The sequence below is a fragment of the Phyllobates terribilis genome, unplaced genomic scaffold (assembly GCF_046119375.1).
Source record: "Phyllobates terribilis strain yellow unplaced genomic scaffold, ASM4611937v1 Scaffold_2__4_contigs__length_985480577, whole genome shotgun sequence".
In the NCBI taxonomy this organism is placed as follows: domain Eukaryota; kingdom Metazoa; phylum Chordata; class Amphibia; order Anura; family Dendrobatidae; genus Phyllobates; species Phyllobates terribilis.
The window spans coordinates 866,432,514-866,576,692 of NW_027362762.1; positions in this window are offsets into that span (position 1 = coordinate 866,432,514).

The following is a 144,179-nucleotide window of genomic DNA, read 5'->3' on the forward strand; positions in this document are numbered from 1 at the left end:
ACAGAGGATTTTCGAGACCTTATGTCCGTCGCAGTGCCCCAGTACCAGATGCCCAGTCGGCACTACTTCTCAAAGAAAGGTGTGCCTGCGCTCCACCAGCATGTCGCACACAACATCACCGCTTCTTTGAGAAACTCTGTGTGTGACAGGGTGCATTTCACCACAGACACTTGGACGAGTAGGCATGGACAGGGGCGTTACATGTCGCTGACTGGGCACTGGGTAACTATGGTGACAGCAGGACAAGGGGCTGCTGTCCAAGTCTTGCCGTCCCCACGAGTTGTGCGTCAATCCTCTTTATGTCAAAGTTCCTCCACTGCTTCTGCCTCCTCAACCTCCTCTCGGTCTTCCACCTGCACCCAAAGCCTGTCTGGTCATGCCACAAGCTTTCTAACTGCGCAGAAGGGATCCTGCACACCTCCTTACTATGCTGGCAGTAGGGCTCAACGTCATCAGGCGGTTTTTACATTGAAATGTCTGGGAAATGTGAGTCACACAGCTGAGGAGTTGTGGTCAGCTCTGGAGAACCAATTTCATGAATGGTTGTCTCCACTGGACCTGAAACCAGGGAAGGCCGTGTGCGACAATGCTGCAAACCTGGGTGCGGCCCTTCGCCGGGGCAATGTCACACACGTGCCTTGTATGGCTCACGTGTTGAACCTGGTTGTCCAGCAATTTTTAGCCCACTATCCCAGACTAGATGGCCTTCTGCAGAGGGCACGGTCGCTGTGTGCTCACTTCCGCCGTTCGCATCCCGCAGCTCAGCGACTTACATCTCTACAGAAGTCAAGCAATGTGAACTGAGGTCTAAGATGGTAGACATGCAAGAATTAGGAGCATGTTCACACTAGCAAAAAGAAGCAAAACCTGCAAAAGACAAAAGACAAAAGACAAAAATATATCTCATACCCTACCATCATTATATATAAATGTAAAGCAAAGTTGCATAATAAATATAGGGTACTTAGTGAACTATTTTTGATCAAAAAAAGTATACAAGCCGTCCCACCAGCGGCAAGGTGACCCTAAATTGGGACGGTACCTATACTGCCTATATTAAAAACCTTACTGTATATCAAAGTTGAAGCAATGCATATAAAAGGGTAGACAAATAGGACCGGGTCCCAACTCCAGACCACCCAGGCCCGTGGTAAGCTACATATATACTAGTCAGCTCAACAAAAGGGAATGCCACACCCTTAAATTGCACAGAATGCAAACAAGATAAAAAACCAAGCAATGTGAACTGAGGTCTAAGATGGTAGACATGCAAGAATTAGGAGCATGTTCACACTAGCAAAAAGAAGCAAAACCTGCAAAAGACAAAAGACAAAAGACAAAAATATATCTCATACCCTACCATCATTATATATAAATGTAAAGCAAAGTTGCATAATAAATATAGGGTACTTAGTGAACTATTTTTGATCAAAAAAAGTATACAAGCCGTCCCACCAGCGGCAAGGTGACCCTAAATTGGGACGGTACCTATACTGCCTATATTAAAAACCTTACTGTATATCAAAGTTGAAGCAATGCATATAAAAGGGTAGACAAATAGGACCGGGTCCCAACTCCAGACCACCCAGGCCCGTGGTAAGCTACATATATACCAGTCAGCTCAACAAAAGGGAATGCCACACCCTTAAATTGCACAGAATGCAAACAAGATAAAAAACCAAGCAATGTGAACTGAGGTCTAAGATGGTAGACATGCAAGAATTAGGAGCATGTTCACACTAGCAAAAAGAAGCAAAACCTGCAAAAGACAAAAGACAAAAGACAAAAATATATCTCATACCCTACCATCATTATATATAAATGTAAAGCAAAGTTGCATAATAAATATAGGGTACTTAGTGAACTATTTTTGATCAAAAAAAGTATACAAGCCGTCCCACCAGCGGCAAGGTGACCCTAAATTGGGACGGTACCTATACTGCCTATATTAAAAACCTTACTGTATATCAAAGTTGAAACAATGCATATAAAAGGGTAGACAAATAGGACCGGGTCCCAACTCCAGACCACCCAGGCCCGTGGTAAGCTACATATATACCAGTCAGCTCAACAAAAGGGAATGCCACACCCTTAAATTGCACAGAATGCAAACAAGATAAAAAACCAAGCAATGTGAACTGAGGTCTAAGATGGTAGACATGCAAGAATTAGGAGCATGTTCACACTAGCAAAAAGAAGCAAAACCTGCAAAAGACAAAAGACAAAAGACAAAAATATATCTCATACCCTACCATCATTATATATAAATGTAAAGCAAAGTTGCATAATAAATATAGGGTACTTAGTGAACTATTTTTGATCAAAAAAAGTATACAAGCCGTCCCACCAGCGGCAAGGTGACCCTAAATTGGGACGGTACCTATACTGCCTATATTAAAAACCTTACTGTATATCAAAGTTGAAGCAATGCATATAAAAGGGTAGACAAATAGGACCGGGTCCCAACTCCAGACCACCCAGGCCCGTGGTAAGCTACATATATACCAGTCAGCTCAACAAAAGGGAATGCCACACCCTTAAATTGCACAGAATGCAAACAAGATAAAAAACCAAGCAATGTGAACTGAGGTCTAAGATGGTAGACATGCAAGAATTAGGAGCATGTTCACACTAGCAAAAAGAAGCAAAACCTGCAAAAGACAAAAGACAAAAGACAAAAATATATCTCATACCCTACCATCATTATATATAAATGTAAAGCAAAGTTGCATAATAAATATAGGGTACTTAGTGAACTATTTTTGATCAAAAAAAGTATACAAGCCGTCCCACCAGCGGCAAGGTGACCCTAAATTGGGACGGTACCTATACTGCCTATATTAAAAACCTTACTGTATATCAAAGTTGAAGCAATGCATATAAAAGGGTAGACAAATAGGACCGGGTCCCAACTCCAGACCACCCAGGCCCGTGGTAAGCTACATATATACCAGTCAGCTCAACAAAAGGGAATGCCACACCCTTAAATTGCACAGAATGCAAACAAGATAAAAAACCAAGCAATGTGAACTGAGGTCTAAGATGGTAGACATGCAAGAATTAGGAGCATGTTCACACTAGCAAAAAGAAGCAAAACCTGCAAAAGACAAAAGACAAAAATATATCTCATACCCTACCATCATTATATATAAATGTAAAGCAAAGTTGCATAATAAATATAGGGTACTTAGTGAACTATTTTTGATCAAAAAAAGTATACAAGCCGTCCCACCAGCGGCAAGGTGACCCTAAATTGGGACGGTACCTATACTGCCTATATTAAAAACCTTACTGTATATCAAAGTTGAAGCAATGCATATAAAAGGGTAGACAAATAGGACCGGGTCCCAACTCCAGACCACCCAGGCCCGTGGTAAGCTACATATATACCAGTCAGCTCAACAAAAGGGAATGCCACACCCTTAAATTGCACAGAATGCAAACAAGATAAAAAACCAAGCAATGTGAACTGAGGTCTAAGATGGTAGACATGCAAGAATTAGGAGCATGTTCACACTAGCAAAAAGAAGCAAAACCTGCAAAAGACAAAAGACAAAAGACAAAAATATATCTCATACCCTACCATCATTATATATAAATGTAAAGCAAAGTTGCATAATAAATATAGGGTACTTAGTGAACTATTTTTGATCAAAAAAAGTATACAAGCCGTCCCACCAGCGGCAAGGTGACCCTAAATTGGGACGGTACCTATACTGCCTATATTAAAAACCTTACTGTATATCAAAGTTGAAGCAATGCATATAAAAGGGTAGACAAATAGGACCGGGTCCCAACTCCAGACCACCCAGGCCCGTGGTAAGCTACATATATACCAGTCAGCTCAACAAAAGGGAATGCCACACCCTTAAATTGCACAGAATGCAAACAAGATAAAAAACCAAGCAATGTGAACTGAGGTCTAAGATGGTAGACATGCAAGAATTAGGAGCATGTTCACACTAGCAAAAAGAAGCAAAACCTGCAAAAGACAAAAGACAAAAGACAAAAATATATCTCATACCCTACCATCATTATATATAAATGTAAAGCAAAGTTGCATAATAAATATAGGGTACTTAGTGAACTATTTTTGATCAAAAAAAGTATACAAGCCGTCCCACCAGCGGCAAGGTGACCCTAAATTGGGACGGTACCTATACTGCCTATATTAAAAACCTTACTGTATATCAAAGTTGAAGCAATGCATATAAAAGGGTAGACAAATAGGACCGGGTCCCAACTCCAGACCACCCAGGCCCGTGGTAAGCTACATATATACCAGTCAGCTCAACAAAAGGGAATGCCACACCCTTAAATTGCACAGAATGCAAACAAGATAAAAAACCAAGCAATGTGAACTGAGGTCTAAGATTGTAGACATGCAAGAATTAGGAGCATGTTCACACTAGCAAAAAGAAGCAAAACCTGCAAAAGACAAAAGACAAAAGACAAAAATATATCTCATACCCTACCATCATTATATATAAATGTAAAGCAAAGTTGCATAATAAATATAGGGTACTTAGTGAACTATTTTTGATCAAAAAAAGTATACAAGCCGTCCCACCAGCGGCAAGGTGACCCTAAATTGGGACGGTACCTATACTGCCTATATTAAAAACCTTACTGTATATCAGCGGTCGCTGTGTGCTCACTTCCGCCGTTCGCATCCCGCAGCTCAGCGACTTACATCTCTACAGAAGTCGTTGGGCCTGCCACTTCACCGGCTAAAATGCGATGTGCCTACCCGGTGGATATCAACTCTGCACATGTTGCAGCGACTGTGGCAGCACCGACAAGCCCTGGTGCAATACATTCTGACGTATAGCCTGGGCCAACGAGATTCAGAGGTGGGGCAAATCACGCTGGAGGAGTGGTCTCAGATCAGGGACCTATGCACCCTTCTGCACAGTTTTGAAATGGCGACGAAGATGTTTAGTGCTGACGATGCCATTATCAGCATGACTATTCCGGTGATTTACATGCTGGAGCACATGTTAAACAGAATTCAGAGTCAGGTGGTGGCACAAGAGGAGGTGGAGGAAGTAGAGGAGGAGGAGTTGTATGCGGAAGGGCTAACATCTGCAAGGTTCAGACGGTCGGCAGCACCAAGGCGGCAGGCATGTGAGGGTGGGGGAGATGGTTTTACCAGGGCGCATGGTAGCAGCCAAACTAGTGAGGAAGGTGCAGGAGCCCAGGAAGAAGTGGAGGACGAACTGATGGAAGACTCATAAGATGAGGGAGACCTTGATCACATTTCTGTTGTGCGAGGTTGGGGGGAGAGGACAGAGGAAGGAAGCATGATTGTTACCTCGCCACCAACACAACAGGGACTTGGTGCTCCTGGATGCGCAACACACATGAGTGCCTTCTTGCTGCACTACCTGCAACATGACCCTCGAATTGTGAGAATTAGAAATAATCCTGACTACTGGGTTGCCACACTGTTAGATCCCCGGTACAAAAGTAAATTTGCAGAAATTATTTCTGCCATAGAAAGGGATGCACGCATGCAGGAGTATCAGCAGAGACTGTTGCAGAATCTTACATGTGCTTTTCCACAAAATACCAGTGGTGCACGTAGTGAATCTCACAGTTCCAACTTGCCAACCGTGGGACCGTCAAGTGTTCAGCACTCAAACCGTAACAGAACCACAGTATCTGCTGGTAACATCAATTTTGCGGAATCATTTCACCACTTTTTTAGCCCATCCTTTGCAAGGCCACAGGAGACAAGAAGTCTGACACATAGTCAACGCCTAGAGACGATGGTACAGGAGTATCTCCAAGTAAACATTGAAGCCACGACTGTGTCACTGGACCCTTGCTCTTTTTGGGCTTCCAATCTGGATAAATGGCCGGAGCTAGCCACTTACGCCTTGGAGATCTTGTCATGCCCCGCAGCCAGCGTTCTGTCTGAACGTGTGTTCAGCGCTGCTGGTGGTGTGCTGACAGATAAGCGCACGCGGCTCTCCACTGATAATGTAGACAGACTCACGTTCATAAAGATGAACAAATCATGGATCCGAAACGACTTTTCTACCCCTGTGTCATCCTGGGGAGAGTAAAAGCTTGATGATTGGTTAAAATCACCCTACCAACCGTTTTAAGCTTTCAAATTACTAATCATGTTTATCTGTATCTTGACTGGAAAATAATTTGGGCTTTGTAGCATTGTGCAGCACTGATCCTATTAGGCCATCTATAATAAGCTTCACCAGATTTAAAATTAAAAATAATTTTTAGCTGCATCTAGCCCGGAAAATAATTTTGGGGCTCCGAGATGCGCAAGACACATAAGTGCCTTCTTGCTGCACTACCTGCAGCATGACCCTCATATTGTCAGGATTCGAAGTAATCATGACTACTGGGTTGCCACACTCTTAGATCCCCCAAACTTTTCGATCAACCTTTTCATTTTAATAAAGACCAAAAAAATGGTCATTTTTGAAATTATAAGCATTAGCAGGTTGTTAGAAACTGAAATCAAACAGTTTTCAACTCAAAACTTTATTCTAGGTGATGTTACATTTTCACATAGGACCCCTTGTTCGAAAGGAGCTTCTGAACTCTCTCGTCCATTGAATTTGTCAGGTTTTGGATGGTTTCTGCTTCAATTGTTTTGCATGAGGACAGAATACCCTCCCAGAGCTGTTGCTTAGATGTGAACTGCCTCCCGCCATCATAGACACTCCTTTTAATGATGCTCCAAAGGTTCTGAATGGGGTAGAGGTCAGGGGAGCATGGGGGTCACACCATAAGTTTGTCCCCTTTTATGCCCATATCAGCCAGGGATGCAGATGTTTTATGTGCAGCATGAGATGGTGCATTATCATGCAGAAAAATGATCTTGCTGTGAAATACACGGTTCTTCTTCTTGAACCATGGCAGGAAGTGCTGTTTGAGAAAATCCACATACATTATGGAGTTCATCTTTAGCGCCTTCAGGGATCCTAAAGGGGCCGACAATCTCTCTCCCCATGATTCCAGCCCAAAACATTACTCCACCTCCTCCTTGTTGGCGCTGTAGCCGTGTTTGCGTGGGGTGTCCATCAACCAGCCATCCTCCACTCCATTCATCTGGACCATCGAGCGCTGCACGGCACTCATCCGTGAACAAAACAGTTTTGAAATCAGTCTTCATGTAATGTTTGGCCCACTGGAGCCGTTTCTGCTTGTGTGAAGTGGATAGAGGAGGTCGACAGGATGGCATATGCACAGCTGCAAACCTCTGAAGGACCCTGCATCTTGTTGTTCGGGGGACGTTGGAGGCACAAGCAGCTTCAAAAACTTGTCTGCTGCTATGACAAGGCTTTTTTGCCGCTGCTGTTTCAACCTGACGTAATTGCCTGTAGGAAAGAGTCCTCAATTTGCCCTTATCAGCACGCACACGTGTGTACTGTGAATCAGCTACATACTTCTTGATTGCCAAGACACTTCATCCTGATCATCGCACAATGTTGATTGTAGTCATGCCTTGACCTAAACACTCCACAATTTGTTGCTTCTCAGCAGCCGACACATCCTTTTTCTTTCCCATTTTGGCAGAAAATGTAGGCTGCTTAATAATGTGAGAGAGCCTTCTTAAGTAGTCTTGCCTTTCATTGGACACACCTGCCAAACTAATTAGCACAGGTGTCTGCAATTGCTTACAGTGATATAAAGAGCCCTGACACACATCACCATCAATGAGTTTAACTGACAAACAAACAAATTCTTCCCTTATCACTCCTAAACACTTTTTGCATAATAATTTGGAACGCGGTGTACATGTGCTTTTCCACAAAACACCAGTGGTTCACGTAGTGAATCTTACAGTTCTAACTTGCCAACCGTGGTCTGTATGGAATTGTTCAATAAAGGGCCCAAAATTAAGATAACATAGATGGGAGAGGTCTCTATGAATAGGAATTCCTAAGTATTTGATACCCTGTGAGGGCCAGGCAAAGGGAAAGTTGGACTGGATGGAATCCTATATGGATTTAGGGAGGGAGACATCGAGGGCCTCAGACTTCGCTGCATTGATTTTAAAATTTTACCATGTAACAAAGTGATCTATTTCAGCCATAACAGCAGGGATGGATATATGTGATTGAGTGATATATACTAGGACATCATCAGCAAATAGAGAGCACTTGTACTCGGTGCCTCCCACCTCAATCCACCTAATATTGGGGTTATGGCGAATTGATGAGAGCAGGTGCTCCGTCACTAGGATGTATAAGAGAGGGGACAGAGGACATCCCTGCCTTGTCCCATTGGTGATTGTGAAAGGTGATGAAAATGTTCTGACGCACCCCCTGGGCCTTGGGACACCCGGAGCCGGACCCTTTTTGGTGGATGCTGGTGGTTGTAGTCTTCGTGGCGGCGATCCGGTTCCGTGGCTCAGGGCGGTCAAACCAGTGGCGGAACTATTTATGTGGTTTTGATGTTTAAATGTCCGACTACGCCACCCGTGGATTGCGGTCAGAGTGAACCGCCGCTACAGGGCAGACCGCTAAGGCTGGTGTTGTGGGTGCAGCAGAGCGTAGCATAACTCCCCACGGGAGGAGTATAGCCTCAGGGCAGTGTATGCGGAGGATGGGGGTGATGGTGCAGGGCAGCAGCAGTAACGACACGGAGTCAGTGATGCAGTTCAGGGCCTTTACTCACAGTTCTTATTATCCAGACCACGTCTGCAGGTAACGGCTGCCCACGTCGTACTGTGCTCACCAGGTGAGGGGCTCAGACAACTCCCAGATAACTTTGGAGCGCTTCACAGGACCCCCTTTGTGTGTCCTTTGTCTGGCCTTTCTTACCAACACTTCTGTCCGGCTGCCTCGGGCCTCCTCTTGGTAAACTTGGCGCCAGTTTCCCTGACCCTATGTGGTGCCTTCCTAGCGGGTGGAGCAAGGGGCTGCGCCACATAAAATGTCAGAGCCTCCGGTTTCTAGCTGAGGGTCGTTTCCTGCCTCCACTAGTTCGGGGACCGGTCTCCCCCTTTGGCCTGACCCCTCCACGCAGGTGGATTCGGGCGTGCGGTGGCGACTCGCCCGTCCGCACCCCTGGGATCCCTTCATTCCTCGTTCCTGGAGCCTTCTCCGCTCCTCTTCCTTCCTTCTCCCTCTTCCAGGCCTGGGCCTCTGTTACTAGGCCCGCCTCCGGAGCAGAGCTCATGCAGAGCCCCTGCTCCCTGCCACTTCTGCTCAGACTTCTCTGCACTGAACTAAGATGGTGCCCACCTTTTATACTCCCTTCTCAATGCACCCAGGAACTGCTTCCTCCCTGCTCCTGCACTGCAGGGTTCCCCTTCCTCAGTGTTCCCTCCCCCCACTCCAGCCAGGGACAGGGACTGTCATGCCCATCTCAGGGGCATATTGGTCGCCCTGCCCCACGGCAATGTGGTGTAATGCATGCAGGTGTCGGGTCCTGATCCACACTCCATCCTTATCTGAGAGTGAGATATCACACCTCTGGGTGAGGTGCAATACGTCTGTAGCAACCGAGCCCTCGGTGCTACAGTTCCATTTATCTTCAGCCTAGGTGACGTATTGTGATACAGGGCCGTGATTTTGGCTATAAAAGTGTCCCCTAGACCCCTACCCCAAGCTTTTTAAGAGAATCATATATGGCGTGCCAGGAGACTCTATGGAATGCTTTCTCAGCATCCAACGAGAGTATCTACTTACAAATTTTTAACTGCATCTAGCCCAGGAAATACTTTGTGCCTAGTAGCAGTGTCTGCTAGTCAGCAGATTATCCCGGCTGTTAAGCAAGCTACACCACCTGTAGTTTGGACACTTAATTTTTTCAAAGGAAATGCTTCGGGACCACGGGATACTTAGTGAAGAGCATCAGGAGGCACCCCAAGGCATAGGGGCTGGGACTGGCACTAGGATGCCTTGCGGTGGACAGCCGAGCTCGATCCTTATAAAAGCTTTTTAACTGCAGCAGCTTTAGTGGACGCTACTGGAGCTGGAATTACGCGGCTGCTGGCATGAGACTTGCCCTCCAATAGATCCTTGTAAATGGATTTAAAGTGTATTCATTCAAGTTAGAGGGACAATTTAAATTAAAAAGCTTAGAGCTGCCTCCACCACAGGGGGGCTCTCTCGACCCACCAGCGGACAGGCACCAGTATTGGGAGAGGGGGGCTGGCCGTCAGGGTTCACCGCGGCTCTGGCACAAACCCGGCGACACGGAGGTGGCACGGGCAGGAGCGGACTGGCCGTCTCAGCTTCTCACTTTTTGGATTTTAGAAGGGCATGACATGCCTATATCTGTGTCTCCCCCTCCTTTTACTCCTCCACCTCTTTTCTTTTCGCATGACTATATGTACTTGTCACTTTTCCATGTGTTAGTTGTGTCTTCTGAGCTGTTTGTCAGCTTTTGGACACCTTTGAAGGTGTTTTCTATGTGTTTCTATGTGTTTTTGTTTGCCTGCCATTGGTTTTAACGGTGTTCGAAGGTGTTCGACGAACAGTTCGACGAACAGTTCGGCGAACACACGGGTGTTCGACGAACCGAACCGAACTCGAACACTACGGGGGTGGCTCAACACTACTTACTATCCTGTTTAACGCGACGCAGTCATAAGCCAGCTGGTCTCCGGAACCTCCTCTATCACAGGAACTCGTGACATTGTTGAAATCCCCCCCGAAGACCACCTGCCGACTCGAAAATTAAAAAGGTTTGATCTTCAGGAAGAGAAATTTGCGGTCCCACTTGGACTGGGAACCATAAATGTTAATGAGCCGAAGCTCTTGTCCCCCCATGGAGACATCTCGGATCAAGCATCTCCCCATTTCTAATTCGATCACTCATCTGCATTCAACCGCTGCGGTCTTAAAAAGGACCGCCACCCCGCTATACGGCTCGGCCACAAGAGACCAGTAGGAGGGCCCATGCCTCCACTCCCATCTTGCTTTATGCAAGGTTGATAGATCGGTCAACCTGGTCTCCTGCAAAAACAAAATCTCGGCGTCAAGTTGGCCAAGAAAATGAAAGGCCATGTACCTTGCCGCATCTGACTTTATGCTGCAAACATTAATAGTAGCCAGCATCAACGGGGTGGGTGCCGCCATCATGATTGATTGAATTAGATAGCATTTTTCTTCACACCACTGACAGTCCCAACCTCTTCCTCCAATAATGATGGGTTTTTAGTGCGCTTAAGACAAACAGACTCATCCATTGTCTCCTTACATACATTCTTGCCCTTGTCTGGTGGTCCTGGGTTAGTCGTCCCCCCAGAGGGCTTTGTATTTGCCCCTGAGAGGAAGACCTAGTCATCTCCTGAGCCCTAACTACCTTGTCTGCAACCTCCAGCCCCGGGTCCCCACCCCCCCCTCCAGAGGGAGGTCCTGGGGGGCCCGGAACCAGTTGAAGAGATCCACCAGAGGGGGACGCCTGAACCCTCCAATGGCACCTGGATCATGGCCAGAGAGTCAGAGGGGTCGCACTCCAAAGATGCAGCTCGAGACCAGGTCCCCCTCCTACCTCTGGTCGTTTTCCTGTTACCCTTTTTCTTTTTCTGTGACCATTCCCCCTCTCCCTCATCAAGACTGTCACCAGAAGAGGGTTCTTGGGAAGACATGGCGTCCTCTTGCTCCTCCCTTTCAAGTCTCTTGACTTCCTCACTCAGTTCGCTGTCTTTAGGATCCTCAGCTGCAAGTGAAGTACCTGGGTCAGAGTTTAGGGACATTACTCCCTGCCCCCTGTCCCCACGGCGCTGCTCCTGCCGCCTGATGTTAGATGGTGGTAGCTTGCTCCTCACCGGTTCCCTGCCTCCCCCGCCCCTACTGGTCCCTTTACCGGCAAGATTAGTCCCGGTTTTCGCCTGTCCAGCACTTGCCGCTTTCAGGACCACATTGGCAAAGGAACGCGGACAGCGACTGAATGGGTGACCAAGGTCACCACACAAGTTACACCTAATCCTGCCACAGGCAGCAGCAAGATGATCAAGGTCCCCACACAGTGCTCATTTCTGGGTGGCACACTGCACACTGAAGTGTGTGGGGCTACCGCACCTGTGACAGACCTTAGGCTGCCTCCGGTAGAAAATCAAGGTCCTATCCCTCCCCAAAAAGGTTGAGGAGGGGATATGGGTAACAGTGTTTCCCAAAACCTTCAATTTCACCATGAAGGTCCAGGCCCCTAACCAGATACCATGGTCATCGAGATTCTTTTGGGGAATATCGGTGACCTCTCCGTATCGACCCACCCAGGTCGTAATGTCCATACAGGAAAGCGAATAGTTACTAGTCAAAACGGTCACCTTACTGACTGAATTTTGGCGGGTTATTATCAGGGTAAAGAAACTCTGCCATTGGGGGCGACTCCGAGCCAGCTTATGGCGAGACCAGAAAAGCTCAAGGCCCTCCGGTCTCACAAAGCTGGCACCGAAGTAGGAGGTCCCGTAGGGATGGATCAAGGCAAAGATGTCATATGCCGCAAAGCCCATCCCCAGCAGGAGCTCAACCACCTTCGACCTATCAGGACAGGCATCCTTGCTTACCCACTGGAGACGGGCCATGTTCCTACGGTTACTCCTCTGCCCCATTGTTGGCAGAGACCAGACAGTCTCTGCCCCTCTATCTCGGAAGGCTGAAAGACCATGTCTCTCTATCCAGAAAGACAGATCAACTGCCCTCCCCTATACAGTGATGGAGCTCTCCCCTCTCCTCAGGGTGTCTAGGAGTTGCTGTTGCAAGTCACCATCCCCAGGGCCACCAGACAAGGGCGCACTACTACTCCCAGCACTGACAGCTCCTGAGTAGTTTTGGGCTGAAGCCCCAGTCAATGCTGGGGGGGCAGCAGGACCAGCGCCTACTTCCTCCCCACCAACACCAGTGCTGCTCCCATCATTCACTCCACTACTGCTCTCACCATTTGCTGCACCACTACTCCCATCATTCACTCCACCACTACTCCCACCATTTTCTGCACCACTACTCCCACCATTTGCTGCACCACTACTCCCACCATTCGCTGCACTACTACTCCCACCATTTGCTGCACCACTACTCCCATGATTCACTCCACTACTACTCCCACCGTTTGCTGCACCACTACTCCCATCATTCGCTCTACTACTACTCCCACCATTCCCACTACTCCCAGCATTTGCTGCACCACTACTCCCATCATTCGCTCCCCTATTACTCCCATCATTCACTGCACCACTACTTTCATTCCCTTTACTTGTCACCCCATTACCACCATTTACTCCTCTGTTCTCGGCACAGTCACATCAATTCCTTCTTCCCTTGTTTCTGGTGTCTCTGCACTCACACCTGCAGGGCCGGGGGAGGGGTGCACTTCCAGAGACTCCTTTCCCTGCAGCACCACACCCATTTTCCCTGGTTGCTTCTGGCTTTCTGCAGGTCCTCTCCTGGAGTGCCCTGCCCCCCTACTGCAGCATTATGTTTCCTATCGCGGGAAGACTTTTTGCTGGGCACTGCTGCCCGCCTTGCACCCACAGACTTTGGGGACTTAGTGTCCTTTTTGGGCGCTGGGGCACACTGCCCCCCTGTCTCAGCAGTGCGACCAGTATTCCTCGCAGATGTTTTTTTTACATCCCTCCCGGCCTCCCCGACCCCGGTGATAACCGGCTTAGCCACAGAGGGCAGGGAGGGAAACTCCACAGGACTTCCTATGTCTGGCGCCGTGAGTACCTCCACAGCCTCGCCCCCTGCACTGTTCCCCGCACAGATGGCAGCATCGCCGGACGTCCTTCTCCTCTCACCACCTTGCCTCTGCCTCGGACCCACTGCAGAACCCGTGCCTTTAGGTTTGGTGGGGTTAACACAGGAGGTGGCAGGCGCAACATCAGACATTGGTACATACTTGTAACTCATCACCTCCTGTGCAGCTCCTCCGGTCATCTTCTTCTTTCTCTTCTTTGTCTCCTCCACTGGTTCATCCTCCCCAAAGGAAAACCGCGTCAGGTCCATAGGAGACTCCAGCAGATGGATCTCCCTCAGTAAACCACCTTCTTCCTCCTCTTCCTCCCCCGACACTCCAGCCTCTGCTGTCGGAGTCCTCTGCCCTGCAGGGAGACCACTTGGTCTCTGGCTCTGCCCCTCACTCTCCCACTTGGCTCCAGCACCTGGGGCTCCAGTCACCTCTTCATCCTCCCCCTCCTCTTCACTAAGGACGCCGGCTGGCAGTTCTCCTGAGGTGTTTAACCCCTTCATTTCTGAGAACCGCCGCTGGTTCTTAAACCTCTCCAGGGAGGGACCTGCGCTTTTCTCAATCCCCTCCCGGAGGAGTACTGACCTGACCACCTCGTCTCTGAGGGCTTTAAACCTCTGGGAGGTCACGGGTCTTTCCTTGTTGGACGCCCGGGTGTTCAGGACTCGGGCCTCCCGCAGCTCCTCTTTCAGCTGGGTTAGTGCTCTGCTGGTGTCCTTGTATTCTCACAGCATGGCGACCACTCAGGAGGAGAAGGAACTTGTGGACTCACTGGAGCTCATCTCCCCCCAGGATCTTGCTGGGCTCTTGCTCCTGGGGCCTGGGGTGCCCCGGTCTCCCTCTCTGGGTGGGCGATGAACCGTCTTGGGGTTGGAGTAGGTGGGTACGTTCTTCCTCACTCTTCCTGATCTCCTCACTCCCTCCTGTGCCAGTTGTTGTGGCTCCTTGTCCCCCGCCGGCATAGACCGTGGGACAGAAGGCTGGGAAACCATGCTGGCCTCCCAGTAAGCATGCCTCTTCCTGGGGAGAAGAGAGGATGACTACGACCCTCCTCCTGGAAGTCCTGGAGCTCACGAGGCAGGTGCTACTCTCAGCAGGGAGTAACTGCAGGCACCTGTCCTCAGCCTCCAGTTCCTGTAAACTCCTGGGCTGTCTAGCATGAACTGCGCACTTGAGATCTCCCCAGAGTGGCTCAATGATATTGAGGTCAGGAGACTGAGATGACCACTCCAGAACCTTCACTTTGTTCTGCTGTAGCCAATGACAGGTCGACTTGGCCTTGTGTTTTGGATCGTTGTCATGTTGGAATGTTCAAGTATGTCCCATGCGCAGCTTCCGGGCTGATGAGTGCAAATTTGCCTCCAGTATTTGCTAGTAACGTGTTGCATTCATCTTTCCTTCAACTTTTACCAAGTTTCCTGTGCCTTTGTAGCTCACACATCCCCAAAACATCAGCGATTCACCTTTAGTGTAGGAATGGTGTTCCTTTCATCATAGGCCTTGTTGACCTCTCTCTAAATGTAACGTTTATGGTTGTGGCCAAAAAGTTCAATTTTGGTCTCATCACTAGTGTTGAGCCACCCCCGTAGTGTTCGAGTTCGGTTCGGTTCGTCGAACACCCGTGTGTTCGCCGAACTGTTCGTCGAACTGTTCGTCGAACACCTTCGAACACCGTTAAAACCAATGGCAGGCAAACAAAAACACATAGAAACACAGAGAAAACACCTTCAAAGGTGTCCAAAAGCTGACAAACTGTTCAGAAGACACAACTAACACATGGAAAAGTGACAAGTACATATAGTCATGCGAAAAGAAAAGAGGTGGAGGAGTAAAAGGAGGGGGAGACACAGATATAGACATGTCATGCCCTTCTAAAATCCAAAAAGTGAGAAGCCGACACGTTCAGTCCGCTCCTGCCCGTGCCACCTCCGTGTCGCCGGGTTTGTGCCAGAGCCGCGGTGAACCCTGACGGCCAGCCCCCCTCTCCCAATACTGGTGCCTGTCCGCTGGTGGGTCGAGCGAGCCCCCCTGTGGTGGAGGCAGCTCTAAGCTTTTTAATTTAAATTGTCTCTCTAACTTGAATGAATACACTTTAAATCCATTTACAAGGATCTATTGGAGGGCAAGTCTCATGCCAGCAGCCGCGTAATTCCAGCTCCAGTAGCGTCCACTAAAGCTGCTGCAGTTAAAAAGCTTTTATAAGGATCGAGCTCGGCTGTCCACCGCAAGGCATCCTACTGCCAGTCCCAGCCCCTATGCCTTGGGGTGCCTCCTGATGCTCTTCACTGAGTATCCCGTGGTCCCGAAGCATTTCCTTTGAAAAAATTAAGTGTCCAAACTACAGGTGGTGTAGCTTGCTTAACAGCCGGGATAATTCGCTGACTAGCAGACACTGCTACTAGGCACAAAGTATTTCCTGGGCTAGATGCAGTTAAAAATTTGTAATTAGATACTCTCGTTGGATGCTGAGAAAGCATTCCATAGAGTCTCCTGGCACGCCATATATGATTCTCTTAAAAAGCTTGGGGTAGGGGTCTAGGGGACCCTTTTACAGCCAAAATCACGGCCCTGTATCACAATACGTCACCTAGGCTGAAGATAAATGGAACTGTAGCACCCTGAGGGCTCGGTTGCTACAGAGGCATTGCACCTCACCCAGAGGTGTGATATCTCACTCTCAGGTAAGGATGGAGTGTGGATCAGGACCCGACACCTGCATGCATTACACCACATTGCCGTGGGGCAGGGCGACCAATATGCCTCTGAGATGGGCACGACAGTCCCTGTCCCTGGCTGGAGTGGGGGGAGGGAACACTGAGGAAGGGGAACCCTGTAGTGCAGGAGCAGGGAGGAAGCAGTTCCTGGGTGCATTGAGAAGGGAGTATAAAAGGTGGGCACCATCTTAGTTCAGTGCAGAGAAGTCTGAGCAGAAGTGACAGGGAGCAGGGGCTCTGCATGAGCTCTGCTCCAGAGGCGGGCCTAGTAACAGAGGCCCAGGCCTGGAAGAGGGAGAAGGAAGGAAGAGGAGTGGAGAAGGCTCCAGGAACGAGGAATGAAGGGATCCCAGGGGTGCGGACTGGCGAGTCGCCACCGCACGCCCGAATCCACCTGCGTGGAGGGGTCAGGCCAAAGGGGGAGACCGGTCCCCGAAACTAGTGGAGGTAGGAAACGACCCTCAGCTAGAAACCGGAGGCTCTGACATTTTATGTGGCGCAGCCCCTCGCTACACCCGCTAGGAAGGCACCACATAGGGTCAGGGAAACTGGCGCCAAGTTTAACAAGAGGAGGCCCGAGGCAGCCGGACAGAAGGGTTGGTAAGAAAGGCCAGACAAAGGACACACAAAGGGGGTCCTGTGAAGCGCTCCAAAGTTATCTGGGAGTTGTCTGAGCCCCTCACCTGGTGAGCACAGTACGACGTGGGCAGCCGTTACCTGCAGACGTGGTCTGGATAATAAGAACTGTGAGTAAAGGCCCTGGACTGCATCACTGACTCCGTGTCGTTACTGCTGCTGCCCTGCACCATCACCCCCATCCTCCGCATACACTGCCCTGAGGCTATACTCCTCCCGTGGTGAGTTATGCTACGCTCTGCTGCACCCACAACACCAGCCTCAGCGGTCTGCCCTGCAGCGGCGGTTCACTCTGACCGCAATCCACGGGTGGCGTAGTCGGACATTTAAACATCAAAACCACATAAATAGTTCCGCCACTGGTTTGACCACCCTGAGCCACGGAACCGGGTCGCCGCCACGAAGACTACAACCACCAGCATCCACCAAAAAGGGTCCGGCTCCGGGTGTCCCAAGGCCCAGGGTGTGCATCAGAACATTTTCATCACCTTTCACAATCACCAATGGGACAAGACAGGGATGTCCTCTGTCCCCTCTCTTATACATCCTAGTGACGGAGCACCTGCTCTCATCAATTCGCCATAACCCCAATATTAGGTGGATTGAGGTGGGAGGCACCGAGTACAAGTGCTCTCTATTTGCTGATGATGTCCTAGTATATATCACTCAATCACATATATCCATCCATGCTGTTATGGCTGAAATAGATCACTTTGTTACATGGTCAAATTTTAAAATCAATGCAGCGAAGTCTGAGGCCCTCGATGTCTCCCTCCCCAAATCCATATAGGATTCCATCCAGTCCAACTTTCCCTTTGCCTGGCCCTCACAGGGTATCAAATACTTAGGAATTCCTATTCATAGAGACCTCTCCCATCTATGTTATCTTAATGTTGGGCCCTTTATTGAACAACTCCATACAGACCACGGTTGGCAAGTTAGAACTGTAAGATTCACTACGTGAACCACTGGTGTTTTGTGGAAAAGCACATGTACACTGTGTTCCAAATTATTATGCAAAAAGTGTTTAGGAGTGATAAGGGAAGAATTTGTTTGTTTGTCAGTTAAACTCATTGATGGTGATGTGTGTCAGGGCTCTTTATATCACTGTAAGCAATTGCAGACACCTGTGCTAATTAGTTTGGCAGGTGTGTCCAATGAAAGGCAAGACTACTTAAGAAGGCTGTCTCACATTATTAAGCAGCCTACATTTTCTGCCAAAATGGGAAAGAAAAAGGATGTGTCGGCTGCTGAGAAGCAACAAATTGTGGAGTGTTTAGGTCAAGGCATGATTACAATCAACATTGTGCGATGATCAGGATGAAGTGTCTTGGCAATCAAGAAGTATGTAGCTGATTCACAGTACACACGTGTGCGTGCTGATAAGGGCAAATTGAGGGCTCTTTCCTACAGGCAATTACGTCAGGTTAAAAGAGCAGCGGCAAAAAAGCCTTGTCATAGCAGCAGACAAGTTTTTGAAGCTGCTGGTGCCTCCAACGTCCCCCGAACAACAAGATGCAGGGTCCTTCAGAGGTTTGCAGCTGTGCATACGCCATCCTGTCGACCTCCTCTATCCACTTCACACAAGCAGAAACGGCTCCAGTGGGCTAAACATTACATGAAGACTGATTTCAAAACTGTTTTGTTCACGGATGAGTGCCGTGCAGCGCTCGATGGTCCAGATGGATGGAGTGGAGGATGGCTGGTTGATGGACACCCCACGCAAACACGGCTACAGCGCCAACAAGGAGGAGGTGGAGTAAAGTTTTGGGCTGAAATCATGGGGAGAGAGATTGTCGGCCCCTTTAGGATCCCTGAAGGCGCTAAAGATGAACTCCATAATGTATGTGGATTTTCTCAAACAGCACTTCCTGCCATGGTTCAAGAAGAAGAACCGTGTATTTCACAGCAAGATCATTTTTCTGCATGATAATGCACCATCTCATGCTGCACATAAAACATCTGCATCTCTGGCTGATATGGGCATAAAAGGGGACAAACTTATGGTGTGACCCCCATGCTCCCCTGACCTCTACCCCATTCAGAACCTCTGGAGCATCATCAAAAGGAGTGTCTATGATGGCGGGAGGCAGTTCACATCTAAGCAACACCTCTGGGAGGGTATTCTGTCCTCATGCAAAACAATTGAAGCAGAAACCATCCAAAACCTGACAAATTCAATGGACGAGAGAGTTCAGAAGCTCCTTTCGAACAAGGGGTCCTATGTGAAAATGTAACATCACCTAGAATAAAGTTTTGAGTTGAAAACTGTTTGATTTCAGTTTCTAATAACCTGCTAATGCTTATAATTTCAAAAATGACCATTTTTTTGGTCTTTATTAAAATGAAAAGGTTGATCGAAAAGTTTGGGGGATCTAAGAGTGTGGCAACCCAGTAGTCATGATTACTTCGAATTCTGACAATATGAGGGTCATGTTGCAGGTAGTGCAGCAAGAAGGCACTTATGTGTCTTGCGCATCTCGGAGCCCCAAAATTATTTTCCGGGCTAGATGCAGCTAAAAATTATTATTAATTTTAAATCTGGTGGAGCTTAGTATAGATGGCCTAATAGGATCAGTGCTGCACACTGCTACAAAGCCCAAATTATTTTCCAGCCAAGATACAGATAAACATGATTAGTAATTTTAAATCTGGTGGAGCTTATTATAGATGGCCTAATAGAATCAGTGCTGCACACTGCTACAAAGCCCAAATTATTTTCCAGCCAAGATACAGATAAACATGATTAGTAATTTGAAAGCTTAAAACGGTTGGTAGGGTGATTTTAACCAATCATCAAGCTTTTACTCTCCCCAGGATGACACAGGGGTAGAAAAGTCGTTTCGGATCCATGATTTGTTCATCTTTATGAACGTGAGTCTGTCTACATTATCAGTGGAGAGCCGCGTGCGCTTATCTGTCAGCACACCACCAGCAGCGCTGAACACACGTTCAGACAGAACGCTGGCTGCGGGGCATGACAAGATCTCCAAGGCGTAAGTGGCTAGCTCCGGCCATTTATCCAGATTGGAAGCCCAAAAAGAGCAAGGGTCCAGTGACACAGTCATGGCTTCAATGTTTACTTGGAGATACTCCTGTACCATCGTCTCTAGGTGTTGACTATGTGTCAGACTTCTTGTCTCCTGTGGCCTTGCAAAGGATGGGCTAAAAAAGTGGTGAAATGATTCCGCAAAATTGATGTTACCAGCAGATACTGTGGTTCTCTTACGGTTTGAGTGCTGAACACTTGACGGTCCCACGGTTGGCAAGTTGGAACTGTGAGATTCACTACGTGCACCACTGGTGTTTTGTGGAAAAGCACATGTAAGATTCTGCAACAGTCTCTGCTGATACTCCTGCATGCGTGCATCCCTTTCTATGGCAGGAATAATTTCGGCAAATTTACTTTTGTACCGGGGAACTAACAGTGTGGCAACCCAGTAGTCAGGATTATTTCTAATTCTCACAATTCGAGGGTCATGTTGCAGGTAGTGCAGCAAGAAGGCACTCATGTGTGTTGCGCATCCAGGAGTACCAAGTCCCTGTTGTGTTGGTGGCGAGGTAACAATCATGCTTCCTTCCTCTGTCCTCTCCCCCCAACCTCGCACAACAGAAATGTGATCAAGGTCTCCCTCATCTGATGAGTCTTCCATCAGTTCGTCCTCCACTTCTTCCTGGGCTCCTGCACCTTCCTCACTAGTTTGGCTGCTACCATGCGCCCTGGTAAAACCATCTCCCCCACCCTCACATGCCTGCCGCCTTGGTGCTGCCGACCGTCTGGACCTTGCAGAGGTTAGCCCTTCCGCATACAACTCCTCCTCCTCTACTTCCTCCACCTCCTCTTGTGCCACCACCTGACTCCGAATTCTGTTTAACATGTGCTCCAGCATGTAAATCACCGGAATAGTCATGCTGATAATGGCATCGTCAGCACTAAACATCTTCGTCGCCATTTCAGAAGGGTGCATAGGTCCCTGATCTGAGACCACTCCTCCAGCGTGATTTGCCCCACCTCTGGATCTCGTTGGCCCAGGCTATACGTCAGAACGTATTGCACCAGGGCTTGTCGGTGCTGCCACAGTCGCTGCAACATGTGCAGAGTTGAATTCCACCGGGTAGGCACATCGCATTTTAGCCGGTGAAGTGGCAGGCCCAACGACTTCTGTAGAGATGTAAGTCGCTGAGCTGCGGGATGCGAACGGCGGAAGTGAGCACACAGCGACCGTGCCCTCTGCAGAAGGCCATCTAGTCTGGGATAGTGGGCTAAAAATTGCTGGACAACCAGGTTCAACACGTGAGCCATACAAGGCACGTGTGTGACATTGCCCCGGCGAAGGGCCGCACCCAGGTTTGCAGCATTGTCGCACACGGCCTTCCCTGGTTTCAGGTCCAGTGGAGACAACCATTCATGAAATTGGTTCTCCAGAGCTGACCACAACTCCTCAGCTGTGTGACTCACATTTCCCAGACATTTCAAAGTAAAAACCGCCTGATGACGTTGAGCCCTACTGCCAGCATAGTAAGGAGGTGTGCAGGATCCCTTCTGCGCAGTTAGAAAGCTTGTGGCATGACCAGACAGGCTTTGGGTGCAGGTGGAAGACCGAGAGGAGGTTGAGGAGGCAGAAGCAGTGGAGGAACTTTGACATAAAGAGGATTGACGCACAACTCGTGGGGACGGCAAGACTTGGACAGCAGCCCCTTGTCCTGCTGTCACCATAGTTACCCAGTGCCCAGTCAGCGACATGTAACGCCCCTGTCCATGCCTACTCGTCCAAGTGTCTGTGGTGAAATGCACCCTGTCACACACAGAGTTTCTCAAAGAAGCGGTGATGTTGTGTGCGACATGCTGGTGGAGCGCAGGCACACCTTTCTTTGAGAAGTAGTGCCCACTGGGCATCTGGTACTGGGGCACTGCGACGGACATAAGGTCTCGAAAATCCTCTGTGTCCACCAGGCGGAAAGGCAGCATTTCTGTAGCCAAGAGCTTGCAGATTGTGAAATTCAACCTCTTAGCTTTCTCATGGCTAGGAGGAAATGGTCTTTTACTTGTCCACATCTGAGGGACCGAGGGCTGGCTATTGTGCTTAGACGGGGTTGATAAGGGTGTCCCCGGCAAACTGCCGGTCTGTGAGGAAGATGCAGGCGGACATGTTAGGTTGCCTTGATCCAAAGGTGGTGCTATCGATGTCGGACAGCGCTCAACACCAGCTGGTGTTACCACCTCCAAAGAAAATGATGACCTGCCAATCACGCTGGCTGTTGCGGGTAAAGAGGTGGCAGGTCTGCGCCCCAAAACAGGTGTGACTGCTGTCCCCCCAGTCACAGAGGATGAAGAGGCCGCGGATGCACAAGATATGGCAGACGGTGGTTGGCCCGGCCGGCTAGGCCGCATTGTAGCACACTGAGCTTCCCACTGCAACTTATGCTTCATGTCCATGTGCCGGTTCATGCATGAAGTACTCAAACTATGTATTTTTTGGCCTCTACTTAGCTTTTGCTGATAAATATTACAGATAACACGAGTTGGGTCATCTTTATCGATCTGAAAAAATGCCCAGGCTATGCAAGGCTTAGCACCCATGCGACCTGAAGAGCCACCACGACTTGTGGTGAGAGGCAGAGTTGTGTTTGAGGATGCAGTTGTTGACGTGCTTCCAGTACTACGTCTCTGTCCAGGAAGGCGCAACCTGACCTCGTCGTCACTAGCATCTTCCTCCACCTCCTCTGCTGACCTCATCTCTTGGCTGACTGTGGGTTGACAGTAAGTGGGATATCCAACCTCATCATCATCACCCTGTGCGTTATCACACCCGTCGTCCTCAGAGCCAACCTGTTCCTGCCCTGACAAAAAACTAAAGTTTTCGCTCCAATCAGGTATTTGAGTCTCATCATCGTCTTCCTCATTGTCTCCACCAACAGGAGTTACAGTTTGGGAATGAGGGTCTACATTATGGTCAGAACCTTCTGCGTCTGGTCCTGGATCCGACTCATAAAGATTCTGGGCATCAGTGCAGATCATTTCCTCGTCTGGATTCACAGAAGCGCTGGAGTCGACCTCTGATTCCCAGGCTATAGTATGAGTAAACAGCTCTGCAGACTCAACCATCTGTTCTACCTCATACTCAGACGGGCAGCTGGAGATTTGGGAGCTGTGAGGAAGCAAGTGCGATTGGGGTGACACCTTTGAGGACTGGAGTATGTGTGATGTTGAAGTTGATGTGGAGGAGAGCCCACTTAAAGGAGCACTTGATATCCGTTGAAGCACCTGCTGTTTTTGTGCCTCATCTGGAATTTGTAGAGATTGGCGTGGCCGTAAGAAAGGGATCTTATCACATTGTCCGCTAAAAGAAGTAGACATTTTAGTTTGGCTGGAAGATGGTCTTTCTTCTGCAGATGTTACTGTTGCTTTAACACCTACCCCACGGACACAACCTTTTTTCCCCTTCCCAACATGCCTATTCCCCTTTCCACCAGCAGCAGGCCTTTTTCCACTCATTTTGGTGGTTAACTAATTCACAACTCTGGAGTTGTTTGCACAAAAAAACAATGGATGGAAACCGAGCAGAGCTGAGTGGCCAAACTGTGGTATTAGGCCAAAACTATTGGCTGGGTTAGATGGAGAAAAAAATTATATTCGATTTGCAACCTGATGGAGGTCAGTATAGATGGACTAATAGAACAAGTCCCACACACAGCTAGAAGCCCAAATATTTTTTCAGAGGTAGATGCAGAAAAAATATATATTCAGTTTGCAACCTGATGGAGGTCAGTATAGATGGACTAATAGAGAAAGTCCCACACACTGCTAGAAGGCTAAATATTTTTTCAGAGCTAGATGCAGACAAAAAATTATTTTGAATTTGCAACCTGATGGAGGTCAGTATAGGTGGACTAATAGAACAAGTCCCACACACTGCTAGAAGGCCAAATATTTTTTCAGAGCTAGATGCAGAAAAAAATTATATTCAATTTGCAACCTGATGGAGGTCAGTATAGATGGACTAATAGAACAAGTCCCACACACAGCTAGAAGCCCAAATATTTTTTCAGAGGTAGATGTAGAAAAAAATTATATTCAGTTTGCAACCTGATGGAGATCAGTATAGATGGATTAATAGAACAAGTCCCACACACAGCTAGAAGCCCAATATTTTTTCAGAGGTAGATGCAGAAAAAAAATTATTTTTAATTTGCAACCTGATGGAGGTCAGTATAGATGGACTAATAGAACAAGTCCCACACACAGCTAGAAGCCCAAATATTTTTTCAGAGGTAGATGCAGATAAAAATTATTTTTAATTTGCAACCTGATGGAGGTCAGTATAGATGGACTAATAGAGAAAGTCCCACACACTGCTAGAAGGCCAAATATTTTTTCAGAGCTAGATGCAGATAAAAATTATTTTTAATTTGTAACCTGATGGAGGTCAGTATATATGGACTAATAGAGAAAGTCCCACACACTACTAGAAGGCCAAATATTTTTTCAGAGCTAGATGCAGAAAAAAATTATATTCAGTTTGCAACCTGATGAAGGTCAGTATAGATGGACTAATAGAACAAGTCCCACACACAGCTAGAAGCCCAAATATTTTTTCAGAGGTAGATGCAGATAAAAATTATTTTTAATTTGCAACCTGATGGAGGTCAGTATAGATGGACTAATAGAGAAAGTCCCACACACTGCTAGAAGGCCAAATATTTTTTTCAGAGCTAGATGCAGATAAAAATTATTTTTAATTTGCAACCTGATGGAGGTCAGTATAGATGGACTAATAGAGAAAGTCCCACACACTGCTAGAAGGCCAACTATTTTTTCAGAGCTAGATGCAGAAAAAAATTATATTCAGTTTGCAACCTGATGGAGGTCTGCATAGATGGATTAATAGAACAAGTCCCACACACAGCTAGAAGCCCAATATTTTTTCAGAGGTAGATGCAGAAAAAAAATATATTCAGTTTGCAACCTGATGGAGGTCTGTATAGATGGATTAATAGAACAAGTCCCACACACAGCTAGAAGCCCAATATTTTTTCAGAGGTAGATGCAGAAAAAAAATATATTCAGTTTGCAACCTGATGGAGGTCAGTATAGATGGACTAATAGAGAAAGTCCCACACACTGCTAGAAGGCCAAATATTTTTTCAGAGCTAGATGCAGAAAAAAATTATATTCAGTTTGCAACCTGATGGAGGTCAGTATAGATGGACTAATAGAACAAGTCCCACACACTGCTAGAAGCCCAAATATTTTTTCAGAGCTAGATGCAGAAAAAAATTATATTCAATTTGCAACCTGATGGAGGTCAGTATAGATGAACTAATAGAATGATGCTATGCCCAAAAGATTTTACTTCACTAGGTGCAGTAAAAAAATTGGTATTCTATACACAGGTGGTATATCTTGCAACACAGATAGGCTACTCCACTGACTAACACACTCTGCAATAGGCCAAAAAGGATTAGCTTTGCTAGATTCAGCCAAATGCTGTGAAAAAAACTTGCACAGCACTGGCACAGACCTGCCTGGCAAAAACTGATAGGAACTGATGTAACCTAGTCCTGAAAAGGACTGCAATTACAATTAGTCTTTTCTCCCACAATCTATCTATTTAAGAGCACAGACCTGCCTGATAAAAGTCGTAGGAAATGCTGTAACCTAGTCCTTAAAAGGACTGCAATCACAACTATTCCCTACTCCCAAGCTATCTGTAGATTTGTGCGAAAATTGGCTCGAAATTAACAAGGTATAGCGCACACAGCAACAGCGGTGCCGTCTAACACGCAGCTGCAGCAGTGAGAAAATGGTGGCGACGGGGAAAATGGCTTGGTCTTATAGGGCAAGGACATGTGACATACACTGCCAATGACACATGCCCTTGCTTGTGTGAAAAACAGCAGTTCGCTCCGTGTGTGCGCTGCTGATAGGCTGACAGACTGCACCTCCCCACTGCAAATGCGGGAAAGAAAAAAAAAAATGGAGATCTTCATTATTCCTGCAGAGATCCATCCCCTGCCCCTCCCCCCACCCCGCTGTACACTCAAACTGCGTATTAACATTAATTTTCATCATTATTGAGAAAAAATCCAGTTATGATTTTGGTGCACGAACAGTTATCGAACGTAACCTCGAACAGCCGAATTTTTCTCAAATCGTTTGTGTTCGCCGAACGGCTCGAACACCGCCCAAAACAGCTCGAATTTGAGATTGGCGAACAGTTCGAGTAGAACAACGCTCATCTCTACTCATCACTCCAAATTACCTTGCTCTAGAAGTTTTGAGGCTTGTCTCTGTGCTGTTTGGCATCTTGTAGGCAAGATACTTTGTGATATTTGAGTAGTAATGGCTTTCTTCTGGCGCCTCGACTATGCAGCCCATTTTTCTTCAAGTGCCTCTTTATTGTTCATCTTGAAACAGCCATAGTTCTCAGAGAGTCCTGAATTTCAGCTGATGTTAATTGTGGGTTTTTCTTTGCATCCCGAACAATTTTCATGGCAGTTATGGCCGCAATTCTTGTTGGTCTACCTGACCGTGGTTTGGTTTTTTCAGAGCCCCTGATTTTCCATTTGTTAATCACAGTTTGAATGCTGCTGACTGGCATTATCAATTCCTTGGATTTTTTTGCATCCCTTTCCTGTGTTATACAGTTCAACTACCTTTTCCCCTAGATCCGTTGACAATTCTTTTGCTTTCTCCATGATTCACAATCCAGAAACGTCAGTGGCTGGATAAAAGATGCAAGAGTCAGTCTGGATCCCAGAAACTCACTCAGCTTTTATGCACACACACAGATTACAAGCAAACAAGTCACAGGCGAGGATGCTACCTTTAGTAGCCATTCAAACCCATTTGTGTCAAATTCTGTGCATGTTATCAGGCCGAAATAACCAGGGTATGTCAACTTTTGATCAGTGTCATTTGGAAGTTTTTGATTGACATTAAGATTTAAAAAGAGAAAACACAGTAGTTTGACAATAAATGGCTTCACCCAACTAATAACCATGAGTGGAGAAAAAGTTTTTTTGTTATCATTCATATTCTCTGAAACAAGGCGAAGAAAGGAAAAATTCTGCCGGGGTATGTAAACTTTTGAGCATACTGTATGTTAAGGAATATCCTTTCCAGGGTAATGACTTGTATATAAGGCAAAATAAATATACAAAAGCAAAAATGCTCCTCCACACCTTGGGCTATGTTCACACAAAGCGTTTTTGATGCGGTTTTGCACTTTTGCATTGCTTTCAACCAAGACAAATGCATTCACCTGGAAATGTCATTTTAACATTTTACCACCTTATCTGGCGATGTGTGTTGTGTGAGATATGATCAGACACATGCATACGGTGCTGAAAAGACATGGGAACAGCATGGGGAAGACACCTGGAAACATCTCTGACTCCCAGGTCACTGCCTAAAATTGTGCCCATCAGAAGTGATCCTTGGTGCATGTGAAGATGCCTCTCGCCACGCACCTGTTGTTGCAGACTTGCAACAATCACCATCCATGTCCTTGTCTCAGCGCAGCTTTCAGTTGTCCCTACCCCATTCCTTGGAATGCAAGCGCAAGAATGCAGCCAGCCACCCACTCACAGGCTGCTATAGTAAACTGCCAGATTTCTGGGCAGCTGCTTGCACTTGAAATGTGGCCTTTTAGGCTCATGGAGGCGGAAACTGTCCACAGCCCCATGGCGGCAGTGGCCGGTGTCCATACTCGGTCCCCAGCCGCCACTATTTCTCCCAGTGTCGTCTCCGCCTTCCACAAGCATGGGTCCCACAACATTACCCGTGTCCTCCCCAGTGGACTTAAGTGGGAAGGACCGCCTAACCACAAACACGTGGACAGCTGAATGTGGCCAGGGATGGTACACCTCACTAGAGCCCAGTCCACAGTAAAAAAGAAGCCATAACGTGTCTGGGAACCTTTCCACACACTTTTCTTGGCCAGGGCTGCTTCTCGGCAGGGGACCCGGAGAATCCTCCAGTGGGCCCTGGATTCTCCTTCAGGAGAGTTCATAGTGCCGAGGTCGTGATGATGATAGAAGTTGTGATGGTGATAGAGGCTGCCATCTCCTTAGCTTGCTGCTGGTACTTTTCTATGGGTATCAGCTTGGCTCCAACCAGCCTGGAATATTTCCAATGAACTATGGCACGACATCATGGTATTAGCAGTGCCTTTTCTTCTGCCCAAAAACATTCGTTTCTCAAAAAGGAGCTAAATATACTAAGTGGCCCACACAAACAGCCATAGAGTGTCCGAGGACCTTCCCACACACTTTTCTTAGCTAGGGCTGCTTCTCGGCAGGGTTGAACGAGCCCACCAGAGAACCGAAGACTCCTCTGGTGGGCCCTGGCTTCTCCTTCAGGAGAGTTCATAGTACCGAGGTGAGGTTGTGATGATGATAGAGGCCACCATCTGCTTAGTTTTCTGTTACTTGAAATGCAAGTGCAAGTATGCATCCAGCCACCCACCCACAGGCCGCAATACTAAACTGCCACATTTCGGAACAGCTGCTTGCACTTGAAATGTTGCCTTTAAGGCTCGTGGAGATGGAAGCTTTTCACAACCTCATGGCAGTGGCGGCCGGGTCTCCATACTCGGTCCCCAGCCGCCACTATTTCTCCCGGTGTCGTCCCCGCTTTCCACAAGCATGGGTCCCAGAACATTACTGCTGGTACTTTTCTGTGGGAATCTGCTTGCCTCCTACCAGCCTGGAATATTTCCAGTGAACTATGGTACGACGCCATGGTATTAGCACTGCCCCCAGTACCAGACTGAGTGGCTGCCCAAATGCATTAGTTTCTTACAAAGGAGCTGAAGATACAGAGTGGCAGTAGGTGCAAGTTTCTCCAGCCTGTTAGATATCAGAGAGTGAACGGCAGCACAGTGGCTCAGTGGTTAGTACTTATGGCTTGCAGCGCTGGAATCCTGAGTTCAAATCCCAGCAAGGACAACATCTGCAAGTGACGCGCCCCCTGGGCCATGTTCAGGGGATACCCGGAGCCGGATCTGGATAGGGGTAGTAGTCCTTGTGGCGGTGACCCGGTCCGTGCCCAGGGTGTCAAACTAAGTGGCAGTCTATGGCAGTAGATGTTAACTTGGATGTCGACTACGCCACCCGTTGAGTGCGGCTTTGCAGCCGCCGCTGCAGAACAGTCCGCTGAGGCCAGTGGTATGGGTGCAGCGATGATGGGATAACCCCCAACGGGAGGGGTATGGCCTCAGGGCAGCAGGTGAAGATGATGGGGGTTGTGACGGTGCAGTAAGAAGAGTCAGAGTCAGGAGATGCAGTTTCAGGGTTTTTACTCACGGGTGTTCTCTCAGTCACTCTGGCCTTGAGTGACCACCCGAGCCGTGCTGCGTCCACCAGGTCCTGGACTCGGCTAACCCCCAGGCAGTTCCGGAGCGTGGTCCTGAGCTCCCTTCTCTCTCTCTGTCTCTGGCCGTTCCCACCAGGGATCCACCTTTGGCCGGCTCCCTCGGGTCTCTTGGTGGTCAAACCTCCTCTGGGTTCCCTGACCCTATACTTGGTGTGCCTTTCTGGTGGATTTGGTGAGGGTCGTGGCAAATCTTGACCACGACCTCCGGTCCCTGGCTGAGGATAAGTGGCCTCCACCAGTTCGGGTTCCGGTACCCGTGTCCGCCAACCCTTCACCCTTTTTGGTCTGATTCTGGGTTCTTAGGGTTCCCTCTGGTCTTCCACTCTGGGCCTTTCTTTCTCCTCTCTCCTCTGCAGGCTTGGCTCTGGAGCTGGGCCCAACTGGAGCCACAGCTCCCAGTCAGCCCTCCTGGCTGAGCTCCTCTGCTCTGCTCCTCCTCAGGCTGAACTCGACTAAAAAGACCCTGTCTCTAGATGGTGCCCACCTTATATACTCCCTCTATGTGTGAGCCCAGGTGACTAGCACCCAATGAGCTCCTAGCTTTACCCAGAGTACTCCCCCTATCTGCCCCTACACTACTGGGATGTTCCACCCCCCTCCCACTCCAGCCAGGGACAGACGCTGTCGTACCTGCACATATACTTGGTGGGAGTACCGTAGTTCTGTCCCCCGGAAATGGGATGTATGTAGTGCATGCAGCCTACTGAGCTCAGTCCCACACTCCATCTTTACCCGGGAGTGGAATACCACACCTCTGGGTCGAGGTGCAATACCCCTGTAGCAGCCGAGTCCTCAGGGTGCTACATTCCCCCCTGGTAAATCACAGCACGTCCTCGGGCTGTAAAAGAATAAAATATCCAAAAACATACAATTTTTTTCAAAACATACAAGAACATATCAAACATTAAACATTATCAGATTTAAACAAGATAAACTTTTTCTTTCATATAAAACTCTTTCATAATAATGTTCTTTGAGTTACTGGCCACTGTGCGCTTGTGACCAGGTAGAAGTGCAACAGTCAGTTCAAGAACAACAGTTTCCTATAAAACCAGTAGGGGGCGCCTTAGAAAGCGCAACTATATACAAGGGGAGGTGGCCGCTCTCAGTCCTCGGCCAGTGGGGAAAAGGAATGGCTGTTCACAGTCCTCAGCCTGTTAAGGGATAGGGGACACACGGGTTTAAGTTCACACTTGTCCCAACGGGGAACATATTTAAATTAGCAGCAGTTCTTATACCCTTACGGATAACTATGTACAGTTCTTTTTTACCGTACTCTAATAACGGCGTCCTCCTGATGCTTCCTCCCTGTATTCTTTAGACCCGTCCGGGTCCTCTTGCTCCTCCTGACACCTCAGCTCTTCCTCCGTCAACCGGTGTACATGAAGGGCATAGGGTCCTTTGGCACATTGGTGCCGGGTAAAGGTGACCTCATCACCCAGGTATAGGCCACGACCTCTGTGTCCCTCCGGCAGGTGGGACTCAACATCCCTGCGGGTCACAAAGACGTCGCCAGGGGTGCGGTGATCCCGGATGAAGCCCCAACCGTGCTGCAGTTGGAATTTAATTACAGTCCCGGTGGCACGGGGACCGTGGGCTGCACGGGGGTTCCGTCGGGTCCGGCTCTTCTGTTCTGCACTCCTCACTTGCAGCCGCTCCTCGCGGACCCGCCTCGCTCGGCGTTCCCGGTCGAAAACCTCTAATTGCTGCCGGCAGCACTCCGCACGCTCAGCTGCAGCCGCCCGGGTCTCTTGAGTGAACCCGATGAGGTCTCCTCCAGTGGGGTCCCACGCAAACTGCGCTTCCTCCAGCGAGAGTGGGGTGATCTTGGCGGGTGCCGGAGCCGGGATCAGGGGCTCATCCAGGGGTCTTTCTTTCCGGAGTCGGGGATGGTAGTACTCCGGTGACCACTCAAAGGGCTGCCCATCCGGGCAAATATGCTGGGTTAACAAGTCTTCACCCAGGTGCGGCACTGTGGAGGTTGAGGGCGCGGTGATGGTAGCGGCACCCGGGTTCACCAGGCCTTGCGACCAGGCCTGGGGCACCCTGAAGGTGAAGGGCACCGTGAAGACGGCGGCGCCCGGGTGTACTTGACTTTGCGACCAGGCCGGTGGCTCGGTAGAGGGCGCTGTTGGTACTGCGGCGCCCGGGGGTATTCGGCCCTGCGACCAGGCCGGTGGCGTCTCCTGCTTGGCCGCGCTCAGGGTTGAGGCGCGTGACGTCACAAGAGGCGTGGCCGCGGCTCCTGCTTGAGGCCTAGTCTGGAGCGGTAGCGGTGCGGCAACGGGCACGATCGGTGGGATTTCGGGCTCTGCGACGGGGAGCGGGGGTAGGCTTACGGTGGCTGGGCTTGGGGTAGTGACGTCCCCTTTACTTGCCTCCGTCTCTTCAGCTCCCTCTGCGGCGTCGTCTCCGGCCTCCGTCCCTTCTGCATCCTCTTCAGGGGCAGGCGTGCTCCTCGTTGCGGGTGGTGTGCTTCGCTGGCGTGTTCCAGCCTGCTGGGCCATCTCCCTGCTCCACTCCGTCAGCGTTTCTCGCTGCACCTGGGCCATCCTCCGTGCGAGGCCCTCCAGCGCGGTCTGTGCACGCTCCCGGTCTCGGGGGAGCTGTGCCAGGATCTCCACCAGGTCTTGTGGAGTGGTAGCTTGCAACAGGCTCCTGACCACAGGGTCGGTGCTGCCTGACTCTCCCTCCATCTCCGGGTACGGCTTCTCTAGACTCCTCCAGGCTGCACCCATCTTCTCTGTTTTGTTCTGTATCCGCCCCCATTGAGGGCGGTCCTGGGGCAACTTGGTGATTGTCAGTTCCAGGGGCAGACCCCCCACGCTGATGGACATCTCAATCATTGCAGTCTCTGCTGGTGGGGGCGGTCTTCGTTTTTGGCGCCATTCTTGGTCCTGGCCCACGATGGGAGGTGGCCTCTTGCCACCCTCTGGCACGTCCATAATGGAGTCCGCTCTGCCAGGGCGGGAAATCTTCTCAGATGGCGGGAATCGTCTCCCAGTGGCGGGAAACTCTGTGGATGGCGGGAAAAGACTGCAGATGGCGGGCAAACGGCGGGAACCGATCCGAGATGGCGTCCGATGGCGGGGACCCTCCGGAATTGGCGGGAGACTTCTTTTTGAGGTAAATGTGAACTTTTCTTCAGGCACGCAGTACCCGGTGGTTGCGGGCACGTTATCCTGCCGACTACGCCAAAAGTTGACGCGCCCCCTGGGCCATGTTCAGGGGATACCCGGAGCCGGATCTGGATAGGGGTAGTAGTCCTTGTGGCGGTGACCCGGTCCGTGCCCAGGGTGTCAAACTAAGTGGCAGTCTATGGCAGTAGATGTTAACTTGGATGTCGACTACGCCACCCGTTGAGTGCGGCTTTGCAGCCGCCGCTGCAGAACAGTCCGCTGAGGCCGGTGGTATGGGTGCAGCGATGATGGGATAACCCCCAACGGGAGGGGTATGGCCTCAGGGCAGCAGGTGAAGATGATGGGGGTTGTGACGGTGCAGTAAGAAGAGTCAGAGTCAGGAGATGCAGTTTCAGGGTTTTTACTCACGGGTGTTCTCTCAGTCACTCTGGCCTTGAGTGACCACCCGAGCCGTGCTGCGTCCACCAGGTCCTGGACTCGGCTAACCCCCAGGCAGTTCCGGAGCGTGGTCCTGAGCTCCCTTCTCTCTCTCTGTCTCTGGCCGTTCCCACCAGGGATCCACCTTTGGCCGGCTCCCTCGGGTCTCTTGGTGGTCAAACCTCCTCTGGGTTCCCTGACCCTATACTTGGTGTGCCTTTCTGGTGGATTTGGTGAGGGTCGTGGCAAATCTTGACCATGACCTCCGGTCCCTGGCTGAGGATAAGTGGCCTCCACCAGTTCGGGTTCTGGTACCCGTGTCCGCCAACCCTTCACCCTTTTTGGTCTGATTCTGGGTTCTTAGGGTTCCCTCTGGTCTTCCACTCTGGGCCTTTCTTTCTCCTCTCTCCTCTGCAGGCTTGGCTCTGGAGCTGGGCCCAACTGGAGCCACAGCTCCCAGTCAGCCCTCCTGGCTGAGCTCCTCTGCTCTGCTCCTCCTCAGGCTGAACTCGACTAAAAAGACCCTGTCTCTAGATGGTGCCCACCTTATATACTCCCTCTATGTGTGAGCCCAGGTGACTAGCACCCAATGAGCTCCTAGCTTTACCCAGAGTACTCCCCCTATCTGCCCCTACACTACTGGGATGTTCCACCCCCCTCCCACTCCAGCCAGGGACAGACGCTGTCGTACCTGCACATATACTTGGTGGGAGTACCGTAGTTCTGTCCCCCGGAAATGGGATGTATGTAGTGCATGCAGCCTACTGAGCTCAGTCCCACACTCCATCTTTACCCGGGAGTGGAATACCACACCTCTGGGTCGAGGTGCAATACCCCTGTAGCAGCCGAGTCCTCAGGGTGCTACACAAGGATTTTGTATGTTCTCCCCGTGTTTGCGTGGGTTTCCCCCTCAGTAAAAAAGCAGCCATAAAGTGTCTGGGAACCTTCCCACACACTTTTCTTAGCAAGGGCTACTTCTCGGCAGGGTTGGACGGTCCCACCATAAAATCCTCGGGTGGGCCCTGGCTTCTCCATCAGGAGAGTTCATGATAGCGCAAACCTTGCAGCTGCTATGGGGCTCTTGAGCGGGGGAGAAAGGTTAGCCCTCAGAATCAAATCCTCTGGTGGGCACAATGTTTTTCAATCTGAAACAGCTTCTCAGTGAGAGTTGTATTTCACCACAGCCATATTCTTTAGCTCGGTGAAAGGACTGGCATAGAGGGAAACCGTATCTACTCCGGCTGTCATTTCTCCGCCACCAGGTTCCGCCCATTGTCACACACGACCATGCCTGGCTGTATGTTCAGGGGTGAGAGACACAGATCAGCCTGCTGTGTTACAGTTTTCAACATCTCTGCAGCGGTGGGCGGTTTGTCACCTAAGCATTAAGAATATTATCTTCAGCACAGCCTGTTGCCGCTTGGCCAAGGCAGTGCTGCAGTGCTTTTAGCTTGTGACTGATGTAGTCATTTCGAAGATGGAAGCCGAACTGGAGGAGGAGGTGCAGGAGGTGAACAATCTGATTACATTCAGGTTAAATTGGCTTGTCTGGTTTTTATACTAAAGAAAGATCCTACTGTGTTTTTATTTTTTTATTATCTCTTCAAATGTGTATTGGAGTGCGTCCTAATTTTTGGCAGCCCTTGAAATTGTTGCATATACAATAACAGTATATGAGACACACTCCTTGATAATGGAAAGGACAATTCAAATAGATTCTATATTCTAGAATATTAACTGTCTTATCTGAAATTATTTTACGGGTGAGGTATCGCAGTATGGATAGTGTATTGCACTGATCCATCCAGGTATTACTGCCTTATACTGCATGCTGCCCAAAAAAATGTAAAAAATGTGTTCTTTAGCCCAAACAAGTCTCTTCTGCTTGTTGCCTGTCCTTAGTAGTGGTTTCTCTTGAAGCTCATCAAGAGAATACCAAGAGTGTGCAAAGCAGCCATCAAAGCAAAAGGTGGCTACTTTGAAGAACCTAGAATATAAGACATATTTTCAGTTGTTTCACAATTTTTTGTTAAGTATATAATTCCACATGTGGTAATTCATAGTTTTGATGCCTTCAGTGTGAATGTACAATTTTCATAGTCATGAAAATACAGAAAAATCTTTAAATGAGAAGGTGTGTCCAAACTTTTGGTCTGTACTGTATATATATAAATAAATGGTAATGAGCATACGGGGTCCAGATGCGGAGATCTGAAAACTGTTAATCCAAGTAAAAAAGAAAAAAAATGGAGTTCTAGGTATGGAGATGTCTATGATATTAGGTTGCTGTGCCTTCAGCTATAATGACATTATATCCTAGGGCTGGACTCATATTATAAAGTCTATACAATATTAAAGGGGTATTCCCATTTCCAAGATCCTATCCCAATATGTAGTAGGTGTAATAATAATAAAATTAGCAAATACTGCCATTAAAAATGAAGTATAGTTCTTCTGCTTCGCTATATCGCTTACCCCATGTGCAGGGCATTGTAGTAACCATGAATACCTAAGCTACGGTAATGCCCTGCTCATAGGGTGAGTGACATATCTTATCAGATCAGGAGAACTATACTACATTTCTAATTGGAGGTATTTGCTAATATTATTACTACACCTAATACATATTGGGATAGGATCTTGGAGATGGAAATATCCCTTTAAGTCAAGATGAGTGCATCTATTGTCTACCACACAATACTTTACTTCTAAAACCCTGTATGCCTTTGATAAAGGGGTGCTGTACAAGTCCCATACCAGAGCCATAATATTTCTGAGCTCCACTGCTTGACAACTATTACAATATATGGATAAGTTCACATGACTGAATTCTCCACATCCGAGAAAAACAATCCAGTTATTCCACCTTCTCCATTTTGTGAGTTCGTGATTTTTTTCATGAAACCATAGACTTGCCTTGCCAATTTTGATCCAACACTTGGATCAAAATTGGACATGTCTCCGATTTTTTTCCTTGAACCACATGGTCTGAGGAAAAAAATCAGACATGTGCACAGTTCCTGAATATCATAGGTACGAATGCTATCTGTGAAAGCCACAGAAACCACACATATGAGAAAATCGGTGTGCACGAGCCCTTATAGTGCTAATTTTCTCCTATGGGGACAAAAGGACATTTTGATCCCTCTCAGATTACCAATCCTAGGTTCCCACGTACATTATGCACCATTTATCTTTATGCTTATTTCCTTTACAGTTATCAGTTCATGTGATTTTATGTACAGTAAGCCGACTGGTAAGAATTCTGCTCCGCACCCATGAGCTTCTTATTCTGGAAACACTTTCTAACTAGGTCATTCATTTTTGCCACATAGCTGCCTGAGATTAAAGAGAAATCTGGAGCTAAATATTAGAGCACTGGAAGATCTCTTATACCTGACATCTGTGACAGATATTCCTACTTCTTATAGTGCTACTAGCACAGGTAAGATGCTCAATTATATCTACAGTGTGGAGGAAAAGACAAATGTATATTCATCCCCATAAACAATGTAATAGCACTTGGCGGTAATTGTATGTAGCAAGTAAAGGAATAGTAAGAATTATTTTACCAGTAATAAATATCACACTGGTAATTCCAAGTTTAAACTTTAATTATGAATATTTACGGTAATCCTAAATCTTAAATGAACTCATATAAACACCCAAACACATTGTATCTAGATAATGACAGCTATGACTTGTATACATTGTACATATACTGTATGTTACATTAAGTTGTATGTTAGCATGCTACAAGTTGTGTATGGTTAATAATTGATTGTAGCAGCATATACAATTCTGCTAGCTTCAGAGCTGAAATCTCCCCATATTCCTTGTATGCTCAGTATGTTCAAAGAGTTGCATTCTAGAAAATGCAATCTTTATCTGTCCTATATCATATTACTATTCAGTGCTTGGAATAAACTGTGGGGTCAGCGCCTGCTTACCAACTTGTTACCAACAGCAATTAACAGAACTGTAGATGCAGCTCTGGAGCATGAGGCTACATTCCCACAATGAGTATTTGGTGAGTTTTTGAAGTTGCAGAATTTTTGCACCTTTTATGTAAATTAGGTTACTTTTTTTCAGTGTGTTTTTTTTCAGTGTGCTTTTTTTCATTGCTTTTATGACTGTAGTTTTTGACTCTTTTTGGTATTTGATGCTTTAAATAAAGCTGCTTTGCTTTTTTGTACTCCTTGATATTTGGCTTTGAAAAAGCTTTATTGATACAGTCATGTGCAGATTACATGTGTTTTGATGCGTTTCTGCAGTGAAAACATGCAAAAAACACATGTGCGTTTGTTACCTGCAGATTTTTCGTGACTAATGTAAGTCTATGGGAAAAATCCATATATAAAACTCAAACTTGCAAGAGAAATTGACATGTTGTAGATTTGAAACACGCACCGCAGGTCAGTTTGTGCTGCGTATAAAAAGCACAGTGGGTAGGAGATTTCTCATCCACTTTGCTGCAACTGTAGGAAGCTATGTTTTGGCTTAGGCCACGACCCCACTATCAGTATTTGGTCAGTATTCAGTCAGTATTTTTTCTCAGGAGTGGGAGCCAAAACCAGGTGAGGAACAATCAGAGAAAAGGTACAATAGAAACAAGTCACCAATTCTGCATTTATCTCCCACTCCTGGGAAAAAATACTGATCAAATACTGATAGTGGGGCCATGGCCTTAATGAAGATCGAGCAGAAAAAAAAATGCTGCATTTTTTGTGACTTGTTTTTTTCTGACATTTTTTGCTGGGATTTTGTAGCATAAAATATTATGGCCAAATGTTTGCTGAGAGTAAATTAGTAGTAAAATATTAAAAGCAATACATCCATTGCTTGCATTTTTAGACCTCTTTTGTATTTTATCAGGCATTTTATGATGTTTTTCTTCCAAAGACTTCCATTGTTTTTTTGTCCTTTTGTTAAAAAGGCATGTCTTGACGTACATTGCATTTTGTGTTGAACAGTTGATGGAGAAATTCTGTGATCAATGAATCATGAGGACTTGTATATTTTAAAAAATGCATTTAAAATTGCAAACAAAAGTGCAGGTACATTTAAAAAAGAGAAATTAACCTTTAAATTCCTTCTGCACAGGCGCCGTTCAGCAACGCAGAAGGAAGTTGAAGCCAGTTGCCCATAGAAGAGCAGAATTGTGCAGATGCGAGGGCAGTGGTGATCTGCGCACGCCTGAGATATCATAAACGGAGCCTGAATAAAGCTTGGAATAAAGCTTCAGCTTGGAATAAATCTACATACACAGACGTCACTAAGCAGTAAAATAAGCTCTGGAGGCAGACTCATGGGAAGGTCTCTGTCCCACCAAGAGAACGCCCCACAATGTCACATGTGTGACTCCACATTAACTCTGGTCCAGCTGCGCCTCCATGTGTCACATAAACAGTTAAACACCTATATTAACTCTTTCACCACATTGGGTTTTTCCGTTTTCATTTTTTGCTCTTCTTCCTACCAGAGCCATAACTTTTTTATTTTTCCATCAATATGGCCGCGAAGGGCTTCTTTTTTTGCAGGAAAAGTTGTACTTTTGAACGACACTATCGGTTTTACCATATAGTGTACTGGAAAACAGGAAAAAAAAATTAAAGTGTGGCGAAATTGCAAAAAAAAGTGCAATTCCACAATAGTTTTTTTTTTTTACCATGCTCAGTAAATGCTAAAACTAACCTATCATTATGATTCCCCAGGTCATTACGAGTTCGCAGATACCAAGCATGTGTAGGTTCTTTTTTATTTAAGTGGTGAAAATAAAAATCCAAAGTGTGCAAAAAAAATGTAACGTCTCCATATTTTGGAATCTGGGGCTGGGTGAGGGCTTTATTTTTTATTTTATTGATACCATTTTGGGGTAGATATGATCTTTTGATCACCTATTGTTGCATTTTATTGCAATGTTGTGGTGACCAAAAAAACTTAATTTTGGCGATTTTTATTTTTTTTACCGTTACGCCGTTTACTGATCGGATTAATTCTTTTTATATATTGATAGATCAGGCGATTCTGAACTCGGCTATACTAAATATGTTTATATCTTTTGTTTTTCTTTTATTGTTTTATTTTGAATGGGGCGAAAGGGAGAGTGATTTGAACTTTTATATTTTTTTAAAAAACCTTTTTTTTAAACTTTTCACTGGCTTCAATAGTCTCCGTGGTCATGTTACACAGGCACCGATGGGTGGGACAAGTGACATCCTTCCGGCGCGACCATGTCAAATGCCACTGTCAGAGATTGACAGCGGCATTTAACATGTTGACAGCCGCGGGTGGATCGCGATTCCACTCGTGGCTGTTAGGGGCACATGACAGCTAATCAGATCAGCTGTCATGTTCCCGGAAAGGTACGGACTCAGCATCGGAGCCCGCGCCAAAGAGGGGGATGCGACCTTCGACGTACTCATACGTACAACGTTGTTAAGGCGTTAATCAATCGGAGGTGATCAGCTCCCTGCTCTGCCTGGATCTCCAACAAGACACAGGCCACTTCTGGTCTGCACCTTGTTGGAGAAGGCGCACGCAGGGAATGTTGGATGGCGTGATAGAGTGATGTCATTGCGCCATCCAGCTGTAACATCCCTGGCGGCATGCTTGCATAGTCCACCACCTCTCACTATGCAAGACTGCTGTCCAGCCTGCAAATCTTGCTCCAGTGCATGCTGTGTGCTTGTCTCTTGTCTGATTGCTTAGGACAGCGGCCCGGTTACTTCCTGATTCTTATAGCTGCTGTGGGCGCACTCCTAATGCATCCTCAGCCTATTGCTGTGAGTCACTTGATATTTAAACCCCCTCCACTCAGGAGGAGGTGCCTGAGAAACACCTTCACTCAGTTTGTCTTTGCAACTGAATTGCCAGGTCCTGTCCTGTATCTTGTCTGTTTCTGCCACTCTGGGGGCTGCATACCCAGGTCTGTTATCTCTGACTTCAAGTGTTAGAACCTTGCTCTTAGGTCTTTTTTCCTTTGCTGGTCACATGACCTTGTTGGCCTACTTAATCCTGCTCCGCCCTTCTGGCTTTGCTGGACTTCATTGTATATCTACTTTCTAGCTAGCCTGTGCTCTGTATCTAGCTCTGTTAGTTTGCTTGGTCTACGGACCTCTTTGTTCTATCTATTTTGTTTGTTCGTCTGTCTGCTACTATTTCTGTTAGGAGGTGTCCCATATTCCTCCCAGTCCTTAGTATTTGTAGGGATTCCCTCCCCACATCTATAGGTCTCCGTACAGACTAGATTAGGACTTTAGCAGGTCTGATCGCAGGATCAGGTTCCCTGTTACATCGTAGGGATTCAGCTGAGTCCTATAGTAGGGACAGATCTCCTCTCTTTCCTTAGCTTTGGTAGCAGAACATAACAGTAAGTCCAGCCTGCAAATTCTCTAAGGAAAGATTTTTTTTGTTCCATCATGGTGTCGGTTCAGGATTTGGCTAAACACCTGCAGGGACTCTCTCTGGAAGTGGTCGAGCTCCGTCAGCACGTGAGTAACTGTCCTGGAGCATATTTCTTGGAGCCTAAGGTATGTTTGCCGGATTTATTTTTTGGTGAACATCGAGAATTTTTTTCATTTAAAAATGCTTGCTTATTGTATTTTCGTTTGAGACCCAAGTCCTCTGGGGATGAATCCCAGCGCGTAGGGTTCATAATGTCACTTTTGCGCAAAGAGCCTCAGGAGTGGGCCTTTTCTTTGCAACCTAGTGATACATGCTTCAGATCAGTGGATAGTTTTTTTTCTGCTTTAGGACTATTATATGATGATCCTGACCGTGTGGCATCAGCTGAGACTGAGTTGAGACGTTTAAAACAAGGATCAGGTAATGTGGAAAAATATTGTACTCATTTTCGTCGTTGGTCCACTCAAACAGGGTGGAACGATTCTGCTCTGAAAAGTCTATTTCTTGCTGGGCTCAGTGAAAGGGTTAAAGACCTGCTAATTGCTTATCCTACACCTGAGGATTTGCAACAGGCTATGCAATTAGCTATACGGGTGGATAGAAGACTGCGTGCTAGGGTTAATGAGAGCAAATCCTCTGCTATGTCAGTTTCTGGTTATGATAATGTGTGTACTAACAGTGGTGAACCGATGGAGATTGGATCGGTGGCACCTCGCTCTCAAGAAAAAGACCGTCGTTTTTCGGAAGGCTTGTGTTTCTATTGCGGAAAATCTGGTCATTTGATTAAAGGCTGTGAGCTTCGTATGAAGAAAGAAAAAAAAATGGTCAGTCACGCCCGTATTGCCTGTTTAAATTCCAAGGGTATATTTTTAGCTGCTTCCACGATTGCGCAGGAAAAATTAATGGAATTTCGGGTGTTTGTTGATTGCGGGTCTACACTGAATGTAATTGATGGGGGATTCGTGGAAAAACTCAATTTAAAACCTGAACCTTTATCATCCCCCATTTCTGTGGTTTCTGTGGATGGCTCCCCTTTGAAGAATATTACTCTCAAGGTCAGTGAATTTCCTCTCACTATTAATGGTGTTCACCATGAGAAATTGGATTTGGTAGTGTTGAATAACTTGCCTTCTCCAGTAATATTGGGTTTGCCCTGGTTAAAATTTCACAATCCTGTACTGGATTGGTCTACCAGTGAAATTAAATCCTGGAGCCATAAATGTTATGACAAGTGTTGTAACGGGCGTATTGCAGCTTTGGATAGGGGAGAATTGCCTGTTCCTATTCAGGATTTTTGGAGAGTTTTTTCTGAGAAGGAATCGCAGGTTTTGCCTCCCCATAGAGACTATGATTGTTCTATTGAATTTGTCCTTGGAGCGACTCTTCCTAAAAGTCGTTTATTTAACCTTACTATTCCTGAGAGGAAGGCTTTGGAGGAATACATACAGACAAGTTTGGCCGCCGGTCACATTAGGCCCTCTAAGTCTCCTGTGGCGGTTGGATTTTTTTTTGTAAAAAAAAAGGACGGCGGTTTACGTCCTTGTCTGGATTTTCGTGAGATTAACAAAATTACGGTACGCAATCCTTACCCACTGCCATTGATTCCTGATCTGTTTAACCAGTTATTGGGGGCCAAGTGGTTCTCTAAAATTGACCTTAAGGGGGCATACAATCTGTTGCGCATGAAGGAGGGTGATGAATGGAAGACTGCTTTTAACACTCCTGTGGGTCATTTTGAGAATCTGGTTATGCCTTTTGGTCTTACTAATGCTCCTGCATTTTTTCAGAATCTGATTAATGACATCCTTAGACCTTTGATCGGTAAAAATGTGGTTGTGTATTTGGATGACATTTTGATTTATTCGCCAGATCTGGAGTCTCATTGGCGGAGCGTGCGTGAGGTATTACAGTTATTAATGGACAATTCGCTTTTTGCTAAGCTGGAGAAATGTGAGTTCGCTGTACAGAGAATTAGTTTTTTGGGCTACATTATCTCCAGCAAAGGTTTTGAGATGGATCCGGTTAAGGTTCAGGCTGTGCAGGAATGGCCTAGGCCTATTGGTTTGAAATCGATACAGAGGTTTTTGGGTTTCGCCAATTACTATAGAAAATTCATAAAAAAATTTTCTAGTATTGTCAAACCTCTGACTGATCTCACCAGGAAAGGTGCTGATGCGGTTCAGTGGTCTTCTGAGGCCATTGAAGCTTTTGTGTATCTCAAGGAGAGGTTCACCTCTGCTCCCATCCTTATGCAGCCTGATGTTACTAGGCCGTTTTTGGTTGAGGTTGATGCTTCCTCTGTGGGGGTTGGCGCAGTATTGTCTCAGGATAACGGGGATGGATTACATCCCTGTGCCTTTTTTTCAAAAAAATTTTCGGAGACTGAACTGAATTACGATATTGGTAATCGGGAATTATTGGCTATTAAACTCGCATTTGAACACTGGCGCCACTTCTTGGAAGGTGCGGAATTTCCCGTTCAGGTTCTTACGGATCATAAAAATCTGATATATCTTGATGCTGCCAAGCGCCTGAATGCCCGTCAGGCTAGGTGGGCACTGTTTTTCTCGCGGTTTAATTTCTCCGTTACTTACATCCCTGGTACTAAGAATGTTAAGGCGGATGCCTTGTCTCGCAGTTTTTCTCCCATAGTCGGTGCTGAGAAAGAGGAAAACATTTTACAAGAAGGTGTTGTGATAGCTGCTTTAGACTCCGTTTTGGAAGATGAGATTCTTAAAGCTCAGGAGAATGCCCCATCTAACACTCCTCATGGGAGGTTGTTTGTGCCTGGGACCTTTAGGAGAGATTTGTTTGTTGAGTGTCACGAATCTCGGTTGGCAGGTCATCCCGGAATCTCTGAGACCAAGAGACTGGTGGGTCGCAGTTTTTGGTGGCCTGGATGGCAGAAGGAAGTCATTAAGTGGGTGCGCCAATGTACTATATGTGCTAGATCTAAGTCCTCACATACTCCTGCTGCGGGGTTGCTTTGTCCTTTGGAGGTCCCCAGTGCTCCTTGGACACATTTGGCTATGGACTTTATAACTGACCTTCCCCCCTCTGAGGGTTTTACTGTCATCTGGGTGGTCGTGGACCGTTTTAGCAAGATGTGTCACTTGGTTCCCTTCGTTAAACTGCCCTGCGCTAAAACTCTCGCTAAGGCCTTTGTCAAGGAAATTGTCAGACTTCATGGCGTTCCTACTGACATTGTTTCTGATAGGGGTCCTCAGTTCGTGGCTCGTTTTTGGCGTGCCTTTTGTGACAGGTTGGGAATTCATTTGTCGTTTTCGTCCGGATATCATCCTGAATCTAATGGCCAGACAGAAAGGAAAAACCAGGATGTTGAGCAGTTCTTGCGTTGTTTTGTGGCAGACAATCAAGAGGGGTGGTCTGAGTTTCTGCCACTTGCCGAATTTGCTCTGAACAATCATACATCTTCTTCTGCTGGTTGTTCGCCTTTTTTTTGTTGTTCTGGGAGACATCCGTCGTTTGGGTCGTTCTCCAAGTTGGGATCTGCCGTGCCTGAGGAGGAGAATTTTTCCGGTGATTTGGAAAGAGTTTGGACGGATGTGCGTGGTAATCTTCAGGAGGCCAACAGAAAATCTAAAGACTACTTTGATAGGAAACGACAGGAGGTTTTGTTCGCTGTTGGTGACATGGTTTGGTTGTCCTCTAGGAATATGCGGTTGAGGATTCCTTCTAAGAAATTGGGTCCCAAGTTTGTAGGGCCCTTTAAGGTGCTTCAGGTTGTCAACCAATCTGCTGTTAGGTTGGAGGTTCCTACCTCCTGGAGAATTAATCCGGTCTTTCATGTCTCTCTGTTAAAAAAAGCTGTTGTGTCGGATGGTGACGCCTCTGCCTCTGTTCCTCCGGTGGTGGAGGACGGGGAATATGAAATTTCTCGCATCCTTGACTCTAGACGGTATAGAGGTAGTTTGCAGTATCTTGTGGCCTGGAAAGGTTTCGGACCCGAGGATAACTCTTGGGTGAGGTCAGATGATGTTTCCGCGTCCAGACTTATCAGAGCGTTTCACAGGAGATTTCCTGATAAGCCTGGTCCTAGGGGATCCGGAGGATCCTCTTAGAAGGGGGGGTACTGTTAGAACCTTGCTCTTAGGTCTTTTTTCCTTTGCTGGTCACATGACCTTGTTGGCCTATTTAATCCTGCTCCGCCCTTCTGGCTTTGCTGGACTTCATTGTATATCTATTTTCTAGCTAGCCTGTGCTCTGTATCTAGCTCTGTTAGTTTGCTTGGTCTACGGACCTCTTTGTTCTATCTATTTTGTTTGTTCGTCTGTCTGCTACTATTTCTGTTAGGAGGTGTCCCATATTCCTCCCAGTCCTTAGTATTTGTAGGGATTCCCTCCCCACATCTATAGGTCTCCGTACAGACTAGATTAGGACTTTAGCAGGTCTGATCACAGGATCAGGTTCCCTGTTACATCGTAGGGATTCAGCTGAGTCCTATAGTAGGGACAGATCTCCTCTCTTTCCTTAGCTTTGGTAGCAGAACATAACATCAAGTCTGTTTCCGCCACTCTGGGGGCTGCATACCCAGGCCTGTTATCTCTGACTTCTAGTCTGTTTCCGCCACTCTGGGGGCTGTCCTCTCTGTCTGCACCTTCAGCCCTGCTCTGCCTTGTCCACCGCACCTGCGGTTTCGCTCCACTCTGCTTGCTCACCGCGTCAGCGGTTTCCCGCTGCTCTATCTTGACCATCGCTCCGGCGGTTCCTCTCTGCTCTGCCTTGTCCACCGCACCTGCGGTTTCCCTCTGCTCTGTCTTGCCCACCGTTCCGGCGGTTCCTCTCTGCTCTGCCTTGTCCACCACACCTGCGGTTTCGCTCCGCTCTGCTTGCTCACCGCGTCAGCGGTTTCCCTCTGCTCTGTCTTGTTCATCGCTCCGGCGGTTCTTCTCTGCTCTGCCTTGTCCACCGCACCTGCAGTTTTGCCCCGCTCTGCTTGCTCACCGCGTCAGCAGTTTCCCTCTGCTCTGTCTTGCCCACCGCTCTGGTGGTTCCTCTCTGCTCTACCTTGTCCACCGCACCTGTGGTTTCGCTCTGCTCTGCTTTGTCCACCGCACCTGCGGTTTCGCTCCACTTTGCATGTCTACCGCATCTGCGACTCTGTTCCTGTTTCCCAGTCTGTACTGGACCCTATCCAGCCTACGCTCCAACCAGCTATTACCTCCCTGTCTGCTCCCCAGCCGTGCTTGCCAGTATCTCCCTTGTCCACCGCACCTGCGGTTTCGCTCTGCTCTGCTTGCTCACCGTGTAAGCGGTTTCCCTCTGCTCTGTCTTGCCCACCGCTCCGGCGGTTCCTCTCTGCTCTGCCTTGTCCACCGCACCTGCGGTTTTGCTCCACTCTGCTTGCTCACCGCATCAGCGGTTTCCCTCTGCTCTGTCTTGCCCACTGCTCCGGCGGTTCCTCTCTGCTCTGCCTTGTCCATCACACCTGCGGTTTCGCTCCGCTCTGCTTTGTCCACCGCACCTGCGGTTTTGCTCCGCTTTGCTTGTCTACTGCATCTGCGGCTCTGTTCCTGTCTCCCAGTCTGTATTGGACCCTATCCAACCTACGCTCCAACCTGCTAGTACCTCCCTGTCTGCTCCCCAGCCGTGCTTGCCATTATCTCCCTGTCTGCACTCCAGCCATGCTTGCCAGTGCCCACCTGTCTGCATACCAGCCGTGCTTGCCAGTGCCCACCTGTCTGCATACCAGCCGTGCTTGCTAGTACCCACCTGTCTGCATACCAGCCGTGCTTACCAGTATCCACCTGTCTGCATACCAGCCGTGCCTGCCAATACCCACCAGTCTGTATGCCAGTCTAACCTGCCTGTTCCTGCATTCCACGGTGTGGGTCAACAGCTGTGACCGGGGTCTGACCTGGAGTAGCACCTGGTCCCTCTGCTCGGTTCCTCCTTGGTTCACAGAGTCGACTGAGCTGCTGTGCGACCTTGGTCGGATCGGGTTGATACTTAGTTACTCCCCTCCAGGCACTCCTCGGTTCATGGTACAGTGGGATCACTAATCACGCTCAGTCTGTCCAGGCACGAACATAGCAGTTTGCTCAGGCCATGGTTCCCGATGAGCCCCACGGCCTTTCGCTCTCAGAGACATTTTAAATCCTTGTCTGGCGAATACGTGCACTAAGAAATTTTTTTTCTCAAGCTATGGCCCAGGCGATTTACGCACCAGCCCAAATGGATCTATCAGCACTCGTTCCTGCGGATCCACCACGGTACTATGGGGATCCAAAACGTAGCCGTGCATTTGTGGAGCAATGCATGCTGCATTTCAATTTCTATGCTCACTATTTTCCTACTGATTGGGTTAAAGTAGCATTCATGATGTCCTTCCTGCCTTGAAATGGATCACCCCCCTATGGGAAGCATGGGATCCTATCATCTTCGACCTGCAGGCCTTCCTGGTGGCCTTTCTAATAGTCTTTGATGACCCTAATCCTGAATCCTCCGCTAAAGCTTCCCTTCCCAATATCCCAGAGCAGCCCCGATGGGTAATGTGTTGGGTTAGCCTACCAGTTCTCCAGCCCGAAGAGACTGCTGCCCACCCAGAATCCACATAGGATGACTATGCTCCACAGAAAACTTCTCTTCCCAACCTCAAGAGGCAGTCCAGACGTGCAAGGCATAGAGGTAAACCGTCACGCCAGGTTCTGTCCTCCCAAAGACCTCCTGTTTCCCAGCCTGTAGAGGCAGCTTTCCGCACAGAATCCATGAAGGATGACTATGTTCATCAGGCTAAGCAGAGGCCAGAACTCAGTCACAAAATCGGATTGCGGTCCCGCTGCAGTGGTTTGGGACCTCCTGACGGTCTTTGTCCAGCGAAGGTTGGAGAATCCCAAGACATTAGGCCTGTAGGAGAGGCTGCCCTTGGCGTTAGTGTTTCCTCTTCACAGATGACCATGACTGTCTCCGTGGCAAGTGAAGGCCTCGGATTAACCAGAAGTTTTGGGCTTAAAGCCTTGAAGAGTCTGTGTCTGATTCCCGTCTGACAACTCCAGAAGGCGGTTTGGGCATTGTCAGCAGAAGGACGAGCCCTACTCAGAAACAGTCAAAATATGTCTGTATAAATTAAGCTCCAGATTGGAGCATTACACATGAAGAAGTTCACATTCCAGGTGCTGACTGGCTTACCCACAGGTCATCCAGAGCCGAGAGATCTAGTGCCTGCTCAGGTTGGGAGATCCTGCATAGTGTATCCTGGGGGACTGCTAATGTACAAGGGGTGTCCAGTCCCCATATCTTCAGGACAGTCAGCAGTTTCTTCTTCACCAGATCTACTAGTCGCTGACTCGCTGTGCACTGAAGTCTCCGAAGGAAGAGAAGAGGAGGCGATGTCCCCACACAGTCTCGACGATTGTACCAATGATCTGGCTTCAGGTACCGTCCCGCCTCACAGACATGTTATCTCTGAAACCAGATTGAAGATGGTCCCAAAGCAAGGACCCTCCGTCTCTAATAAATCTGGTCTTACGTCCATCAAGGCGGTGTTTACCCCTGTGTCTCTGCACCCCTCCAACCAGGAGGAGGACCTCCAGTTGTCTTCTGAATCCTCCAACCAGGCGGAGGACCTCCAGTTGTCTCCTGAATTCCCCGGGGTGCTACCTGATAAACGGAGAGAGACTTTCCTACACCCGGTACCTGGTATGCCGCCCACTTCATTCAGTAAGCTTGGCAAAGTGTGGCGGTGGCTGCCCCCGAGTCTCTGCACCCCTCCAACCAGGCGGAGGACCTCCAGTTGTCTCCTGAATCCTCCGGGGTGCTAGCTGATAACAAATGGAGAGAGACTTTCCTACACCCTGTACCTGGTACATCGCCCACTTCATCCAGTAAGCTTGGCAAAGTGTACTTCGAAGCAGTGATTACCCCTGAGTCTCTGCACCCCTCCAACCAGGCGGAGGACCTCCAGTTGTCTCCTGAATTCCCAGGGGTGCTACCTGATAAATGGAGAGAGACTTTCCTACACCCGGTACCTGGTACGCCACCCACTTCATCCAGTAAGCTTGGCAAAGTGTACGTCAAGGCGGTGGTTACCCCCGAGTCTCTGCACCCCTCCAACCAGGCGGAGGACCTCCAGTTGTCTCCTGAACCCACCAGGGTGCTACCTGATAACAAATGGAGAGAGACTTTTCTGTGTGCTGTTCCTCGTACTTCACCTACTTCATCTGTTGCTGAGGATGCCTTGATAGGAGGAAGCATCCTAGTCACGAAGATGATGAGATCAGTTTCGTTTCCTCTAATGGACAGAAGAGGTAATCCTCTTGAAGAGAAGGATTGGCCTCCAAATTCTCTGCAGAAGACCCTTGCAGGCTTGAAGAAGAGGGGGCGTAAAGGGGGGGTACTGTAACATCCCTGGAGGCGTGCTTGCATAGTGCACCACCTCTCACTATGCAAGACCGCAATCTTACCTGTCAGTCCAGCCTGCAAATCTTGCTCCAGTTCATGCTGTGTGCATGTCTCTTGTCTGATTGCTTAGGGCGGCTGCCCGGTTACATCCTGATTCTTATAGCTGCTGTGGGCGCACTCCTAATGCATCCCCAGCCTATTGCTGTGAGTCACTGAATATTTAAACCCCTCCACCCAGAAGGAGGTGCCTGAGCAACACCTTCACTCAGTTTGTCTTTGCAACTGAATTGCCAGGTCCTGTCCTGTATCTTGTCTGTTCTGCCACCCTGGGGGCTGCATACCCAGGCCTGTTATCTCTGACTTCTAGTCTGTTTCCGCCACTCTGGGGGCTGCATACCCAGGCCTGTTATCTCTGACTTCTAGTCTGTTTCCGCCACTCTGGGGGCTGCATACCCAGACCTGTTATCTCTGACTTCTAGTCTGTTTCCGCCACTCTGGGGGCTGTATACCCAGGCCTGTTACCTGTGACTTCTAGTCTGTTTCCGCCACTTTGGGGGCTGCATACCCAGACCTGTTATCTCTGACTTCTAGTCTGTTTCTGCCACCCTGGGGACTGTATACCCAGGCTCATTCTTGTATCTTTTTGCAGTATCAGTTCCTGTCTGAACTGTCTCCTAGCCTGTTACCTGTTTGTCTCTATGTCTGTACCTTCCCTTTTCTTGCAGTGTCTGAACCTGCACCTAACTCCAACTCATTGTCTCTGTACTTCTGTTTGTGAGTTTTGTGTCCACTCGCTACTTCATAGTAAGTACCTTGTGTATATCTGGTTCTGCTTGTCCCTTTTCCCTTCCTCCGTATCTACCTCCTGTGTTCTAGCCATCTTCCTGCATTTTCCAGTCTGTTCCATGTGAACAGAGCCCTGTCCTCTCTTCCTGCACCTTCAGTCCTGCTCTGCTCTGCCTTGTCCACCGCACCTGCGGTTTCGCTCCGCTCTGCTTGCTCACCGCGTCAGCGGTTTCCTTCTGCTCTGTCTTGCCCACCACTCTGGCGGTTCCTCTCTGCTCTGCCTTGTCCACCGCACCTGCGGTTTTGCTCCACTCTGCTTGCTCACCGCATCAGTGGTTTCCCTCTGCTCTGTCTTGCCCACCGCTCCGGCGGTTCCTCTCTGCTCTGCCTTGTCCACCGCACCTGCGGTTTTCTCTCCGCTCTGGTTTGTCCACTGCACCTGCGTTTCGCTCCGCTTTGCTTGTCTACCGCATCTGCAGCTCTGTTCCTGTCTCCAAGTCTGTACTGGACCCTATCCAGCCTACTCTCCAACCTGCTAGTACCTCCCTGTCTGCTAACCAGCCGTGCTTGCCAGCATCTCCCTGTCTGCACTCCAGCCATGCTTGCCAGTGCCCACCTGTCTGCATACCAGCCGTGCTTGCCAGTGCCCACCTGTCTGCATACCAGCCGTGCTTGCCAGTGCCCACCTGTCTGCATACCAGCTGTGCTTGCCAGTACCCACCTGTCTGCATACCAGCCGTGCTTACCAGTATCCACCTGTCTGCATACCAGCCATGCCTGCCAATACCCAACTGTCTGTATGCCAGTCTAACCTGCCTGTTCCTGCATTCCCCGGTGTGGGTCAACAGCTGTGACCAGGGTCTGACCTGGAGTATCACCTGGTCCCTCTGCTCGGTTCCTCCTTGGTTCACGGAGTTGAGTGAGCCGCTGTGCGACCTTGGTCGGATCGGGTTGATACTTAGTTACGCCCCTCCAGGCACTCCTCGGTTCATGGTACAGTGGGATCACTAATCACGCTCACGCCAGTCTGTCCGGGAGCGAGCATAACACCAGTATCCACTGCTGCACTTCACAGAAGAGGAGACAGTGGATGGGAGCCGGGATTATGTGAGTGTAAACTTTTTTTTTTTTTACATTTTTATTTTGCATGTGGGGGGTGGTTGAAGGAAATGAGGGGAGTGGCTCTGCTGATAGGGGGATAAAATGAGGGGAGAGTCTGAGCTGATGGGGAACATAAAATGAGGGGCTGTGTAGGGGGAATATAATGAGGGTCTGTGCCTATGGGGGGACATAAAATGAGTGGCTGTGCTGATGGGGGACAAAATGAGTGGCTGTGCTGATGGGGGTAATAAAATGAGGGGCTGTTCTACTGGGGGAATAAACTGAGGGACTGTGCAGATGGGGGAATAAACTGAGGGGCTGTGCAGAGGTGCATAAAAATGGGGGAAGTATTCGGGGGCCGTGAAATGAGGGGCTGTGCGGGGGCAATGAAACGAGGGGCTTTGTGGGGGACAGCAAAGTATATGAGGAGCTGTGGTGACCATCCTGTATATGGGGCTGTGGAGGTCATACTGGGGGCTGTGGTGACCATACTGGATAGTATAATGTGGTGAATATCATACTTTTGGGATGCTGTTTGTGGGCCATAATACTGTATGGGGTGCTGTGGTGGCTGTATTGGACATCATACTATTTATAGGAGTCTGTGGTGGATATCATACTATATATTGGGGCTGTGGTGGTGACCATACTATATATTGGTGATTTGTTGTGGATATCCTACTGTATGGGTAGCTGTTGTGACCAACATATCGTGTAGGGGGACAGTGTGAGGAGTGGTTACAGTTTGAAGAGGGCAGCGTGGTGGGCAGTGTGAGGGCATAGTATGAAGAGGGGGCACAGAATGAATATGGAGAGGAGACAGCGTGAAATGGAGGCACAGTAAGTAGAGGGCTAAGTATTATGGGAGGACAGTGTGGAGATATAGAAAGTGTAATGGAAAATTAGAGAGGGGACAGCCGTGGTATAGGCTGGGGTTCATAAGGGCGGATGGTGTGGAGGTTATAGTTGATAGTAATAGACTGTGTGGAGGTCATGCACCATAGGAGGCTTATTTAGGTCATAATGTGAACAGATATTTTTATGCAGAGGGAATTTTAATAACACTCTTATTTTTAAGGGCACTGTGTGAGGGTATGCTGTAAAACATTGGAGAAGAAGGAGGTCTGCAGAGACCAGCTGTGGATGTAAAAAGTCATCATGTCATCTCGGCAAGATGGAGATGAAAAGAAAGAGACGACTCCAGAGAAGATGTAATCTATAAGGTGCCTGGATATTAATGTTTATTTGTGATACTGATTAATTCTCATCGGTACTGTGGTTCCTGTATGGTCCGCAGTCTGATGATGTCTGTTAACAACAACTCCCAGTATACCCTTACCATTGTTAAGTAGTTGTAGGGTTGTAGATTCATGTCATACAATAGTTTATGGGACTGACTTGATATTATAATTGATCGTTGTACAAAGCTTGGCTCTTGTATTCAAGTACTGTTGGTTCTGGTCACGTATACATGTACTTAGGTGGTTTTGGTGACATATTTGTGTATTGATTGAGGTTCCGGTGACGTATTAATTTACTGATGGTGACATAGCCAAGTACTGGTGGTGGGTCTGTTGATGTATTCATGTACTGATGGTGGATGTAGTGATGTATTCATGTACGGATCATGGTTCTGGTGATGTATTCATATACTGATGATGGTTCTAGTGACATATTCATGTACTGATGGTGGTTCTGGTGACATATTTATCTACTGATAATGTTTCTGGTGCCTTATTCATGTATTAATGATGGCTCTAGTGCTCTAATAATGTACTGATGATGATTTTGGCTTCGTATTCATGTACTGATGATGGCTCTGGTGATTAATATATCACTAGAATCATCATCACTATATGAATACAGTACCAGAACAGCCATCACTACATGAATATGTCACCAGAACTGGAATACACTACCATCAGTTTTGTGTAAGCTGTATTTGCCGCATGATGGATGCAAAAAACATCAGATGAATCCCTATATTTAGAATGAGGGTCTGTTATTTTCCATTAGGGTATCTGCCCAATGCTGGACACCTTTATTGAAATCAAACTGCCCCGATTATAGTTACTCTTTATTAGTTTCCATTACTACCCTTGGGTTCTACATTTAAAATGGATTTCAGGGATGAATATTGGAATTTTTTCCCCTGTATTGTGTAAATGATTCTCAAAAAATTATTGATTCTATATCTAACTTTATAATTGCACTCCCTGTTAAGTCAAATTCCTGAAGTGCACCTGACGCGCCCCTGGGCCTGTGTCGCGCTGCGTTGTGCACGCGGGAGCTTACCCGGAGCCGGATCTGTTGAGGGTTGTAGTCTCGTGGCGGTGACCCGGTCCGTGCCCAGGGAGTCAAACTGAGCGGCGATGTATCAGCGGTAGATGTTGGACGACTACGCCACCCATTGAGTACAGCTAAGGAGCTGCTGCTGCAGGGCAGACCGCTGAGGCCGGTGGTAGGATTGTGCAGCGTGATAGTATAACCCCCAACGGGAGGGGTATGGCCTCAGGGCAGCCGACGTGGATGATGGGGGTAGCAGGAACCACTCGGAGACGGTACGGTGTAGTTCAGGGTCTTTACTGGTGACGAAGATAGACCCTCCCGGAGTACTGGCTAGCGATTGGGGCCTGGTCAGTCCTTGAGCAGATGGGATCTCCCCTGGCCAGGCGGAGTTGTAGGCCTCCCAAACTAACTGTACTCTTCTGGCTACCTTGCTAGAGGCGGGTATAAGTAGCCCACGTCCCTGAGTGTACCGTGTGGTGCTCACCCGTATGGCCGGTGACTCGGAGCCTTCTAGTAGCTTCCGCTCCACGACGGCGGTGCTGGTCCCATGCGTGTGACCGTGCCTTCGGGTTTCTTGGCCAGAGGACCTGGAATCCCCTGCCTGACGGATTCTGCTGCTGGGTAGGAGTTAGTCCCCACAGCCTCGGACTCCGGGTCCGGTAAGAAATCTTCTCAGTCAGGACGAGCTCTGCAGCTGCCAGCCCCTGACTCCTTGTAACACTGCTCCCACAGAGCTCCTGATGTTCTGTTCCTATATTTGCTTCTTTTCTCTGTCTCTACTTCTTCTCTACTCACTAACCCTGCCTCAGCCCTAGGTTTATATAGGGGAAGTTCTTCCCCTCCCAGGACTGGGCAGGAGGTGTGGCATGCATAGGATTCCTGACCAAGAGACCTCCCACCTGCTCTCAGACATAACATTGCTGTTACTGTGGAAACCAGATCCCTGGGGTGCCACATTCCCCCCTAGTGAAATTTAGTACTCCGGGACTAAACATATTTTAGAAAAACATAACAAGATATAACAATAACAATACAATAAAGAAACACATAAAGGTGGTCACGGCATGTCCGTAACCGGGTGCAGTCTTTGAAGAAAGCAAGGTGTCCATTTCACCAAAACAGGGAGACGTAACCAGGTAGGGGTCTGTCCTGCCCCGAGTCCTTAACAGTCTTTAGTCCGTCCTGGGTTACGCTCCAACTATGTACACAGGATTCCCGGTAAATCCACCAAAGACTCCTATAAACAACTAGAAACACATAATTATACACAAGCAACAAGAAAAACAGGTAACCACAAATAAAACAATTTATACACTTCAAATCCTCCAACGTGCGGGTAACTGGCCTCTAGTGGCCCTAGTGGACCTACGGAGCTGACTGTCTGGCCCTGAACTACAGGGTGTAGGAGCTGTTAAGGGTAAACTGGGCAGCGGTCTACGGGCCCTTTGGCTCACTAGGGATATGGCAGGCTCACTGCAAGCAGAGGGTTGATCCTCCTGGTCTGCTGGTGTGGGGTCTTCTGCCTCCTGGACCGGCTGTTCTTCCAGCTCTACCTGTTGCTCCGTAGGTGCTTGGGATGCTGGTTGGAGGAAGGTGAGTACGGGTACCACAACTGCACCATTGACTTGAGTCCAAGACCGAGGGAAGTCTCTGAGCACAGTACTAACCATATCTTCCCTTTCCTCTACGGGTCGATGGTCTTCTTGTTCCTCTTCAGGGTTCCGTAGCTGTTCAGGACACTTCTTCAGGTGATCCCGGGATACAATGGCTGTGGTCTCCCCTCCGTCTTTACTGATGGTACAGACCTTCGGGTTCTCGTGGCTTGAGGGCAGTACGGTGTACGGGTCCTTCTCCCACTGGTCGTCCAACTTGTTGAGCCGTCTTTTCCTCTTCAAGACCTGCTCTCCGGGCACCAGGGGAACAGCGGGAGCATACTGGTTGTAAGTTTTCTCTTGTCTCTCCCTAGCCTGACAGAGACTTCGCTCCACGCTCTCCTGTACTTTCCGGTACTGCTGCTGCCTCTCTTTGTCCCAGTCTGCTTCTGGTGAAGTGTCCTCGGGTGTCAGGACTCCCATTTCCAGGTCAACAGGTAACTTACCAGGTCTCGCCCTCATTAGGTAAGCCGGGGTACAGTTGGTGGAACCTACCGGGATGTGGTTGTATAGGTCCACCAGATCGGGCAGCTTCTCATGCCACAGACTGCGTTCTTCCAGGGGCAACGTTTTCAGAAGATCCATTACCACCTGGTTCATTTTCTCACAAAGTCCATTAGTTTGCGGATGATAGGGTGTCGTCCTTATCTTCCGGCAGCCATACAGATTGCAGAATTCCTGGAAGACCTCCGCTTCAAAGGCAGGTCCCTGGTCCGTCAGCACTTGGTCCGGGTACCCTTGTGGACGGCAGAAGTGCTGCTGGAAGGCTCTAGCTGCTGTTTGAGCCGTTAAGTCCTTGACGGGGACGACAGCCAAGAACCGGGAGTAATGATCCACGATGGTTAACGCGTAGACGTAGCCACTTCTGCTTGGGGTCAGTTTTACATGATCCAAGGCTACCAGTTCCAACGGCTGCCGGGTGACGATGGACTGCAGGGGAGTCTTCTGGCTGGCACGGTCCTTCCTCCTCAGGTTGCACGGGCCACAGTCTCTGCACCACCTCTCGATGGTTCCCCTCATGCCTACCCAATGGAACCGCCCGCGCAGCAGGAACTCCAGCTTCTTCCATCCGAAATGCCCAGCTCCATCGTGGTATGCCTCCATCACCATGGCTGCGTCTCGTCGTGGCACCACTACTTGCCAGATTAGTTCATGCGTCCGGGAGTTAACCATCCTGCGGCACAACTTCCCCTTGTAAAGGAACAGTCTACTCTTTTCTTCCCACAGTTGCTTGGCTTCCTCCGGAGCATCTGGGTCAAGGCGAGCCTCTGGCTGAGTCAGCATCTCCTTCACCAGCCGGACAGCAGGGTCACTGTCTTGCGTTTCCGCCCAGTTGTAGTGAGGTAAGGGGTTAAGCGTAGCGCCTTGCTTACTCCTTACCCGATGGGAATACTGGATAGTCCCATGACGGTGAAACGCGGGGAGTTCGACTTCTTCCAGTCCCTCTGGATCTTCTCCTACGTCCGGTAGGTTTGGCATCCTGGACAGGGCGTCCGCGTTGGTATTGCAGCGTCCTGCCCGGTATTTGATGGTGAACTCGTAGTTGGACAGGCGGGCCATCCATCTCTGCTCTAGGGCACCGAGTCTTGCCGTGTCCAGGTGTGTCAACGGGTTGTTATCCGTGTACACGACGAACCGGGAAGAAGCGAGGTAGTGCTTAAAGCGTTCGGTGACTGCCCACACCACTGCCAGGAACTCTAGCTTAAATGAGCTGTAATTCTCAGGGTTTCTTTCGGTGGGTCGCAGTTTTCGGCTGGCGTAAGCGATTACTCGCTCTTTCCCCTGCTGGATCTGGGACAGCACGGCTCATAGCCCGATGTTACTTGCGTCGGTGTAGAGGATAAAGGGCTGGCTGTAATCCGGGTACGCCAGGATTTCATCCCCCGTGAGGGCCATCTTCAGCTGGCGGAAGGACTCTTCTTCCAACTTCTCCCATCTGAAGGGCGGCTTCTGGTTCTTGGCCTTCCAGGACTGGCCTATCAGGAGGTCCTGCATAGGAGCTGCCTTTTTGGTGAAACCGGGGATGAACCTGCGGTAGTAGCCTACCAACCCGAGGAACTGCCGCACTTCCTTTACACTGGAGGGACTTGGCCATTCCTTAATTGCGGTGATCTTATCAGGGTCGGGAGCCACTCCGTCAGCGCTCACCACGTGTACCAGGTACTGCACCTTTGGTTTCAGGAGGTGACACTTGGAGGGTTTCACCTTTAGGCCGTAGCTTGCCAGAGCTTCGAACACTTCCGCCAGGTGTTTCAGGTGGTCCTCATAAGTCTTAGAATATACGATGGCATCGTCCAGGTACAACAGGACCGTCTCGAAGTTTCTGTGGCCCAGACAGCACTCCATTAATTGTTGGAAGGTTCCTGGTGCGTTGCAGAGTCCGAACGGCATGCAGGTAAACTCGCTAAGTCCCATCGGGGTGGTGAATGCGGTCTTCTCCCGGTCCGCCTCTGCTACAAGAACCTGCCAGTACCCACTAGTGAGATCCAAGGTAGAGAAGAAGTTAGCAGATCTTAAAGCAGCCAAAGACTCCTCTATCCTTGGTAAGGGGTACGCATCCTTGTGTGTGATACGGTTGATTTTCCGGTAATCTACACACATCCTCATGGTGTTGTCTTTCTTTTTGACTAAGACTAGTGGAGCTGCCCAGGGGCTACAGCTATCCCTGATCACCCCAGCCTCCTTCATGTCTCTAAGCATCCCCTTGGCGTGTTGGTAGTGTGCAGGGGGTACGGGTCGATACCTCTCTTTTATGGGAGGATGGTCTCCCGTGGGGATGTGGTGTTCTACCCCCTTGACTCGCCCGAAGTCTAACGGGTGTTTACTAAACACTCTCTCGTACTCTTGAACCACCCGATAGACTCCCTGTTTCTGGTGTGAGGGAGTGGAGTCAGTACCCAAATGTAGTTGCTGACACCAGTCCTCCATTGTTTTCTTAGAGCCGTTACCTTCCTCCGGGTGAGATGGAGGCAAGGGTTCCACAGATTGTATAGCATTTTGGTTAATGGTATATAATTTGGCTAGCGTGGCATACCGGGGCAGGTACACTTCCCTCTTCCCGATATTGATTATGCGAACGGGCACCCTCCCATGGCGTACATTAACCACCCCCCGTGCTGTCAAGATGGTGGGCCTACTGTCTGAGTAAACTGGTTCTACCATTGCCTGGTAATCTCTACCTCTCAGACCAATAGCTGCCCGGCACCAAATCATCATTTCACTTTTTGGGGGCATGGCAATAGGGAAAGGGTCACACATTCTCACGCTACCAATCTCACCGCCGGAGAGTTCCACCTGTTGCCGTCGCATCAGTGCCCGGATCTCTTTTTGGAGCACTCGCTGCTCGCCGGAGCTGGCGTTCTTGGCAACCTGCTGTAAAAGGAAAATCACCTCTGCAAGACAATTTTCAATTACATTAGTTCCTAGAGTTATCTTTGGGTGACTCTCGTGTTTGTCAATGTCTACAATGATCAGTCCCTGTGCTGCCAGTTCAACTCTACCAATTTTAATGGTCACCTCTTTAAATCCGATCTGTGGCACGGGCTGACCATTGCTGGCGATGATACTCAAGTCGTCGTCAGGGTAGCGGGTAATATCCGAGTCATTCCAGTACTGCTTGAAGAGCACGTACGGGATGGTGGTGACCTGTGACCCGGTGTCCAGTAGGGCACTCATAGGAATGCCATCCAGTACCACAGGCAAGACTGGACCTCCTCCCACATATTTGTCGTGCCAGTTCGATGGGCCTGATGATCTTTTTCCTAGGGGTTGGCCCTCTACCCTAGGTTGTGCCAGTTTAAAGGACAGTACCTTGCCATATGTCCGGGTTGATTACAGCGGCGGCAGATGGGTCGTCCGTCCTCGTTGTATCGGTCGCTGGGTCTTCCTCTGGCCGGTGGGGTCCTCCTTGGTCGACGCCACGGGATGTCCTCCGGTCCGGATGCCAGCTGGATCTTCCCTGGAGTAGAAACCTGTAAAGACTGCACAGTTCGGGTTAGCGCAGCAACGCTTTTAGCTAGCTCTTGGACCTGATGGTGCAGGTCTGGAGCCGGGTCATTGCTCAAAGCCTGCGCATCAGCTCCCACAGGCCCTGCCGACAAGGGCGCCGCCTCCTGGTGATAAGTAGTAGTGGGGCGTCTGTGGGTCACAACGTCACCTGGTGCCGGTTCTCGGAGCACCCGGATGGCTCTGTCCTTGAACTGTGCAAATCCCAGATGAGGGTCCTGTAAGGCCATTGCCCGCAACTGGGTTCGGTGGGCATTGCAATATAAACCCTCTATAAATTGTTCAGTCACCAGCCTGTCCTCGTCTCCCACGCCGTCAGGGTCGGTCTGCTTAATGGCTCTCAGGGCCTCTTGTAGGTTCAGGGCATAGTCCCTTATACTCTCATGTGCCCGCTGTTTGCACCCGTAGAATCTAAGCTTGATCTCGGCTGAGGTGCGGGTATCAAAGGTGTCCCTCAGCCGGGTTAGTATCCCTGCGACAGTCCTCCCCCCAGGTGGCCAGGACTTTACCTCCCTTCGGGCTGCCCCAGTTAATTGGGCCACCAGGATGCTCACTTTTTGCTCTTCTGTGAGGGGGTACACCTGGAAGAGGCTATCCAGCTTTTCTCTAAAGTCATGCAGGGTATGTGACTCCCCTGAGTACTGGGGTAGCCAGGCCGCTCCCGGGATATAGGGCATGGTGAAAGGCATGACTGCAGCAGCGATGGCACTGGCGGGGGTTGAGGCAGTGAAGCTCTCCTCCGTATCCGACATCCTCCTCCCCCCTAGTGGACCGTGGCCTACCTTGCGATGATCCTCTTCCGTAGGCCGCTGCTCCGCAGTAGATCGTCAGGGTTGAGGACCTTCCGTCGCGCTCCTGTGACGTCGGCGTCTGCTGGGCTCCTTCCAGGACCTTACGTGACGTCCGGACGTGAGGCGGGGCTTCAGTTCTCGCGCGCTTTCGGAGTCCACGCCCCTCTTCTTCCCGCGCGACGTCTTCAAGATGGCGTCCAACGGCGGGAAAACTCCACGGAAGGCGGGAAGAAGGCTGAAAATGGCGCCGGATGGCGGGAATCTTCACCGATGGCGGGAAGAAGGCTGAAGATGGCGCCGGATGGCGGGAATCTTCACCACAGGTAAGTTTGAACAGTCTCTTTCAGGCACGCAGTACCCGGTGGTTGCGGGCACGAAATCCTGCCGACTACGCCAAAAGTTGACGCGCCCCTGGGCCTGTGTCGCGCTGCGTTGCGCACGCGGGAGCTTACCCGGAGCCGGATCTCTTGAGGGTTGTAGTCTCGTGGCGGTGACCCGGTCCGTGCCCAGGGAGTCAAACTGAGCGGCGATGTATCAGCGGTAGATGTTGGACGACTACACCACCCATTGAGTACAGCTAAGGAGCTGCTGCTGCAGGGCAGACCGCTGAGGCCGGTGGTAGGATTGTGCAGCGTGATAGTATAACCCCCAACGGGAGGGGTATGGCCTCAGGGCAGCCGACGTGGATGATGGGGGTAGCAGGAACCACTCGGAGACGGTACGGTGTAGTTCAGGGTCTTTACTGGTGACAAAGATAGACCCTCCCGGAGTACTGGCTAGCGATTGGGGCCTGGTCAGTCCTTGAGCAGATGGGATCTCCCCTGGCCAGGCGGAGTTGTAGGCCCCCCAAACTAACTGTACTCTTCTGGCTACCTTGCTAGAGGCGGGTATAAGTAGCCCACGTCCCTGAGTGTACCGTGTGGTGCTCACCCGTATGGCCGGTGACTCGGGGCCTTCTATTAGCTTCCGCTCCACGACGGCGGTGCTGGTCCCATGCGTGTGACCGTGCCTTCGGGTTTCTTGGCCAGAGGACCTGGAATCCCCGTCCTGACGGATTCTGCTGCTGGGTAGGAGTTAGTCCCCACAGCCTCGGACTCCGGGTCCGGTAAGAAATCTTCTCAGTCAGGGCGAGCTCTGCAGCTGCCAGCCCCTGACTCCTTGTAACACTGCTCCCACAGAGCTCCTGATGTTCTGTTCCTATATTTGCTTCTTTTCTCTGTCTCTACTTCTTCTCTACTCACTAACCCTGCCTCAGCCCTAGGTTTATATAGGGGAAGTTCTTCCCCTCCCAGGACTGGGCAGGAGGTGTGGCATGCATAGGATTCCTGACCAAGAGACCTCCCACCTGCTCTCAGACATAACATTGCTGTTACTGTGGAAACCAGATCCCTGGGGTGCCACACACCACTTTTTTCTTTTTTTTACTTTTGATTCCATTTTTTGTGAAAAAGGTTACAATTCTAGTGGAAATGGTCATCAGAGTTTGCTACCTAACCCATCGGAGGGGAAGGGGGGAGGTTCATTAGGGGTCCTGTACCTTAGTCTCAGAGCCATTCCTTTGCTTTGGGGTGGGAGGGCAACATTGTCTTTATCTGTCTAAGGCACCAAAATGCCTTGTCACGGCCCTGGGGCTGGACCCACATTACAAAGTCAATACAATCACAAGCCAAGTGAAACGTCTGTGCCAGTTCAAGTGAAATCTGCTTCAGCTTCGGTTGCTGGGAGGCACAGCACTTTTGTTGCTGACAATGAGTGACAGCGGCAGTCCTTTTTGCTCTTGGGACTTCTAGTGCCTTTAAATCGGGGGCCTATGGCATTAATTCTTATTTGGTTTTAATTACTTTTCTTGAGATCCCTGGGTCGGGCTATTAACTATTTAAACCCCATGTGCTTTGAATTTTACAGTTAGTCAATTTGTTCTGCTTACCTGGTCTATAGTTCTAGTCCTTGCTGTTGTGGTGGCTTTCTGTTTTATCCTGTTTTCTGACTTCAGCTTGTTTTTTGACCATCCACCTGCTTTCTGATTTTGTCCTTCATGTGACCTCTTAATTTTAACAGTAACCCTTCTTGCCTTCAGCTTGCTCCACCGGTCAGCAGCTAACTCTGTGGCACCATCTCATGGGTCCTTGTGTAAGTCCAGATCCCTGTATAGGGTTTAAAGGGTGAAGGCCTGGGCATCCCCTGGGATCTGGTAAACAGAGTGGCATGTGCTAAACCTGTCTATGGAAGCTCTATTAACAGCCAGCTGCCAGGTTTCCACGTACAGTGCAACCGTGACACCAAGGAGAATGCATCTACTGTCTGTATACAGCCAATGGAAACTGCAGCTACAGTACCACACAGAATACGTTACGATACCATCTGAACCCTATATGCGCTTGAGAAAGCATTGCCATGCAGGTCCCTTACCAGAGCCCCAATGTTTCTGGGCCCCATTGCCTCCCAACTATAACAATGTACAGTATAGTGCTAATATCCCCATGTGTGTCAAGGAACTCAGATTCCTTAGCCTAGGTTCAAGTGTATCTTATGCACTCTCTATTATAATGTCCATGTCCTCTATAGTTATCAGCACATTTTATTTTATGCACAGTAACTCATTTGATTTTGCTTCATATAAACCCAACTGCTAAGAATTCTGCACCTCATCTTTGAACAACTCTGGCTGGAAACACTTTCTAACTAGGTCATTCATTTTTTGCCACATAGCTGCCTGAGATTAAAGAGAAATCTGGAGCTAAATATTAGAGCACTGGAGGATCTCTTATACCTGACATCTGTGACAGATATTCCTACTTCTTATAGTGCTACTAGCACAGGTAAGATGCTCAATTATATCTACAGTGTGGAGGAAAAGAAAAATGTATATTCATCCCCATAAACAATGTAAAAGCACTTGGCGGTAATTGTATGTAGCAAATAAAGGAATAATAACCTTTACAAATATCCTACTGATACAGTGGGTATGGAAAGTATTCAGACCCCTTTAAATTTTTCACTCTTTGCTTCATTGCAGCCATTTGGTAAATTCTAAAAAGTTCATTATTTTTCTCATTAAAGTACACTCTGCACCCCATCTTGACTGAAAAAAAAATGAATTGCAATTGAAGGAAACATGAATGCTGCCAAGTACAGATATAGCCTGGATGAAAACCTCTTCCAGAGTGCTCTGGACCTCAGACTTGGCTGAAGGTTAACCTTCCAACCTTCCAACAAGACAATGACCCTAAGCAGACAGCTAAAATAACAAAGGAGTGGCTTCAGAACAACTCTGTGACCATTCTTGACAGGCCCAGTCAGCGCCCTGACCAAAACCCAATTGAGCATCTCTGGAGAGACCTGAAAATGGCTGTCCACCAATGTTCACCATCCAACCTGATGGAACTGGAGAGGATCTGCAAGGAAGAATGGTAGAGGATCCCCAAATCCAGGTGTGAAAAACTTGTTGCATCATTCCCAAGAAGACTCATGGCTGTACTAGCTCAAAAGGGTGCTTCTACTCAATACTGAGCAAAGGGTCTGAATACTTATAACTATATGATATTTCAGTTTTTCTTTTTTAATAAATTTGCAAAAATTTCTACATTTCTGTTTTTTTCAGTCAAAATGGGGTGCAGAGTGTACTTTAATGAGAAAAAATGAACTTTTTAGAATTTACCAAATGGCTGCAATGAAACAAAGAGTGAAAAATTTAAAGGGGTCTGAATACTTTCCGTACCCACTGTAATTCAAAATTTGAACATAAATTTTAAATATTTAATCCTAAATCTCATATTAATGCATACAATTAAACGGTTTCTCTCATCTTGTTTTTTTCTGCAGCGCACTGGTCCATAGCTTCTTGGTTTTCTGCTCGCCGCGGGTGGTACGCTCGTGATTGATTGACAGTTAGGACCAGCAGCATCGTTGCGCCACTGGCATCAATTGTAAGCACTCTGATGCTCAAGCAGAAGCGGCTCTGCCTCTGCCACATCGGTGGAGTGCAGTGGCACTGACGTTGGCCAGATCTAAATCTAACTGCTTCACTAATCCGCCCAGTTTAAGAGCAGTAATTATTATAAACTCGATAGAAAATAACTTGTAGTGTTTTGTAGTAAAGAGCTATTGGGGATAACCACTAAATAGTCAAAGATAGATAAGCAAAGTAGTTTAAAATATAACATTTAATAGATATATATTAAAACCTATACTCAAAAAAAGACAAGACCAAAAGCCATACACAAACTCTGGGTCTTCTGAATTATCATCAACAGCTAAATAGCCGTGCATGCATGCATACCACATATACTGAAATGCCAAATCCCAAATACATTGGGTTCAATAATCAACCTCAGTTGTACAAAACACAGAGGAGTACAGTATTAAATATTAACCCTAATTGACATTTAAAGTACAGATTCTTAAGGGGATAATGTAAATATGCTCAAATGGTTATACAGTGCCTACAAGTAGTATTCAACCCCCTGCAGATTTAGCTGGTTGACACATGCGGAATTAACTTGGCATTGTGACATTTGTACTGTAGATCAGCCTGGAAGTGGGAAATGCACTGCAGCAAATTTTATTTTATTTTATTTTTTTTATTTTTTTTTAAAACGTAAAAAGTTAATTCAGAGTGTCATTTATTATTCAACCCCTCAAACCACAAGAATTCTGTTTGGTCCCCCTAAAGTATTAAGAAGTAGTTCAGGCACCAAGAATAATGAGCTTCACATGTGTGGATTAAAGATCTCTTTTGCCAGCCTTTTCTGACTATTTAAGACCCTCCCCAAACTTGTGAACAGCACTCAGACATGGTCAACATGGGAAAGACAAAGGAGCATTCCAAGGCCATCAGAGACAAGATCGTGGAGGGTCACAAGGCTGGCAAGGGGTACAAAACCCTTTCCAAGGAGTTGGGCCTACCTGTCTCCACTGTTGGGAGCATCATCCGTAAGTGGAAGGCTTATGGAACTACTGTTAGCCTTCCACGGCCAGGACAGCCTTTGAAAGTGTCCTCCCGTGCCGAGGCCAGGCTTGTCCGAAGAGTCAAGGCTAACCCAAGGACAACAAGGAAGGAGCTCCGGGAAGATCTCATGGCAGTGGGGACATTGGTTTCAGTCAATACCATAAGTAACGTACTCCACCACAATGGTCTCCGTTCCAGACGAGCCCGTAAGGTACCTTTACTTTCAAAGCGTCATGTCAAGGCTCGTCTACAGTTTGCTCATGATCACTTGGAGGACTCTGAGATAGACTGGTTCAAGGTTCTATGGTCTGATGAGACCAAGATCGAGATCTTTGGTGACAACCACACATGTGACGTTTGGAGACTGGATGGCACTGCATACGACCCCAAGAATACCATCCCTACAGTCAAGCATGGTGGTGGCAGCATCATGCTGTGGGGCTGTTTCTCTGCCAAGGGGCCTGGCCATCTGGTCCGCATCCATGGGAAGATGGATAGCACGGCCTACCTGGAGATTTTGGCCAAGAACCTCCGCTCCTCCATCAAGGATCTTAAGATGGGTCGTAATTTCATCTTCCAACAAGACAACGACCCAAAGCACACAGCCAAGAAAACCAAGGCCTGGTTCAAGAGGGAAAAAGTCAAGGTGTTGGAGTGGCCTAGTCAGTCTCCTGACCTTAACCCAATTGAAAACTTGTGGAAGGAGCTCAAGAATAAAGTCCACATGAGACACCCAAAGAACCTAGATAACTTGGAGAAGATCTGCATGGAGGAGTGGGCCAAGATAACTCCACATACCTGTGCCGGCCTGATCAGGTCTTATAAAAGACGATTATTAGCTGTAATTGCAAACAAGGGTTATTCCACAAAATATTAAACATAGGGGTTGTATAATAATTGACCCACACTTTTATGTTTAAAATTTAATAAAATTCAACTGAGCAACATAACTTTTTGGTTTGTAAGATTTATGCTTCTGTTCATAAAACCTACTCTCGTTTGCAGTTTGAAGGCTCTAACTTATTTGCATCTTATCAAACCAGCTAAATCTGCAGGGGGTTGAATACTACTTGTAGGCACTGTATACTGTGTAGTGGTTTCACTCAACACCCGAGCACATATGATTCCTGCAGATAATCTCAAATGGTGTATACCATGTATTCCATATACCCATATGCCATTAATACTGGAGATGCCAGGAAAAAATCAGTATGTATTGAAATGCCACATGCCCTTTATACAGAAAGGTACTAGTAACTACGTAGGGGAAATATATCAAAGCCTCACTGCGACTTTCTTAGGGCTATTGCTGTAAAAAACATAATGAAACAGTTTCACCCAGTCCTACAGTGTACCATGGTTTAGTTCGTCCTGGTGTAATATCATCCTTCTATACTTCAACACCAGGAATAAAGTGGAGGTATCATGCTCCCAATGCGTTTCCTCCCAAATAGATTCATCGGGGGAGACTTAAGAGCGGCTGAGGGACTCCACCATAAGTATCAGCCCTTATCCTCCTCTCTCCGGTTACATTCAGAAGACCCAGAGTTCCATATTGTCTCCCACTACGGAGACAGGTTCTGAACTCAGATTCAGATGCAAATTTTTTTGTAATCTCTATTTGCGTTTTAAGAGAGTCATTAAGGGCCGTAAGGCTATGTGCCCACGATGCAGAAATGAAGCAGAAAATTTCTGCAGCATTTCTGCATCTCCCTGGCAGAAAAAACGCATGCAAATTGTGCATGCATTTTTCCTGCAGAATACATGCGGATTCACATGCGTATCCACATGCGTTAACGCATGTGTTTCCGCATGCGGACAGACAAGCACTTTCCAGGCAATAGCATCACTTGGAAAGTGCTTGGCAACTAGGTCACACTGTATAAATCTATGCAAACGGCATGGATTTATACAGTGTGACCCTAAAAATAAAAAAATAAAGCTATACTTACCTCCGATGCCGCCGCGTGTGCTGTCGCGCTCCTTCCTGGTTCCTTCCTGGCTTGCCGGCATCTCGCGAGACAGCCTGCGGTCACATGACCGCGACGTCATCTCAGGTCCTGAAAGGAGAAGCGCTGCAGGGGCCGCCGGACAGGTGAATATAAACTTTATTTTTTATTTTATTCTTTTTTTTACAGGTACAATGGTACCCAGGTCTGGATGAGAATCTTCTCTCCTCCAGAACTGGGTACCATCCGCACATTGAAACGCATATTATCCGCTTGTACAAATGTACAGACTCGGATTCTATGCGTCTCAATGCAAGTCAAAGGTGGCGCTTCCGCTGCGCTTCCGCAAAATTAATGAACATGCTGCGGATTTATGAACGCTGCAGAAACGCTGCGGAAAAATCCGCAGCATGTGCATTGACATTGCGGAATGCCATTGGGGACCATGGGGTGCGGATTACCATGCGTTTTTGATGCGTTTCCGCTGTGGAAATTCCACAGCGGAAACGCATGAAAAACGCATCGTGTGCACGCAGCCTAAGTGTCTGCTTCTCTACTTCCAAAAGCAACCTCATAATTTTCAAAGAACTTTCTGTTGCTTCCCTCTCCCACCTGTTTAATAGATTAGGGTTTTTATATCTAAAGGAGGGTTGAAGCGCAATTCTCAAATGTCTAGGAACAATCCCTGCCTTAAGATAGCTTTCTAATGTTTGTACTTCCCACCATGAAGTGGTTTGATCTTAAAAAGGCTTTCTTGAGATCCTTGAAAACCGCAGTGAAGGATGGAGTATATTTTTTTTTAACAAATATATGATCAGAGAAAACCTAACTGGCCTCTGTAGCCCAGCTGCTGGTATCCACACCCATGGTTAGGAAACCTGCCCTACCCTGGTTCTAGGGTGCCAACCTCCACTGATAGGTAGCGAAAGGTGTAGGTTCAGTCTAGCTGTGTTGCAGTGTGCACCCTTTCTATCCTTTACTTAGGGCTAGTGTTGAGCCACCCCCGTAGTGTTCGAGTTCGGTTCGGTTCGTCGAACACCCGTGTGTTCGCCGAACTGTTCGTCGAACTGTTCGTCGAACACCTTCGAACACCGTTAAAACCAATGGCAGGCAAACAAAAACACATAGAAACACATAGAAAACACCTTCAAAGGTGTCCAAAAGCTGACAAACTGCTCAGAAGACATAACTAACACATGGAAAAGTGACAAGTACATATAGTCATGCGAAAATAAAAGAGGTGGAGGAGTAAAAGGAGGGGGAGACACAGATATAGGCATGTCATGCCCTTCTAAAATCCAAAAAGTGAGAAGCCGACACGGCCAGTCCGCTCCTGCCCGTGCCACCTCCGTGTCGCCGGGTTTGTGCCAGAGCCGCGGTGAACCCTGACGGCCAGCCCCCCTCTCCCAATACTGGTGCCTGTCCGCTGGTGGGTCGAGCGAGCCCCCCTGTGGTGGAGGCAGCTCTAAGCTTTTTAATTTAAATTGTCTCTCTAATTTGAATAAATACACTTTAAATCCATTTACAAGGATCTATTGGAGGGCAAGTCTCATGCCAGCAGCCGCGGTAATTCCAGCTCCAGTCCACTAAAGCTGCTGCAGTTAAAAAGCTTTTTATAAGGATCGAGCTCGGCTGTCCACCGCAAGGCATCCTACTGCCAGTCCCAGCCCCTATGCCTTGGGGTGCCTCCTGATGCTCCTTCACTAAGTATCCCATGGTCACGAAGCATTTCCTTTGAAAAAATTAAGTGTCTAAACTACAGGTGTGTGCAGCTTGCTTAACAGCCGGGATAATCCGCTGACTAGCAGACACTGCTACTAGGCACAAAGTATTTCCTGGCTAGATGCAGTTAAAATTTGTAATTAGATACTCTCGTTGGATGCTGAGAAAGCATTCCATAGAGTCTCCTGGCACGCCATATATGATTCTCTTAAAAAGCTTGGGGTAGGGGTCTAGGGGACCCTTTTATAGCCAAAATCACGGCCCTGTATCGCAATACGTCACCTAGGCTGAAGATAAATGGAACTGTAGCACCCTGAGGGCTCGGTTGCTACAGACGTATTGCACCTCACCCAGAGGTGTGATATCTCACTCTCAGGTAAGATGGAGTGTGGATCAGGACCCGACACCTGCATGCATTACACCACATTGCCGTGGGGCAGGGCGACCAATATGCCCCTGAGATGGGCACGACAGTCCCCTGTCCCTGGCTGGAGTGGGGGGAGGGAACACTGAGGAAGGGGAACCCTGTAGTGCAGGAGCAGGGAGGAAGCAGTTCCTGGGTGCATTGAGAAGGGAGTATAAAGGTGGGCACCATCTTAGTTCAGTGCAGAGAAGTCTGAGCAGAAGTGGCAGGGAGCAGGGGGCTCTGCATAAGCTCTGCTCCGGAGGCGGGCCTAGTAACAGAGGCCCAGGCCTGGAAGAGGGAAGAAGGAAGGAAGAGGAGCGGAGAAGGCTCCAGGAACGAGGAATGAAGGGATCCCAGGGGTGCGGACGGGCGAGTCGCCACCGCACGCCCGAATCCACTGCGTGGAGGGGTCAGGCCAAAGGGGGAGACCGGTCCCCGAACTAGTGGAGGCAGGAAAACGACCTCAGCTAGAAACCGGAGGCTCTGACATTTTATGTGGCGCAGGCCCCTCGCTACACCCGCTAGGAAGGCACCACATAGGGTCAGGGAACTGGGCGCAAAGTTTACCAAGAGGAGGCCCGAGGCAGCCGGACAGAAGTGTTGGTAAGAAAGGCCAGACAAAGGACACACAAAGGGGGTCCTGTGAAGTGCTCCAAAGTTATCTGGAGTTGTCTGAGCCCCTCACCTGGTGAGCACAGTACGACGTGGGCAGCCGTTACCTGCAGACGTGGTCTGGATAATAAGAACTGTGAGTAAAGGCCCTGGACTGCATCACTGACTCCGTGTCGTTACTGCTGCTGCCCTGCACCATCACCCCCATCCTCCGCATACACTGCCCTGAGGCTATACTCCTCCCGTGGGGAGTTATGCTACGCTCTGCTGCACCCACAACACCAGCCTCAGCGGTCTGCCCTGGAGCGGCGGTTCACCTCTGACCGCAATCCACGGGTGGCGTAGTCGGACATTTAAACATCAAAACCACATAAATAGTTCCGCCACTGGTTTGACCGCCCTGAGCCACGGAACCGGGTTGCCGCCACGGAGACTACAACCACCAGCATCCACCAAAAAGGGTCCGGCTCCGGGTGTCCCAAGGCCCAGGGGGCGCGTCAGAACATTTTCATCACCTTTCACAATCACCAATGGGACAATGGCAGGGATGTTCTCTGTCCCCTCTCTTATACATCCTAGTGACGGAGCACCTGCTCTCATCAATTTGCCATAACCCCAATATTAGGTGGATTGAGGTGGGAGGCACCGAGTACAAGTGCTCTCTATTTGCTGATGATGTCCTAGTATATATCACTCAATCACATATAGCCATCCCTGCTGCTATGGCTGAAATAGATCACTTTGTTACATGGTCAAATTTTAAAATCAATGCAGCGAAGTCTGAGGCCCTCGATGTTCTCCCTCCCCAAATCCATATAGGGATTCCATCCAGTCCAACTTTCCCTTTGCCTGTCCCTCACAGGGTATCAAATACTTAGGAATTCCTATTCATAGAGACCTCTCCCATCTATGTTATCTTAATTTTGGGCCCTTTAATGAACAACTCCATACAGACCACGGTTGGCAAGTTAGAACTGTAAGATTCACTACGTGAACCGCTGGTGTTTTGTGGAAAAGCACATGTACACTGCGTTCCAAATTATTATGCAAAAAGTGTTTAGGAGTGATAAGGGAAGAATTTGTTTGTTTGTCAGTTAAACTCATTGATGGTGATGTGTGTCAGGGCTCTTTATATCACTGTAAGCAATTGCAGACACCTGTGCTAATTAGTTTGGCAGGTGTGTCCAATGAAAGGCAAGACTACTTAAGAAGGCTCTCTCACATTATTAAGCAGCCTACATTTTCTGCCAAAATGGGAAAGAAAAAGGATGTGTCGGCTGCTGAGAAGCAACAAATTGTGGAGTGTTTAGGTCAAGGCATGACTACAATCAACATTGTGCGATGATCAGGATGAAGTTTCTTGGCAATCAATAAGTATGTAGCTGATTCACAGTACACACGTGTGCGTGCTGATAAGGGCAAATTGAGGACTCTTTCCTACAGGCAATTACGTCAGGTTGAAAGAGCAGCGGCCAAAAAGCCTTGTCATAGCAGCAGACAAGTTTTTGAAGCTGCTTGTGCCTCCAACGTCCCCCGAACAACAAGATGCAGGGTCCTTCAGAGGTTTGCAGCTGTGCATACGCCATCCTGTCGACCTCCTCTATCCACTTCACACAAGCAGAAACGGCTCCAGTGGGCCAAACATTACATGAAGACTGATTTCAAAACTGTTTTGTTCACGGATGAGTGCCGTGCAGCGCTCGATGGTCCAGATGGATGGAGTGGAGGATGGCTGGTTGATGGACACCCCACGCAAACACGGCTACAGCGCCAACAAGGAGGAGGTGGAGTAATGTTTTGGGCTGGAATCATGGGGAGAGAGATTGTCGGCCCCTTTAGGATCCCTGAAGGCGCTAAAGATGAACTCCATAATGTATGTGGATTTTCTCAAACAGCACTTCCTGCCATGGTTCAAGAAGAAGAACCGTGTATTTCACAGCAAGATCATTTTTCTGCATGATAATGCACCATCTCATGCTGCACATAAAACATCTGCATCTCTGGCTGATATGGGCATAAAAGGGGACAAACTTATGGTGTGACCCCCATGCTCCCCTGACCTCTACCCCATTCAGAACCTTTGGAGCATCATTAAAAGGAGTGTCTATGATGGCGGGAGGCAGTTCACATCTAAGCAACAGCTCTGGGAGGGTATTCTGTCCTCATGCAAAACAATTGAAGCAGAAACCATCCAAAACCAGACAAATTCAATGGACGAGAGAGTTCAGAAGCTCCTTTCGAACAAGGGGTCCTATGTGAAAATGTAACATCACCTAGAATAAAGTTTTGAGTTGAAAACTGTTTGATTTCAGTTTCTAACAACCTGCTAATGCTTATAATTTCAAAAATGACCATTTTTTTGGTCTTTATTAAAATGAAAAGGTTGATCGAAAAGTTTGGGGGATCTAAGAGTGTGGCAACCCAGTAGTCATGATTACTTCGAATTCTGACAATATGAGGGTCATGCTGCAGGTAGTGCAGCAAAAAGGCACTTATGTGTCTTGCGCATCTCGGAGCCCCAAAATTATTTTCCGGGCTAGATGCAGCTAAAAATTATTTTAAATTTTAAATCTGGTGAAGCTTTAGTATAGATGGCCTAATAGGATCAGTGCTGCACACTGCTACAAAGCCCAAATTATTTTCCAGTCAAGATACAGATAAACATGATTAGTAATTTGAAAGCTTAAAACGGTTGGTAGGGTGATTTTAACCAATCATCAAGCTTTTACTCTCCCCAGGATGACACAGGGGTAGAAAAGTCGTTTCGGATCCATGATTTGTTCATCTTTATGAACGTGAGTCTGTCTACATTATCAGTGGAGAGCCGCGTGCGCTTATCTGTCAGCACACCACCAGCAGCGCTGAACACACGTTCAGACAGAACGCTGGCTGCGGGGCATGACAAGATCTCCAAGGCGTAAGTGGCTAGCTTCGGCCATTTATCCAGATTGGAAGCCCAAAAAGAGCAAGGGTCCAGTGACACAGTCGTGGCTTCAATGTTTACTTGGAGATACTCCTGTACCATCGTCTCTAGGCGTTGACTATGTGTCAGACTTCTTGTCTCCTGTGGCCTTGCAAAGGATGGGCTAAAAAAGTGGTGAAATGATTCCGCAAAATTGATGTTACCAGCAGATACTGTGGTTCTGTTACGGTTTGAGTGCTGAACACTTGACGGTCCCACGGTTGGCAAGTTGGAACTGTGAGATTCACTACGTGCACCACTGGTATTTTGTGGAAAAGCACATGTAAGATTCTGCAACAGTCTCTACTGATACTCCTGCATGCGTGCATCCCTTTCTATGGCAGGAATAATTTCTGCAAATTTACTTTTGTACCGGGGATCTAACAGTGTGGCAACCCAGTAGTCAGGATTATTTCTAATTCTCACAATTCGAGGGTCATGTTGCAGGTATTGCAGCAAGAAGGCACTCATGTGTGTTGCGCATCCAGGACCACCAAGTCCCTGTTGTGTTGGTGGCGAGGTAACAATCATGCTTCCTTCCTCTGTCCTCTCCCCCCAACCTCGCACAACAGAAATGTGATCAAGGTCTCCCTCATCTGATGAGTCTTCCATCAGTTCGTCCTCCACTCCTTCCTGGGCTCCTGCACCTTCCTCACTAGTTTGGCTGCTACCATGCGCCCTGGTAAAACCATCTCCCCCACCCTCACATGCCTGCCGCCTTGGTGCTGCCGACCGTCTGGACCTTGCAGATGTTAGCCCTTCCGCATACAACTCCTCCTCCTCTACTTCCTCCACCTCCTCTTGTGCCACCACCTGACTCCGAATTCTGTTTAACATGTGCTCCAGCATGTAAATCACCGGAATAGTCATGCTGATAATGGCATCGTCAGCACTAAACATCTTCGTCGCCATTTCAAAACTGTGCAGAAGGGTGCATAGGTCCCTGATCTGAGACCACTCCTCCAGCGTGATTTGCCCCACCTCTGAATCTCGTTGGCCCAGGCTATACGTCAGAACGTATTGCACCAGGGCTTGTCGGTGCTGCCACAGTCGCTGCAACATGTGCAGAGTTGAATTCCACCGGGTAGGCACATCGCATTTTAGCCGGTGAAGTGGCAGGCCCAACGACTTCTGTAGAGATGTAAGTCGCTGAGCTGCGGGATGCGAACGGCGGAAGTGAGCACACAGCGACCGTGCCCTCTGCAGAAGGCCATCTAGTCTGGGATAGTGGGCTAAAAATTGCTGGACAACCAGGTTCAACACGTGAGCCATACAAGGCACGTGTGTGACATTGCCCCGGCGAAGGGCCGCACCCAGGTTTGCAGCATTGTCGCACACGGCCTTCCCTGGTTTCAGGTCCAGTGGAGACAACCATTCATGAAATTGGTTCTCCAGAGCTGACCACAACTCCTCAGCTGTGTGACTCACATTTCCCAGACATTTCAATGTAAAAACCGCCTGATGACGTTGAGCCCTACTGCCAGCATAGTAAGGAGGTGTGCAGGATCCCTTCTGCGCAGTTAGAAAGCTTGTGGCATGACCAGACAGGCTTTGGGTGCAGGTGGAAGACCGAGAGGAGGTTGAGGAGGCAGAAGCAGTGGAGGAACTTTGACATAAAGAGGATTGACGCACAACTCGTGGGGACGGCAAGACTTGGACAGCAGCCCCTTGTCCTGCTGTCACCATAGTTACCCAGTGCCCAGTCAGCGACATGTAACGCCCCTGTCCATGCCTACTCATCCAAGTGTCTGTGGTGAAATGCACCCTGTCACATACAGAGTTTCTCAAAGAAGCGGTGATGTTGTGTGCGACATGCTGGTGGAGCGCAGGCACACCTTTCTTTGAGAAGTAGTGCCGACTGGGCATCTGGTACGGGGGCACTGCGACGGACATAAGGTCTCGAAAATCCTCTGTGTCCACCAGGCGGAAAGGCAGCATTTCTGTAGCCAAGAGCTTGCAGATGGTGAAATTCAACCTCTTAGCTTTCTCATGGCTAGGAGAAAATGGTCTTTTACTTGTCCACATCTGAGGGACCGAGGGCTGGCTATTGTGCTTAGACGGGGTTGATAAGGGTGTCCCCGGCAAACTGCCGGTCTGTGAGGAAGATGCAGGCGGACATGTTAGGTTGACTTGATCCAAAGGTGGTGCTATCGATGTCGGACAGCGCTCAACACCAGCTGGTGTTCCCACCTCCAAAGAAAATGATGACCTGCCAATCACGCTGGCTGTTGCGGGTAAAGAGGTGGCAGGTCTGCGCCCCAAAACAGGTGTGACTGCTGTCCCCCCAGTCACAGAGGATGAAGAGGCCGCGGATGCACAAGATATGGCAGACGGTGGTTGGCCCGGCCGGCTAGGCCGCATTGTAGCACACTGAGCTTCCCACTGCAACTTATGCTTCATGTCCATGTGCCGGTTCATGCATGAAGTACTCAAACTATGTATTTTTTGGCCTCTACTTAGCTTTTGCTGACAAATGTTACAGATAACACGAGTTGGGTCATCTTTATCGATCTGAAAAAATGCCCAGGCTATGCAAGGCTTAGCACCCATGCGACCTAAAGAGCCACCACGACTTGTGGTGAGAGGCAGAGTTGTGTTTGAGGATGCAGTTGTTGACGTGCTTCCAGTACTACGTCTCTGTCCAGGAAGGCGCAACCTGACCTCGTCGTCACTAGCATCTTCCTCCACCTCCTCTGCTGACCTCATCTCTTGGCTGACTGTGGGTTGACAGTAAGTGGGATCTCCAACCTCATCATCATCACCCTGTGTGTTATCACACCCGTCGTCCTCAGAGCCAACCTGTTCCTGCCCTGACAAAAAACTAAAGTTGTCGCTCCAATCAGGTATTTGAGTCTTATCATCGTCTTCCTCATTGTCTCCACCAACAGGAGTTACAGTTTGGGAATGAGGGTCTACATTATGGTCAGAACCTTCTGCGTCTGGTCCTGGATCCGACTCATAAAGATTCTGGGCATCAGTGCAGATCATTTCCTCGTCTGGATTCACAGAAGCGCTGGAGTCGACCTCTGATTCCCAGGCTATAGTATGAGTAAACAGCTCTGCAGACTCAACCATCTGTTCTACCTCATACTCAGACGGGCAGCTGGAGATTTGGGAGCTGTGAGGAAGCAAGTGCGATTTGGGTGACACCTTTGAGGACTGGAGTATTTGTGATGTTGAAGTTGATGTGGAGGAGAGCCCACTTGAAGGAGCACTTGATATCCGTTGAAGCACCTGCTGTTTTTGTGCCTCATCTGGAATTTGTAGCGATTGGCGTGGCCGTAAGAAAGGGATCTTATCACATTGTCCGCTAAAAGAAGTAGACATTTTAGTTTGGCTGGAAGATGGTCTTTCTTCTGCAGATGTTACTGTTGCTTTAACACCTACCCCACGGACACAACCTTTTTTCCCCTTCCCAACACGCCTATTCCCCTTTCCACCAGCAGCAGGCCTTTTTCCACTCATTTTGGTGGTTAACTAATTCACAACTCTGGAGTTGTTTGCACAAAAAAACAATGGATGGTAACCGAGCAGAGCTGAGTGGCCAAACTGTGGTATTAGGCCAAAACTATTGGCTGGGTTAGATGCAGAAAAAAATTATATTCAATTTGCAACCTGATGGAGGTCAGTATAGATGGACTAATACAACAAGTCCCACACACAGCTAGAAGCCCAATATTTTTTCAGAGGTAGATGCAGAAAAAAATATATTCAGTTTGCAACCTGATGGAGGTCAGTATAGGTGGACTAATAGAACAAGTCCCACACACTGCTAGAAGGCCAAATATTTTTTCAGAGCTAGATGCAGAAAAAAATTATATTCAGTTTGCAACCTGATGGAGGTCAGTATAGATGGATTAATAGAACAAGACCCACACACAGCTAGAAGCCCAATATTTTTTCAGAGGTAGATGCAGAAAAAAATATATTCAGTTTGCAACCTGATGGAGGTCAGTATAGATGGACTAATACAACAAGTCCCACACACAGCTAGAAGCCCAATATTTTTTCAGAGGTAGATGCAGAAAAAAATATATTCAGTTTGCAACCTGATGGAGGTCAGTATAGGTGGACTAATAGAACAAGTCCCACACACTGCTAGAAGGCCAAATATTTTTTCAGAGCTAGATGCAGAAAAAAATTATATTCAGTTTGCAACCTGATGGAGGTCAGTATAGATGGATTAATAGAACAAGACCCACACACAGCTAGAAGCCCAATATTTTTTCAGAGCTAGATGCAGAAAAAAATTATATTCAGTTTGCAACCTGATGGAGGTCAGTATAGATGGATTAATAGAACAAGACCCACACACAGCTAGAAGCCCAATATTTTTTCAGAGCTAGATGCAGAAAAAAATTATATTCAGTTTGCAACCTGATGGAGGTCAGTATAGATGGATTAATAGAACAAGACCCACACACAGCTAGAAGCCCAATATTTTTTCAGAGCTAGATGCAGAAAAAAATATATTCAGTTTGCAACCTGATGGAGGTCAGTATAGATGGACTAATACAACAAGTCCCACACACAGCTAGAAGCCCAATATTTTTTCAGAGGTAGATGCAGAAAAAAATATATTCAGTTTGCAACCTGATGGAGGTCAGTATAGGTGGACTAATAGAACAAGTCCCACACACTGCTAGAAGGCCAAATATTTTTTTAGAGCTAGATGCAGAAAAAAATTATATTCAGTTTGCAACCTGATGGAGGTCAGTATAGATGGATTAATAGAACAAGACCCACACACAGCTAGAAGCCCAATATTTTTTCAGAGCTAGATGCAGAAAAAAATTATATTCAGTTTGCAACCTGATGGAGGTCAGTATAGATGGATTAATAGAACAAGACCCACACACAGCTAGAAGCCCAATATTTTTTCAGAGCTAGATGCAGAAAAAAATTATATTCAGTTTGCAACCTGATGGAGGTCAGTATAGATGGATTAATAGAGCAAGACCCACACATAGCTAGAAGCCCAATATTTTTTCAGAGCTAGATGCAGAAAAAAATTATATTCAGTTTGCAACCTGATGGAGGTCAGTATAGATGGATTAATAGAACAAGACCCACACACAGCTAGAAGCCCAATATTTTTTCAGAGCTAGATGCAGAAAAAAATTATATTCAGTTTGCAACCTGATGGAGGTCAGTATAGATGGATTAATAGAACAAGACCCACACACAGCTAGAAGCCCAATATTTTTTCAGAGCTAGATGCAGAAAAAAATTAGATTCAGTTTGCAACCTGATGGAGGTCAGTATAGATGGATTAATAGAACAAGACCCACACACAGCTAGAAGCCCACTATTTTTTCAGAGGTAGATGCAGAAAAAAATATATTCAGTTTGCAACCTGATGGAGGTCAGTATAGATGGACTAATACAACAAGTTCCACACACAGCTAGAAGCCCAATATTTTTTCAGAGGTAGATGCAGAAAAAAATATATTCAGTTTGCAACCTGATGGAGGTCAGTATAGGTGGACTAATAGAACAAGTCCCACACACTGCTAGAAGGCCAAATATTTTTTCAGAGCTAGATGCAGAAAAAAATTATATTCAGTTTGCAACCTGATGGAGGTCAGTATAGATGGATTAATAGAACAAGACCCACACACAGCTAGAAGCCCAATATTTTTTCAGAGCTAGATGCAGAAAAAAATTATATTCAGTTTGCAACGTGATGGAGGTCAGTATAGATGGATTAATAGAACAAGACCCACACACAGCTAGAAGCCCAATATTTTTTCAGAGCTAGATGCAGAAAAAAATTATATTCAGTTTGCAACCTGATGGAGGTCAGTATAGATGGATTAATAGAACAAGACCCACACACAGCTAGAAGCCCAATATTTTTTCAGAGCTAGATGCAGAAAAAAATTATATTCAGTTTGCAACCTGATGGAGGTCAGTATAGATGGATTAATAGAACAAGACCCACACACAGCTAGAAGCCCAATATTTTTTCAGAGGTAGATGCAGAAAAAAATATATTCAGTTTGCAACCTGATGGAGGTCAGTATAGATGGACTAATACAACAAGTCCCATACACAGCTAGAAGCCCAATATTTTTTCAGAGGTAGATGCAGAAAAAAATATATTCAGTTTGCAACCTGATGGAGGTCAGTATAGGTGGACTAATAGAACAAGTCCCACACACTGCTAGATGGCCAAATATTTTTTCAGAGCTAGATGCAGAAAAAAATTATATTCAGTTTGCAACCTGATGGAGGTCAGTATAGATGGATTAATAGAACAAGACCCACACACAGCTAGAAGCCCAATATTTTTTCAGAGCTAGATGCAGAAAAAAATTATATTCAGTTTGCAACCTGATGGAGGTCAGTATAGATGGATTAATAGAACAAGACCCACACACAGCTAGAAGCCCAATATTTTTTCAGAGCTAGATGCAGAAAAAAATTAGATTCAGTTTGCAACCTGATGGAGGTCAGTATAGATGGATTAATAGAACAAGACCCACACACAGCTAGAAGCCCAATATTTTTTCAGAGGTAGATGCAGAAAAAAATATATTCAGTTTGCAACCTGATGGAGGTCAGTATAGATGGACTAATACAACAAGTCCCATACACAGCTAGAAGCCCAATATTTTTTCAGAGGTAGATGCAGAAAAAAATATATTCAGTTTGCAACCTGATGGAGGTCAGTATAGGTGGACTAATAGAACAAGTCCCACACACTGCTAGATGGCCAAATATTTTTTCAGAGCTAGATGCAGAAAAAAATTATATTCAGTTTGCAACCTGATGGAGGTCAGTATAGATGGATTAATAGAACAAGACCCACACACAGCTAGAAGCCCAATATTTTTTCAGAGCTAGATGCAGAAAAAAATTATATTCAGTTTGCAACCTGATGGAGGTCAGTATAGATGGATTAATAGAACAAGACCCACACACAGCTAGAAGCCCAATATTTTTTCAGAGCTAGATGCAGAAAAAAATTATATTCAGTTTGCAACCTGATGGAGGTCAGTATAGATGGATTAATAGAACAAGACCCACACACAGCTAGAAGCCCAATATTTTTTCAGAGCTAGATGCAGAAAAAAATTAGATTCAGTTTGCAACCTGATGGAGGTCAGTATAGATGGACTAATAGAATGATGCTATGCCCAAAAGATTTTACTTCACTAGGTGCAGTAAAAAAATTGGTATTCTATACACAGGTGGTATATCTTGCAACACAGATAGGCTACTCCACTGACTAACACACTCTGCAATAGGCCAAAAAGGATTAGCTTTGCTAGATTTAGCCAAATGCTGTGAAAAAAACTTGCACAGCACTGGCACAGACCTGCCTGGCAAAAACTGATAGGAACTGATGTAACCTAGTCCTGAAAAGGACTCCAATTACAATTAGTCTTTACTCCCACAACCTATCTATTTAAGAGCACAGACCTGCCTGATAAAAGTCGTAGGAAATGCTGTAACCTAGTCCTTAAAAGGACTGCAATCACAACTATTCCCTACTCCCAAGCTATCTGTAGATTTGTGCGAAAATTGGCTTGAAATTAACAAGGTATAGCGCACACAGCAACAGCGGTGCCGTCTAACACGCAGCTGCAGCAGTGAGAAAATGGTGGCGACGGGGAAAATGGCTTGGTCTTATAGGGCAAGGACATGTGACATACACTGCCAATGACACATGCCCTTGCTTGTGTGAAAAAAAGCACTTCGCTCCGTGTGTGCGCTGCTGATAGGCTGACAGATTGCACCTCCCCACTGTAAATGCGGGAAAGAGAAAAAAAAATGGAGATCTTCATTGTTCCTGCAGAGATCCATCCCCTGCCCCTCCCCCCACCCCGCTGTACACTCAAACTGCGTATTAACATTAATTTTCATCATTACTGAGAAAAAATCCAGTTATGATTTTGGTGCACGAACAGTTATCGAACATAACCTCGAACAGCCGAATTTTTCTCAAATTGTTCGTGTTCGCCGAACGGCTCGAACACCGCCCAAAACAGCTCGAATTTGAGATTGGCGAACAGTTCGAGTAGAACAACGCTCATCTCTAGTAAGCAACACTGTCACTGTACTTCATATATATGTGACTGACATGTTTCTATCTATCTAATCTATGTGTGAGGCTCTATTCCTTCTTGTCTAAATTGTCGGGTACCGGTGTATGCCGCTGCTGAATTGCCGGCCGGCTTTTTTAAAGAAAGCGTCTTCTGAGCAGTTTGTCAGCTTTTGGACACCTTTGAAGGTTTTTTCTATGTGTTTCTATGTGTTTTTGTTTGCCTGCCATTGGTTTTAACGGTGTTCGACGGTGTTCTAAGGTGTTCGACGAACAGTTCGACGAACAGTTCCTCGAACATCCCGGTGTTCGACGAACCGAACCGAACCCGAACACTACGGGGGTGGCTCAACACTAGTGGTAATGTCTAGAACCAAAATTAGAAAAATGTTGTCTCTGTCCAAATATATATGGACCTAACTGTATATGCAAAAAAAGATGATGACGGAGAGATCTTATGAAAATGAGGAGTAATCAAAATTTTAATCCTTGTGACCAGACCTGCACAGAGCCCAATCCTGCAAAAGGAGTAATTGAGGAAAGTCATCGCATATACAGGCACAAAAAAATGAAAAGTCACCAAAAATGATAAAGAAGCTGACACATAGCGGAAATTTGATGCACATAACTTGATAAATTTTGTTTTTGAAAAAATGTTGCACTTTGCTCTGAATTGCACAGAGGTCCAATTCTGGCCAGGGTGCTACGGGGGAAAGTCACTCCATATGCCTGCAGAAAGAATAAAATTCTACAAAAATGATGAATGTGATACTTAGTAAAAACATGATGCATGAAACATGATAAATTTATCTAGCTAATCTATCATTTTGCATCGGTACTTGTACACATGCTGATTAATGCAGCACTATTTGAATGCCCCTATTTATTATATTGATGGCTGGATCTTACACAACAAGCACTTTATTTTTACTTTTTGTGTTATAGCCTATTTCCTCAAAGATTGGAAGCTTGTGATCAGGGCCCTCACTCTTCTTGGTATGCATTAAACTATATATTACTTTGCAACACATTATTGTCTGTACATGTCCCCTCTGATTTGTAAAGTGCAGCAGAATATGTTGGCGCTATAGAAATAAAAATTATTATTATGGTTATTATTACAAGTGTTTATGGAAATATATTCAGACCCGTCAATTCTTGTCATCTGCACATGATAAAATGATTTACTTCAATAATCACGGCATGTAACCACTAATTATGAGCAAGATGGCTGTACAGAGAGGAAGCAAAACACAAGGTAACACTAGTGAAAGGAAAAGAACAAAATATAAAGAAACAAAAATATCATGCTTAAAAGGCAGAATTAGCATACATATTTGTATTTTTTCAAAAACACTTTTTTGTTTAATATACTGTATACAGTGGGGAAAATAAGTATTTGACACACTGTCTATTTTGCAAGTTTTCTCACCTACAAAGAATGTAGAGGTCTGTAATTTTTATCGTAGGTACACTTCACCTATGAGAGACAGAATCTAAAAATTAAAAAACAGAAAATCACATTGTATGATTTTTAAATAATTAGATTGCATTTTATTGCATGAAATAAGTATTTTATCACCTACCAACCAGCAAGAATTCTGGCTCTCACAGACCTGCTGATTTTTCTTTAAGAAGTCCTCCTACTCTGCACATATTACCTGTATTAATTGCACCTGTATGAACTCGTTACCTGTCCACACACTCAATCAATCACACTTCAACCTCAACCATGGCCAAGACCAAAGAGCTGTCTAAGGACAGCAGGCACAAAATTGTAGACCTGCACAAGGCTGGGATGTTGTACAGGACAATAGGCAAGCTGCTTGCTGAGAAGACAACCACTGTTGGCGTAATTATTAGAAAATGGAAGAAACACAGCATGACTGTCAATCTTCCTCTACCTAGGGTTCCATGCAAGATCTCACCTCGTGGGGTAAGGATGATTCTGAGAAAGGTCAGGAATCAGCCAAGAACTACATGGAAGGACCTGGTCAATGACCTGAAGAGAGCTGGGACCACATTCTCAAACATTACCATTAGTAACAAACTACGCCATTATGGATTAAAATCTTGCAGGGCACGCAAGGTCCCTCTGCTCGCGCCAGCACATGTCCAGGCCCATTTGAAGTTCGCCAATGACCATCTGAATGATCCAGAAGAGGCATGGGAGAAAGTCATGTGGTCAGATGAGAAAAAAATAGAACTTTTTGGTATCAACTCCACTCGCCGTGTTTGGGATGGTGTTCTTAGGATTGTACTCATTCTTTTTCTTCCTCCAAACACAGCGAGTAGACTTGATGCCAAAAAGTTCTATTTGGTCTCATCTGACCACATGACTTTCTCCCTTGCCTCATCTGGATCATCCAGATGGTCATTGGTGAACTTCAAACAGCCTAGACATGCGCTGGCGCGAGCAGGGGGACCTTGCGTGCCCTGCAAGATTTTAATCCATGATAGCGTAGTGTGTTACTAATGGTAATGTTTGAGACTGTGGTCCCAGCTCTCTTCAAATCATTGACCAGGTCCTCCCGTGGAGTTCTGGGCTGATTCCTGACCCTTCTCAGAATCATCCTTACCCCACGAGCCGAGATCTTGCATGGAGCCACAAACCGAGAAAGACTGACAGTCATCTTGTGTTTCTTCCTTTTTCTAATACTTGTGCCAACAGTTGTTGCCTTCTCACCAAGCTGATTGCCTATTGCCTGTAGCCCTTCCCAGCCTTGTGCAGGTCTACAATTTTGTGCCTGCTGTCCTTAGACAGCTCTTTGGTCTGGTCATGGTGTAAGGGGAATAATAAGGGACATTACCTTTGCGAAAAATAACTTCCAATGTCTCAACTTTCTAGGGAAAAAAATGTGTGAACAGTTGATTTTGAATTTTACCTGATCCACTCACCTCTAAAAGTGGTAGTACATAATGCACCATACTGCCCAAAACATTGTATTGTGGAGCTATAGTGACCCTGCTTTCTCATTCTATTATACAAACTTAATGTACACGACTCTGCTGTGTTCATGAGTCCAGATCATGACCACTTACATAGAGTAATTATTACTACTATTTAATAGATGGTAACAAACATAGCCAAGTGTAAACCCAGCCTAGTTTTAGTGCATTGGCTGAAAAGTTCAAGTACCATACGCTGGTAATACACAATTAGTCTGCACTAATTAACAAGAAAATTAAAAACCTGTCTAAAGTATGGACAGAGAGATAAAATCCATTAAAATGTAATACCAGATTGAAAACAAAGTCTCCAAGAAAAATTACCTATTCCTGATGTAGCAATCAACTGCTAATGACTTAATCCAAAGTTTATAGATGTTTTGTGATTTGCCACCAATTAGCATTTCAAAGTTTAGTGGAGTGTAAAAGACAATCACCTACCATTTGATTAATATTGGAGTGACTTGTGTGGAATTCATAATTGTATTCTCTTGACGCTGTCCATGGTGCTTGAATAGTTATTATGAAATTATTCTAGTGCTGAAAGTGCACCTCCAATCAGCCTGGAAAATTCAGTTTGCAGTTAAAAGTTGTCCATAGCCTCAGATACTGTACATGTAAAACAACAAACTGAGCTTTACTTGCCCTCAACAGTTCAAGGGTTGCCCCAGTCTCTGATAATCAACTGTTGCCGTGACCTCACATCGACAGCGCTGCAACTAATCACCCAAATCAGCAAGTTCATCAGGTTACTACCTTTCTTCCATTACTAGAAGCTGTCATTATTATGTAAAATAGTTCCAATCTTGCCAGAAAGGTTCAGTGCATATTAAGGATAACAATCACAGTATCACAATACATTGAGTGCACAATTATCAGGCAAGTGAGTATTTTGACCATATCATAATTTTTATGCAGATTTTCCAACTCTGCGCTGTATAAACTTGAATGCTGATTGGATGAAGCAGATCAGGTAATGTGTATTTGGGTAATGAGGAGGGTGCAACCTAAGGATGCAACACCCTATATCCAGGTATTAATTGGCAGCTTGTTTTCCACAGGCAAAAGGGAACAGAAAAAGAGATTTATCTTGCTCTGAAAAGTCAAAACTTGTTATGTCTTACAAAGGGATGCAGCACTCTTGAAATTGCTAAGAAATTGGTGTGTGATCACAGAACCATTAAAAGTTTTATTGCAAATAGCCACTGGGTCGCAAAAAATTGTTGAGAAATAAAGATTTGAGAAGAATCAAACATGAAGCAGCCAGGAAGCCATTATCACCCAGTGCTGTCATATTCTAGAACTACAACCTCCCTGGAGAGCCCAGAAGTACAAGGTGTTCTGTGTCTTGTTCAGTGGCCAAGGTAAGGGAGCTACTGAACAAGACACAGAAGTTAGAACTGGGCCAAGAAATATCTGAAAATTGATTTTTCAAATGTTTATGGACTGATGAGATGAGAGTGATTCTTGACGCACTAGATAGATGGGTCCATGGGTGGATCAGTAACGGGCACAGACCTCCAATTCAACTCAGACGCCAGAAAGTGGAGGTGGGGGGGAGGGTACTGTTATCGGCTGGTATTATTAAAGATAAGCTAGTTGGACCTTTTCAGGTTAAAGATGCATTCAAAGTCAACTCCCAACCCTACTGCCAGTTTTTAGAAGACACTTTTTCTGCAAACAGTGGTAAAGGAAAAAGTGCTTCTTTCAAGAAAACCATGATATTTATACAGGACAATGCTCCATCACAGCATCGAAGTCTCCACTGCTCGGCTGCCAGTAAAGGCCTTAAAGATGAAAGAATAATGACGAGGTCCCTTCCTCACCTGACCTAAACCCTATTGAGAACTTGTGGGCCCTTCTTAATTGGGATATTCATGGTAAAGTTGCATAATAATTTTGCAAATAAAGATATTATTCTAAGAAAGACAAAACCTGTTGTTGTTCAATAATAAAATTATTAATAAAAAATACAAATTGCCTAATAATTGTGCACACAGTGTATGCTATAGCTTTACCTTATACTGTATATCCAGGGGGATTATAAAGTAATCTTTAACAACTCTTCAGTTTTTTTGTCCCCATTTTTTCATCAAACATTTCAAGAGCAATTAAAATTTTTCATCAATGTAGCTGTATGACAGAGAGCTTATTTATTGTAGGACAAATATGGGATTGTTTCTATAATGCTTTGGAATACAATGTATTCTTAAGCTTTATTACCAACCTAAACATAAGCTTTTCCCAATAGGCAGATGCTGAAGGCAGACCTGAGAGCCACCTGCCATAGTATCCTATCTGTGTTGATGAGTTGACAGAGGGTGCGCTCTCTCTCTTTATCCAAACCCCAGATGCCATCATTGCTACCTATTTGCTATAGAGTCATCTTCTGTGACCTATCCCAACAGTTATGGCAGAAGTCCTGTTGTGAATCTCAGCAGCGCTCCCTACACAATTTTTTGTATACACTATGCAGTGGCCATGAGATTATTATGAAGATATATCAGTCAAAAAGAAGTAACTGGCAGTCACCTGTGATGAATGCGGCCATCATGTCACGCCAGGTGTGGGAATGACTTAGTGCAACACAGAGGTAAGAGGAAAAGGGAGTCCAGACACTAGGGAAAGGGGGAAATGGAGACCTCCTAGTCTGGTCTAGTATCACCCTATCTCAACTACCGTCCCTATATTGCCTCTTCAGCATTCGCCGCACGCATGCCTCGCCCTGTCTTTCCCTGGCATATAACTAAGGCTAGGGATGGGAGGAAATGAACACTAGTCGATCTCCACTAAACTCTATAGACAACAAGGGTAGACAAACAGGGGGAGAATGCTTAGCTTTAGACGACTCCAGACAAATGCGAACTTGGCCTCCAGAGAGGATGAAGTACTGCTCTTGCTAAGCCTTCACAAGTAGAAATGAATATAGCCGGCACCTCCCTCTCAGACACACCAGGTATATATACACCCAGGCCAGGGAGCAAATTACCAGAGGGAGGTAGACGCTAGGTCCTAGAGACAGCCTCTCATCTAAGAAGATGTCTGTAATGCCAAATGTAGAGATCTCCTGCAACCAACCTCAGGGCGACTGTCTGTCACCTCTGATACACCCGTGACACATCATTTGTCATTAAAAGGGAGAAGGGCAGCATGCATTAAGAGCATGGTATTTTAAGTGTGCTCCCTTTCTCATACACCTCAATGTTAACAGAAGCTGGGCCACAAGCTTCAGCTGTTGGTGTGGCTAATTTCTGTGACTTTTTATGGCATATTTTATGTATTAGAAAACTGATTTTTCAGCCACCAATCAACAACCGGGGGGCTACACAGTCTCACTGCGCATGCGCAGGGAGCAGCCGGTCATAGCGCATGTGCAGTGAAGCTGCGAAGTACAAAGCCTCACTGCGCTTGTGTGGGGACCCGAAGCCTGACATGTAAAACTGCGCATGTGCCCCACAAATATCTGCGTTCACCAGGAGCAAATTTCAAATATGTGGGCAGTGCCAGCAGTGACTGAATGCGGCGCCCACCCCTGACTGAATATGAGGATCACACCCCTATACCTGAAAACGAGCAGGTAGGATATAAGTAATAAAATGTTATAGAATCAATATAACACCACCAATTTTAATGAAAAAGCTTGTTAGTGATGCACATTGCAGTGTAGATAGTAGATACGACATGACAGGTTCGCTTTCACTTTTTTCAGACTTCCCATAGAGAACAAATGTCTTAGAGGTCCACGTTCTACTCTTCAATGACATTCTAAAACATCACTGCATAGTAGAGAAGTGGTGATCCCGTGGTCGGAATTTGGGTGAGAACAAAACAGCTACCACACGATTGTGCAGCTGCGGCAATGGAGAGACAGCTGACACACACAGCTAAACTCCCTATAGAGAACGCAGAGATGGTTTGTTACCAACTCTGCCTTCTCGATTGCTGTATACACAGTGCTGAACAAGTGTTGTGTATGGAGTAATAGAAAGCCCTGTCAGCGCTTCCTCCTATGGTCCTAGTGGTTATCTAATCGCAGTGTCTATGGAGGGATGATGACATTCCATTTCCTAGGAGACCCAGACAGTTCTGCTATGAAGCCAGGAGGCCGAATTTCCAGTGTAACTGGGGCTAATATATCAGCCCCAGTTACAGAGGAAATTGGGTAAAAAAATATTTAAATATTGAAATGCCCCCAAACCAAAGGACTTTTATCACCTTATGGGAGCCACAATATGTGAAGTAAATAAAAAATAATGACATATATAAAAATTAAATAAATAAAATGCTGGTAAAGTATAAGTAAAGAATAAAAAAAGCCACTGTCAATCCAAATCATTGTTACTAGCCCTGCCCCAGTCGTAAAAAAAGTGTGCGATATATAAAAATAAGTGTTACAGGAAGGGGAACACATTTTTAAATGTATTTCCATGGTCCTTTGTGGAACTAAGAAAAACTTTAAAAAATTTGAAAAACAGACAAATAGTTCCTATATTTTCTCACCAATATCAGCAAAAAAATAAAATAAGAGAGCATGAAATGACAGAAAAATGAAGCCCCATGTATCACACAAGAAAGATGCAAAATTATTTGAATATCCGAACAAGAATTTTTTTTTTACAGCTACTTAAACCACATGTACGAAAAAAATCCAGAATGTCAGATCAGGAATGGGAGTAAATGCCCTGGTCTTAACCCCCTCATGACCGGAGCATTTTCCGTTTTTGCATTTTCGTTTTTTGCTTCCCTTCTTCCCAGAGCCATAGCCTTTTTATTTTTCAGTCAATATGGCCATGTGAGGGCTTATTTTTTGTGGGACGAGTTGTACAAAAAAAATGCAATTCCACAGTAATTTTTTTTACCACTTTCATTGAATGCTAAAACTGACCTGCCATTATTATTCTCCAGGTTATTACGAGTTCGTAGACACCAAACATGTATAGGTTCTTTTTTATTTAAGTGGTGAAAAAAATTACAAAGTTTGCTAAAAAAGCAAACAATGGGGCCATTTCCCGAGACCCTTAGCGTCTCCATTTTTCGGGATCTGGGGCCGAGTGAGGGCTATTTTTTTTGCGTGCGTGCTGGGCTGACATTTTTATTGACACCATTTTGGGGTAGATCCGATGTTTTGATCACCCGTTATTGTATTTTATTGCAATGTTGGGGCGACAAAAAAACCGTAATTCTTGCGTTTGGAATATTTTTCTCGCTACGCCGTTTACCGATCGGATTAATTCTTTTTTTATATTGATAGATCGGGCAATTCTGAATGCCAATATACCAAATATGTGTATGTGGGGTTTATTTTTTATTATTTTTTTTTGAATGGGGCAAAAGTGGGGTGATATAAACTTTTATTTTTTAATATTTTTAAAAACATTTATTTTACACTTTTTGCTTGCTTCTATAGTCTCCATAGGAGACTAGAATCAGCAACTGTCTGATCGCCTCTGCTGCAGACCCCGGGTTGTCATGCCCACGCATTGGTGACCCGCGATCGCGTGACGGGTCACCGATGGGCGGTGTAAGTGACGCGCTTCCGGTGCATTTAACTAGTTAACAGCCGCGGGTGGATCATGATTCCACCCGCGGTTGTTGCGGGCACATGTCAGCTGTAAAAATCAGCTGACATGTGCCAGGTTCAGTGCGGGCTCAGCGCCGGAGCCCGCGCTGAATAGGGGGTGCCGACATGGTGCATACTATTATGTACCACGTCGGAAAGGGGTTAAACTAGTTAGATTTAAAAAAATGGGAAATTTATCAAAACTTTACAAAAAAAATAAGATTCCTGATCTCATTTTTAAAGGCCTATTTAAAAAAAAAGAAAAAGAAGCAATCTTATTAGTTGCTACGAACGATTCTTCCAATTTTTGTAACTCATAATCCATAAGAAATGCAAACAACAATTTAATGTACAAAATATGGGAATAGTATTGGTAAAAATTATTTACCGTATTTTTCAGACCATAAGACACACTTTTTCCCCCCAAATTTGGTAGGAAAATGGAGGTCTTATGGTCCGAAAGTAGCTTACTGGGGAGTGGTGTGCGCTGCCTTTCCGGTGGCCGCGGCCATCTTCCTGAAGCTGGCCACCCGAGCCGGCGCATGCGCAGACTGGGAGCTCGGCAGCCATTTCCCTGAGGACCACGGCTTCAGGAAGATTGCCGCGGCCACCGGAAAAGCAGCGCACGCCACTCTGCCTCACCGCCGACAGCGAGACTCTGACCTCGCAGCCTTTCACCTCTTCTGCTGCCGCTGCCAGGTTCCTGTGGGAGGGAATGGAGGGCCGTGCTTCCTGCGATCCTGCTCCACCACCACCGCAACTCCCCTCTGCTGGGGCACCGCCTTCTTGCACCCCAGGTCCACAGCATTCCTCTGCTTCCTGAAGGACCCTGCCTCCTGTGACTCCCGTTCCACCGCCGCCCCAGGTAAGATACCTATTCAGGTTATAAGATGGGCCCCGATCTTATAAAAAATATTTTTTTTGCTATTTTCCACGGGGTGCGTCTTATAGTCCGAAAAATAAAAAATAAAAAAATTTGTAGGGAATTTCCAATTTTGCATTTCGTGTCCAAATTGTCCAATTTTGTAAGAGTATAATAACATTTTATGGGTATTGGGTAAAAAAAGTTACAGTAACAAATTTTTAACATTTTATTATTAATATCTTTAATATGTTTATGGTTTTTGATTATTTTTACCCATCCACAATATAATCAGATATCACTTTACTACTTTTCATTATTTACTTGGTAAGTTGCATTTTACTTTTTGTGCTACAATCAATTACTAGGTTTAGCAGAGAGACCAGATCAATATATTAGAAGGTTCTAGATAAATGATTATTTCAGGTTCATGGTCAACTGCACTTTTCTATTCATTACTCAGGTAGACAGTATTGACCAGTCTTCTGTTTATGTGTATGTTGCTAAATTATCTAATCGATGTTGTTTTGTATAAATAGTCTTTGGGCTTTATGGATGTTCAACTGAATCATTGTTTTTAGCTGTAATGCCTCAAATTTAGTAGAACTTTCCGATGATTACGTCTTCATGTAATGACACCCATTACACACGTTGGTTAACAGTCAAATGGTGCCTCAGAAGGGGTTGTTACCTATTGTCAAATCTATCACAATTGACTCTATATATACACTATATTTGAGTGAAAAACAGATTTCTCTAAATGTTCATCTATGATTAGTAGGTTATCTGGCAGAAGACATAATATTCTTGCATCTTGTGAATAGCCCCCAATGCAAAACCTGTATCAAGGCGTTTCAACCATAATAGTGGTATCAAAATCAGTCCTAATTATGGTACTGCAAGACCTGTTTATGGCAAATATGTCAAGAGTGGACTCAAATCTCTTGACATAGATGAAAAGTCAAAAGAATGTATTTTTTTGCATTCATCTTGATGTATTTATAAAATATATATAGGTGTGGCACTCTGCTACCACAGGTACCACAGGACCCAAAAGGGTGCATGGATGGACTTCTCCACCAGGGGCCCTCATTACATAACAGACACCTCCACCCTTCCACCTCATACCACCAGAGGGAGCCCTGTTAGGGATATATATACAGGAGGGTGGAGTTAGGTAGTGGGAGTGTGTGCTGGCACAGAGATCAGTGAAGAAGCAGCATGTGAGCTGCTGTGCTGAGGGCCAGACAGGGCCTAAAGCACGTGCTGAAGCCTCAGGGCCTAGAGCGTGGCCAAAGGCAAGGAGAAGTGTGAGAGGAGTTATGGGGGCAGAGGAGCATCTTAGGCTCACACCAGAACACAAGCCGGACACCGGGTCCGCGCCTACAGGGTCCTCTACGCCCAGTAGGAATAACCGGTATACCAGGAGGATTCTAAACCCCTGGTCAACCTGAAGCTACAATCATTTAAAGAACTAGGAACCACGAAGGCCCCAGCATCCAGGGATAGTGGTAGCCAGAAGAAAGTTCTTACCACCAAGCATGCAGGTGAGGAGAGTGAAAGCGTACAGAAGCTAGGCCTAGTTTCAGGCTGGTCAGAAGCTTCAGAGAGAGAGGAAGAAACAGATCAGGAGGCCTTATACCCGCTCACTGGGGAGAGTCCAGGAGTGCACCCTTCCTATCAAGTACCCTGGACCGTACCTGCCGTCTACACCAGTAAAGGTACTGAAACGAACCCCCTGTGTGGGTGTCTGTTATTCTCCCCTGGCCCGGCTGGGCCACCTCTCACCTGCATCCCTTCCATCAACCCTGCCCCGGGGGCCCTCTCTGCCTGTGGGGAGCAGAAACATCCCAGCTGCCATCCCATCACCCCCGGAGGTCTGCAGCAGCACCGGTACTCATTACCGGGAACCACAGGTGGCATCACGAGACAAAAACTGTTAACAAACCCCCTTTTAAAGAGTGACCCCAGGGTACGGGCCCGGGAGCTGACTGCCGTGACATCCCACAGAAGGCCAAGGCCCGGGTACCGAGTTTCCCCCCATATCCCCCTGGGAGCGTCATCTCTTCCTGGCGTCACGAACAGGATTTTGTGCTCGTTGCCACCGGGTACTGTGTGACGTATTTGAACTGTGTTTGAACTGTGGTGAACATCGCCGCCATTACCACGCCGCCGTGCGGGAAGAAGAGGGGCGTAACTGCGGGAACCAGAGAGGCGTGACCGTTGGTAGCGCGCGAAGCTCAAGCTCCACCTGGCGCTCAGACGCAGCACCAGGAAGTGTCAGGTCCTGGAAGGAGACCGTGATCTGCGGAGCTGCGGCCAACCTGATAAAAGTAAAGAAGGTAGGCTACGGTTTACTAGGGGGGCGGAACCATGGCCGACGACCAGCAAAACGCTGGAGCACCGGTTAACACTCCTGATGCTCAACTCGCACCCAGTGCTGCTCAGGCCGGAGCGGCCGCCCCACCAGCAGGGGTCGTGGCTCCAGTGATACCCTTGGCCCTGCCGTATGTCCACAGGGTGGTGGAGGAGAGCAAACTCTCGCCACCTAGAGCTGATGACCCGGCTGGGCCAACCTATTGTGGACAGGTGCTTCTCCGGAGGGAGCACCATTATTGAAATACTGAAAAGTACTGTACATAGTTACCCGGTAAGGGTATAAAAACATTGCAAGTTTAAAAAGTTATATGTGCTTTATTTATAACATGCCTTTATTTAGTGCCTGCATTTATTCCAAAAACCAGAGACTTGGAGGTCAACAACTGTGAGTGGCCCAGGACTGTCCGATGTAAATAGTTACCCATAAGGGTACAGGAGAAAATTGAAAATTTGTTTTTGTGTGAACTGAAAATAATGTGTGCCTTAGTTACCTGTAAAGGGTATAAAGACTTGTAGGCTGAGGACTGTGAGCAGCCAGAAACTGTCCATTGTAAATAGTAGCACTTATTAAAGTGCCCCCTATTGGTTTTGTATTGGGAGACCACTGAACAAAAACCTGTTTGGCGTGGCCGAAGATGTGGTCCAACACCTGGATCACTTATGCCCTGTAGCCATGCCCAGGGCCTATGTTGAGGGTTTTCAGATGGGTACCTCATGCTATTCATGTTGCACCTTCACCAGTGAGATGGACGCCTGGTTATGGGACTCACTGTAACTTTGAAAATTTTATATGTGTTATTGTTATCATAATTGTTGTTGTTACCTGTTTAAAATGCTTCAGTCCAGGAGTACTGAGTTGTACTAGGGGGGAATGTGGCACCCTGCTACCACAGGTACCACAGGACCCAAAAGGGTGCATGGACGGACTTCTCCACCAGAGGCCCTCATTACATAACGGACACCTCCACCCTTCCACCTCATACCACCAGAGGGAGCCCTGTTAGGGATATATATACAGGAGGGTGGAGTTAGGTAGTGGGAGTGTGTGTTGGCACAGAGATCAGTGAATAAGCAGCATGTGAGCTGCTGTGCTGAGGGCCAGCCAGGGCCTAAAGCACGTGCTGAAGCCTCAGGGCCTAGAGCGTGGCCGGAGGCAAGGAGAAGAGTGAGAGGAGTTATGGGGGCAGAGGAGCATCTTAGGCTCACCCCAGAACACAAGCCGGACACCGGGTCCGTGCCTACAGGGTCCTCTACGCCCAGTAGGAATAACCGGTATACCAGGAGGATTCTAAACCCCTGGTCAACCTGAAGCTACAATCATTTAAAGAACTAGGAACCGCGAAGGCCCCAGCGTCCAGGGATAGTGGTAGCCAGAAGAAAGGTCTTACCACCAAGAATGCAGGTGAGGAGAGTGAAAGCGTACAGAAGCTAGGCCTAGTTTCAGGCTGGTCAGAAGCTTCAGAGAGAGAGGAAGAAACAGATCAGGAGGCCTTATACCCGCTCACTGGGGAGAGTCCAGGAGTGCACCCTTCCTATCAAGTACCCTGGACCGTACCTGCCGTCTACACCAGTAAAGGTACTGAAGCGAACCCCCTGTGTGCGTGTCTGTTATTCTCCCCTGGCCCGGCTGGGCCACCTCTCACCTGCATCCCTTCCATCAACCCTGCCCCGGGGGCCCTCTCCACCTGTGGGGAGCAGAAACATCCCAGCTGCCATCCCATCACCCCCGGTGGTCTGCAGCAGCGCCGGTACTCATTAGCAGGAACCACAGGTGGCGTTACGAGACAAAAATTGTTAACAAACCCCCTTTTAAAGAGTGACCCCAGGGTACGGGCCCGGGAGCCGACTGCCGTGACATCCTGCAGAAGGCCAAGGCCCGGGTACCGAGTTTCCCCCCATATCCCCCTGGGCGCGTCATAGGCATCAGATAAAAAGCATATATCGTCGTTTTCAGACTATAGGAGACACCAAAGTGGTATGCGCTTAAGCCTTCTGTCTGACACATACTCTGTGTGCACAATTATTAGGCAATTTGTATTTTTGATGATTAATTATATTATTGAACAACTATAGTGCTGTTGATTAATCCAAATGGTTAATAAACCTAAAACCTGAATGTTTAAGAATGCAAGAGTGAGGTTGTGTCTTCTTTAGGAGAATATTTATGAGTGCATAATTATTTTCCCATCTCAATTGTTTACATTCATCTGCAATAGTGAGAATAATAACCAAACAGCTAAAAATGTACAAAAATACATTTCTGAGATTACACAAAAAACATCAGTGACCAATATAGTCATCCTTTTCAATAACAGTCATTAGCCTTCCATCCATGGAGTCTGTCAGTTTCTTAATCTGTTGATGATCACCTTTTGGGACAGAACCAACCACAGCCTCCCTGACACTGATCAGAGAGGTGACTGTTTATCTTCGCCCTAAATATCCCATTTCAGAAGGGCCCACAAGTTGACAACCCTTCTAACCTTATACCCATCTGCCCAGCCCCCGCTTCCCCAGTCCCACTTACAGGAGCCCTATGGAACAGTCACTCTGTCTGCAACAAACTCTCATACATCCATGATCTTTTCATTGCTAACAAACTTTCCTTCCTCGGCATTAATGAAACCTGGTTCACCCCCTCAGCCTCTCCAGCTGCACTTTCGTATGATGGATTCAATCTTTCTCACACACCACGCCCCAGCTGCAAGCATGGCAGAGGAGTTGGTTTTCTCCTGTTAGATAACTGCTCCTTCACCCAAATCCCACTGCCGCCCTCTGTTATCCTCCCCTCTTTTCAGGTGCACTGTGCGCGCATCTAGTCCTCCTCCATCCTCCAGTTGGCTATCACTTACCACCCCCCAGGGTTAGCCACCACCTTCTTTGACCACTTCACCACCTAACTGCTTCATTTTCTTTCATCTGACATCCCCACTATCATCATGGGCGACTTCAACATCCCCATTAACACTTTCCTCTCAGCAGTCTCTAAGCTTCTATCTCTCACTTCCTCTTTCAGCATCACTCAATGGTCTTACGCAGCCACTCACAAAGATGGCCACATTCTGGACCTCCTCTTCACCCTCTGTTCCCTATCTAACCTCTCTACGTCACCTCTCCCTCTTTCTGACCACAACCTACTAACATTCTACTCCCTCTCCTTTCCAGGTCCACAATCCCCACTCCACAAACCTGCAAACCCTAGCAGAAATCTTAAACACCTTGATCTACACTCTCTGAATCCCTTCTCCCTCTTACAAACATAAGTTCCTCACACAATGCAGATGCTGCTGCCACTCTATATAACACCACAATAGCTACAGCTCTCGAGTCGGCCACCCCTCTGACACATACCAAAACTCGCAAAATCAACAGGCTACCCTGGCACACCAGCCTGACCAAAGAACTGAGGCAGGCTTTTAGAGTTGCTGAGCGGAGATGGAAAAGATCCACTCCAAAGAGCACTTCATCGCATTCAAACAGTCCCTCACTACTTTCAAGCCCACACTCACTGCAGCAAAACAAACCTACTTCTCATCTCTCATATCCTCCCTGTCTCACAACCTTAAACAGCTATTCAACACTTTTAATTCTCTCCTCCATCCCCAGAACCTCCTCCCTCTCCTCTCATCTCAGCTGAAGACTTTACCTTAGTTTTCAAGCGGAAGATTGATAACATCAGCGAAAGCTTTGGCCTACAACTCCCACAGCCCCTCCTCATAACTACTCAGCCCTCCTCCTCCAAAACCAGATTCTCCGCCATCATTGAAGAACATGTATCAACTTTCTGCTTTACTCTCAAGGTCATATCTCACCACCTGTCCACTCAACCCGATCCCATCCCACCTCATCCCAAACCTCACCACAGTCTTTACCCCAGCCCTAACCCATTTCTTCAACCTATCACTAACAACTGGTGTCTTCCCCTCATGCTTTAAACATGCCTCAAACACACCCATCCTCAAAAAGCCCTCCCTTGACCCATCCTCTGTGTCTAGCTATCGCCCTATATCAATTGTCCCCTACGCCTCAAAACTACTGGAACAACATGTCCATCTTGAACTGTCCTCCCACCTCTCCTTTGGCTCCCTCTTTGACTGCTTACAATCTGACTTCTGACCACATCACTCCACTGAAACTGTCCTGACTAAAGTCACAAACGACCTACTAACCACCAAATCCAAGCAACACTACTGTCTTCCTCCTCTAGGACCTGTCTCTGATTTTGACACAGTGGACCACTCCCTATTACTACAGATTCTCTCATCTCTTGGCATCACAGACTTGGTCCTAGCTTGGATCTCGTCATACCTAACAGACTGGACATTCAGTGTCTTCCACTCACGCACCACCTCCTCACCTCGCCCCCTATATGTCGGTGTCCCACATGGTTCAGTACTAGGGCCCCTGCTCTTCTTCATTTACATCTTTGGCCTAGGAAAGCTCATAAAGTCTCACGGCTTCCAGTACCACGTCTATGCTGATGACACACAGATCTACCTCTCTGGACCCGATATCTCCTCCCTACTAACCAGAATCCCACAATGTCTGTCTGCTATTTCATCCTTCCTCTCTGCTAGATTTCTAAAACGTAAACCTGGGAGTCCGAACTGAAACGTAAATTGATGTGCATGCAAAGGGTTGCCGTGACGTGGCGGGATGGCTTTTACATTATTTTGATCAAAATTTATGTTAACTAAATACCCTTTATTATTTATCATTATTTCTATGCACTGTGCGATTTATCCATTTACTTTTAGGTATTAGTGTATTTAGCTTTTGTCTTTGGTTTTTTTATTTCTAAAACTTAACATGGACAAAACAGAATTCATCATCTTTCCCCCACCTAACTCAACCCACCCCAACAGACCTTTCAATTAAAGTAAATGGCTGCTCACTCTCTCCAGTCCCGCAAGCTCGCTGCCTCGGGGTAACCCTGGCCTCTAATCTTTCCTTCAAACCACATATCCAAGCCCTTTCCTCTTCCTGCCAGCACCAACTCAAAAATATTTCCTGGATCTGCACATTCCTTACTCAAGAATCTGCAAAAACCCTAGTGCATGCCCTCATCATCTCCCGCCTCGATTACTGCAACCTCCTGCTGTAGCCTCTCTTCTACCACTCTCGCTCCCCTAAAATTTATCCTAAACTCTGCTGCCCTACTAAATCACCAGTTCCCCCGCTATTCTCCGGCCTCTCCCCTCTGCCAGTCCTTTCACTGGATTCCCATTACCCAGAGGCTCCAATTCAAAACTTTAACCATGGCATACAAAGCCATCCACAACCTGTTTCCTCCATACATCTGTGACCTAGTCTCCCGGTACATACCTACACGGAACCTCCGATCCTCACAAGATCTCCTTCTCTACTCCCCTCTTTCCCTCTTCCCATAATCGCATACAAGTGTTCTCCCGTGCATCCTCCCTAGTATGGAACTCTCTACCCCAACATATCAGATACTCGCCTACCGTGGAAACCTTCAAAAGGAATCTGAAGACCTACCTCTTCCGACAAGCCTACAACCTGCAGTAACCATCGCTCCACCATACCACTGCGTGACCAGCTCTGCCCCAACCTACTGTATCTTCACTAGTGTTGAGCGAGCATGCTCGACACTGCTCGGTACTCGCCCGAGCATCACGCTACTCAGGATGTTCGGCGAGCACCGAGCATTTCCGGGTTACTCGGGCGGGAGCTCGGGTCTCCGCCCTGCATGTTTGGCACTCTTTACAGAGCCAATGAACATGCAGGGATTGCCAGCCAGTCACTGTAATGCCGCAGCCATGTTGGTTGTGGGCATTAAAGTGATTGGCTGGCCGCACAGCGTCACCTCGAGTATTTAAAACCGGGCGCCGCCATCTTGGACACAGTCGCTCCGGATCAGACAGTGTAGGGACAGCGCTGCTGATTTAGGGAGAGATATATGCTGCGAAATAGTTAGTGTAGGGTCTGTAAAGGCTGTCAGACCAAACAAACAGTCCTTCTCAGGACTAATATTCATTCCAGATATCAGGCAGGCAGGCTGTATAGGAGACGCAGAGTTTATACCAGCAAACGCTGCATTACAGTCCTGTGTGCTCCTGTTGCTGAAATTGCTGGACTTAGCTCCAGGTCTCAGGGTCCAGGAAAAATCCTTTTTTTTCCATCTAAATCCTCTTTTTTTTCTCCTCCTTCACATTGTAGAAATACCGTCTTATTAACCTTTTGATGTCCCCCCCCCCCAAAAAAGAAGAAAAAGTGTGTCTCTGATTTTTCAGACACAAATATATCTGTTGAAAATAGTCTGGTGTAGGCTAGAGACATAGAAGTGTGGTTTTGCAGTTCTACGGTTCAAACCTCTGTATTATCCAGTATTGGGCCATTTGTATCTAAAAAAAACAGTTTGAGTGAGTCGCTCACTATTGAGCCACAAATATATATATTTAAAAAAGTCTGGTATACACCAGTAAATTATAACTGTGGTTTTGCTGTTCCGTGGTCAAAAATCTCTATGATTCTGCTTTTGGCATTTTTTGCCGTAAAGAAAAACAGTAGTAGTGTCTCCGGATTGTTCAGACACAAATATATCTGTTGAAAATAGTCTGGTATACACCAGTAAATTATAACTGTGGTTTTGCTGTTCCACGGTACAAAATCTGTATTATCCTGCTTTTGGCATTTTTTGCCGTAAAAAAAAAATAATAGTGTCTCCTGATTGTTCAGACAGAAATATATCTGTTGAAAATAGACTGGTATACACCAGTAAATTATATCTGTGGTTTTGCTGTTCCACAGTCAAAAATCTCTATTATCCTGCTTTTGCCATTTTTTGCCGTAAAAAAAAACTAATAGTGTCACCCTGAGTTTTCAGACACAAATATATCTGTTGAAAATAGTCTGGTGTAGGCCCGAGAAATACAAGTGTTGTTTTGCAGTTCCACGGGTCAAATCTCTGCATTATCCTGCTTTTTTGCATTTTTTGCCATAAAGAAAAACAGTAGTAGTGTCTCCTGATTGCTCAGACACAAATATATCTGTTGAAAATAGTCTGGTATACACCAGTAAATTATAACTGTGGTTTTGCTGTTCCACGGTACAAAATCTGTATTATCCTGCTTTTGACATTTTTTGCCGTAAAAAAAAACTAATAGTGTCTCCCTGATTTTTCAGACACAAATATATCTGTTGAAAATAGTCTGGTGTAGGTGTTAGAACTCTCCTGTTAGTTTTTTTCTATTTTTTGGTCACGTGACCTGCTGCCTATTTATTCTAGCTCCGCCCTTCTGGCTTTGCTGGACTTCAGTGTTACTTTGACTCTTAATCTAGCCAGGTGCTTTGTACCTATCTCTATAGTTTGCTTGTTCCTTGCACCTCTAAGTATTTTTTTCTGTTTGCCTTTTTGCTCCGCTACAACTTCTGCTAGGAGGTGTCCAGTTTTGTCCCAGTCCTTAGTACTTTTAGGGACCCCTCCATTATATCTATAGGTCTGCGTTCAGACTAGCTGAGGTCGAAGGCGGGTCTGTTCACAAGGAACAGGTTGCCCGCTGCATCGTAGGGAATCAGCTTAGTCCTATTGTAGGGACAGTTTTCCTATCTTTCCTTATTTCTTGTAGCAGATCATAACAGTAGGCCTGAGAAATACAAGTGTGGTTTTGCAGTTCCATGGGTCAAATCTCTGTATTATCCTGCTTTTTTGCATTTTTTGCTGTAAAGAAAACAGTAGTGTCTCCTGATTGTTCAGACACAAATATATCTGTTGAAAATAGTCTGGTATACACCAGAAAATTATAACTGTGGTTTAGCTGTTCCACGGTAAAAAATCTCTATTATCCAGCTTTTGGCATTTTTTGCCGTAAAAAAAAAATAATAGTGTCTACTGAGTGTTCAGACACAAATATATCTGTGAAAATAGTCTGGTATACATCAGTAAATTATAACTGTGGTTTTGCTGTTCCACGGTAAAAAATCTCTATTATCCTGCTTTTGGCATTTTTTGCCGTAAAAAAAGAAATAATAGTGTCTCCCTGATTTTTCAGACACAAATATATCTGTTGAAAATAGTCTGGTGTAGGCCCGAGAAATACAAGTGTGGTTTTGCAGTTCCACGGGTCAAATCTCTGTATTATCCTGCTTTTTTGCATTTTTGCTGTAAAGAAAAACAGTAGTGTCTTCTGATTGTTCAGACACAAATATATCTGTTGAAAGTAGTCTGGTGTAGGCCCGAGAAATACAAGTGTGGTTTTGCAGTTCCACTGGTCAAATCTCTGTATTATCCTGCTTTTGCCATTTTTTGCCGTAAAGAAAGACAGAAGTGTCTCCTGATTGTTCAGACATAAATATATCTGTTGAAAATAGTCTGGTGTAGGCCCGAGAAATACAAGTGTGGTTTTGCAGTTCCACTGGTCAAATCTCTGTATTATCCTGCTTTTGGCATTTTTTGCCGTAAAGAAAAACAGTAGTAGTGTCTCCTGATTGTTCAGACACAAATATAACTGTTGAAAATAGTCTGGTATACACCATAAAATTATAACTGTGGCTTTGCTGTTCCACGGTAAAAAATCTCTATTATCTTGCTTTTGGCATTTTTTGCCGTAAAAAAAAAATAATAGTGTCTCCTGATTGTTCAGACACAAATATATCTGTGAAAATAGTCTGGTATACACCAGTAAATTATAACTGTGGTTTTGCTGTTCCGCGGTAAAAAATCTCTATTATCCTGCTTTTGGCATTTTTTGCTGTAAAGAAAAACAGTAGTAGTGTCTCCGGATTGTTCAGACACAAATATATCTGTTGAAAATAGTCTGGTATACACCAGTAAATTATAACTATGGTTTTGCTGTTCCACGGTCAAAAATCTCTATGATTCTGCTTTTGGCATTTTTTGCCGTAAAGAAAAACAGTAGTAGTGTCTCCTGATTGTTCAGACACAAATATATCTGTTGAAAATAGTCTGGTGTAGGCCCGAGAAATACAAGTGTGGTTTTGCAGTTCCATGGGTCAAATCTCTGTATTATCCTGCTTTTTTGCATTTTTTGCTGTAAAGAAAAACAGTAGTGTCTCCTGATTGTTCAGACACAAATATATCTGTTGAAAATAGTCTGGTGTAGGCCCGAGAAATACAAGTGTGGTTTTGCAGTTTCACGGGTCAAATCTCTGTATTATCCTGTTTTTTTCCATTTTTTGCTGCAAAGAAAAACAGTAGTGTCTCCTGATTGCCCAGACACAAATATATCTCTTGAAAATAATCTGGTGTAGGCCCGAGAAATACAAGTGTGGTTTTGCAGTTCCATGGGTCAAATCTCTGTATTATCCTGCTTTTTTGCATTTTTTGCTGTAAAGAAAAACAATAGTGTCTCCTGATTGTTCAGACACAAATATATCTGTTGAAAATAGTCTGGTGTAGGCCCAAGAAATACAAGTGTTGTTTTGCAGTTCCACGGGTCAAATCTCTGTATTATCCTGCTTTTTTGCATTTTTTGCCATAAAGAAAAACAGTAGTAGTGTCTCCTGATTGTTCAGACACAAATATATCTGTTGAAAATAATCTGGTATACACCAGTAAATTATAACTGTGGTTTTGCTGTTCCACGGTACAAAATCTGTATTATCCTGCTTTTGGCATTTTTTGCCGTAAAAAAAAAATAATAGTGTCTCCTGATTGTTCAGACAGAAATATATCTGTTGAAAATAGACTGGTATACACCAGTAAATTATATCTGTGGTTTTGCTGTTCCACGGTCAAAAATCTCTATTATCCTGCTTTTGCCATTTCTTGCCGTAAAAAAAAACTAATAGTGTCTCCCTGAGTTTTCAGACACAAATATATCTGTTGAAAATAGTCTGGTGTAGGCCCGAGAAATACAAGTGTTGTTTTGCAGTTCCACGGGTCAGATCTCTGTATTATCCTGCTTTTTTGCATTTTTTGCCATAAAGAAAAACAGTAGTAGTGTCTACTGATTGTTCAGACACAAATATATCTGTTGAAAATAGTCTGGTATACACCAGTAAATTATAACTGTGGTTTGCTGTTCCACGGTACAAAATCTGTGTTATCCTGCTTTTGGCATTTTTTTCCATAAAAAAAAAATAAAAGTGTCTCCTGATTGTTCAGACAGAAATATATCTGTTGAAAATAGACTGGTATACACCAGCAAATTATATTTGTGGTTTTGCTGTTCCGCGGTCAAAAATCTCTATTATCCTGCTTTTGCCATTTTTTGCCGTAAAAAAAAACTAATAGTGTCTCCCTGAGTTTTCAGACACAAATATATCTGTTGAAAATAGTCTGGTGTAGGCCCGAGAAATACAAGTGTTGTTTTGCAGTTCCACGGGTCAAATCTCTGCATTATCCTGCTTTTTTGCATTTTTTGCCATAAAGAAAAACAGTAGTAGTGTCTCCTGATTGCTCAGACACAAATATATCTGTTGAAAATAGTCTGGTATACACCAGTAAATTATAACTGTGGTTTTGCTGTTCCACGGTACAAAATCTGTATTATCCTGCTTTTGGCATTTTTTGCCGTAAAAAAAAAACTAATAGTGTCTCCCTGATTTTTCAGACACAAATATATCTGTTGAAAATAGTCTGGTGTAGGTGTTAGAACTCTCCTGTTAGTTTTTTTCTATTTTTTGGTCACGTGACCTGCTGCCTATTTATTCCAGCTCCGCCCTTCTGGCTTTGCTGGACTTCAGTGTTACTTTGACTCTTAATCTAGCCAGGTGCTTTGTACCTATCTCTATAGTTTGCTTGTTCCTTGCACCTCTAAGTATTTCTTTCTGTTTGCCTTTTTGCTCCTCTACAACTTCTGCTAGGAGGTGTCCAATTTTGTCCCAGTCCTTAGTACTTTTAGGGACCCCTCCATTTTATCTATAGGTCTGCGTTCAGACTAGCTGAGGGCGAAGGTGGGTCTGTTCACAAGGAACAGGTTGCCCGCTGCATCGTAGGGAATCAGCTTAGTCCTATTGTAGGGACAGTTTTCCTATCTTTCCTTATTTCTTGTAGCAGATCATAACAGTAGGCCCGAGAAATACAAGTGTGGTTTTGCAGTTCCACGGGTCAAATCTCTGTATTATCCTGCTTTTTTGCATTTTTTGCTGTAAAGAAAACAGTAGTGTCTCCTGATTGTTCAGACACAAATATATCTGTTGAAAATAGTCTGGTATACACCAGAAAATTATAACTGTGGTTTAGCTGTTCCACGGTAAAAAATCTCTATTATCCAGCTTTTGGCATTTTTTGCCGTAAAAAAAAAATAATAGTGTCTTCTGAGTGTTCAGACACAAATATATCTGTGAAAATAGTCTGGTATACACCAGTAAATTATAACTGTGGTTTTGCTGTTCCACGGTAAAAAATCTCTATTATCCTGCTTTTGGCATTTTTTGCCGTATAAAAAGAAATAATAGTGTCTCCTGATTGTTCAGACACAAATATATCTGTTGAAAATAGTCTGGTGTAGGCCCGAGAAATACAAGTGTGGTTTTGCAGTTCCACGGGTCAAATCTCTGTATTATCCTGCTTTTTTGCATTTTTGCTGTAAAGAAAAACAGTAGTGTCTTCTGATTGTTCAGACACAAATATATCTGTTGAAAGTAGTCTGGTGTAGGCCCGAGAAATACAAGTGTGGTTTTGCAATTCCACTGGTCAAATCTCTGTATTATCCTGCTTTTGCCATTTTTTGCCGTAAAGAAAGACAGAAGTGTCTCCTGATTGTTCAGACATAAATATATTGTAACGGGTCTGGGAGGCGGAACCTCTGGGCTACTATACAAGGGAACGGTCCTTGTAAGGGAGCGGGTGGCGACCAGGCAGGCAGTCACAGCAGGTGACCGGGACAGTCTCTGGGTGTACGGGCAGGAGGTCACGGCAAGTGATCAGGGCAGTCTCTGGAAGAACGGGCTGGAGGTCACGGCAAGTGACCGGGGCAGTCTCTGGAAGAACGGGCTGGAGGTCACGGCAAGTGACCGGGGAAGTCTCTAGGTAAAGGGTAGGTACGACCTGTGATGGCTGAACCTCCAGGTAGGCTAGCAAGGCAGATGGAGGATGTGTGCTCCCAGGTGAGCAAGCGAGAGTCACTGGAATAGCAGGTGGTCACAGCACGTGACGGCGGAGCCTCCAGGTAGGCAAGCAGGCAGGTAGCGGAGAAGCGCTCCCAGGTGAACGGGCAAGAGTCTCTGGAATAGCTGGTGGTCCCAGCATGTGACAGCGGAGCCCCCGGGCAGGCAAGCAGGCAGGTAGTGGAGAAGCGCTCCCAGGTGAGCGGGCAAGAGTCTGGAATAGCTGGTGGTCACAGCACGTGACAGCGGAGCCTCCGGGCAGGCAAGCAGGCAGGTAGCGGAGAAGCGCTCCCAGGTGAGCGGGCAAGCTGGTCCATAGACAGACTGACCGGAGTTGTAAGGCAGACCGTTGGACCTCAGGCAAGCAGGCAGGTAGCTGATGTGCGCTCCCAGGTGAGCGGGCAAGTTGGTCCTTAGACAGACTGACCGGAGTTGTAAGGCAGACCGTCAGACCTCAGGCAGGCAGGCAGGTAACAGGAAATCAGGCAGGATTAGGACAGCAAGCTGGCAGGAATCTGGCAGGTAACTGGCAGGTAACTGGCAACGGGACCTGAGGGCTGAAGCAGAGTAGAACGGTGCAATAACATTGCTCGGGCACCTCCATTTTGGAGGAGGTGCCTTATATATGGTAAAGTCCTCCGGCCATTGGCCGGGGACTCCTTAGGACGGCGTGCGCGGCCCCTTTAAGAGGGAGGGAGGGCGCGCGCGCGCGCCCTAAGCACAGTGGCCGGGAAGGAGCGCGCGCTGCCAGCAGAGCGGGAGAGGGACGCCGGGCACGGAGCAGAGCGGTGAGGGGAACAGCGTCCCTGCCTAGCAGAGGGCAGGGACGCCGGCACTACAGTACCCCCCCCTTTAGGCCCCCCCTTTTTTAGGCCAGATAGAAATTTAGCTAGGATGAGAGGGGCATGGATGTTCTCCCGGGGCTCCCACGTTCTCTCCTCAGGACCAAACCCCTTCCAATCTACCAGAAAAAAGGTCTTTCCTCTTACCCTTTTGGTGGCAAGAATGTTCTCTACCTCAAACTCGTCCTCAGCAGAAACCGGAGCAGGAGGCGTACCTGTAGACTTGGAAAAAGAGTTAAGCACCACGGGTTTGAGGAGAGATACATGGAAGGAGTTAGGGATCCGTAAGTTGGCCGGGAGTTTCAATTTATAGGCCACCGGGTTGATCTGACTGATGACCTCCAGAGGACCGATGAACCGAGGCCCTAACTTGTAAGAAGGTATCTTGAGTCGAACATATTTAGATGAGAGCCAGACTTTATCTCCTGGACGAAATTGTGGAGGATCCAGGCGTTTTTTGTCAGCGTGTCTTTTCATACGCTCGGATGACAGAAGGAGTGCGGACCGGGTACTCTCCCATATGGAGGAAAATTTGCTAACGAGAGATTCCGCAGCCGGGTTGTCCACAGAGGTGGAGACAGGAAAAGGAATCCGAGGATGCTGACCAAAGACTACAAAAAACGGGGATTTGGAGGAGGATTCGCTCTCGTCATTATTATAAGAGAACTCGGCCCATGGTAGGAGATCCACCCAGTCAGAATGGTGGGCATTAACGAAGTGCCGGAGGTAACTGGTCAGGTTCTGATTGATCCGCTCCACTTGACCATTGGACTGTGGGTGGTAAGCGGAAGAGAAGTCCAGGGTGACGTCTAGTAGTTTACAAGTGGCTCTCCAGAAACGTGAGGTGAACTGTACCCCACGATCCGACACGATGTGGAGGGGCAGGCCATGAAGACGGAAGATGTGGTGGATAAAGTCTTTAGCTAGCTCGGGTGCAGACGGAAGGCCTGGCAGGGGAATAAAGTGAGCCATCTTGGAAAAGCGGTCAGCGACCACCCAAATGACCGTACAACCGGCAGAGACGGGGAGATCAGTTATAAAGTCCATTGCTATATGCTGCCAGGGGGCAGCAGGTACAGGAAGCGGAAGGAGGCGTCCGGCTGGCAGATGTCTCGGGACTTTGTTGCGGGCGCAGGACACACAGGCAGAAACAAAGTCTATTATGTCCTTGTGCAGGGTAGGCCACCAATAGTGCCGGGCAATAAGCTGGAGGGTCTTTTTCTGACCGGCGTGGCCAGCTAGTTTAGACGAATGGCCCCAGTGTAGGATCTTCTCCCGATCAGGTACTGAAACAAACGTCTTACCGGGAGGGAGACGATTTAGACTCACGGGAGCCACCTGCATTACTCTGGCGGGATCGATGATATGTTTAGGTTCTTCCTCGAGATCGGACACCAGAAAGGATCGGGACAAGGCGTCTGCTTTGACGTTTTTGTCAGCCGGGCGAAAATGAAGAACAAAATCAAAGCGAGCAAAAAACAAGGACCACCGGGCTTGGCGCGGGTTAAGTCTCTGGGCATGCTGGAGGTAAGCCAAGTTCTTGTGGTCAGTGTAAATTATTACCGGATGAAGAGCCCCCTCGAGTAGGTAACGCCACTCCTCCAACGCCAGCTTGATGGCCAATAACTCTCGGTCTCCTATGGAATAATTGCGCTCAGAAGAGGAGAAGAGTTTGGAGAAGAAGCCACAAGTTACCATTCTCCCGGAAGATGATTTTTGAGTAAGTACCGCTCCGGCTCCAGAGGAGGAGGCGTCAACTTCCAGGAAGAACTGCTTGTTGCCGTCCGGGCGATGCAGCACCGGGGCGGAAGAGAAGGCCTGTTTTAGGGAAAGAAAGGCCTCTTCTGCTTCGGGCGGCCACTCTTTGGGATTAGTACCCTTACGGGTGAGCGCGGAAATTGGGGCAGTCCGGGAAGAGAAGTGCGGGATGAAGAGGCGGTAATAGTTGGCGAAGCCCAGGAACCGTTGAATAGCCTTCAACCCCTCTGGTCGGGGCCATTTCTCGATGGCAGACAGTTTCTCAGGATCCATTTGTAGGCCGGTCTGAGAGATAATGTAGCCCAGAAACGGAAGCGAGGTCTGCTCAAAGAGGCACTTCTCATATTTAGTGTAGAGATGGTTCTGCCTGAGCCTGAGCAGGACCTGACGAACATCCCTCCGGTGAGTCTGGAGATCCGGAGAGAAGACCAAGATGTCGTCCAGGTACACCACTACGCAGGAGTAGAGAAGGTCCCGGAAGATGTCATTGACCAACTCTTGAAAGACGGCAGGAGCGTTACAGAGGCCAAAGGGCATTACCAGATATTCATAGTGGCCGTCCCGGGTGTTGAATGCCGTCTTCCATTCATCCCCCTGACGGATACGAACCAGGTTGTACGCCCCACGGAGGTCCAGTTTGGTGAAGATTCTAGCCCCCCTCAGACGATCAAATAACTCCGGAATGAGCGGAAGGGGGTACTTATTCTTCACCGTGATCTGGTTAAGGCCTCTATAGTCTATACAGGGACGGAGAGAGCCGTCCTTCTTTTTGACGAAAAAGAAGCCTGCTCCCGCCGGGGAGGTAGATTTCCGGATGAATCCCCTGGCCAGATTCTCCTCAATATATTCGGACATCGACCGGGTCTCAGCAGCGGATAATGGATAAATACGCCCACGGGGAGGAGAAGTACCAGGTAACAGGTCGATAGGGCAGTCGTATGGTCTATGAGGGGGTAGTGTCTCTGCCTCCTTTTTATTAAAGACATCAGCATAAGACCAATAAGGAATCGGAAGTCCAGGTAGATTAGCTGGGGTAGGAGAAGGACGGACGGGATGAACGGGAACCAGACAGGTCTTATGGCTGTCCTGTCCCCAGCGAAGGACTTCTCCGGTCTGCCAGTCAAGAACGGGTGCATGTTTCTGGAGCAAAGGTAGGCCTAGCAAGAGGGCGTGAGAGAGTCCAGGCAGAACATGGAAGGAGATACTTTCAGAATGCAGCATTCCCACCTGCAGAGTAATGGATTCGGTGATGAGTTGGATGGGGCGTGGTAAGAGCCCCCCATCCACGGCAGCAACAGACAAGGGTACAGCCAGAGGTTTGGTGGGGATGCGGTATTTCTCTACCAGGGACTGTGAAATAAGATTCCCGGCTGCTCCAGAGTCCAGTTGGGCTAGTTCGAAATAACGGTTCTCCCCGTAGACGATTGAAACTGACAACAGCAGGGATGGAGAGGATTTATTCTTGTCTAGGTGGACCTCTCTGAGCGAACCTAGACACAGGCGTTTCCCGACCTCTCCGGGCAGGCACGGATCCGGTGCTCCTTACTGCCACAGTAGAAGCAGGTCCCCTCGGCACGGCGTAAGTCCTGACGGGTCTTGACCATCTTGGTCTGGTCGACCTGCATAGGCTCAGGAGGGTGTACCTGGTTAGAGACAGAAGGAGTGACGGGTTTCTGAAAAGTAGGAGCTAGACGTGGTAACCTCCTCTCACGGGTGACCTCTCTGGCACGCTCCTGGAACCGTAGGTCAATCCGGGTGGCAAGAGTTATTAAGTCTTCGAGAGTGGTAGGAATGTCCCGACCGGCAAGTTCATCTTTAATACGGCCGGACAGACCCTCCCAGAAGACGGAAACCAGAGCGTCGTTATCCCAGGCCAGCTCCGAGGCAAAGGTACGGAACCGTATGGCATATTGGCCCACGGTGAGACTTTCCTGACGGAGGCGTAGCAACGATGATGCGGATGAGGTCTTCCGTCCGGGTTCGTCGAAGACTTTCCGGAAAGCCGTGAGAAAAGCAGGCAAGTTGGACACCAGGGGGTCTCCTCTCTCCCATAGAGGATTTAGCCAGGCCAGGGCCTCCCCGGTGAGATGGGACATGATGAATGCAATTTTGGCTCGGTCGGAGTTAAACTGGTGGGACAATAGTTCAAAGTGCAGGGTGCACTGATTTATGAAGCCCCGAGCCTGGGCTGAGTCGCCTCCGAAGCGAGGAGGTGCAGAAAGCCGAGGTCCGGGGTAGGATATCATGGTGTTAGTGGACAGCGGAGCTGCCGGATTGCGAGACATGGCACTGGCGGAGGTTGTTGGTGGAGCAGTCAGAGTGTCCAGGCGAGTATTGACATTCCGCAGGTGACCCAGGATGGACTCCTGTTGGGACCTTTGACGGGACAGTTCATGACACAGGTCCGAGAGCGAGGGAGCTTGGGTGCCACCGGGTTCCATGGCCCGAGCAAACTGTAATGGGTCTGGGAGGCGGAACCTCTGGGCTACTATACAAGGGAGCGGTCCTTGTAAGGGAGCGGGTGGCGACCAGGCAGGCAGTCACAGCAGGTGACCGGGACAGTCTCTGGGTGTACGGGCAGGAGGTCACGGCAAGTGATCAGGGCAGTCTCTGGAAGAACGGGCTAGAGGTCACGGCAAGTGACCGGTGCAGTCTCTGGAAGAACGGGCTGGAGGTCACGGCAAGTGACCGGGGCAGTCTCTAGGTAAAGGGTAGGTACGACCTGTGATGGCTGAACCTCCAGGTAGGCTAGCAAGGCAGATGGAGGATGTGTGCTCCCAGGTGAGCAAGCGAGAGTCTCTGGAATAGCAGGTGGTCACAGGACGTGACGGCGGAGCCTCCAGGTAGGCAAGCAGGCAGGTAGCGGAGAAGCGCTCCCAGGTGAGCGGGCAAGAGTCTCTGGAATAGCTGGTGGTCCCAGCACGTGACAGCGGAGCCCCCGGGCAGGCAAGCAGGCAGGTAGCGGAGAAGCGCTCCCAGGTGAGCGGGCAAGAGTCTGGAATAGCTGGTGGTCACAGCACGTGACAGCGGAGCCTCCGGGCAGGCAAGCAGGCAGGTAGCGGAGAAGCGCTCCCAGGTGAGCGGGCAAGCTGGTCCATAGACAGACTGACCGGAGTTGTAAGGCAGACCGTCGGACCTCAGGCAAGCAGGCAGGTAGCTGATGTGCGCTCCCAGGTGAGCGGGCAAGTTGGTCCTTAGACAGACTGACCGGAGTTGTAAGGCAGACCGTCGGACCTCAGGCAGGCAGGCAGGTAACAGGAAATCAGGCAGGATTAGGACAGCAAGCTGGCAGGAATCTGGCAGGTAACTGGCAGGTAACTGGCAACGGGACCTGAGGGCTGAAGCAGAGTAGAACGGTGCAACAACATTGCTCGGGCACCTCCATTTTGGAGGAGGTGCCTTATATATGGTAAAGTCCTCCGGCCATTGGCCGGGGACTCCTTAGGACGGCACGCGCGGCCCCTTTAAGAGGGAGGGAGGGCGCGCGCGCCCTAAGCACAGTGGCCGGGAAGGAGCGCGCGCTGCCAGCAGAGCGGGAGAGGGACGCCGGGCACGGAGCAGAGCGGTGAGGGGAACAGCGTCCCTGCCTAGCAGAGGGCAGGGACGCCGGCACTGCATATATCTGTTGAAATTAGTCTGGTGTAGGCCCGAGAAATACAAGTGTGGTTTTGCAGTTCCACTGGTCAAATCTCTGCATTATCCTGCTTTTGGCATTTTTTGCCGTAAAGAAAAACAGTAGTAGTGTCTCGTGATTGTTCAGACACAAATATAACTGTTGAAAATAGTCTGGTATACACCATAAAATTATAACTGTGGCTTTGCTGTTCCACGGTAAAAAATCTCTATTATCTTGCTTTTGGCATTTTTTGCCGTAAAAAAAAAATAATAGTGTCTCCTGATTGTTCAGACACAAATATATCTGTGAAAATAGTCTGGTATACACCAGTAAATTATAACTGTGGTTTTGCTGTTCCGCGGTAAAAAATCTCTATTATCCTGCTTTTGGCATTTTTTGCTGTAAAGAAAAACAGTAGTAGTGTCACCGGATTGTTCAGACACAAATATATCTGTTGAAAATAGTCTGGTATACACCAGTAAATTATAACTGTGGTTTTGCTGTTCCACGGTCAAAAATCTCTATGATTCTGCTTTTGGCATTTTTTGCCGTAAAGAAAAACAGTAGTAGTGTCTCCTGATTTTTCAGACACAAATATATCTGTTGAAAATAGTCTGGTGTAGGCCCAAGAAATACAAGTGTGGTTTTGCAGTTCCATGGGTCAAATCTCTGTATTATCCTGCTTTTTTGCTGTAAAGAAAAACAGTAGTGTCTCCTGATTGTTCAGACACAAATATATCTGTTGAAAATAGTCTGGTGTAGGCCCGAGAAATACAAGTGTGGTTTTGCAGTTCCACGGGTCAAATCTCTGCATTATCCTGTTTTTTTCCATTTTTTGCTGTAAAGAAAAACAGTAGTGTCTCCTGATTGCCCAGACACAAATATATCTCTTGAAAATAATCTGGTGTAGGCCCGAGAAATACAAGTGTGGTTTTGCAGTTCCATGGGTCAAATCTCTGTATTATCCTGCTTTTTTGCATTTTTTGCTGTAAAGAAAAACAGTAGTGTCTCCTGATTGTTCAGACACAAATATATCTGTTGAAAATAGTCTGGTGTAGGCCCAAGAAATACAAGTGTTGTTTTGCAGTTCCACGGGTCAAATCTCTGTATTATCCTGCTTTTTTGCATTTTTTGCCATAAAGAAAAACAGTAGTAGTGTCTCCTGATTGTTCAGACACAAATATATCTGTTGAAAATAGTCTGGTATACACCAGTAAATTATAACTGTGGTTTTGCTGTTCCACGGTACAAAATCTGTATTATCCTGCTTTTGGCATTTTTTGCCGTAAAAAAAAAATAATAGTGTCTCCTGATTGTTCAGACAGAAATATATCTGTTGAAAATAGACTGGTATACACCAGTAAATTATATCTGTGGTTTTGCTGTTCCACGGTCAAAAATCTCTATTATCCTGCTTTTGCCATTTTTTGCCGTAAAAAAAAACTAATAGTGTCTCCCTGAGTTTTCAGACACAAATATATCTGTTGAAAATAGTCTGGTGTAGGCCCGAGAAATACAAGTGTTGTTTTGCAGTTCCACGGGTCAGATCTCTGTATTATCCTGCTTTTTTGCATTTTTTGCCATAAAGAAAAACAGTAGTAGTGTCTACTGATTGTTCAGACACAAATATATCTGTTGAAAATAGTCTGGTATACACCAGTAAATTATAACTGTGGTTTTGCTGTTCCACGGTACAAAATCTGTATTATCCTGCTTTTGGCATTTTTTTCCGTAAAAAAAAAATAATAGTGTCTCCTGATTGTTCAGACAGAAATATATCTGTTGAAAATAGACTGGTATACACCAGTAAATTATATCTGTGGTTTTGCTGTTCCACGGTCAAAAATCTCTATTATCCTGCTTTTGCCATTTTTTGCCGTAAAAAAAAACTAATAGTGTCTCCCTGAGTTTTCAGACACAAATATATCTGTTGAAAATAGTCTGGTGTAGGCCCGAGAAATACAAGTGTTGTTTTGCAGTTCCACGGCTCAAATCTCTGTATTATCCTGCTTTTTTGCATTTTTTGCCATAAAGAAAAACAGTAGTAGTGTCTCCTGATTGTTCAGACACAAATATATCTGTTGAAAATAGTCTGGTATACACCAGTAAATTATAACTGTGGTTTTGCTGTTCCACGGTACAAAATCTGTATTATCCTGCTTTTGGCATTTTTTGCTGTAAAAAAAAAACTAATAGTGTCTCCCTGATTTTTCAGACACAAATATATCTGTTGAAAATAGTCTGGTGTAGGTGTTAGAACTCTCCTGTTAGTTTTTTTCTATTTTTTGGTCACGTGACCTGCTGCCTATTTATTCTAGCTCCGCCCTTCTGGCTTTGCTGGACTTCAGTGTTACTTTGACTCTTAATCTAGCCAGGTGCTTTGTACCTATCTCTATAGTTTGCTTGTTCCTTGCACCTCTAAGTATTTTTTTCTGTTTGCCTTTTTGCTCCGCTACAACTTCTGCTAGGAGGTGTCCAATTTTGTCCCAGTCCTTAGTAATTTTAGGGACCCCTCCATTATATCTATAGGTCTGTGTTCAGACTAGCTGAGGGCGAAGGCGGGTCTGTTCACAAGGAACAGGTTGCCCGCTGCATCGTAGGGAATCAGCTTAGTCCTATTGTAGGGACAGTTTTCCTATCTTTCCTTATTTCTTGTAGCAGATCATAACAGTAGGCCCGAGAAATACAAGTGTGGTTTTGCAGTTCCACGGGTCAAATCTCTGTATTATCCTGCTTTTTTGCATTTTTTGCTGTAAAGAAAACAGTAGTGTCTCCTGATTGTTCAGACACAAATATATCTGTTGAAAATAGTCTGGTATACACCAGAAAATTATAACTGTGGTTTAGCTGTTCCACGGTAAAAAATCTCTATTATCCAGCTTTTGGCATTTTTTGCCGTAAAAAAAAAATAATAGTGTCTTCTGAGTGTTCAGACACAAATATATCTGTGAAAATAGTCTGGTATACACCAGTAAATTATAACTGTGGTTTTGCTGTTCCACGGTAAAAAATCTCTATTATCCTGCTTTTGGCATTTTTTGCCGTAAAAAAAGAAATAATAGTGTCTCCCTGATTTTTCAGACACAAATATATCTGTTGAAAATAGTCTGGTGTAGGCCCGAGAAATACAAGTGTGGTTTTGCAGTTCCACGGGTCAAATCTCTGTATTATCCTGCTTTTTTGCATTTTTGCTGTAAAGAAAAACAGTAGTGTCTTCTGATTGTTCAGACACAAATATATCTGTTGAAAGTAGTCTGGTGTAGGCCCGAGAAATACAAGTGTGGTTTTGCAATTCCACTGGTCAAATCTCTGTATTATCCTGCTTTTGCCATTTTTTGCCGTAAAGAAAGACAGAAGTGTCTCCTGATTGTTCAGACATAAATATATCTGTTGAAAATAGTCTGGTGTAGGCCCGAGAAATACAAGTGTGGTTTTGCAGTTCCACTGGTCAAATCTCTGTATTATCCTGCTTTTGGCATTTTTTGCCGTAAAGAAAAACAGTAGTAGTGTCTCCTGATTGTTCAGACACAAATATAACTGTTGAAAATAGTCTGGTATACACCATAAAATTATAACTGTGGCTTTGCTGTTCCACGGTAAAAAATCTCTTTTTTCTTGCTTTTGGCATTTTTTGCCGTAAAAAAAAAATAATAGTGTCTCCTGATTGTTCAGACACAAATATATATGTGAAAATAGTCTGGTATACACCAGTAAATTATAACTGTGGTTTTGCTGTTCCGCGGTAAAAAATCTCTATTATCCTGCTTTTGGCATTTTTTGCTGTAAAGAAAAACAGTAGTAGTGTCTCCGGATTGTTCAGACACAAATATATCTGTTGAAAATAGTCTGGTATACACCAGTAAATTATAACTGTGGTTTTGCTGTTCCACGGACAAAAATCTCTATGACTCTGCTTTTGGCATTTTTTGCCGTAAAGAAAAACAGTAGTAGTGTCTCCTGATTGTTCAGACACAAATATATCTGTTGAAAATAGTCTGGTGTAGGCCCAAGAAATACAAGTGTGGTTTTGCAGTTCCATGGGTCAAATCTCTGTATTATCCTACTTTTTTGCATTTTTTGCTGTAAAGAAAAACAGTAGTGTCTCCTGATTGTTCAGACACAAATATATCTGTTGAAAATAGTCTGGTGTAGGCCCGAGAAATACAAGTGTGGTTTTGCAGTTCCACGGGTCAAATCTCTGTATTATCCTGTTTTTTTCCATTTTTTGCTGTAAAGAAAAACAGTAGTGTCTCCTGATTGCCCAGACACAAATATATCTCTTGAAAATAATCTGGTGTAGGCCCGAGAAATACAAGTGTGGTTTTGCAGTTCCATGGGTCAAATCTCTGTATTATCCTGCTTTTTTGCATTTTTTGCTGTAAAGAAAAACAATAGTGTCTCCTGATTGTTCAGACACAAATATATCTGTTGAAAATAGTCTGGTGTAGGCCCAAGAAATACAAGTGTTGTTTTGCAGTTCCACGGGTCAAATCTCTGTATTATCCTGCTTTTTTGCATTTTTTGCCATAAAGAAAAACAGTAGTATTGTCTCCTGATTGTTCAGACACAAATATATCTGTTGAAAATAGTCTGGTATACACCAGTAAATTATAACTGTGGTTTTGCTGTTCCACGGTACAAAATCTGTGTTATCCTGCTTTTGGCATTTTTTTCCATAAAAAAAAAATAATAGTGTCTCCTGATTGTTCAGACAGAAATATATCTGTTGAAAATAGACTGGTATACACCATTAAATTATATTTGTGTTTTTGCTGTTCCACGGTCAAAAATCTCTATTATCCTGCTTTTGCCAATTTTTGCCGTAAAAAAAAACTAATAGTGTCTCCCTGAGTTTTCAGACACAAATATATCTGTTGAAAATAGTCTGGTGTAGGCCCGAGAAATACAAGTGTTGTTTTGCAGTTCCACGGGTCAAATCTCTGTATTATCCTGCTTTTTTGCATTTTTTGCCATAAAGAAAAACAGTAGTAGTGTCTCCTGATTGTTCAGACACAAATATATCTGTTGAAAATAGTCTGGTATACACCAGTAAATTATAACTGTGGTTTTGCTGTTCCACGGTACAAAATCTGTACTATCCTGCTTTTGGCATTTTTTGCCGTAAAAAAAAAATAATAGTGTCTCCTGATTGTTCAGACAGAAATATATCTGTTGAAAATGGACTGGTATACACCAGTAAATTATATCTGTGGTTTTGCTGTTCCACAGTCAAAAATCTCTATTATCCTGCTTTTGCCATTTTTTGCCGTAAAAAAAAACTAATAGTGTCTCCCTGAGTTTTCAGACACAAATATATCTGTTGAAAATAGTCTGGTGTAGGCCCGAGAAATACAAGTGTTGTTTTGCAGTTCCACGGGTCAAATCTCTGCATTATCCTGCTTTTTTGCATTTTTTGCCATAAAGAAAAACAGTAGTAGTGTCTCCTGATTGCTCAGACACAAATATATCTGTTGAAAATAGTCTGGTATACACCAGTAAATTATAACTGTGGTTTTGCTGTTCCACGGTACAAAATCTGTATTATCCTGCTTTTGGCATTTTTTGCTGTAAAAAAAAAACTAATAGTGTCTCCCTGATTTTTCAGACACAAATATATCTGTTGAAAATAGTCTGGTGTAGGTGTTAGAACTCTCCTGTTAGTTTTTTTCTATTTTTTGGTCACGTGACCTGCTGCCTATTTATTCCAGCTCCGCCCTTCTGGCTTTGCTGGACTTCAGTGTTACTTTGACTCTTAATCTAGCCAGGTGCTTTGTACCTATCTCTATAGTTTGCTTGTTCCTTGCACCTCTAAGTATTTTTTTCTGTTTGCCTTTTTGCTCCGCTACAACTTCTGCTAGGAGGTGTCCAATTTTATCCCAGTCCTTAGTACTTTTAGGGCCCCCTCCATTATATCTATAGGTCTGCGATCAGACTAGCTGAGGGCGAAGGCGGGTCTGTTCACAAGGAACAGGTTGCCCGCTGCATCGTAGGGAATCAGCTTAGTCCTATTGTAGGGACAGTTTCCTATCTTTCCTTATTTCTTGTAGCAGATCATAACAGTAGGCCCGAGAAATACAAGTGTGGTTTTGCAGTTCCACGGGTCAAATCTCTGTATTATCCTGCTTTTTTGCATTTTTTGCTGTAAAGAAAACAGTAGTGTCTCCTGATTGTTCAGACACAAATATATCTGTTGAAAATAGTCTGGTATACACCAGAAAATTATAACTGTGGTTTAGCTGTTCCACGGTAAAAAATCTCTATTATCCAGCTTTTGGCATTTTTTGCCGTAAAAAAAAAATAATAGTGTCTTCTGAGTGTTCAGACACAAATATATCTGTGAAAATAGTCTGGTATACACCAGTAAATTATAACTGTGGTTTTGCTGTTCCACGGTAAAAAATCTCTATTATCCTGCTTTTGGCATTTTTTGCCGTAAAAAAAGAAATAATAGTGTCTCCCTGATTTTTCAGACACAAATATATCTGTTGAAAATAGTCTGGTGTAGGCCCGAGAAATACAAGTGTGGTTTTGCAGTTCCACGGGTCAAATCTCTGTATTATCCTGCTTTTTTGCATTTTTGCTGTAAAGAAAAACAGTAGTGTCTTCTGATTGTTCAGACACAAATATATCTGTTGAAAGTAGTCTGGTGTAGGCCCGAGAAATACAAGTGTGGTTTTGCAATTCCACTGGTCAAATCTCTGTATTATCCTGCTTTTGCCATTTTTTGCCGTAAAGAAAGACAGAAGTGTCTCCTGATTGTTCAGACATAAATATATCTGTTGAAAATAGTCTGGTGTAGGCCCGAGAAATACAAGTATGGTTTTGCAGTTCCACTGGTCAAATCTCTGTATTATCCTGCTTTTGGCATTTTTTGCCATAAAGAAAAACAGTAGTAGTGTCTCGTGATTGTTCAGACACAAATATAACTGTTGAAAATAGTCTGGTATACACCATAAAATTATAACTGTGGCTTTGCTGTTCCACGGTAAAAAATCTCTATTATCTTGCTTTTGGCATTTTTTGCCGTAAAAAAAAAATAATAGTGTCTCCTGATTGTTCAGACACAAATATATCTGTGAAAATAGTCTGGTATACACCAGTAAATTATAACTGTGGTTTTGCTGTTCCGCGGTAAAAAATCTCTATTATCCTGCTTTTGGCATTTTTTGCTGTAAAGAAAAACAGTAGTAGTGTCTCCGGATTGTTCAGACACAAATATATCTGTTGAAAATAGTCTGGTATACACCAGAAAATTATAACTGTGGTTTTGCTGTTCCACGGTCAAAAATCTCTATGATTCTGCTTTTGGCATTTTTTGCCGTAAAGAAAAACAGTAGTAGTGTCTCCTGATTTTTCAGACACAAATATATCTGTTGAAAATAGTCTGGTGTAGGCCCGAGAAATACAAGTGTGGTTTTGCAGTTCCATGGGTCAAATCTCTGTATTATCCTGCTTTTTTGCTGTAAAGAAAAACAGTAGTGTCTCCTGATTGTTCAGACACAAATATATCTGTTGAAAATAGTCTGGTGTAGGCCCGAGAAATACAAGTGTGGTTTTGCAGTTCCACGGGTCAAATCTCTGTATTATGCTGTTTTTTTCCATTTTTTGCTGTAAAGTAAAACAGTAGTGTCTCCTGATTGCCCAGACACAAATATATCTCTTGAAAATAATCTGGTGTAGGCCCGAGAAATACAAGTGTTGTTTTGCAGTTCCACGGGTCAAATCTCTGTATTATCCTGCTTTTTTGCATTTTTTGCTGTAAAGAAAAACAGTAGTGTCTCCTGATTGTTCAGACACAAATATATCTGTTGAAAATAGTCTGGTGTAGGCCCAAGAAATACAAGTGTTGTTTTGCAGTTCCACGGGTCAAATCTCTGTATTATCCTGCTTTTTTGCATTTTTTGCCATAAAGAAAAACAGTAGTAGTGTCTCCTGATTGTTCAGACACAAATATATCTGTTGAAAATAGTCTGGTATACACCAGTAAATTATAACTGTGGTTTTGCTGTTCCACGGTACAAAATCTGTATTATCCTGCTTTTGGCATTTTTTGCCGTAAAAAAAAAATAATAGTGTCTCCTGATTGTTCAGACAGAAATATATCTGTTGAAAATAGACTGGTATACACCAGTAAATTATATCTGTGGTTTTGCTGTTCCACGGTCAAAAATCTCTATTATCCTGCTTTTGCCATTTTTTGCCGTAAAAAAAAACTAATAGTGTCTCCCTGAGTTTTCAGACACAAATATATCTGTTGAAAATAGTCTGGTGTAGGCCCGAGAAATACAAGTGTTGTTTTGCAGTTCCACGGGTCAGATCTCTGTATTATCCTGCTTTTTTGCATTTTTTGCCATAAAGAAAAACAGTAGTAGTGTCTACTGATTGTTCAGACACAAATATATCTGTTGAAAATAGTCTGGTATACACCAGTAAATTATAACTGTGGTTTTGCTGTTCCACGGTACAAAATCTGTATTATCCTGCTTTTGGCATTTTTTTCCGTAAAAAAAAAATAATAGTGTCTCCTGATTGTTCAGACAGAAATATATCTGTTGAAAATAGACTGATATACACCAGTAAATTATATCTGTGGTTTTGCTGTTCCACGGTCAAAAATCTCTATTATCCTGCTTTTGCCATTTTTTGCCGTAAAAAAAAACTAATAGTGTCTCCCTGAGTTTTCAGACACAAATATATCTGTTGAAAATAGTCTGGTGTAAGCCCGAGAAATACAAGTGTTGTTTTGCAGTTCCACGGCTCAAATCTCTGTATTATCCTGCTTTTTTGCATTTTTTGCCATAAAGAAAAACAGTAGTAGTGTCTCCTGATTGTTCAGACACAAATATATCTGTTGAAAATAGTCTGGTATACACCAGTAAATTATAACTGTGGTTTTGCTGTTCCACGGTACAAAATCTGTATTATCCTGCTTTTGGCATTTTTTGCCGTAAAAAAAAAATAATAGTGTCTCCTGATTGTTCAGACAGAAATATATCTGTTGAAAATAGACTGGTATACACCAGTAAATTATATCTGTGGTTTTGCTGTTCCACATTCAAAAATCTCTATTATCCTGCTTTTGCCATTTTTTGCCGTAAAAAAATCTAATAGTGTCTCCCTGAGTTTTCAGACACAAATATATCTGTTGAAAATAGTCTGGTGTAGGCCCGAGAAATACAAGTGTTGTTTTGCAGTTCCACGGGTCAAATCTCTGCATTATCCTGCTTTTTTGCATTTTTTGCCATAAAGAAAAACAGTAGTAGTGTCTCCTGATTGCTCAGACACAAATATATCTGTTGAAAATAGTCTGGTATACACCAGTAAATTATAACTGTGGTTTTGCTGTTCCACGGTACAAAATCTGTATTATCCTGCTTTTGGCATTTTTTGCCGTAAAAAAAAAACTAATAGTGTCTCCCTGATTTTTCAGACACAAATATATCTGTTGAAAATAGTCTGGTGTAGGTGTTATAACTCTCCTGTTAGTTTTTTTCTATTTTTTGGTCACGTGACCTGCTGCCTATTTATTCCAGCTCCGCCCTTCTGGCTTTGCTGGACTTCAGTGTTACTTTGACTCTTAATCTAGCCAGGTGCTTTGTACCTATCTCTATAGTTTGCTTGTTCCTTGCACCTCTAAGTATTTTTTTCTGTTTGCCTTTTTGCTCCGCTACAACTTCTGCTAGGAGGTGTCCAATTTTGTCCCAGTCCTTAGTACTTTTAGGGACCCCTCCATTATATCTATAGGTCTGCGTTCAGACTAGCTGAGGGCGAAGGCGGGTCTGTTCACAAGGAACAGGTTGCCCGCTGCATCGTAGGGAATCAGCTTAGTCCTATTGTAGGGACAGTTTTCCTATCTTTCCTTATTTCTTGTAGCAGATCATAACAGTAGGCCCGAGAAATACAAGTGTGGTTTTGCAGTTCCACGGGTCAAATCTCTGTATTATCCTGCTTTTTTGCATTTTTTGCTGTAAAGAAAACAGTAGTATCTCCTGATTGTTCAGACACAAATATATCTGTTGAAAATAGTCTGGTATACACCAGAAAATTATAACTGTGGTTTAGCTGTTCCACGGTAAAAAATCTCTATTATCCAGCTTTTGGCATTTTTTGCCGTAAAAAAAAAATAATAGTGTCTTCTGAGTGTTCAGACACAAATATATCTGTGAAAATAGTCTGGTATACACCAGTAAATTATAACTGTGGTTTTGCTGTTCCACGGTAAAAAATCTCTATTATCCTGCTTTTGGCATTTTTTGCCGTAAAAAAAGAAATAATAGTGTCTCCCTGATTTTTCAGACACAAATATATCTGTTGAAAATAGTCTGGTGTAGGCCCGAGAAATACAAGTGTGGTTTTGCAGTTCCACGGGTCAAATCTCTGTATTATCCTGCTTTTTTTGCATTTTTGCTGTAAAGAAAAACAGTAGTATCTTCTGATTGTTCAGACAGAAATATATCTGTTAAAAGTAGTCTGGTGTAGGCCCAAGAAATACAAGTGTGGTTTTGCAATTCCACTGGTCAAATCTCTGTATTATCCTGCTTTTGCCATTTTTTGCCGTAAAGAAAGACAGAAGTGTCTCCTGATTGTTCAGACATAAATATATCTGTTGAAAATAGTCTGGTGTAGGCCCGAGAAATACAAGTGTGGTTTTGCAGTTCCACTGGTCAAATCTCTGTATTATCCTGCTTTTGGCATTTTTTGCCGTAAAGAAAAACAGTAGTAGTGTCTCCTGATTGTTCAGACACAAATATAACTGTTGAAAATAGTCTGGTATACACCATAAAATTATAACTGTGGCTTTGCTGTTCCACGGTAAAAAATCTCTATTATCTTGCTTTTGGCATTTTTTGCCGTAAAAAAAAAATAATAGTGTCTCCTGATTGTTCAGACACAAATATATCTGTGAAAATAGTCTGGTACACAACAGTAAATTATAACTGTGTTTTTGCTGTTCCACGGTAAAAAATCTGTATTATCCTGCTTTTGGCATTTTTTTGCCGTAAAAAAAAAATAATAGTGTCTCCCTGATTTTTCAGACACAAATATATCTGTTGAAAATAGTCTGGTGTAGGCCCGAGAAATACAAGTGTGGTTTTGCAGTTCCACGGGTCAAATCTCTGTATTATCCTGCTTTTTTGCATTTTTTGCTGTAAAGAAAAACAGTAGTGTCTCCAGATTGATCAGACACAAATATATCTGTTGAAAATATTCTGGTGTAAGCCCGAGAAATACAAGTGTGGTTTTGCAGTTCCACGGGTCAAATCTCTGTATTATCCTGCTTTTTTGCATTTTTTGCTGTAAAGAAAAACAGTAGTGAGTCCTGATTGTTCAGACACAAATATATCTGTTGAAAATAGTCTGGTGTAGGCCCGAGAAATACAAGTGTGGTTTTGCAGTTCCACGGGTCAAATCTCTGTATTATCCTGTTTTTTTCCATTTTTGCTGTAAAGAAAAACAGTAGTGTCTCCTGATTGTTCAGACACAAATATATCTGTTGAAAATAGTCTGGTGTAGGCCCGAGAAATACAAGTGTGGTTTTGCAGTTCCACGGGTCAAATCTCTGTATTATCCTGCTTTTTTGCATTTTTTGCTGTAAAGAAAAACAGTAGTGTCTTCTGATTGTTCAGACACAAATATATCTGTTGAAAGTAGTATGGTGTAGGCCCGAGAAATACAAGTTTGGTTTTGCAGTTCCACGGGTCAAATCTCTGTATTATCCTGCTTTTGCCATTTTTTGCCGTAAAGAAAGACAGAAGTGTATCCTGATTGTTCAGATACAAATATATCTGTTGAAAATAGTCTGGTGTAGGCCCGAGAAATACAAGTGTGGTTTTGCAGTTCCACTAGTCAAATCTCTATATTATCCTGCTTTTGGCATTTTTCACCATAAAGAAATACAGTAGTAGTGTCTCCTGATTGTTCAGACACAAATATAACTGTTGAAAATAGTCTGGTATACACCAGTAAATTATAACTGTGGTTTTGCTGTTCCACGGTAAAAAATCTCTATTTTCCTGCTTTTGGCATTTTTTGCCGTAAAAAAAAACTAATAGTGTCTCCTGATTGTTCAGACACAAATATATCTGTTGAAAATTGTCTGGTGTAGGCCCGAGAAATACAAGTGTGGTTTTGCAGTTCCACGGGTCAAATCTCTGCATTATCCACTTTTGGGCCTTTTTTACCTAAAAAAATACAGTTTGAGTGTGTCGCTCACTGTTCAGCCACAAATATATCTATTTAAAATGTTCTGGTATACCCCAGTTAACAATAACTGTGGTTTTGCCATTCCACGGTAAAAAATCTGTATTATTCAGCTTTTGGTATTTTTTCCGTAAAGAAAAACTGTAATAGTTTCTCCCTGATTGTTCAGATTGTTTAAAAGAGTCGGGTGTAGGCCAGAGAAATAGAACTGTGGTTTTCCTCTTCCACTGTTCTAATCTACTTTTTATTACCCTTTTTCCATTGATAGTGCGAGTGTAAGCTATTTTACTTAATTTACAATGGGCAAGGCGCGTGGCAAGGGACGTGGAACTGGACGTTCTGGTGATGGTGCGTGCAGAGGACGGGGCCGTGGCCAAGGTGAAAATGTGCCACAACCAACAGCCACATCTTCTCGCTCCCACTTCTTGACCGAATTACTAGGGAAGCACAGAACATCACCAGTATTGCGAACTGATCAGTGTGAACAGGTTATTAATTGGATAGCAGATAATACTTCCAGTTACCTGTGCACCACCACCTCCGGTCTGTCTTCCACACGGTCAACTCTTAGTAGCCGTGAGTCTCGACCGCATACTCCTCCTCACCCTGATGCTCCTTCCTCCCACAATGCCGAGTGTCGGCAGACAGCAACTGATCCCACACTTGGACACTCTGAAGAGCTGTTCACTGGTCCATTTCCAGATTTGTGCCCCTCGCCTGCTCCTCTTGAAGTGGTGGAAGAGGAGATCCCATGTAGCGATGCCCAAATATTTGAACAGCCACGGCCGCAGGAAGTCGACGCTGGCAATGTGTCACAAGAGGTGGACGATGACGAGACACAATTGCCAGGAAGTGAGGAGGAGGATCGTGGTCCGCAAGTGGAAGAGGAGGAGGTGGTGGATGATCTAGTAACTGACCCAACGTGGCAGGAGGACAAGCAGAGCGAGGACAGCAGCACACAGGGTGAGGGAGGCAGAGTACCCCAATAGGCAGGAAAAAGCAGTGTGGTGGCCTCACACAGAAGTCGGGCAACAGTTCCTCGTTACACCAGCACGAGGGACGTTGCAAGTACAACCTGTATGTCTTCCAGAGTCTGGAATTTTTTTAAAGACTCTGCTGATAACCCCAAAAATGCCATTTGTACCTCCTGCCAGGCCAGCATCAGCAGGGGTGACAAAACTACCAGCCTGACCACCACCAGCATGATCAGGCACATGGAAGCAAAGCACACGACTTTGTGGGGCGAACCCCAGGGTCCACGACCAGTGTCAGCGGGTGTCACCACTGCTTCTTCCACTGTTGTGTGTGCAATAGAACCCCTGTTGTGTGTGCAAGGCAATCCCCTGTCGATACTGCATGCAAAGATGCCCCCTCCTCTCAGTCTTCACTTGTTATTTCAGTTTCTCAAGAAACAGCATCAACGTCCACGTCCACGTCCCACCGCAGCATTCAATTGTCCATATCCCAGACCATTGAACGAAAGCGGAAATTTGCAGCTAATGCCCCACAGGCCACAGTCCTAAATTCGCACATTTCACGACTGCTTGTGTTGGAAATGCTGCCTTTTAGGCTGGTGGATACGGAATCTTTCCGCAACCTTATGGTGGTGGCCGTCCCTCGGTACTCGGTCCCCAGCCGACACTATTTTGCCCGGTGTGCCATCCCCTCACTACACAAGCACGTTTCCCAAAACATCTGCCGTGCCCTCAACAACGCAGTTACTGGGAGAGTCCACCTGACAACGGACACGTGGACAAGTGCTTGTGGCCAGGGACGGTACATCTCCCTGACGGCACACTGGGTAAGCATAGTGGAAGCCGGGACCCAGTCAGACCTTGGGATGGAACACATCCTCCCCACACCGAGGATTGTGGGCCCTATGTCAGTCAGAGTTGCCCCCACAGTGTACAGCTCCTGCGCATCATCCTCCTCCTCCTCCTCATGTTCAGCCTCCATCTCAGATATCACCACATCAGTTGCAAGCTGGAAGCACTGCAGTACTGCCTCCGCCAAGTGGCAACAGGCTGTGCTGAAACTCATAAGCTTAGGTGAGAAACCTCACACTGCTTGTGAGTTGTGGACAGCTGTGAAAGAGCAGGCAGATCTGTGGCTGGGACCGCTGAACCTACATCCAGGCATGGTCGTGTATGACAATGGCCTTAACCTGGTGGCGGCTCTGAGGCGAGGCGAGATCACACACGTACCATGCCTGGCTCATGTGCTTAACCTCGTGGTTCATCAGTTTCTTAAATCGTACCCCGAGGTGCCAGATCTGCTCGTCAAAGTACGCCGCCTGTCAGCTTATTTTCGCAAGTCGGCTACTGCTTCCGCCGCCCTTGCTGTGTTGCAGCAGCGTTTGCAGCTTCCGTGACACCAACTGGTGTGTGATGTCCCCACATGTTGGAACTCTACCCTCCACATGTTGCAAAGGATTTGTGAGCAGAAGACAGCAGTTGTGGAGTACCAGCTGCAACAAGGCCGTCGATATTCAGGTCAGACTCCACACATAAGGCCTCAGGAGTGGACCTGGATGTCTGACATATGTACCATCTTGACAAACTTTGAGGAGTCCACCAAGATGGTGAGTGGCGATGATGCCATCATTAGAGTCAGCATTCCACTTGTCTGTCTTTTGCAATGCTCTCTGCAGAGAATTAAAGAGGAGGCATTGCAGCCAGAGTATGATGAGATGGATCAAGAAGCTGTAGCGGTCGATTACACACAGCCCAGCCTCATCTCATCCCAACATGCATTGGGGAACAATGAGGGAGAGGAGGAGGAGGAGGAAGAACAGGAGCTTGTATCATGCGCTGTAGACGGTAGTACCTGTACAACTGTCATACCGTCGGTTCAGCGTGGTTGGCCTGAGGACAGGGGGGAGGAGGAGGAGGAGAGCATGGTCAGTCGTCATCTTGGTGAGGACACGGAAGTCTTGCCCATTACCAGTCTGGCACGCATGGCTGACTTTATGTTACGCTGCCTTAACCGTGACCCTCGCGTTGTCAAAATGTTGGGTGACAGTCATTACTGGTTGGTGACACTTTTAGACCCCCGCTACAAGGAGAACTTTCACTCTCTTATTCCTGAGGTGGAGAGGTCTACAAAAATGGGGCAGTACCAGAAGGCCCTTGCTGCAGAACTGTTAAAAAAATTCCCATCTGAACACGCTAGCGGCAGAGGTCACAGTTCGTTGACCAACCAAGGCGTACAAGCGAGAGAGAGGCAACTCCAATCCAGCAGAGGCAGGGGAACACTGTCAACGTTCTGGGACAGTTTTCTGAGACCCATCCAGCTTACAGGCCCTGAGGCGTGGAGTACTCTCACAAGGAGTGGAAAGTGTCAAAATATGGAGAGGCAGTACCTTGCCGACTGTACCAGCGTCCTCCATGATTCCTCTGTGCCTTTTAATTATTGGGTATCCAAGCTGGACACTTGGAATGAACTTGCTCTGTACGCCTTGGAGGTCCTGGCCTGCCCTGCTGCTAGCGTGATATCGGAGCGTGTTTTTAGTGCCGCTGGGGGAATTATAACTGATAAGCGCACTCGCCTGTCAACTGACAATGCTGACAAGCTGACCCTTATCAAAATGAACAAAGGCTGGATTGGGCCAGACTTCTCATCTCCACCAAATGACAGCAGAGTAACATAAAGTCAAATCCACTGTGTTATTTCAGGAGATGTATTCACATGCACCGCTTCACACCCACACATGGGTATACGATTCCTCATTTTGGCTGTTTTATGTTCTTCTCCTTATCTTCAGCCTCCACCACCACTATACCACCAGGGTGACCGTGGTCCGTGTTGCCATTATTGAAAGTCCCTCCATCCTTATTTTTGTCAGCTTTTGCTTGGAAGCCATAAGCAAAGACTGTGGGAGACAAACTCCGCAATAATGGGAAAAATATTTTTAAGATGCTGTACTGTATGGCTCTTGTAAGTAGAGATGAGCGTTGTTCGACTCGAACTGTTCGCCAATCTCAAATTCGAGCTGTTTTGGGCGGTGTTCGAGCCGTTCGGCGAACACGAACGATTTGAGAAAAATTTGGCTGTTCGAGGTTATGTTCGATAACTGTTCGTGCACCAAAATCATAACTGGATTTTTTCTCAGTAATGATGAAAATTAATGTTAATACGCAGTTTGAGTGTACAGCGGGGTGGGGGGAGGGGCAGGGGATGGATCTCTGCAGGAATAATGAAGATCTCCATTTTTTTTTCTCTTTCCCGCATTTACAGTGGGGAGGTGCAATCTGTCAGCCTATCAGCAGCGCACACACGGAGCGAAGTGCTTTTTTTCACACAAGCAAGGGCATGTGTCATTGGCAGTGTATGTCACATGTCCTTGCCCTATAAGACCAATCCATTTTCCCCGTCGCCACCATTTTCTCACTGCTGCAGCTGCGTGTTAGACGGCACCGCTGTTGCTGTGTGCGCTATACCTTGTTAATTTCAAGCCAATTTTCGCACAAATCTACAGATAGCTTTGGAGTAGGGAATAGTTGTGATTGCAGTCCTTTTAAGGACTAGGTTACAGCATTTCCTATGACTTTTATCAGGCAGGTCTGTGCTCTTAAATAGATAGATTGTGGGAGTAAAGACTAATTGTAATTGCAGTCCTTTTCATGACTAGGTTACATCAGTTCCTATCAGTTTTTGCCAGGCAGGTCTGTGCCAGTGCTGTGCAAGTTTTTTTCACAGCATTTGGCTGAATCTAGCAAAGCTAATCCTTTTTGGCCTATTGCAGAGTGTGTTAGTCAGTGGAGTAGCCTATCTGTGTTGCAAGATATACCACCTGTGTATAGAATACCAATTTTTTTACTGCACCTAGTGAAGTAAAATCTTTTGGGCATAGCATCATTCTATTAGTCCATCTATACTGACCTCCATCAGGTTGCAAATTGAATATCATTTTTTTCTGCATCTAGCTCTGAAAAAATATTTGGGCTTCTAGCAGTGTGTGGGACTTGTTCTATTAGTCCATCTATACTGACCTCCATCAGGTTGCAAACTGAATATAATTTTTTTCTGCATCTAGCTCTGAAAAAATATTTGGGCTTCTAGCAGTGTGTGGGACTTGTTCTATTAGTCCATCTATACTGACCTCCATCAGGTTGCAAACTGAATATAATTTTTTTCTGCATCTAGCTCTGAAAAAATATTTGGCCTTCTAGCAGTGTGTGGGACTTTCTCTATTAGTCCATCTATACTGACTAGTGTTGAGCCACCCCCGTAGTGTTCGAGTTCGGTTCGGTTCGTCGAACACCCGTGTGTTCGCCGAACTGTTCGTCGAACTGTTCGTCGAACACCTTCGAACACCGTTAAAACCAATGGCAGGCAAACAAAAACACATAGAAACACATAGAAAACACCTTCAAAGGTGTCCAAAAGCTGACAAACTGCTCAGAAGACACAACTAACACATGGAAAAGTGACAAGTACATATAGTCATGCGAAAAGAAAAGAGGTGGAGGAGTAAAAGGAGGGGGAGACACAGATATAGGCATGTCATGCCCTTCTAAAATCCAAAAAGTGAGAAGCCGAGACGGCCAGTCCGCTCCTGCCCGTGCCACCTCCGTGTCGCCGGGTTTGTGCCAGAGCCGCGGTGAACCCTGACGGCCAGCCCCCCTCTCCCAATACTGGTGCCTGTCCGCTGGTGGGTCGAGAGAGCGCCCCTGTGGTGGAGGCAGCTCTAAGCTTTTTAATTTAAATTGTCCCTCTAATTTGAATGAATACACTTTAAATCCATTTACAAGGATCTATTGGAGGGCAAGTCTCATGCCAGCAGCCGCGTAATTCCAGCTCCAGTAGCGTCCACTAAAGCTGCTGCAGTTAAAAAGCTTTTATAAGGATCGAGCTCGGCTGTCCACCGCAAGGCATCCTAGTGCCAGTCCCAGCCCCTATGCCTTGGGGTGCCTCCTGATGCTCTTCACTAAGTATCCCGTGGTCCCGAAGCATTTCCTTTGAAAAAATTAAGTGTCCAAACTACAGGTGGTGTAGCTTGCTTAACAGCCGGGATAATCCGCTGACTAGCAGACACTGCTACTAGGCACAAAGTATTTCCTGGGCTAGATGCAGTTAAAAATTTGTAAGTAGATACTCTCGTTGGATGCTGAGAAAGCATTCCATAGAGTCTCCTGGCACGCCATATATGATTCTCTTAAAAAGCTTGGGGTAGGGGTCTAGGGGACCCTTTTATAGCCAAAATCACGGCCCTGTATCACAATACGTCACCTAGGCTGAAGATAAATGGAACTGTAGCACCGAGGGCTCGGTTGCCACAGACGTATTGCACCTCACCCAGAGGTGTGATATCTCACTCTCAGATAAGGATGGAGTGTGGATCAGGACCCGACACCTGCATGCATTACACCACATTGCCGTGGGGCAGGGCGACCAATATGTCCCTGAGATGGGCACGACAGTCCCTGTCCCTGGCTGGAGTGGGGGGAGGGAACACTGAGGAAGGGGAACCCTGCAGTGCAGGAGCAGGGAGGAAGCAGTTCCTGGGTGCATTGAGAAGGGAGTATAAAAGGTGGGCACCATCTTAGTTCAGTGCAGAGAAGTCTGAGCAGAAGTGGCAGGGAGCAGGGGCTCTGCATGAGCTCTGCTCCGGAGGCGGGCCTAGTAACAGAGGCCCAGGCCTGCAAGAGGGAGAAGGAAGGAAGAGGAGCGGAGAAGGCTCCAGGAACGAGGAATGAAGGGATCCCAGGGGTGCGGACGGGCGAGTCGCCACCGCACGCCCGAATCCACCTGCGTGGAGGGGTCAGGCCAAAGGGGGAGACCGGTCCCCGAACTAGTGGAGGCAGGAAACGACCCTCAGCTAGAAACCGGAGGCTCTGACATTTTATGTGGCGCAGCCCCTTGCTCCACCCGCTAGGAAGGCACCACATAGGGTCAAGGAAACTGGCGCCAAGTTTACCAAGAGGAGGCCTGAGGCAGCCGGACAGAAGTGTTGGTAAGAAAGGCCAGACAAAGGACACACAAAGGGGGTCCTGTGAAGCGCTCCAAAGTTATCTGGGAGTTGTCTGAGCCCCTCACCTGGTGAGCACAGTACGACGTGGGCAGCCGTTACCTGCAGACGTGGTCTGGATAATAAGAACTGTGAGTAAAGGCCCTGAACTGCATCACTGACTCCGTGTCGTTACTGCTGCTGCCCTGCACCATCCTCCGCATACACTGCCCTGAGGCTATACTCCTCCCGTGGGGAGTTATGCTACGCTCTGCTGCACCCACAACACCAGCCTTAGCGGTCTGCCCTGTAGCGGCGGTTCACTCTGACCGCAATCCACGGGTGGCGTAGTCGGACATTTAAACATCAAAACCACATAAATAGTTCCGCCACTGGTTTGACCGCCCTGAGCCACGGAACCGGATCGCCGCCACGAAGACTACAACCACCAGCATCCACCAAAAAGGGTCCGGCTCCGGGTGTCCCAAGGCCCAGGGGGTGCGTCAGAACATTTTCATCACCTTTCACAATCACCAATGGGACAAGGCAGGGATGTCCTCTGTCCCCTCTCTTATACATCCTAGTGACGGAGCACCTGCTCTCATCAATTCGCCATAACCCCAATATTAGGTGGATTGAGGTGGGAGGCACCGAGTACAAGTGCTCTCTATTTGCTGATGATGTCCTAGTATATATCACTCAATCACATATATCCATCCCTGCTGTTATGGCTGAAATAGATCACTTTGTTACATGGTAAAATTTTAAAATCAATGCAGCGAAGTCTGAGGCCCTCGATGTCTCCCTCCTTAAATCCATATAGGATTCCATCCAGTCCAACTTTCCCTTTGCCTGGCCCTCACAGGGTATCAAATACTTAGGAATTCCTATTCATAGAGACCTCTCCCATCTATGTTATCTTAATTTTGGGCCCTTTATTGAACAATTCCATACAGACCACGGTTGGCAAGTTAGAACTGTGAGATTCACTACGTGAACCACTGGTGTTTTGTGGAAAAGCACATGTACACCGCGTTCCAAATTATTATGCAAAAAGTGTTTAGGAGTGATAAGGGAAGAATTTGTTTGTTTGTCAGTTAAACTCATTGATGGTGATGTGTGTCAGGGCTCTTTATATCACTGTAAGCAATTGCAGACACCTGTGCTAATTAGTTTGGCAGGTGTGTCCAATGAAAGGCAAGACTACTTAAGAAGGCTCTCTCACATTATTAAGCAGCCTACATTTTCTGCCAAAATGGGAAAGAAAAAGGATGTGTCGGCTGCTGAGAAGCAACAAATTGTGGAGTGTTTAGGTCAAGGCATGACTACAATCAACATTGTGCGATGATCAGGATGAAGTGTCTTGGCAATCAAGAAGTATGTAGCTGATTCACAGTACACACGTGTGCGTGCTGATAAGGGCAAATTGAGGACTCTTTCCTACAGGCAATTACGTCAGGTTGAAACAGCAGCGGCAAAAAAGCCTTGTCATAGCAGCAGACAAGTTTTTGAAGCTGCTTGTGCCTCCAACGTCCCCCGAACAACAAGATGCAGGGTCCTTCAGAGGTTTGCAGCTGTGCATATGCCATCCTGTCGACCTCCTCTATCCACTTCACACAAGCAGAAACGGCTCCAGTGGGCCAAACATTACATGAAGACTGATTTCAAAACTGTTTTGTTCACGGATGAGTGCCGTGCAGCGCTCGATGGTCCAGATGAATGGAGTGGAGGATGGCTGGTTGATGGACACCCCACGCAAACACGGCTACAGCGCCAACAAGGAGGAGGTGGAGTAATGTTTTGGGCTGGAATCATGGGGAGAGAGATTGTCGGCCCCTTTAGGATCCCTGAAGGCGCTAAAGATGAACTCCATAATGTATGTGGATTTTCTCAAACAGCACTTCCTGCCATGGTTCAAGAAGAAGAACCGTGTATTTCACAGCAAGATCATTTTTCTGCATGATAATGCACCATCTCATGCTGCACATAAAACATCTGCATCTCTGGCTGATATGGGCATAAAAGGGGACAAACTTATGGTGTGACCCCCATGCTCCCCTGACCTCTACCCCATTCAGAACCTTTGGAGCATCATTAAAAGGAGTGTCTATGATGGCGGGAGGCAGTTCACATCTAAGCAACAGCTCTGGGAGGGTATTCTGTCCTCATGCAAAACAATTGAAGCAGAAACCATCCAAAACCTGACAAATTCAATGGACGAGAGAGTTCAGAAGCTCCTTTCGAACAAGGGGTCCTATGTGAAAATGTAACATCACCTAGAATAAAGTTTTGAGTTGAAAACTGTTTGATTTCAGTTTCTAACAACCTGCTAATGCTTATAATTTCAAAAATGACCATTTTTTTGGTCTTTATTAAAATGAAAAGGTTGATCGAAAAGTTTGGGGGATCTAAGAGTGTGGCAACCCAGTAGTCATGATTACTTCGAATTCTGACAATATGAGGGTCATGCTGCAGGTAGTGCAGCAAGAAGGCACTTATGTGTCGCGCATCTCGGAGCCCCAAAATTATTTTCCGGGCTAGATGCAGCTAAAAATTATTTTTAATTTTAAATCTGGTGAAGCTTATTATAGATGGCCTAATAGGATCAGTGCTGCACACTGCTACAAAGCCCAAATTATTTTCCAGTCAAGATACAGATAAACATGATTAGTAATTTGAAAGCTTAAAACGGTTGGTAGGGTGATTTTAACCAATCATCAAGCTTTTACTCTCCCCAGGATGACACAGGGGTAGAAAAGTCGTTTTGGATCCATGATTTGTTCATCTTTATGAACGTGAGTCTGTCTACATTATCAGTGGAGAGCCGCGTGCGCTTATCTGTCAGCACACCACCAGCAGCGCTGAACACACGTTCAGACAGAACGCTGGCTGCGGGGCATGACAAGATCTCCAAGGCGTAAGTGGCTAGCTCCGGCCATTTATCCAGATTGGAAGCCCAAAAAGAGCAAGGGTCCAGTGACACAGTCGTGGCTTCAATGTTTACTTGGAGATACTCCTGTACCATCGTCTCTAGGCGTTGACTATGTGTCAGACTTCTTGTCTCCTGTGGCCTTGCAAAGGATGGGCTAAAAAAGTGGTGAAATGATTCCGCAAAATTGATGTTACCAGCAGATACTGTGGTTCTGTTACGGTTTGAGTGCTGAACACTTGACGGTCCCACGGTTGGCAAGTTGGAACTGTGAGATTCACTACGTGCACCACTGGTATTTTGTGGAAAAGCACATGTAAGATTCTGCAACAGTCTCTGCTGATACTCCTGCATGCGTGCATCCCTTTCTATGGCAGGAATAATTTCTGCAAATTTACTTTTGTACCGGGGATCTAACAGTGTGGCACCCCAGTAGTCAGGATTATTTCTAATTCTCACAATTCGAGGGTCATGTTGCAGGTAGTGCAGCAAGAAGGCACTCATGTGTGTTGCGCATCCAGGAGCACCAAGTCCCTGTTGTGTTGGTGGCGAGGTAGCAATCATGCTTCCTTCCTCTGTCCTCTCCCCCCAACCTCGCACAACAGAAATGTGATCAAGGTCTCCCTCATCTGATGAGTCTTCCATCAGTTCGTCCTCCACTTCTTCCTGGGCTCCTGCACCTTCCTCACTAGTTTGGCTGCTACCAGGCGCCCTGGTAAAATCATCTCCCCCACCCTCACATGCCTGCCGCCTTGGTGCTGCCGACCGTCTGGACCTTGCAGATGTTAGCCCTTCCGCATACAACTCCTCCTCCTCTACTTCCTCCACCTCCTCTTGTGCCACCACCTGACTCCGAATTCTGTTTAACATGTGCTCCAGCATGTAAATCACCGGAATAGTCATGCTGATAATGGCATCGTCAGCACTAAACATCTTCGTCGCCATTTCAAAACTGTGCAGAAGGGTGCATAGGTCCCTGATCTGAGACCACTCCTCCAGCGTGATTTGCCCCACCTCTGAATCTCGTTGGCCCAGGCTATACGTCAGAACGTATTGCACCAGGGCTTGTCGGTGCTGCCACAGTCGCTGCAACATGTGCAGAGTTGAATTCCACCGGGTAGGCACATCGCATTTTAGCCGGTGAAGTGGCAGGCCCAACGACTTCTGTAGAGATGTAAGTCGCTGAGCTGCGGGATGCGAACGGCGGAAGTGAGCACACAGCGACCGTGCCCTCTGCAGAAGGCCATCTAGTCTGGGATAGTGGGCTAAAAATTGCTGGACAACCAGGTTCAACACGTGAGCCATACAAGGCACGTGTGTGACATTGCCCCGGCGAAGGGCCGCACCCAGGTTTGCAGCATTGTCGCACACGGCCTTCCCTGGTTTCAGGTCCAGTGGAGACAACCATTCATGAAATTGGTTCTCCAGAGCTGACCACAACTCCTCAGCTGTGTGACTCACATTTCCCAGACATTTCAATGTAAAAACCGCCTGATGACGTTGAGCCCTACTGCCAGCATAGTAAGGAGGTGTGCAGGATCCCTTCTGCGCAGTTAGAAAGCTTGTGGCATGACCAGACAGGCTTTGGGTGCAGGTGGAAGACCGAGAGGAGGTTGAGGAGGCAGAAGCAGTGGAGGAAAAATGACATAAAGAGGATTGACGCACAACTCGTGGGGACGGCAAGACTTGGACAGCAGCCCCTTGTCCTGCTGTCACCATAGTTACCCAGTGCCCAGTCAGCGACATGTAACGCCCCTGTCCATGCCTACTCGTCCAAGTGTCTGTGGTGAAATGCACCCTGTCACACACAGAGTTTCTCAAAGAAGCGGTGATGTTGTGTGCGACATGCTGGTGGAGCGCAGGCACACCTTTCTTTGAGAAGTAGTGCCGACTGGGCATCTGGTACTGGGGCACTGCGACGGACATAAGGTCTCGAAAATCCTCTGTGTCCACCAGGCGGAAAGGCAGCATTTCTGTAGCCAAGAGCTTGCAGATGGTGAAATTCAACCTCTTAGCTTTCTCATGGCTAGGAGGAAATGGTCTTTTACTTGTCCACATCTGAGGGACCGAGGGCTGGCTATTGTGCTTAGACGGGGTTGATAAGGGTGTCCCCGGCAAACTGCCGGTCTGTGAGGAAGATGCAGGCGGACATGTTAGGTTGCCTTGATCCAAAGGTGGTGCTATCGATGTCGGACAGCGCTCAACACCAGCTGGTGTTACCACCTCCAAAGAAAATGATGACCTGCCAATCACGCTGGCTGTTGCGGGTAAAGAGGTGGCAGGTCTGCGCCCCAAAACAGGTGTGACTGCTGTCCCCCCAGTCACAGAGGATGAAGAGGCCGCGGATGCACAAGATATGGCAGACGGTGGTTGGCCCGGCCGGCTAGACCGCATTGTAGCACACTGAGCTTCCCACTGCAACTTATGCTTCATGTCCATGTGCCGGTTCATGCATGAAGTACTCAAACTATGTATTTTTTGGCCTCTACTTAGCTTTTGCTGACAAATGTTACAGATAACACGAGTTGGGTCATCTTTATCGATCTGAAAAAATGCCCAGGCTATGCAAGGCTTAGCACCCATGCGACCTGAAGAGCCACCACGACTTGTGGTGAGAGGCAGAGTTGTGTTTGAGGATGCAGTTGTTGACGTGCTTCCAGTACTACGTCTCTGTCCAGGAAGGCGCAACCTGACCTCGTCGTCACTAGCATCTTCCTCCACCTCCTCTGCTGACCTCATCTCTTGGCTGACTGTGGGTTGACAGTAAGTGGGATCTCCGACCTCATCATCATCACCCTGTGCGTTATCACACCCGTCGTCCTCAGAGCCAACCTGTTCCTGCCCTGACAAAAAACTAAAGTTGTCGCTCCAATCAGGTATTTGAGTCTTATCATCGTCTTCCTCATTGTCTCCACCAACAGGAGTTACAGTTTGGGAATGAGGGTCTACATTATGGTCAGAACCTTCTGCGTCTGGTCCTGGATCCGACTCATAAAGATTCTGGGCATCAGTGCAGATCATTTCCTCGTCTGGATTCACAGAAGCGCTGGAGTCGACCTCTGATTCCCAGGCTATAGTATGAGTAAACAGCTCTGCAGACTCAACCATCTGTTCTACCTCATACTCAGACGGGCAGCTGGAGATTTGGGAGCTGTGAGGAAGCAAGTGCGATTTGGGTGACACCTTTGAGGACTGGAGTATTTGTGATGTTGAAGTTGATGTGGAGGAGAGCCCACTTAAAGGAGCACTTGATATCCGTTGAAGCACCTGCTGTTTTTGTGCCTCATCTGGAATTTGTAGCGATTGGCGTGGCCGTAAGAAAGGGATCTTATCACATTGTCCGCTAAAAGAAGTAGACATTTTAGTTTGGCTGGAAGATGGTCTTTCTTCTGCAGATGTTACTGTTGCTTTAACACCTACCCCACGGACACAACCTTTTTTCCCCTTCCCAACACGCCTATTCCCCTTTCCACCAGCAGCAGGCCTTTTTCCACTCATTTTGGTGGTTAACTAATTCACAACTCTGGAGTTGTTTGCACAAAAAAACAATGGATGGTAACCGAGCAGAGCTGAGTGGCCAAACTGTGGTATTAGGCCAAAACTATTGGCTGGGTTAGATGCAGAAAAAAATTATTTTGAATTTGCAACCTGATGGAGGTCAGTATAGATGGACTAATACAAATAGTCCCACACACAGCTAGAAGCCCAAATATTTTTTCACAGGTACTGTAGATGCAGATAAAAATTAGTTTTAATTTGCAACCTGATGGAGGTCAGTATAGATGGACTAATAGAGAAAGTCCGACACACTACTAGAAGGCCAAATATTTTTTCAGAGGTAGATGCAGAAAAAAATATATTCAGTTTGCAACCTGATGGAGGTCAGTATAGATGGACTAATACAAATAGTCCCACACACAGCTAGAAGCCCAAATATTTTTTCAGAGGTACTGTAGATGCAGATAAAAATTATTTTTAATTTGCAACCTGATGGAGGTCAGTATAGATGGACTAATAGACCAAGTCCCACACACTGCTAGAAGCCCAAATATTTTTTCAGAGCTAGATGCAGAAAAAAATTATTTTTAATTTGCAACCTGATGGAGGTCAGTATAGATGGACTAATAGACCAAGTCCCACACACTGCTAGAAGCCCAAATATTTTTTCAGAGCTAGATGCAGAAAAAAATTATTTTTAATTTGCAACCTGATGGAGGTCAGTATAGATGGACTAATAGACCAAGTCCCACACACTGCTAGAAGCCCAAATATTTTTTCAGAGCTAGATGCAGAAAAAAAATATTTTTAATTTGCAACCTGATGGAGGTCAGTATAGATGGACTAATAGACCAAGTCCCACACACTGCTAGAAGCCCAAATATTTTTTCAGAGCTAGATGCAGAAAAAAATTATTTTTTATTTGCAACCTGATGGAGGTCAGTATAGATGGACTAATAGACCAAGTCCCACACACTGCTAGAAGCCCAAATATTTTTTCAGAGCTAAATGAAGAAAAAAATTATTTTTAATTTGCAACCTGATGGAGGTCAGTATAGATGGACTAATAGACCAAGTCCCACACACTGCTAGAAGCCCAAATATTTTTTCAGAGCTAGATGCAGAAAAAAATTATATTCAGTTTTGCAAACTGACGGAGGTCAGTATAGATGGACTAATAGAATGATGCTATGCCCAAAAGATTTTACTTCACTAGGTGCAGTAAAAAAATTGGTATTCTATACACAGGTGTTATATCTTGCAACACAGATAGGCTACTCCACTGACTAACACACTCTGCAATAGGCCAAAAAGGATTAGCTTTGCTAGATTCAGCCAAATGCTGTGAAAAAAACTTGCACAGCACTGGCACAGACCTGCCTGGCAAAAACTGATAGGAACTCATGTAACCTAGTCCTGAAAAGGACTCCAATTAAAATTAGTCTTTACTCCCACAACCTATCTATTTAAGAGCACAGACCTCCCTGATAAAAGTCGTAGGAAATGCTGTAACCTAGTCCTTAAAAGGACTGCAATCACAACTATTCCCTACTCCCAAGCTATCTGTATATTTGTGCGAAAATTGGCTTGAAATTAACAAGGTATAGCGCACACAGCAACAGCGGTGCCGTCTAACACGCAGCTGCAGCAGTGAGAAAATGGTGGCGACGGGGAAAATGGCTTGGTCTTATAGGGCAAGGACATGTGACATACACTGCCAATGACACATGCCCTTGCTTGTGTGAAAAAAAGCACTTCGCTCCGTGTGTGCGCTGCTGATAGGCTGACAGATTGCACCTCCCCACTGCAAATGCGGGAAAGAGAAAAAAAAATGGAGATCTTCATTGTTCCTGCAGAGATCCATCCCCTGCCCCTCCCCCCACCCCGCTGTACACTCAAACTGCGTATTAACATTAATTTTCATCATTACTGAGAAAAAATCCAGTTATGATTTTGGTGCACGAACAGTTATCGAACATAACCTCGAACAGCCGAATTTTTCTCAAATTGTTCGTGTTCGCCGTCCGGCTCGAACACCACCCAAAACAGCTCGAATTTGAGATTGGCGAACAGTTCGAGTAGAACAACGCTCATCTCTAATACTGACCTCCATCAGGTTGCAAATTAAAAATAATTTTTATCTGCATCTACCTCTGAAAAAATATTTGGGCTTTTAGCTGTGTGTGGGACTTGTTCTATTAGTCCATCTATACTGACCTCCATCAGGTTGCAAACTGAATATAATTTTTTTCTGCATCTAGCTCTGAAAAAATATTTGGCCTTCTAGCAGTGTGTGGGACTTTCTCTATTAGTCCATCTATACTGACCTCTATCATGTTGAAAATTAAAAATAATTTTTATCTGCATCTAGCTCTGAAAAAATATTTGGCCTTCTAGCAGTGTGTGGGACTTTCTCTATTAGTCCATCTATACTGACCTCCATCAGGTTGCAAATTAAAAATAATTTTTTGTCTGCATCTAGCTCTGAAAAAATATTTGGCCTTCTAGCAGTGTGTGGGACTTTCTCTATTAGTCCATCTATACTGACCTCCATCAGGTTGCAAATTAAAAATAATTTTTTGTCTGCATCTAGCTCTGAAAACATATTTCGCCTTCTAGCAGTGTGTGGGACTTTCTCTATTAGTCCATCTATACTGACCTCCATCAGGTTGCAAACTGAATATATTTTTTTTCTGCATCTACCTCTGAAAAAATATTGGGCTTCTAGCTGTGTGTGGGACTTGTTCTATTAATCCATCTATACAGACCTCCATCAGGTTGCAAACTGAATATCATTTTTTTCTGCATCTACCTCTGAAAAAATATTTGGGCTTCTAGCTGTGTGTGGGACTTGTTCTATTAATCCATCTATACATACCTCCATCAGGTTGCAAACTGAATATAATTTTTTTCTGCATCTACCTCTGAAAAAATATTTGGGCTTCTAGCTGTGTGTGGGACTTGTTCTATTAGTCCATCTATACTGACCTCCATCAGGTTGCAAACTGAATATAATTTTTTTCTGCATCTACCTCTGAAAAAATATTTGGGCTTCTAGCTGTGTGTGGGACTTGTTCTATTAGTCCATCTATACTGACCTCCATCAGGTTGCAAACTGAATATAATTTTTTTCTGCATCTAGCTCTGAAAAAATATTTGGCCTTCTAGCAGTGTGTGGGACTTTCTCTATTAGTCCATCTATACTGACCTCCATCAGGTTGCAAATTAAAAATAATTTATATCTGCATCTAGCTCTGAAAAAATATTTGGCCTTCTAGCAGTGTGTGAGACTTTCTCTATTAGTCCATCTATACTGACCTCCATCAGGTTGCAAATTAAAAATAATTTTTTGTCTGCATCTAGCTCTGAAAAAATATTTGGCCTTCTAGCAGTGTGTGGGACTTTCTCTATTAGTCCATCTATGCTGACCTCCATCAGGTTGCAAACTGAATATATTTTTTTTCTGCATCTACCTCTGAAAAAATATTTGGGCTTCTAGCTGTGTGTAGGACTTGTTCTATTAGTCCATCTATACTGACCTCCAACAGGTTGCAAACTGAATAAAATTTTTTTCTGTATCTACCTCTGAAAAAATATTTGGGCTTCTAGCTGTGTGAGGGACTTGTTCTATTAGTCCATCTATACTGACCTCCATCAGGTTGCAAATTGAATATAATTTTTTTCTGCATCTAACCCAGCCAATAGTTTTGGCCTAATACCACAGTTTGGCCACTCAGCTCTGCTCGGTTCCCATCCATTGTTTTTTTGTGCAAACAACTCCAGAGTTGTGAATTAGTTAACCACCAAAATGAGTGGAAAAAGGCCTGCTGCTGGTGGAAAGGGGAATAGACGTGTTGGGAAGGGGAAAAAAGGTTGTGTCCGTGGGGTAGGTGTTAAAGCAACAGTAACATCTGCAGAAGAAAGACCATCTTCCAGCCAAACTAAAATGTCTACTTCTTTTAGCGGACAATGTGATAAGATCCCTTTCTTACGGCCACGCCAATCGCTACAAATTCCAGATGAGGCACAAAAACAGCAGGTGCTTCAACGGATATCAAGTGCTCCTTTAAGTGGACTCTCCTCCACATCAACTTCAACATCACAAATACTCCAGTCCTCAAAGGTGTCACCCCAATCGCACTTGCTTCCTCACAGCTCCCAAATCTCCAGCTGCCCGTCTGAGTATGAGGTAGAACAGATGGTTGAGTCTGCAGAGCTGTTTACTCATACTATAGCCTGGGAATCAGAGGTCGACTCCAGCGCTTCTGTGAATCCAGACGAGGAAATGATCTGCACTGATGCCCAGAATCTTTATGAGTCGGATCCAGGACCAGATGCAGAAGGTTCTGACCATAATGTAGACCCTCATTCCCAAACTGTAACTCCTGTTGGTGGAGACAATGAGGAAGACGATGATGAGACTCAAATACCTGATTGGAGCGACAACTTTAGTTTTTTGTCAGGGCAGGAACAGGTTGGCTCTGAGGACGACGGGTGTGATAACGCACAGGGTGATGATGATGAGGTCGGAGATCCCACTTACTGTCAACCCACAGTCAGCCAAGAGATGAGGTCAGCAGAGGAGGTGGAGGAAGATGCTAGTGACGACGAGGTCAGGTTGCGCCTTCCTGGACAGAGACGTAGTACTGGAAGCACGTCAACAACTGCATCCTCAAACACAACTCTGCCTCTCACCACAAGTCGTGGTGGCTCTTCAGGTCGCATGGGTGCTAAGCCTTGCATAGCCTGGGCATTTTTTCAGATCGATAAAGATGACCCAACTCGTGTTATCTGTAACATTTGTCAGCAAAAGCTAAGTAGAGGCCAAAAAATACATAGTTTGAGTACTTCATGCATGAACCGGCACATGGACATGAAGCATAAGTTGCAGTGGGAAGCTCAGTGTGCTACAATGCGGTCTAGCCGGCCGGGCCAACCACCGTCTGCCATATCTTGTGCATCCGCGGCCTCTTCATCCTCTGTGACTGGGGGGACAGCAGTCACACCTGTTTTGGGGCGCAGACCTGCCACCTCTTTACCCGCAACAGCCAGCGTGATTGGCAGGTCATCATTTTCTTTGGAGGTGGTAACACCAGCTGGTGTTGAGCGCTGTCCGACATCGATAGCACCACCTTTGGATCAAGGCAACCTAACATGTCCGCCTGCATCTTCCTCACAGACCGGCAGTTTGCCGGGGACACCCTTATCAACCCCGTCTAAGCACAATAGCCAGCCCTCGGTCCCTCAGATGTGGACAAGTAAAAGACCATTTCCTCCTAGCCATGAGAAAGCTAAGAGGTTGAATTTCACTATCTGCAAGCTCTTGGCTACAGAAATGCTGCCTTTCCGCCTGGTGGACACAGAGGATTTTCGAGACCTTATGTCCGTCGCAGTGCCCCAGTACCAGATGCCCAGTCGGCACTACTTCTCAAAGAAAGGTGTGCCTGCGCTCCACCAGCATGTCGCACACAACATCACCGCTTCTTTGAGAAACTCTGTGTGTGACAGGGTGCATTTCACCACAGACACTTGGACGAGTAGGCATGGACAGGGGCGTTACATGTCGCTGACTGGGCACTGGGTAACTATGGTGACAGCAGGACAAGGGGCTGCTGTCCAAGTCTTGCCGTCCCCACGAGTTGTGCGTCAATCCTCTTTATGTCAAAGTTCCTCCACTGCTTCTGCCTCCTCAACCTCCTCTCGGTCTTCCACCTGCACCCAAAGCCTGTCTGGTCATGCCACAAGCTTTCTAACTGCGCAGAAGGGATCCTGCACACCTCCTTACTATGCTGGCAGTAGGGCTCAACGTCATCAGGCGGTTTTTACTTTGAAATGTCTGGGAAATGTGAGTCACACAGCTGAGGAGTTGTGGTCAGCTCTGGAGAACCAATTTCATGAATGGTTGTCTCCACTGGACCTGAAACCAGGGAAGGCCGTGTGCGACAATGCTGCAAACCTGGGTGCGGCCCTTCGCCGGGGCAATGTCACACACGTGCCTTGTATGGCTCACGTGTTGAACCTGGTTGTCCAGCAATTTTTAGCCCACTATCCCAGACTAGATGGCCTTCTGCAGAGGGCACGGTCGCTGTGTGCTCACTTCCGCCGTTTGCATCCCGCAGCTCAGCGACTTACATCTCTACAGAAGTCGTTGGGCCTGCCACTTCACCGGCTAAAATGCGATGTGCCTACCCGGTGGAATTCAACTCTGCACATGTTGCAGCGACTGTGGCAGCACCGACAAGCCCTGGTGCAATACGTTCTGACGTATAGCCTGGGCCAACAAGATCCAGAGGTGGGGCAAATCACGCTGGAGGAGTGGTCTCAGATCAGGGACCTATGCACCCTTCTGCACAGTTTTGAAATGGCGACGAAGATGTTTAGTGCTGACGATGCCATTATCAGCATGACTATTCCGGTGATTTACATGCTGGAGCACATGTTAAACAGAATTCGGAGTCAGGTGGTGGCACAAGAGGAGGTGGAGGAAGTAGAGGAGGAGGAATTGTATGCGGAAGGGCTAACATCTGCAAGGTCCAGACGGTCGGCAGCACCAAGGCGGCAGGCATGTGAGGGTGGGGGAGATGGTTTTACCAGGGCGCATGGTAGCAGCCAAACTAGTGAGGAAGGTGCAGGAGCCCAGGAAGAAGTGGAGGACGAACTGATGGAAGACTCATCAGATGAGGGAGACCTTGATCACATTTCTGTTGTGCGAGGTTGGGGGGAGAGGACAGAGGAAGGAAGCATGATTGTTACCTCGCCACCAACACAACAGGGACTTGGTGCTCCTGGATGCGCAACACACATGAGTGCCTTCTTGCTGCACTACCTGCAACATGACCCTCGAATTGTGAGAATTAGAAATAATCCTGACTACTGGGTTGCCACACTGTTAGATCCCCGGTACAAAAGTAAATTTGCAGAAATTATTCCTGCCATAGAAAGGGATGCACGCATGCAGGAGTATCAGCAGAGACTGTTGCAGAATCTTACATGTGCTTTTCCACAAAACACCAGTGGTGCCTGTAGTGAATCTCACAGTTCCAACTTGCCAACCGTGGGACCGTCAAGTGTTCAGCACTCAAACCGTAACAGAACCACAGTATCTGCTGGTAACATCAGTTTTGCGGAATCATTTCACCACTTTTTTAGCCCATCCTTTGCAAGGCCACAGGAGACAAGAAGTCTGACACATAGTCAACGCCTAGAGAGGATGGTACAGGAGTATCTCCAAGTAAACATTGAAGCCATGACTGTGTCACTGGACCCTTGCTCTTTTTGGGCTTCCAATCTGGATAAATGGCCGGAGCTAGCCACTTACGCCTTGGAGATCTTGTCATGCCCCGCAGCCAGCGTTCTGTCTGAACGTGTGTTCAGCGCTGCTGGTGGTATGCTGACAGATAAGCGCACGCGGCTCTCCACTGATAATGTAGACAGACTCACGTTCATAAAGATGAACAAATCATGGATCCGAAACGACTTTTCCACCCCTGTGTCATCCTGGGGAGAATAAAAGCTTGATGATTGTTTAAAATCACCCTACTAACCGTTTTAAGCTTTCAAATTACTAATCATGCTTATCTGTATCTTGGCTGGAAAATAATTTGGGCTTTGTAGCAGTGTGCAGCACTGATTCTATTAGGCCATCTATAATAAGCTCCACCAGATTTAAAATTACTAATCATGTTTATCTGTATCTTGACTGGAAAATAATTTGGGCTTTGTAGCAGTGTGCAGCACTGATCCTATTAGGCCATCTATACTAAGCTCCACCAGATTTAAAATTAATAATAATTTTTAGCTGCATCTAGCCTGGAAAATAATTTTGGGGCTCCGAGATGCGCAAGACACATAAGTGCCTTCTTGCTGCACTACCTGCAACATGACCCTCATATTGTCAGAATTCGAAGTAATCATGACTACTGGGTTGCCACACTCTTAGATCCCCCAAACTTTTCGATCAACCTTTTCATTTTAATAAAGACCAAAAAAATGGTCATTTTTGAAATTATAAGCATTAGCAGGTTATTAGAAACTGAAATCAAACAGTTTTCAACTCAAAACTTTATTCTAGGTGATGTTACATTTTCACATAGGACCCCTTGTTCGAAAGGAGCTTCTGAATAGTGTTGAGCCACCCCCGTAGTGTTCGGGTTCGGTTCGGTTCGTCGAACACCGGGATGTTCGAGGAACTGTTCGTCGAACTGTTCGTAGAACACCTTAGAACACCGTTGAACACCGTTAAAACCAATGGCAGGCTAACAAAAACACATAGAAACACATAGAAAACACCTGCAAAGGTGTCCAAAAGCTGACAAACTGCTCAGAAGACACTCTCTTTAAAAAAGCCGGCCGGCAAATTCAGCAGCGGCATACACCGGTACCCGACAATTTAGACAAGAAGGAATAGAGCATCACACATAGATTAGATAGATAGAAACATGTCAGTCACACATATAAGAAGCACAGTGACAGTGTTGGTTACTGCACTTATCATTTAGTGTAAAGGATTTATTAAAAAAAATATTAGTGTTTTCATGCACCGTCTCTTTAAAAAAGCCGGCCGGCAATTCAGCATCTGTACCCGACAATTTAGAACAGA